General features: G+C 51.2%; 7 protein-coding genes and 1 pseudogene across 7 annotated transcripts; 6 read left to right on the top strand and 2 right to left on the bottom strand.

The window, feature by feature from the left end:
• Window positions 1–15470: 15470 nt before the first annotated feature.
• Window positions 15471–23608, top strand: LOC129515031 (butyrophilin-like protein 10). The gene is made up of 5 exons (XM_055333728.1): window positions 15471–15564; window positions 15767–16120; window positions 16620–16901; window positions 23078–23529; window positions 23594–23608. The coding sequence occupies exons 1-5, from the start codon at window positions 15471–15473 to the stop codon at window positions 23606–23608; spliced, it is 1197 nt and encodes a 398-aa protein (XP_055189703.1).
• A 28601-nt stretch (window positions 23609–52209) lies between these two features.
• On the bottom strand, window positions 52210–55930 carry RNF187 (ring finger protein 187). Its single transcript, XM_055333726.1, has 5 exons — window positions 55888–55930; window positions 54738–55444; window positions 53265–53357; window positions 52849–53070; window positions 52210–52509 (listed from the first exon to the last, which is right to left on the bottom strand). Exons 1-5 carry the CDS (start codon window positions 55928–55930, stop codon window positions 52507–52509), a joined length of 1068 nt encoding a protein of 355 aa, XP_055189701.1. The 3' UTR covers window positions 52210–52506.
• Window positions 55931–81223: 25293 nt separating this feature from the next.
• LOC129515028 (histone H2B type 1-F/J/L-like) lies at window positions 81224–86052 on the top strand (annotated as a pseudogene).
• A 4068-nt stretch (window positions 86053–90120) lies between these two features.
• Window positions 90121–90628, bottom strand: LOC129515034 (histone H2B type 3-B). The gene has a single exon (XM_055333733.1). The coding sequence runs from the start codon at window positions 90623–90625 to the stop codon at window positions 90245–90247; it is 381 nt and encodes a 126-aa protein (XP_055189708.1). The 5' UTR covers window positions 90626–90628; the 3' UTR covers window positions 90121–90244.
• Window positions 90629–90929: 301 nt separating this feature from the next.
• LOC129515043 (histone H2A type 3) lies at window positions 90930–91946 on the top strand. Its single transcript, XM_055333749.1, has one exon. It carries the CDS (start codon window positions 90934–90936, stop codon window positions 91324–91326), a length of 393 nt encoding a protein of 130 aa, XP_055189724.1. The 5' UTR covers window positions 90930–90933; the 3' UTR covers window positions 91327–91946.
• Window positions 91947–104870: 12924 nt separating this feature from the next.
• H3-4 (H3.4 histone, cluster member) lies at window positions 104871–114110 on the top strand. The gene is made up of 2 exons (XM_055333725.1): window positions 104871–104976; window positions 113701–114110. The coding sequence occupies exons 1-2, from the start codon at window positions 104871–104873 to the stop codon at window positions 114108–114110; spliced, it is 516 nt and encodes a 171-aa protein (XP_055189700.1).
• Window positions 114111–121834: 7724 nt separating this feature from the next.
• Window positions 121835–125933, top strand: TRIM17 (tripartite motif containing 17). The gene is given in 8 exon segments (XM_055333767.1): window positions 121835–121871; window positions 121874–122256; window positions 122711–122806; window positions 123255–123485; window positions 124841–124863; window positions 124955–125055; window positions 125387–125527; window positions 125530–125933. Coding segments are annotated over 8 exon segments (1416 nt in total).
• A 1073-nt stretch (window positions 125934–127006) lies between these two features.
• On the top strand, window positions 127007–134049 carry TRIM11 (tripartite motif containing 11). The gene is made up of 6 exons (XM_055333766.1): window positions 127007–127460; window positions 129203–129298; window positions 129431–129661; window positions 132075–132097; window positions 132184–132284; window positions 132735–134049. The coding sequence occupies exons 1-6, from the start codon at window positions 127053–127055 to the stop codon at window positions 133280–133282; spliced, it is 1407 nt and encodes a 468-aa protein (XP_055189741.1). The 5' UTR covers window positions 127007–127052; the 3' UTR covers window positions 133283–134049.
• The last annotated feature ends 7356 nt before the right edge of the window (window positions 134050–141405 follow it).

The following is a 141405-nucleotide window of genomic DNA, read 5'->3' as shown; positions in this document are numbered from 1 at the left end:
CCCAGCACGCCCTGTGGATACAGGGAACTCTGGGCTTTTGAATATCATAACATTCTGTTTCCATTTTCCATTTCCACTCCTCATCACTGTAAACTGCCAGCCTCCTCATCCTGCACATGGGTTGGGTCCTCTGTCACCTAGCCTATTGCTTTTCTTAATCTACTCATTCCTCTAAGCAAATTTACTGTATCCACTGCTTACTTTGTTCAATCATTTCTTCATCAACCGATATATATATTCACCTTCAGATGATGTAACAGCTTGCCATCACCTCAAGGCCAACATATTTCAGATCAATAACATCAGTTTCCATCGTCTGTTTTGGGTCATCACCATGAAATCATTCACCCAAACAACAGAGTTTGGGACCATTCTTGCGTCCGTTCTCTTCCTCATAACCAGCTCCATTCGTTTTCTCTCCAAAGCATATGGGTATATATGAGATTAAATGCAGCAGTTATGGACCCATACATCCTGCTTACATATACATAGTATATCCAAATTCTCCTTGCCCTGTCACTACCCTAGATCAACTGCACTTCCTAAATATTCCTGCTCATCTCCTAGTCGCCCTCTGTATCCCCTCCTAATCCTCTTTCCACCCAAAAATGACCCATCACCTTTCTCACTTGACACAGTTCAGGGACATGTCCCTCTGAACACAGAGGTGTGGCCCTGAGAAACACCTTCCTATGACCTTTGTAGTATTAAATTGTCTAGAACCAGTCAGAGGTATGTCCACACTCAAGAAACCAGACAATAGAAGACACCACCTGAGGCACTGCTATACATTACTAGACACTAGCAAAACTCCCAGGAAGACAAAATTACCCCAGTAGAAAACAGCTGCCATACTCTGTGTCCAGAGCCATGTGACTACTACATCATGGTAATGTTTAAGATAAGAAATACAGATATCTGTATTATTACACTTCATGGTTGGGCTACAGCTCATTCATTCATTTACTGTGCCTTCAAATTTACCCCCATTGTCTCTTTACATCAAGAGGCCTCTGGAAGCACACCGTAGCCCTGTAATCTGGGCTTAGCATGTGCTATCTGCCTTTCTCCAGGTCCACTGTGTCCCTAGCTCTACCCTGGGTGCCTTAGGCACTTGTGATGATTCCACACACAGAACAGGAAGAAATGTGGGAAACCAAACAGCCCCCAAAGCATGATCTCAAGGTCCACACACCCTCCTGAGGGTCACTTTCTCTCCTGTCCAAAAGATTAGTGTGACCAACTTTCTTATTTCTACTAATCCATTGTTCTCTTAATATACTCTGAGAAAGACAGGGGCCTCATCCACTGGCAGCTCCAGATTCAGAGTCTTAAATATCCACATACCAACCAAGAAACAGCTCTCCTTCTCAATCTCAAATTGTAAAACATAACACCAAGAGTCCTGCTTGATCACCTCTGATGACATCTGCTGTTTTGCCCAAGTCTGGTATCAGCAATTGGAGAATTTTCTTTATAGCCTGAGTCTGTAGACAATGTGAGGTGCACAGTGCTGGTGGGCATGCCTCCAGCATTGGCATGATTGTTTTGTTCAAACTTCAGGACATGAAACGCTTGTGGTTAGGAGAAGTGTATTTAAGGAAGGGATCATAGATATCGGGGATTGAGAGGGGCCCCGAGGATTTCCAATGGACTCGGGAAAAAAGAAAAAGGTGATTAAATGAAACAGTTTGAGTTAGTAATCATAGATTGCAAAACTTTTCATAAAAGAGAAGGAGGGGGAGGAGGAGGGGCAAGATGGCGGAAGAGTAGGGTCCCCAAATCACCTGTCCCCAAAAAATTACCTAGATAACCTTCAAATCATCCTGAAAATCTACGAATTCGGCCTGAGATTTAAAGAGAGAACAGCTGGAATGCTACAGTGAGAAGAGTTCGCGCTTCTATCAAGGTAGGAAGACGGGGGGGGGGGGGGGGGGGAATAAAGACACAAAAGGCCTCCAAGGGGGAGGGGCCCGCGAGGAGCCGGGCTGAGGCCGGGGCGAGTGTCCCCAGGACAGGAGAGCCCCGTCCCAGAGAAGCAGGAGCTGCACCAACCTTCCCGGGCGGAAAGGGGCTCGCAGGGAGTTGGAGCAGGACCCCAGGAGGGGGGGGATGCCCTCGGGCTCCCGGGGACACTAACAGACACCTGCGCCCCGGGAGAGTGCACCGAGCTCCCTAAGGGCTGCAGCGCGCACGGCGGGGCCGGAGCAGCTCGGAGGGGCTCGGGCAGCGGCTCCGCGGAGGGAGCTGCGGGGCGGGAGCGCAAATCCCACAGCGCAGGCCCCGGAGCACAGGGCGCCGGGACACAGCCCAGGATCCGGCCTCCCCCGGGACAGGCAGAGGCCGGGAGGGCCCAGGACAGCAAGGACGCTCCTGCCCCGAGCTGAGCAGATCAGCGGCCCCGCCCCAGAGCCTCCAGGCCCTGCAGACGGAGAGCCCCGTAGTTCCTGCGGAGGCTGAATCCAGGCTTCCAGAGCTGTCATAGCAACTGCGGCTGTTCCTCCTGGGGCCTCACGGGGTAAACAACCCCCGCTGAGCCCTGCAGCAGGCAGGGGCAGAGCAGCTCCCCCAAGTGCTAACACCTGAAAACCAGCACAACAGGCCCCTCCCCCAGAAGACCAGCTGGACGGAGTTCCAGAGGAAGTCAAGGGACTTAAAATCTACAGATTCAGAAGATACTCCCCCGTATTTTTTTTTTCTTTTTTCTTTTCTTTTGATTTCTGATTGCTTCCCCCACCCCCCTTTTTTTTCGCCTTTCTTTCTTTTTCTTTCTCTTTTTCTTCTCTTTTTTTCCTTTTTTTCTTTTTCTTTTTTCTCTTTCTCTTTTCTTTCCTTCTCTCTCTTTCTCTCCTTTTCCCAATACAACTTGTTTTTGGCCACTCTGCACTGAGCAAAATGACTAGAAGGAAAACCTCACCTCAAAAGAAACAACCAGGAACAGTCCTCTCTCCCACAGAGTTACAAAATCTGGATTACAATTCAATGTCAGAAAGCCAATTCAGAAGCACTATTATACAGCTACTGGTGGCTCTAGAAAAAAGCATTAAGGACTCACGAGACTTCATGACTGCAGAATTTAGATCCAATCAGGCAGAAATTAAAAATCAACTGAATGAGATGCAATCCAAACTAGAAGTCCTAACGATGAGGGTTAACGAGGTGGAAGAACGAGTGAGTGACATAGAAGACAAGTTAATGGCAAAGAGGGAAACTGAGGAAAAAAGAGACAAACAATTAAAGGACCATGAAGACAGATTAAGGGAAATAAATTACAGCCTAAGGAAGAAAAACCTACGTTTAATTGGGGTTCCTGAGGGCGCCGAAAGGGACAGAGGGCCAGAATATGTATTTGAACAAATCCTAGCTGAAAACTTTCCCAATCTGGGAAGGGAAACAGGCATTCAGATCCAGGAAATAGAGAGATCCCCCCTAAAATCAATAAAAACCGTTCAACACCTCGACATTTAATAGTGAAGCTTGCAAATTCCAAAGATAAAGAGAAGATCCTTAAAGCAGCAAGAGACAAGAAGTCCCTGACTTTCATGGGGAGGACTATTAGGGTAACAGCAGACCTCTCCACAGAGACCTGGCAGGCCAGAAAGGGCTGGCAGGATATATTCAGGGTCCTAAATGAGAAGAACATGCAACCAAGAATACTTTATCCAGCAAGGCTCTCATTCAAAATGGAAGGAGAGATAAAGAGCTTCCAAGACAGGCAGGAACTGAAAGAATATGTGACCTCCAAACCAGCTCTGCAAGAAATTTTAAGGGGGACTCTTAAAATTCCCCTTTATGAAGAAGTTCAGTGGAACAATCCACAAAAACAAGGACTAAATAGATATCATGATGACACTAAACTCATATCTGTCAATAGTAACTCTGAACGTGAACGGGCTTAATGACCCCATCAAAAGGCGCAGGGTTTCAGACTGGATAAAAAAGCAGGACCCATCTATTTGCTGTCTACAAGAGACTCATTTTAGACAGAAGGACACCTACAACCTGAAAATAAAAGGTTGGAGAACCATTTACCATTCAAAGGGTTCTCAAAAGAAAGCAGGGGTAGCCATCCTTATATCAGATAAATTAAAATTTACCCCGAAGACAGTAGTGAGAGACGAAGAGGGACACTATATCATACTTAAAGGATCTATCCAGCAAGAGGACTTAACAATCCTCAATATATATGCCCCAAATGTGGGAGCTGCCAAATACTTAAATAAATTATTAACCAAAGTGAAGAAATACTTAGATAATAATACACTTATACTTGGTGACTTCAATCTAGCTCTTTCTACCCTCGATAGGTCTTCTAAGCACAACATCTCCAAAGAAACGAGAGCTTTAAATGATACACTGGACCAGATAGATTTCACAGATATCTACAGAACTTTACATCCAAACTCAACTGAATACACATTCTTCTCAAGTGCACATGGAACTTTCTCCAGAATAGACCACATACTGTGTCACAAATCGGGTCTGACCTGATACCAAAAGACTGGGATCGTCCCCTGCATATTCTCAGACCATAACGCCTTGAAATTAGAACTCATTCACAAGAAGAAGTTTGGAAGGACCTCAAACACGTGGAGGTTAAGGACCATCCTGCTAAAAGATAAAAGGGTCAACCAGGAAATTAAGGAAGAATTAAAAAGATTCATGGAAACTAATGAGAATGAAGATACAACCATTCAAAATCTTTGGGATGCAGAAAAAGCAGTCCTGAGGGGGAAATACATCGCAATACAAGCATCCATTCAAAAACTGGAAAGAACTCAAATACAAAAGCTAACCTTACACATAAAGGAGCTAGAGAAGAAGCAGCAAATCGACCCGACGCCCAGCAGAAGAAGAGAGTTAATTAAAATTCGAGCAGAACTCAACGAAATTGAGACCAGAAGAACTGTGGAACAGATCAACAGAACCAGGAGTTGGTTCTTTGAAAGAATTAATAAGATAGATAAACCATTAGCCAACCTTATTAAAAAGAAGAGAGAGAAGACTCAAATTAATAAAATCATGAATGAGAAAGGAGAGATCACTACCAACACCAAGGAAATACAAACGATTTTAAAAACATATTATGAACAGCTCTACACCAATAAATTAGGCAATCTAGAAGAAATGGACGCATTCCTGGATAGCCACAAACTACCAAAACTGGAACAGGAAGAAATAGACAACCTGAACAGGCCAATAACCAGGAAGGAAATTGAAGCAGTCATCAAAAACCTCCCAAGACACAAGAGTCCAGGCCCAGATGGCTTCCCAGGGGAATTCTATCAAACGTTTAAAGAAGAAATCATACCTATTCTACTAAAGCTGTTTGGAAAGATAGAAAGAGATGGAGTACTTCCAAATTCATTCTATGAGGCCAGCATCACCTTAATTCCAAAACCAGACAAAGACCCACCAAAAAGAATTACAGACCAATATCCCTGATGAACATGGATGCAAATATTCTCAACAAGATACTAGCCAATAGCATCCAACAACACATTAAGAAAATTATTCACCATGACCAAGTAGGATTTATCCCCGGGACACAAGGCTGGTTCAACACTCGTAAAACAATCAATGTGATTCATCATATCAGCAAGAGAAAAACCAAGAACCATATGATCCTCTCATTAGATGCAGAGAAAGCATTTGACAAAATACAGCATCCATTCCTGATCAAGACTCTTCAGAGTGTAGGGATAGAGGGAACTTTCCTCGACATCTTAAAAGCCATCTACAAAAAGCCCACAGCAAATATCATTCTCAATGGGGAAGCACTGGGAGCCTTTCCCCTAAGATCAGGAACAAGACAGGGATGTCCACTCTCACCACTGCTATTCAACATAGTACTGGAAGTCCTAGCCTCAGCAATCAGACAACAAAAAGACATTAAAGGCATTCAAACTGGCAAAGAAGAAGTCAAACTCTCCCTCTTCGCCGATGACATGATACTCTACATAGAAAACCCAAAAGCCTCCACCCCAAGATTGCTGGAACTCATACAGCAATTTGGTATCATGGCAGGATACAAAATCAATGCCCAGAAATCAATGGCATTCCTATACACTAACAATGAGACTGAAGAAAGAGAAGTTAAGGAGTCAATCCCATTTACAATTGCACCCAAAAGCATAAGATACCTAGGAATAAACCTAACCAAAGAGGTAAAGGATCTATACCCTAAAAACTATAGAACACTTCTGAAAGAAATTGAAGAAGACACAAAGAGATGGAAAAATATTCCATGCTCATGGATTGGCAGAATTAATATTGTGAAAATGTCAATGTTACCCAGGGCAATTTACACGTTCAATGCAATCCCTATCAAAATACCATGGACTTTCTTCAGAGACTTAGAACAAATTATTTTAAGATTTGTGTGGAATCAGAAAAGACCCCAATAGCCAGGGGAATTTTAAAAAAGAAAACCATATCTGGGGGCATCACAATGCCAGATTTCAGGTTGTACTACAAAGCTGTGGTCATCAAGACAGTGTGGTACTGGCACAAAAACAGACACAGAGATCAATGGAACAGAATAGAGAACCCAGAAGTGGACCCTGAACTTTATGGTCAACTAATATTCGATAAAGGAGGAAAGACGATCCACTGGAAGAAAGACAGTCTCTTCAATAAATGGTGCTGGGAAAATTGGTCATCCACATGCAGAAGAATGAAACTAGACCACTCTCTTGCACCATACACAAAGATAAACTCAAAATGGATGAAAGATCTAAATGTGAGACAAGATTCCATCAAAATCCTAGAGGAGAACACAGGCAACACCCTTTTTGAACTTGGCCACAGTAACTTCTTGCAAGATACATCCACGAAAGCAAAAGAAACAAAAGCAAAAATGAACTATTGGGACTTCATCAAGATAAGAAGCTTTTGCACAGCAAAGGATACAGTCAACAAAACTCAAAGACAACCTACAGAATGGGAGAAGATATTTGCAAATAACATATCAGATAAAGGGCTATTTTCCAAAATCTATAAAGAACTTATTAAACTCAACACCAAAGAAACAAACAATCCAATCATGAAATGGGCAAAAGACATGAAGAGAAATCTCACAGAGGAAGACATAGACATGGCCAACAAGCACATGAGAAAATGCTCTGCATCCCTTGCCATCAGGGAAATACAAATCAAAACCACAATGAGATACCACCTCACACCAGTGAGAATGGGGAAAATTAACAAGGCAGGAAACAACAAATGTTGGAGAGGATGCGGAGAAAAGGGAACCCTCTTACACTGTTGGTGGGAATGTGAGCTGGTGCAGCCACTCTGGAAAAATGTGTGGAGGTTCCTCAAAGAATTAAAAATAGACGTGCCCTACGACCCAGCAATTGCACTGCTAGGGATTTACCCCAAAGATTCAGATGCAATGAAACGCCGGGACACCTGCACCCCGATGTTTCTAGCAGCCATGTCCACAATAGCCAAACTGTGGAAGGAGCCTCGGTGCCCATCGAAAGATGAATGGATAAAGAAGATGTGGTTTATGTATACAATGGAATATTCCTCAGCCATTAGAAACTACAAACACCCACCATTTGCTTCAACGTGGATGGAACTGGAGGGTATTATGCTGAGTGAAGTAAGTCAATCGGAGAAGGACAAACAGTGTATGTTCTCATTCATTTGGGGAATATGAATAATAGTGAAAGGGAATATAAGGGAAGGGAGAAGAAATGTGTGGGAAATATCAGAAAGGGAGACAGAACATAAAGACTTCTAACTCTGGGAAATGAACTAGGGGTGGTGGAGGGGCAGGAGGGCGGGGGGTGGGGGTGAATGCGTGACGGGCACTGAGGGGGACACTTGACGGGATGAGCACTGGGTGTTATTCTGTATGTTGGTAAATTGAACACCAATAAAAATTAATTTATTAAAAAAAAGAGAAGGAGGGGAAGAGAATGGAGAGGAGAGGAGAGAGAGGAGAGGAGAGGAGAGGAGAGGAGAGGAGAGGAGAGGAGAGGAGAGGAGAGGAGAGGAGAGGAGAGGAGAGGAGAAGGAGGAGAAAGGAGGAGAATGAGAGAGAAGAAGAAGGGAAGGAATGATAGAGGAGGGGAAGAAGAGAGACAAGTGGAGCAGAGGAGGAAGAAAAGAAGGAAGAGGGAGAAGAATAGAAGGAAAAAGAAAAAGAGGAGAGGGAGGTGGAGTTCAGGAGGGAGAGTGGAGGAGCAGGAAAAATAGAGGAGGGATGTGGGAGGAGGAGGAGGAGCAAGACCTCAAGCTCCCCTAGGCAAGAGAGAGTGGTCCTCCCTGGATTCCCTAGTGCCTTCTCAGGACCAAAGAGGCCCAACACGAATGTCTGTGAATGACAACTACTCCAGGTATTAGATGACCAACCCCTTTTTTGCATTGATGCGGTGGTCTTTCTGTCCTGACAGCTCACTTTCCTTCCTGCACCAGGACACAGCACCTGCCCCATACACCTGTCCTGCTGATCCAAATGCTAAGGGACACAGTCCTCCAAGCTCCTCTTTCCCCCTGGAGGATGCTCTTTCCTGGAAGGCCACCCAGGGTTCTTCTCGTTGTGACTTTCCTACCTTGCTCACTTGACAAAAGGTGCACCAGCCCCAAGAGTCACTCAGAAATGTGCAGCTATGCTTACATGGCACTTCTCCTAAAGTTGACCAGAAGGACCCTTCCCACCCAAGGAGGGAAGTTCAGGGAAACAAGACTTGGTGGGTCCTGCAAGGGGCTGGAAGAGGCAGTGTACACAGGAGAGATGTAAAGCCCAAATTGGCAGAGAGGTGGTCCAAGGAACCTATGATCAGGGGACACCACAATAAATGCTGGGAGGACCTGAAGACACTGTGCACAGCCCAGGTCAGGAAGTAGGAGTCTCCAGGGGAAATGCCAGAACTCACCAACTTCAACCAGTCATGAGAAACTTTCCTGAAGAAAGCCACCCTGTCCAGGACTGGAGGGCTTTGATAATGGAGCAACTTTATCTGAATCCCCAGCTTCTGCCCTTGGCCTGAATCCTAGACCTGGAAAGCCATGTCTCCTCCTCGGGGCTCCTGGCATCATCCCTGGCAAGCATCCCTCCAAGGGCTGCCTTGCTTGGTCGCCCTCTCGCCCCTTATCTCCTGCTACCAGGCTCTTGCTCCTCAACACTTAGCGTGTTCATTCTATTGACCACACCTAATAGGAAGCCCTTGTTTTTTTTCCATTGCAACTGCCAAATAGGCACAGTTCGTTTTTTGTTTTTACATAAATTAACAGGAGAACGCTACAGAAACTACAGAAGTCAGCTGATCCTCTCTCCCATCACTCCAAGGAGGCTTGTTTTGTGCCCCACCTGGAACTTGCCGAGAACTAAATTAATTCCCTTGAGGCCACCAGAAGCTTCCTGGGAAGCCAACAGCTGGATTTGGGCCAGGTGAGTGGTTCCATTTTCATGGCACTCATGTACATCTTTCCTCTCTACACCCTGTCCCTATTCCTGAGTGACAGGGAGAGCTCAGGGACTGTCACCAAGAAGGCAAGCATCAAAGAGGATGAGGGCATCTGCCCACATACCTCCTCATGTTTTACATAAAGGTCAATCGTGCAAGGCTGTGCTGGATGAAACTGCCCAGACCAGCCAATGTATCTCAGAACATGTGTCCTTAAAACTGAGTTCAACATAAATAGCAAAGCTGAGATGTGTCTTGGACTCAGGCTATCACTGCCAAGGAACCCGGGGGCTCATGTCCCCCCTCCTCCAGCTTCAGAAGCTTTCTTGGGAGAAACAGGGCCCAAGAGGGTTTAAGGGGATGGACGGTTGTAGTTCTGAACTTGATTTCACTAAAGCCAAGGATGAATTTTCTCCTCAGTGCGCTTGTGTTCATGACAGAATAGAGCCTGACATCTGGCAATACTCTTACATAAGTAGTTGAGGAGATGGAGCCCATTCACCCTGGAGAATGTGCCCGTGGCATTCTTTTATTTGTTTGTATCTTCATTTAAATTCAATTTTTATTTTTTTTATTTTTTAATTTTATTGATGTTCAATTTGCCAACATATAGAATAACACCCAGTGCTCATCCCATCAAGTGCCCCCCTCAGTGACTGTCACCCAGTCACCCCCACCCACTGCCCACCTCCCTTTCCACCATCTCTTGCTCATTTCCCAGAGTTAGGATTCTCTAATGTTCTGTCTCCCTTTCTTATATTTCCCACTCATTTTTTATCCTTTCCCCTTTATTCCCTTTCACTCTTTTTTATATTCCCCAAATGAATGAAACCATATAATGTTTGTCCTTCTCTGACTGACTTATTTCACTCAGCATAATACCCTCCAGTTCCATCCATGTCGAAGCAAATGGTGGGTATTTGTCGTTTCTAATGGCTGAGTAATATTCCATTGTATACATAAACCACAAATTCTTTATCCATTCATCTTTCGATGGACACCGAGGCTCCTTCCAGTTTGGCTATTGTGGACATTGCGGCTATAAACATCGGGGTGCAGGTGTCCCAGCAGGCTCCCAGTGCTTCCCCATTGAGAATGATATTTGCTGTGGGCTTTTCATAGATGGCTTTTAAGATGCTGAGGAATGTTCCCTCTATCCCTACACTCTGAAGAGTTTTAATCAGGAATGGATGCTGTAGTTTGTCAAATGCTTTCCCTGCATCTAGTGAGAGGATCCTATGGTTCTTGTTTCTTCTCTTCTTGATATGATCTATCACATTGTTTGCTTTATGAGTGTTGAACCATCCTTGCATCCCAGGAATAAATCTCACTTAGTCATGGTGAATAATCTTCTTATGTACCCTGGATCCTATTGGCTAGTATCTTGTGATTTTTGCATCCATATTCATCAGGGATGTTGGTCTATAATTCTCCTTTTTGGTGGGGTCTTTGTCTGGTTTTGGGATCAAGGTGATGCTGGCCTCATAGAACAAGTTTGGAAGTAGTACATCTTCTATAGATGTTTGATAGAATTCCCCTGGGAAGCCATCTGGTGTTAGACTTTTGTGTCTTGTGAGGTTTCTGATGAGTCCTCAACTTCCTCCCTGGTTTTATCAGCCTGTTCAGGTTTTATATTTCTTCCTGTTCCAGTTTTGGTAGTTTGTGTTTTTCCAGAAATGTGTCCATTTCTTCTAGATTGCCTAATTTATTGGCATGTAGCTGCTCACAGTAAATTTTTTAAATCGTGTGTATTTCCTTGGCATTGGTGGTGATCTCTCCTTTTTCATTCATGATTTTATTAATTTGAGTCTTTTCTCTTTCATTTTTTTTAAATTTTTATTTATTTATGATAGTCACACAGAGAGAGAGAGAGAGAGAGGCAGAGACATAGGCAGAGGGAGAAGCAGGCTCCATGCACCGGAAGCCCGACGTGGGACTCGATCCCGGGTCTCCAGGATCGTGCCCTGGGCCAAAGGCAGGCGCCAAACTGCTGCGCCACCCAGGGATCCCTTTTCTCTTTCATTTTTAACAACGCTGGCTACTGGTTTATCTAATGTTATTAATTCTATCAAAGAACCAGCTCCTGGTTTTGTTGATCTGTTCCACAGTTCTGGTCTCTATTTCATTGAGATTTCTTCGAACGTTTATTAATTCTCTTCTACTGGTGTAAGTTTTATTTGCTGTTATTTCTCCACTTTTTTTAGGTGCAATGTTAGGCTTTGTATTTGAGTTCTTTTCAGTTATTTGAGGGATGCTTGTATGGTGATGTATTTCCCCCTCAGTACTGCTTTTGCTGTATCCCAAAGATTTTGAATGGTTGTATCTTCATTCTCATTAGTTTCCATGAATCTTTTTAATTCATCTCTAATTTCCTGGTTGACCCTTTCATCTTTTAGCTGGATGGTTTTTAACCTCCTGTGTTTGAATTCCTTGCAAATTTCTTCTTGTGATTTAGTTCTAATTTCAAAGCCTATGGTCTGAAAATATGCAAGGGATGATCCCAATATTTTGGTATTGGTTATGACCTGATTGTGACCCAGTATGCGTCTATTCTGGAGAAAGTTCCATGTGTATTTGAGTAAAATGTGTATTCAGTTGCATTTGGTGAAAGTTCTATAAATATCTGTGATATCCATCTGGTCCAGTGTATCATTTAAAGCTCTTGTTTCTTTGGAGATATTGTGCTGACAAGGTCTGTCATTTACAGCAAGTGTTGTGTTAAAGTCTGCCAGTATTAGTGTATTATTATCTAAGTATGTCTTTGCTTTGGTTATTAATTGAATGATATACTTGGCATCTCCCATGTTAGAGGCATAAATATTCATGATCATTAGGCCCTCTTCTTGGGTAGATCCTTTAAGTATGACTCTAATTCCTCTTCATATCTTATTACAGTCTTTGGGATATAGTTTAATTTATTTGATGTGAGGATTGTGCCCCCTGCTTTCTTTTGAGGACCATTTGAATGGTAAATGGTTCTCCAACCTTTTATTTTCAGGCTGGAGGTGTCCTAAGGTCTAAAATGAGTCTCATGTAGACAGCAAATAGATGGGTCTTGATTTTTATCCAGTCTGACACCCTGTGCCTTTTGATAGGGTCACGTTCAGGGCTACTATTGAACGATATGAATTTCGTGTCATCATGATACCTGTTGTGTGCCTGTTTTTGTGGATTATTTCTTTGGACTTCATCTTTCTTTCACAGAGTCCTCCTTAATATTTCTTGCAGAACTGGTTTGGTGATCACAGATTCCTTTAGTTTCTGCCTATCTTGGAAGCTCTTTATCTCTCCTTCTATTCTGAATGAGAGCCTTGCTGGATACAGTATTCTTGGCTGCATGTTCTTCTAATTTAGGACCCTGAATATATCCTGCCAGCCCTTTCTGGCCTGCCAGGTCTCTGTGGAGAGGTCTGCTGTTAGCCTAATACTTCTCCCCATAAAGTTTAGGGATCTCTTGTCTCTTCCTGCTTTAAGGATCTTCTCCCCATCTTTGGAATTTGCAAGTTGCACTATTAAATGTCGAGGTGTTGAGTGGTTTTTATTGATTTTATTGGGGGATCTCTCTATCTCCTGGCTTTGAATGCCTGTTTCCCTTCACAAGTTAGGGATGTTCTCAGCTATGATTGTCAAATACACTTTCTGGTCCTCTCTCCCTTTCATCAGCCTCTGGAACGCCCATTAAATGTAGATTTTTCCTTCTGAGGCCGTCGTTTATTTCCTTTAACCTTTCCTCATGATCTTTTGTTTTTCTCATTTTTCCTCAGTTTCCTTCCTTGCCATCAACTTGTCTTCTGTGTCACTCACTCGTTCTTCTACCTCATTAACCTTGGTTGTTAGGACCTCCAGTTTGGATTGCATCTCATTTAATTGATTTTTAATTTTGGCCTGATTAGATCTAAGTTGTGCAGTCATGAAGTCTTTTGAATCCTTTATGCTTTTTCAGAGCCACCAGCAGCTTTATAATTGTGCTTCTGAATTGGTTTTCTGACATTGAATTGTAATCCAAATTCTGTAACCCTGTGGGAGAGAGTACTGCTTCTGGTTCTTTCTTTTGTCCGGAGTTCTTCCTTCTAGTCATTTTTTCTCAGTGCAGAGTGGCTAAAAACATGTTATACTGGAAAGAGGAAGGAATAAAAAGAAAAAAGGGCAGAAAACAAAGAAAGAACAAAAAAGGGAAATAAAGCAAAACAAAACTAAACAAAAACAAAACTAAACCAAAGCAAAACAAAAGAAAAACAAAAAACAAACAAAAAATGGAGGGGTATCCTTTGATTCTATATAGTGTAAGTTCCTCAACTTCCCCTAGAGCTTTCCAGCACTGCATGGTTAAGAACCTGCTCTTCCCCTTTCTTTCAAGCTGGTCTTGTGGAGGAGTGGTCTGCTGTGCTGATTGTCAGGTGTGTGCCCCTGGGGGAGCTGCTCTTCTCCCTGCCAGGTGCACCGCTCAGTGGGAGCTGTTTATCCTGTGAGGCCCCTGTTCCCTGGGGCCCCGCTCCATCCCAGGCACAGGGTGACACGGGAAGGAACAAGACTGGCGGCTGCCAGCTCTCCAGCGCTGGAGTATGCTCTAGCAGTAAATACCACAGCTGCCAGTCCGCACTGGCCTGGATGCTCCTGGCCTGGATGCTCCGGGATCCTGGGGTTCTGATCGCATGCTCAGGGCAGGAGCATCCTCACTGTCCTGTGTCTTCCTGGTCTCCGCCTGTCCCAAGGGGAGTGCCGGACCCTGGGCTGTGTCCCCCGGCACCCTGGGCTCCAGGGCCCGCCCCTCTGGAATCGTAGTCTCGGGCCGTGTAGCCCACTCAGGGCAGAGCCACCGCCTGAGCCGCCGCCTGAGCTGCTCCCAAGGCCCCGCGAGGCACGTGTCACAGCCCTTTTTGGAGCTTGGTCTGTGGTGTGTGGCACGCTCTCCCCCAGGGCGCACTTCCTCTGCTAGTGACCCCGGGAACCTGGGGGCTCCGCTGCCCCTCCTGGGATCCTGCCCGAGTTCCCTGTGAGCGCCTTTCCATCCAGGAATATTGCTAACATTCCTGCTTCTCCGGGACTGGGCTTTCCTGTCCTAGAGGCTCTCACCACCTGGCCTTAGCCCAGCTCCTCGCGGGGCCCCTCCCCCACTGGATGCTTTTTTATTTTTATTTTTTCCATCTTCCTACCTTGATAGAAGCGAGAACTCTTCTCACTGCAGCATTCCAGCATTCTCTCTTTAAATATCAGGCTGAATTCTTAGGTTTTCAGGATGATTTGAAAGTTATCCAGGTCAGTTGGTGTGGACAGGTGACTTGGAAATCCTAGTCTTCCGCCATCTTGCCCCACCCCCCAGTTTTTCCCCATTGAGAATGATATTCGCTGTGGGCTTTTTGGAAGTGGCTACTAAGATATTGAGGAATGTTCCCTCTACTACATTTTGATGAGTTTTAATCAGGAATGTATGCTGTATTTTGTCAAATGCTTTCTCTGCATCTACTGAGAGGATCATATGGTTCTTGTTTCTTCTCCTGTTGATATGATCTTTCACATTGATTGTTTTTAGGACTATTGAACCATCCTTGCATTCTGGGGATAAAATCCACTTGGTCATGGTGAATAATCTTCTTAGTGTACTGTGGGATCCTATTGGCTAGTATACTGGTGAGAATTTTTGCATCCATGTTCATCAGAGATACTGGTTTATAATTCTCATATTTGATAGGATCTTTGGTTTTGGAATCAAGGTAATGCTAGTTTGTTGGTGGCATTCTGAGGACAGATGAGGATAAGAGAAAGGATATCCTTGAGAAGATGGACACAATAGCAGGTGGGAATGTCATCTCTCTGACTCTAAGATGAATAACTTCTATGGGAGTGTGAGGGTCAAGAGAGTCACAAGGGATCTTTCTCTCCCCTGGCCATGTTTCCATCACTCCCATTATCCTACTGGTGGTGCATGGCCTCCCACCGAGACAGAGACACAAACAAAGAATAAGAAAGAGAGACAGAGACAGAGAGATACAGCGACAGAAATGAACTCAGTCTCCGAGGCCTGAGGCTCAGGTCTCTCCATCCCCAGCAGGCATGGCAAACAAACGTGGTCCAGGCATCTGCCCACCCAGCTGCTCCATCCTCTTCGTATTTCTGCAGCTCCTGTCCTGCAGCGTCTCTGGAAACGGTAGGAGAGCTCCCCCTGCCCCATGCTAGGAGGATGCCCTGTGCATGGAGATGATGCCAGAGGGGCTGGGCTGGCACCTTCCACCTCAGCTGTCAGCCAAGGGTCCAAGCAGTCCTTCCCAGGGGACCTTGGGGATGGGTGGGAGGGCCCCTGGTCTCCTCACACCAAGCCTGGCTAATGCCTGCCCACCTGCTCTCATTAGGGAAAGCCGACTTCTCTGTCTTTGCACCTGACAAACCTCTTCTGGCCGTGGTTGGGGAAGAGGTGGATCTACCATGCCATCTGTCCCTCAATATCAGTGCCGAGGACATGGAGCTGCGGTGGTACAGGGACCAGCCATCCCCAGCCGTGCATCTGCATAAGAATGGGATTGATGTGCCGGATGAACAGATGGCAGAGTACCAGGGAAGGACCACCTTCCTGAGCACCAGCCTGGCCCAGGGCCAAGCCACAGTGAGGATTCACAATGTCACTGCTCTTGATAATGGGACCTTCCACTGCAGCTTCAAAGATGGCATCGTGTCTGCAGAGACCACACTGTGGCTGAGGGTGGCAGGTGAGGGCCAGCTCCTGGCACTCTTGGTCTCCCCGAGTGCTTGCCCCCAAAGCTCATGCCCAGCTGATGATCACCCCTTTATGACCAGAGCCTGAGCATGTCCCATAAGAAGCACTAACATGCTTGCAGCAGGGACAGTGTTTCTAGAAAGCACAGTTTCAGGCACCTGGCTTTGTTTTCTACGTTTGCTCCTCTCCCTTACCCAGCCAACTCATAAAGAGGGAAGCAGAGATAGAGAGGGAAGGGCAGAGGCAGAAAGAGAGACAGAGACACAGGAAAAGACACTAATTTTGTAATAGGGATTTTTTTTTCATTTCTGGGCTTTTTCTGTTTGGTCTTGTGCTTTCTTGGGACAAGGGTAACACATGGCAAAGAAATATTACACAGAGTAAGTAGTCTGTGAGAAACCCCTAATACCGGTGGAATTCTCAGCATCTGTATTCTTCTGATTGGAAGTGGCGGTGGTTGTGGAGACTGGCACGGGCGTCTCTTCCCACAGGACTGGGCTCGGAGCCCAGAATCCAAGTGGGACCTGGCCAGAGTGAAGGTGTCTGGGCACAGTGCACTTCGGAGGGCTGGTACCCAGAGCCCCAGGTGGAGTGGAAAGACTTCGGGGGACAATCCCTACCTTCTTTGACGAACCTGTCTGCCTATCCAACAACGGGACTCTTCAGAGTGGTGTCCAACGTGACTATCCTGGACAGGGATGTGGAGGGCTTCTCCTGCTCCATCATCAGCTCCCTCCTCCAGAGGAGGAAGGTGGTCAAGAGCTACTTGCCTGGTGAGTGTTCTGTTCTGTTCAGGCCTCAAAAGCTTAGGGCACCCCAGACAATAAGCTCATATCCAATAGCATGCAAAATCACAGAATATTTTTTATGATCGGTTCTTTAGAACTCGTTCTTTAGCTAGTTCTTTAGGTGTAATATCTACTCTTTTACAGCTTCCAAATATATAACAGAGTACTATTAACTGTAGTTGTCATGCTGTATGTCACCTTTCTGGGACTTCTTTATTTTATAAGTAGAAATTTATAATCTTTGCCCCATTTCACTGATTACCCCCACTCCCACTTTACATTTTGAGACTTTAGAAATGAATCTATTCTCTGCATCCAAGGTGGGCTTTCTGGTTTTCTTGGATTTTGGTGTTTTTTTCTTGTTTTGTTTCATTTTAGATCCCATATACATAAGATCACCCATTATTTTACCCTGTCTGACTTACTTCACCTCGCCACACGTCCACACAATCCAACCATGTTATTGCAAATGGCCCAATTTCCTTATTGCTTATAGCTAAGCAATTTTATCCATTCATCCATCAATGGACACTCAGCTGTTTCCATATCTTTACTATTATAAATAACAGTGCAAGAAATATAAGAGACATGTATCTTTTTGGATTGATATTTTTATTTTTTAAATAAATACCCAGAAGTGGAATTGATGGATCCTGTGTTAGTTCACTGTTTAATTTTTGAGGAGCAACCATCCTGTTCTCCATGGTGGCTGCAACATTATTTCCTCTCTCATTAGTGCTAAACAATATTCCATTGTTTAGACCACCATTGTGGGCTTGATGGACCACAGCCTAGGCTTCCAAGTTTCACTCTGTATAAAATTTTCACTTCTAAATAACCTCAAGCTTGTGGAAAATTTGCAAGAATATCATGCAAATTGGTGTGCAGACCCATCCAGTGTTTAACACTCTGCCATTTATCTACCATTTCTCCTGATTTTGCACCTGTCATAATTTCTCTGTACAAACACAAGTAGTGTTCTCTGAGTTATTTCAGGTGAGTTCGAAACATTATGCCCCCTGACTCATGAACCCTGCAGTGTGTGTGTGTGTGTCCTAAGAACACAGTGTGTGTGTGTATCAGCTCTCTTACCCTGATATCTTACCTGGCTCTCTTTTAGCTCAGTTGTCCAGAAGTTTGCCATCAATGACGTGGAGAACTGTGCTGCCTCTGATCCTCACTGTAGCAGGGCTTGCCATAGCTGGAGCTACCTGTCTCTTCCAGAAATGTAAGGGGGAGAGGAATAGGGTGGAGCTGGAAAAAGAGAGACGGTATAGAGCAGAGGAGCAGTGCTCCCAAGGTTAGCAGGCCCTGGTAGGGCAGAAGCACCCCTTCCAGCCAGGGCACAGGTGTGGAGCCCTGCATAAAGTCTCTCCTGTGCACACCCTCAAGCATGGGAGGAATGGGAGGGGCCTGCCCAGGACACAGCTCGAGGACTGCCCACTTACCATGTGCCCAGTAAAATCCTCTGACTGTGAGAGGTGTTCAGCTGCTCTTCAGCAGGTGACTTCAGGAACGATGGAGGGTCTCTGTCTCAGAGACAGAGAGATGTGAACTTGAGCCCCAGAAGGTCTATCAGTCAGGGGTGATGAGAGCATCCTGAGAATTGCTCAAGTGACAAAAGCATCAACGTGCCTGTCATGTGACAGCATCCTGCTATGGGTGCAGGATTATCATCAGTTTGCATTGTTGCACTTACCCATCCACTGCCCTCCCTGCCTCCTAAGTCCTTGCCCATAGTGTTCAGACCCCAGCCTGGGAACAGATGTCCGCATGACAGAGGTGGGAAGCCTAGACCATCTGGATGTGCTTCACAAAAGCCTTCCTTAAAAAGAAAATGACCCTGGTTATTGCTTTATTGGCCACTGAAAGACCTATATTTGTTCCTGTTTCACAGGATCACAGCTAGAATTCATTAAATCTTGTTTTGACTTAGCTTCCACGAAATTGAACCTTGGCCCCACTGGATCAGCACAATCCCACAGTTTCACATCTTTCTGTTTTCTTGCAGGCAGAACAGAAGATGTGATTATCTATGGTGAGATCATGCTGGGGCCTGGAAGCCTGTGTCCCTGGCCTGTGTGTTTATGTGCACATGTATGTGTGTGCTGTGTGTGCGTTTTGTACCTTAATGTGCATATGTTTGCACCCGTGTGTGTACATACTCATGCATATGCACTGGTGTATGTCTGTGTGCCTGTGTGTGTATGGTGTGGGAGTGTGTGCGTGTGTTCCTTTTTATTCCAGAGTGCTGAAGTGCTGTCCTAAATGTTCTTGAGTGGCAGCCATGTGGCTCTAAACATCAAGTTTTGGCTGTCGTGGGAGACCTTAGCTCCTGTTTATTAGCTGAGGTACAGACCTGCAGAGTGGAGGCAGCAAGACAGCCAGCCACTGGAAGGCAACCTGTTACCACAGAGAGTGCAGAACCAGTGACTTTCTACCCCAGGACACTCTCTTGGTAGGAGATTGGGGTAGAGAGGGTACAGTCTGGCCATGGACAAGGAACCCCCAGAACAGGGAAGGGTATAGCTGCAGACCATGAACCAGGCAGATGAGAGGTGTCAGGGCAACTGGAAACACATGTCCTGAGCACAGACACTTGTTGAGGGTCTAGGAGGAAACAGAGAGAAGCCAATCACCCATTCATTCACTCATTCATTCACGTAAAATAGTGACCAGTCACCTCCTATGCCAGCAGTCAGCCATCTATTAGTGAATAAAATGGCTTCCTCCTGACCTCATGGAGCATAGAATGTATGTGAGGATGCAAGCCATCAGCCAGTAGTTTTTCTTTAACTGAAACTAGAATTAATCAGGGTAAATATTGTAGGAACAGACTGGAATACAATAATGAAGTGGCCAGAAGAGTTCATGTGGGATGTCCAGGCCCCTGGGGATGGTGGGATGGTAACACCCAAATGAAGGGTTGGGTGACAGTGGGGCCACCACCTTGGGAGAAAGAGAGGTGGACCCCCAACCATGGCAGGGAGAATGGGGTCTGTGGTATGTGAGAGCTGAGTATGTAGAGGAGGCACCAGGGTTTGTGGGTGTCCACACCTGCAGAGCCTGGAAGGCTCAGGCAGGGGTCTGGATGTTATGTGAAGCAAGGTTCAAAATGAGTGAGGGGGTTTAAGCAGAGGAGATGTGCTGATGGAGGAGAGGAAACAGCCCCAAAATGGGTCCTGGGGCCACAAGTAACAGGGTCCAGCAAGGGCAAAGCAGAGTGAGGAACCCAAGGTGACCCTAGGTAGCATGAGTTCCTCGGCCCATGGTGGCTCCATCTAACAGAAGGTTTGGGGCAAAACAAGATATATTTAGGCAAAAGAATGAAAATCATCTTAGACCTCTTAAGACTGAAATGTTTTCAATATACAACTGGGGACATCAGATAAATCCTTGAATATACAAGTCTCGCACTCCAGGAGAAGTGTGGACTGGAGCTAGGAATTTGGAGTCCGTGGTATATATCTGGCATTGAAATTGAGGAAAGTGAACCATGGAGTGCTCCACTTATCTGCACACCTAAAATTACTCTTCAAAAATTCTTCTTAAAGAAAAAAACGGTTTCAAAAGGAAGAGAAAAGAAAGAAAGAAGAAAGGAAGAAAGAAAGAAGAAAGAAAGAAAGAAAGAAAGAAAGAAAGAAAGAAAGAAAGAAAGAAAGAAATATCAAAGGTCTAGCCTTGGAGAACCTGGAATTTGAAGGTCTCTTTGAGCAGGAGTCTTGTTCGAGTAGGAGGGTCAGGGGAGGCTTCCCCATAGAAATCCGCAGATACAGTGTGTTGAAGGACCAGCTGGCCATGTCCCTGGCAGTTGAAGAGTGGAGTAAAATTAGAACAGGAACGTGACTCAGAAAAACTGGCAAGTGTGATATGCAAGAGCAGTGTCCCCTGTGGAGACAGCTGGAGGGAAACTTCAAAGATTACCTGTGCAGTGAGCTAACAATTGTTGAGGGAGGAATCAGGTGGAGTGTTTTGTTTGGGTTTGTTTTGGTTTTACTTTAAGGTCCGTGGTAATATGTGTGTCACCTAAAAGGAATTTTCTGGAGTGAAGATGCATGAGGGAAAGGAAACAAACTAGGGAACAAGTTTAAAGGGAAGATAGTCCACAGCTTTGAATAGGATGAAGCACAGATCTACACTGGCAGCCAGGTGTTGGGTGGTCCAGCACAGGATGGATGGCACAGGTGTGCTCCACTGCCAGGTGTGGAGTGGTGGGCCAGAACTCATTACTGAATAGTTTTGCATCAATCTTAGTTTTCTGATTTTGATCATTTTACTGTGGGTTATGCAAAATGTTGTCATAGACATAATGTTTGTGCTATTTTTCAGCTTCTTTGTAAGTCTGAAACTACTTTTTTAATGTGGATAATTTTAATTTAATGAGAGCATGTGCGGTAGAAGGAACCAAGCTCATTGTTCAGCCAGGGAGTCCGTATTTGGCAATCATGGAACATGGGAGGGCTCCATCCCCATGGCTGACTCTACAGGGAAGGAGTCAGAGTGGACAATTCAGGAAGCAGCAATGAGAATTCTGTGGGGAAATATATGGTCTTTACTGGAAAGCAAAAGGGAACACGGTTCTAGCCAGAAGGAAGTAGAGATCAGGAAGAAATCTGGGGTTCATGTAGGAGAGCTGGATCATGTCCAAGTGACAGGGATGTAAGGTCAGGAAACATGAGTGTCTGGGGCACCTGGGTGCAAACTCAAGCAAACAACAGCATAGCTGGCTTTAGAATGGGCAAGGATGGACACTGGCTGGGAGGTTTCTGCTGTTCAGAAGGAAGGTGCCTGCTTGGCAGCTAGACACCCAGCTGGTCCCCACACACCCTCCCTGCCACTAGAATGGAGCCCAATGTAGACAGATCCTCCTCCAGGTCACATGTTGGGGTCTTGAGGGCTCTGAGAGGGTTGGCAGGGCAGGAGATGAGGGCTCTGTTTTGGAAGGTGTATTCATTGCAGCTTCTGGATTCCTTAAGATGCCTCTCGGGCTTTTCCACATGGGACTCCTCAGTCGTTGACCCCAGAGCTGTCCAACGGCACCTGCATCAACACCTGTGGCACCATCTCATGTCCCCTGCATCCTTCCATGTCCTCTTTTTTATTTATTTATTTATTTATTTATTTATTTATTTATTTATTTATTTATGATAGTCACACAGAGAGCGAGAGAGAGAGAGAGGCAGAGACACAGGCAGAGGGAGAAGCAGGCTCCATGCACCGGGACCCCGACGTGGGATTCGATCCCGGGTCTCCAGGATCGCGCCCTGGGCCAAAGGCAGGTGCCAAACCGCTGCGCCACCCAGGGATCCCTCCATGTCCTCTTATGTCTCTCTTTATCTCTGTCTCTCTGACCCTGTCCTTCTCTCTTATGTCTATCTCTCTGTGTCTCTTTTTGTCTCCCTACCTTTCTCTTTGTGTTTCTGTGTCTTTATGTTTCTTTATCTCCCCTGTCTATTTATCTATCTCTATCTGTCCCCTTCTCTCTGTTTTTCTGTCTCTGTATCTGTCTCTTTCCCTATATCTCTGTCTCTATCTCTCTGTGTGTCCATGTCTATCTGTCTCTCTGTCTATCTCTCTCCTTGTGTAATTGGGCCTATCTGTCTCTCCTTGCTATCTTGTTTCTCTGTGTCTCTAACTATTCTTATCTTTCTCTCTGTTCCTGTCTCTATCTCTCTCCCTATGTCTCCCTGTCTTTCTCTATTTCTCCCTATCTCTCTGTCTCTGTTACTATCCCTCCCCTATATCTCTCCCCCAATGCCTTTGTCTCCTTCTTTATCTGTTCCCTACTTCTCTTTGTCTCTGTCTCTGTCTCTCTGTTTCTCTCTCTCTCTCTCTCTCTCTCTCTCTCTCTCTCACACACACACACACACACACACACACACACAAGTGTTGAGACATGGAGTCCAGGGACGTGAGTAGACCTCACTGTGTGCTAGCTATGTACCCTCTTTAGTAGAAATCCTCCCCTGGTTCTGACCTGGAGTTGCCTCAGCCATTCTGGGTGGCCTATTTGCATGGGGTCCTGGACAGAAAAAGCTGGAAGCACAGGGACACCCAGGGAAGCTGTGGTCACCTCTCCCAGAGGTCCTGGGGTCCCCTCCATGCAGGAGTGTAGGTTAGAGACACAAACCCCCAGACCTGAACCTCTTCTCTTCCCACAGTCAGCCCATCCCTGGACCCTGACACCGCAAGCCCCAAACTTGCTCTGTATGAGGACGGGAAGAGTGTGAGGCGGCTATTCTTTGACCAAGAGCTGCCCGACATCCCCAGCAGATTCGACCAGGACCCCTGTGTGCTGGCCCGGGAGCAGTTCTCTGCTGGGAAGTATTACTGGGTGGTCCAGGTGGGGCACAGGAAGGCCTGGAACTTGGGCGTGTGTCTGGACAGCTTGGATCCGAAGGGAAGGATCCCCAAGGCCCCCAAGAATGGACTCTGGGCCCTAGAGCTGTACAAGCAGACATTCTGGGCACTCACCTTCCCGAGGGTTCGCCTGTACCCTTCTGAACCCCTGCATCAGGTCGGCATTCTCCTGGACTGTGAGGCTGGCAGAGTCTCCTTCTACAATGTGGGCAGTGGATCCCTCATCTACACATTCTCTGGACTCTCTTTCTCCGTACCCCTGAGGCCATTCTTCTGCCTTTGGACTCATGACCCTAACCCCCTGACCATTTGCACAGAATGCCAGGACTTAGAGGCATTGGGCTCTCCTCAGAGCCAGAGACAGAAGGTGGGGAGCCTCTTCCATCAAGACCCATGATCTCTCCCCTCTGGCCCATTCAAGATTTGGGGAAACCATATCCATTCTACATCCCAGCTATACCCATACAAGGGTACACCTTTCTGAATTACCCTGTCTCATCTTCCTTTTCATTCCCTGTACTATACTAAGAATATATTATGGGCTGAACCATGTCCCCTCAAATTCACATGCCAAAGCTCCAACCCCCAGGACCTCAGAATGGGGCTGTATTTGGAAATGGGGTTTTTACAGAGGTTTTTGAGTCATAAGGAGGTCTCTAGAATGTGCCTTGATCCCATATGATGGGAGTCCTTATCAGAAGAGTGGATTAGGGTACAGATACACACTGGTGGATGACCATGCAAAGACACAGTAAGGAGATAGTGTTTACATGCCACGGAGAGAGACCTCAGAAGGAGCCAGCCCCACCCACAGCTGGATCTGAGACTTCCAGTCCCAAGGATTAGGACACAATAAATGTGTGTTGTTTAAACAAACTTCCCTGCCTGTGGTATTTTTTACACAGCCCAAGCTGACTGGGATATATTAATATGCACAGTGTGGTGTTTTTCTGAAATATACTTGGGGTATTTGGAAAGCACTGAACCCAGTGCCAGATGTGAAGTAGTTGCTCAGTAAATGCTAGCCTTTCTCATTCCCTTCTCTCTCCTTCCCCTCCTTTAGCCATTCCTCTCTTCTCTTTTCCCTCCTCAATCCACCTTACCCTCCTCCAATATCTCTTTAACCACCTACCTCTCTCCCACATTCTCCCTTTATCTCTCTCTTCCCTCCCTACCTCCCCCTTCCTCTCCATCTTCCCCCATCCACCTTTCCTTCCTATGAGTCTTCGTTACCCTTCTCATTCTCTAACCCATCCTCTCCTTCCTCTTTCCCCTCCTGCTCCTCTACACCCAACTTCTCTTCCTACCCCCTTTCCCCTCTCTCACCTACTTCCTTCACACTCCTCCCTACCCACTCCTCTTTCTTCCTCCCCATGTCCCCCTCACAATACCCAGGACATCTGGTCTACCTTAGTACCACACTCTTCTTCACTATGGTGGGTCAGTGCAGATCTAGCTGAGGGTAAGTCAAAGATTCCAGGGCTCCCCAGATCAGCCATGGAAGCAAATGAAGATGAACACATGACAGTCGAAAACCTTTGGGGTTCAGCAAAGGCAGTCCTAAGAGGAAAGTAGATAGCAACACAGGCCTACCTCAAGAAGCAAGTCTCTAATATGAAACCTAACCTTACACCTAAAAGACCTAGAAAAAAGACAGCAAATGAAGCCTGAATCCAGCAGGAGAAGGGAAATAATAAACATTTGAGCAGAAATAAGTGATATAGAAATGAAAAATACAGTAGATCAACAAAACAAGGAGCTAGTTCTTTGAAAGAATTAACAAAATTGGTAAGTCCCTAGCCAGACTTATCAAAAAAATAAAGAAGAAAGAAAGAAAGAAAGAAAGAAAAAAGAAAAGAAAAGAAATGAACCCAAACTATAAGAGAAAATTATAAGCAATTATATGCCAACAAATTAGGTAAACTGGATGAAATGATGCATTGCTAAAAACATATAAACTCTCAGATAGAAAATCTGAACAGGGGAGGGGCAAGATGGTGGAAGAGTAGGGTCCCCAAGTCACCTGTCCCGACCAAATTACCTAGATAACCTTCAAATCATCCTGAAAATCTACGAATTCGGCCTGAGATTTAAAGAGAGACCAGCTGGAATGCTACAGTGAGAAGAGTTCGCGCTTCTATCAAGGCAGGAAGACGGGGGGAAAAAGAAATAAAGGAACAAAAGGCCTCCAGGGGGAGGGGCCCGCGAGGAGCCGGGCTGAGGCCGGGGCGAGTGTCCCCAGGACAGGAGAGCCCCGTCCCGGAAAAGCAGGAGCTGCACCATCCTTCCCGGGCGGCAAGGGGCTCGCAGGGAGTTGGAGCAGGACCCCAGGAGGGCGGGGATGCCCTCGCCCCGGGAGAGTGCGCCGAGCTCCCTAAGGGCTGCAGCGCGCACGGCGGGACCCGGAGCAGCTCGGAGGGGCTCGGGCGGCGGCTCCGCGGAGGCGCGGGGCTGCGGGGCGGGAGCGAATCCAACAGCGCAGGCCCCGGAGCACAGGGCGCCGGGACACAGCCCAGGATCCGGCCTCCCCCGGGACAGGCAGAGGCCGGGAGGGCCCAGGACAGCAAGGACGCTCCGGCCCCGAGCTGAGCAGATCAGCGGCCCCGCCCCGGAGCCTCCAGGCCCTGCAGACGGAGAGCCCCGTAGTTTCTGCGAGGGCTGACTCCAGGGCTCCAGAGCTGGCCCCGCCACTGGGGTTGTTCCTCCTGGGGCCTCACGGGGTAAACAACCCCCGCTGAGCCCTGCAGCAGGCAGGGGCAGAGCAGTTCCCCCAAGTGCTAACACCTGAAAATCAGCATAACAAGCCCCTCCCCAAGAAGACAAGCTAGACATACAGGAGAAAAACAAATTATTGACCAAGCAGCACTGGAAAGTTCCAGGGGAAGACAAGGGACTTACAGTATACAGAATCAGAGGATACTTCCCCGTGGTTTTTTTTTTTTTTTTTTTTTTTTTTTTTTGCTTTCTGTTTGCTTCCCCCACCCTTTTATTCCTTTCTTTCTTTTTCTTTCTCTTTTTCTTCTCTTGTTTTTCTTTCTTCTTCTTTTTTTTCTTTTTTCTTTTTCTCTTTTCTTTTCTTCTTTCTCTCCTCTCTTTTTCTCCTTTTCTCAATACAACTTGTTTTTGGCCACTCTGCACTGAGCAAAATAACTAGAAGGAAAAACTCACCTCAAAAGAAAGAATCAGAAACAGTCCTGTCTCCCACAGAGTTACAAAATCTGGATTACAATTCAATGTCAGAAAGCCAATTCAGAAGCACTATTATAAAGCTACTGGTGGCTCTAGAAAAAAGCATAAAGGGTTCAAGAGACTGCAGAATTTAGAACTAATCAGGAAGAAATTAAAAATCAATAGAATGAGATGGAATCCAAACTAGAAGTCCTAACGACGAAGGTTAATGAGGTGGAAGAACGACTGAGTGACATAGAAGACAAGTTGATGGCAAAGAGGGAAACTGAGGAAAAAGGAGACAAACAATTAAAAGACCATGAGGATAGATTAAGGGAAATAAATGACAGCCTGAGGAAGAAAAACCTATGTTTCACTGGGGTTCCCGAGGGCGCTGAAAGGGCCAGAGGGCCAGAATATGTATTTGAACAAATCATACCTGAAAACATTCCTAATCTGGGAAGGGAAACAGGCATTCAGATCCAGGAGACAGAAATATCCCCCTGCTAAAATCAATAAAAACCGTTCAACACCTTGACATTTAATAGTTAAGCTTGCAAATTCCAAAGATAAAGAGAAGATCCTTAAAGCAGCAAGAGACAAGAAATCCCTGACTTTTATGGGGAGAAGTATTAGGGTAACAGCAGACCTCTCCACAGAGACGTGGCAGGCCAGAAAGGGCTAGCAGGATATATTCAGGACCCTAAATGATAAAAACATGCAACCAAGAATACTTTATCCAGCAAGGCTCTCATTCAGAATGGAAGGAGAGATAAAGAGATTCCAAGATAGGCAGAAACCAAAAGAATATGTGACTTCCAAACCAGCTCTGCAAGAAATTTTAAGGGGGACTCTTAAAAGTCCCCTTTAAGAAGAAGACCAAGGGAACAATCCACAAAAACAGGACTGAATAGACATCATGATGACACTAAACTCGTATGTGTCAATAGTAACTCTGAACGTGAATGAGCTTAATGACCCGATCAAACGGCGCAGGATGTCAGACTGGATAAGAAAGCAGGACCCATCTATTTGCTGTGTACAAGAGACTCATTTTAGACAGAAGGACACCTACAGCCTGAAAATAAAAGGTTGGAGAACCATTTACCATTCAAATGGTCCTCAAAAGAAAGCAGGGGTAGCCATCCTTATATCAGATACACTAAAATTTACCCGGAAGACTGTAGTGAGAGATAAAGAGGGACACTATATCGTACTTAAAGGATCTATCCAACAAGAGGACTTAACAATCCTCAATATATATGCCCCGAATGTGGGAGCTGCCAAATATATCAATCAATTAATAACCAAAGTTAAGACATACTTACATAATAATACACTTATACTTGGTGACTTCAATCTAGCACTTTCTATACTCGATAGGTCTTCTAAACACATCTCCGAAGAAACCAGAGCTTTAAATGATACACTGGATCAGATGGATTTCACAGATATCTACAGAACTTTACATCCAAACTCAACTGAATACACATTCTTCTCAAGTGCACATGGAACTTTCTCCAGAATAGACCACATACTGGGTCACAAATCGGGTGTGAACCGATACCAAAAGATTGGGATCGTTCCCTGCATATTCTCAGACCATAATGCTTTAAAATTAGAACTAAATCACAAGAAGAAGTTTGGAAGGACCTCAAACACGTGGAGGTTAAGGACCATCCTGCTAAAAGATGAAAGGATCAACCAGGAAATTAAGGAAGAATTAAAAAGATTCATGGAAACTAATGAGAATGAAGATACAACCGTTCAAAATCTGAACGCAAAAGCAGTCCTGAGGGGGAAATACATCGCAATACAAGCATCCATCCTAAAACTGGAAAGAACTCAAATACAAAAGATAACCTTACACATAAAGGAGCTAGAGAAAAAACAGCAAAGAGATCCTACACCCAGCAGAAGAGATTTAATAAAGATTCGAGCAGAACTCAACGAAACTGAGACCAGAGGAACTGTGGAACTGATCAACAAAACCAGGAGTTGGTTCTTTGAAAGAATTAATAAGATAGATAAACCATTAGCCAGCCTTATTAACAAGAAGAGAGAGAAAACTCAAATTAATAAAATCAGGAATGAGAAAGGAGAGATCACTAGCAACACCAAGGAGATACAAACGATTTTAAAAACATATTATGGGGGCAGCCCTGGTGGCTCAGCGGTTTAGCGCCACCTGCGGACAGGGGTGTCATCCTGGAGACGAGGGATCCAATACGTGTCGGGCTCCCTGCATGGGGCCTGCTTCTCCCTCCGCCTGTGTCTCTGCCTCTCTCTCTCTCTCTCTCTCTCTCTGTCTCTGTGTGTGTGTGTGTGTGTGTGTGTGTGTGTGTCTATGAAAAAATAAATAAAATATATTTTAAAAAATAAAAACATATTATGAACAGCTATATGCCAATAAATTAGGCAGTCTAGAAGAAATGGACGAATTCCTGGAAAGCCACAAATTACCAAAACTGGAACAGGAAGAAATAGAAAACCTGAACAGGCCAATAACCAGGGAGGAAATCCAAGCATCATCAAAAACCTCCCAAGACACAAAAGTCCAGGGCCAGATGGCTTCCCAGGGGAATTCTATCAAACGTTTAAAAAAGACACCATACATATTCTACTAAAGCTGATTGGAAAGATAGAAAGAGTTGGAGTACTTCCAAATTTGTTCTATGAGGCCAGCATCACCTTAATTCCAAAACCAGACAAAGACCCCACCAAAAAGGAGAATTAGAGACCAATATCCCTCATGAACATGGATGCAAAAATTCTCAACAAGATACTAGCCAATCGGATCCAAGAGTACATTAAGAAAATTATTCACCATGACCAAGTAGGATTTATCCCTGGGACACAAGGTTGGTTTAACACTCGTAAAACAATCAATGTGATTCATCATATCAGCAAGAGAAAAACCAAGAACCATAGGATCCTCTCATCAGATGCAGAGAAAGCATTTGACAAAATACAGCATCCATTCCTGATCAAAACTCTTCAGAGTGTAGGGATAGAGGGAACATTCCTCAGCATCTTAAAAGCCATCTACGAAAAGCCCACAGCAAATATCATTCTCAATGGGGAAGCACTGGGAGCCTTTCCCCTAAGATCAGGGTCAAGACAGGGATGTCCACTCTCACCGCTGCTATTCAACATAGTATTGGAAGTCCTAGCCTCAGCAATCAGACAACAAAAAGACATTAAAGGCATTCAGATTGGCAAAGAAGGAGTCAAACTCTCCCTCATCGCCAATGACATGATACTCTACATAGAAAACCCAAAAGCCTCCACCCCAAGATTGCTAGAACACATACAGCAATTTGGCAGTGTGGCAGGATACAAAATCAACGCCCAGAAGTCAGTGGCATTCCTATACACTAACAATGAGACTGAAGAAAGAGAAATTAAGGAGTCAATCCCATTTATAATTGCACCCAAAAGCATAAGATACCTGGGAATAAACCTAACCAAAGAGGTAAAGGATCTATACCCTAAAAACTATAGAACACTTCTGAAAGAAATTGAGGAAGACACAAAGAGATGGAAAAATATTCCATGCTCGTGGATTGGCAGAATTAATATTGTGAAAATGTCAAAGTTACCCAAGGCAATTACACATTTAATGTAATCCCTATCAAAATACCATGGACTTTCTTCAGAGAGTTAGAACAAATTATTTTAAGATTTGTGTGGAATCAGAAAAGACCCCGAATAGCCAGGGGAATATTAAAAAAGAAAACCAGATCTGGGGGCATCACAATGCCAGATGTCAGGTTGTACTACAAAGCTGTGGTCATCAAGACAGTGTGGTACTGGCACAAAAACAGACACAGAGATCAATGGAACAGAATAGAGAACCCAGAAGTGAACCCTGAACTTTATGGTCAACTAATATTCGATAAAAGAGGAAAGACGATCCACTGGAAGAAAGACAGTCTCTTCAATAAATGGTGCTGGGGAAGTTGGACATCCACATGAAGAAGAAGGAAACTAGACAGACCACTCTCTTTCACCATACACAAAGATAAACTCAAAATGGATGAAAGATCTAAATGTGAGACAAGATTCCATCAAAATCCTAGAGGAGAACACAGGCAACACCCTTTTTGAACTCGGCCACAGTAACTTCTTGCAAGATACATCCACGAAGGCAAAAAGAAACAAAAGCAAAAATGAACTATTGGAACTTCATCAAGATAAGAAGCTTTTGCACAGCAAAGGATACAGTCAACAAAACTCAAAGACAACCTACAGAATGGGAGAAGATATTTGCAAATGACCTATCAGTTAAAGGGCTAGTATCCAAGATCTATAAAGAACTTATTAAACTCAACAGCAAAGAAACAAACAATCCAATCATGAAATGGGCAAAAGACATGAACAGAAATCTCACAGAGGAAGACATAGACGTGGCCAACATGCACATGAGAAAATGCTCTGCATCACTTGCTATCAGGGAAATACAAATCAAAACCACAATGAGATACCACCTCACACCAGTGAGAATGGGGAAACTTAACAAGGCAGGAAACCACAAATGTTGGAGAGGATGTGGAGAAAGGGGAACCCTCTTACACTGTTGGTGGGAATGTGAACTGGTGCAGCCACTCTGGAACACTGTGTGGAGGTTCCTCAAAGAGTTAAAACTAGACCTGCCCTATGACCCAGCAATTGCACTGCTGGGGATTTACCCTGAAGATACAGATGCAGTGAAACGCTGGGACACCTGCACCCCCATATTTCTAGCAGCAATGTCCACGATAGCCAAATTGTGGAAGGAGCCTCGGTGTCCATCGAAAGATGAATGGATAAAGAAGATGTGGTTTATGTATACAATGGAATATTACTCAGCCATTAGAAACGACAAATACCCACCATTTGCTTCACCGTGGATGGAACTGGAGGGTATTATGCTGAGTGAAGTAAGTCAATCCGGAAAGGACAAACATTATATGGTCTCATTCATTTGGGGAATATAAATAATAGTGAAAGGGAATATAAGGGAAGGGAGAAGAAGTGTGTGGGAAATATCAGAAAGGGAGACAGAACATAAAGACTCCTAACTCTTGGAAAGGAACTAGGGGTGGTGTAAGGGGAGGAGGGTGTGGGGTGTGGGGTGGGGTGAATGAGTGACGGGCACTGAGGGGGGCACTTGATGGGATGAGCACTGGGTGTTACTCTGTGTGTTGGCAAATTGAACACAAATAAAAAATAAATTTATTATAAAAAATAGATGACCATTTAAATCAGTGGACCAAAATAATAATAATTAATAAATAAATCAGTGGACACAGTACAGTGAAGTGTTCTTCCCAATATGGGTGGGCCTCATCTGTCAGTTGAAGGCCTAACTAAAACAAAAGGTGGACCTCCTGGGAGCCAGAATTTCTCCAGCAGAGTGCACTTGGGTTCCAAGTGCAACTCTCTCCAGTCCCCAGCTAGCAAGCCTTTCCCCTCAAAGTTTGGTGACTCCAATCACATGAGCCAATTACTTTGAAAAACTCTTTCTTTCTCTCCCTCTGATAGATAGATAATAGATTAGATTGATGATTTATAAGATACATAGGTCAATAGATTGATGAGTAGATGGATAGATATACATAGAAATGTCAACCTCAAAAACTAAACACTGACATTTGTAAGGCAGCAAATGAGTTCATTTGGAAACAGCAGAGGAATTGCAATTCAGGACACACAAAGTGGGAGTAAAGTACCTGTTACATGGGGGAAGAAGGGTTGAACAAATGCTCATTGGAGGAAATGAGAGTTCAAAGTGGAGGTGGCTTCTCATTGGCTACAGGTCATTGAGGACGTGGTGGCTTCTCTTTGGCTGCAGGTGAGGGCAGGTTGCTGCTATCTGGCCAAGAAGTCTTCCTTCTTCCCTGGGGACTATGTAAGGTATGAGGAGTGGTAATGTGTGAGAGCTTCCCCTTCTTGGAGGATGTTATTTTCAATGAGATTTCTTTCTTTATTGTCACAGGCATGAGATGATAGGTAGGTAGGTAGGTAGGTAGATGGATAGATAGATAGATGATAGATAGATAGATAGATAGATAGATAGATAGATAGATGATAGATAGATAGATGATAGATTAGATAATTTCCTACTGGTTCTGCTTCTCTGGAGTACCTGAACACAAATTGCCCAAAGAGAAAGAGGCAGCATGTCCACTCACTCATTCCATCCAGTGTACACAGAAGAGCACAGCTGAGTGATACCAGATAAATGACATGGGAAAAGCCAGGGACACAGCAAAGGTGTGCATGATGACAAGTATTAACCCCTGGTCTGCAGATGATGACGTACAGAATGAAGACTACTCTGTGCTTCCATGGCTTTCTTTCTTCTGCAAAGAGTTTGGGGGATGGTGAAATGGAAATACTTAAATAAGAATCCCTCCCCACAGGCAAGATCCTGGGCATGATGATGACTTCGTCAGTGAGGTTGGCACATAGGCGAACACTGACCTCATGCAATAATTCCCATCCTCTCCCTCTCCCCGCCTATCACTGTAAATCCCTACTTGTATTTTTGGGTTTTTTTAAGATTTATTTATTTTAGGGAGGGAACAGCAGTGGAAGAGATTCCTCAAGCAGACTCTGCGCTGAGCAGATTGACTTATTTCACTCAGCATAATACCCTCCAGTTCCATCCACGGTGAAGCAAATGGTGGGTATTTGTCGTTTCTAATGGCTGAGGAATATTCCATTGTATACATAGACCACATCTTCTTTATCCATTCATCTTTCGATGGAAACTGAGGCTTCTTCCACAGTTCGGCTATTGTGGACATTGCTGCTAGAAACATCGGGGTGCAGGTGTCCCGGCGTTTCACTGCATCTGTATCTTTGGGGTAAATCCCCAGCAGTGCAATTGCTGGGTCATAGGGCAGGTCTATTTTTTTTAACTCTTTGAGGAACCTCCACACAGTGTTCCAGAGTGGCTGCACCAGTTCACATTCCCACCAACAGTGTAAGAGGGTTCCTTCTCTCCGCATCCTCTCCAACATTTGTGGTTTCCTGCCTTAATGTTCCCCATTCTCACTGGTGTGAGGTGGTACACTGGTGTGAGGTGGTATCTCATTGTGGTTTTGATTTGTATTTCCCTGATGGCAAGTGATGCAGAGCATTTTCTCATGTGCTTGTTGGCCATGTCTATGTCTTCCTCTGTGAGATTTCTGTTCATGTCTTTTGCCCATTTCATGATTGGATTGTTTGTTTCTTTGCTGTTGAGTTTAATAAGTTCTTTATAGATCTTGGATACTAGCCCTTTAACTGATAGGTCATTTGCAAATATCTTCTCCCATTCTGTAGGTTGTCTTTGAGTTTTGTTGACTGTATCCTTTGCTGTGCAAAAGCTTCCTATCTGGATGAAGTCCCAATAGTTCATTTTTGCTTTTGTTTCTTTTGCCTTCGTGATGTACCTTGCAAGAAGTTACTTTGGCCGAGTTCAAAAAAGGTGTTGCCTGTGTTCTCCTCTAGGATTTTGATGGAATCTTGTCTCACATTTAGATCTTTCATCCATTTTGAGTTTATCTTTGTGTATGGTGAAAGAGAGTGGTCTAGTTTCCTTCTTCTTCATGTGGATGTCCAATTTCCCCAGCACCATTTATTGAAGAGACTGTCTTTCTTCCAGTGGATAGTCTTTCCTGCTTTGTCGAATATTAGTTGACCATAGAGTTGAGGGTCCACTTCTGGATTCTCTATTCGTTCCATTGATCTGTTTTTGTGTCAGTACCACACTGTCTTGATGACCACAGCTTTGTAGTACAACCTGAAATCTGGCATTGTGATGCCCCCAGCTCTGGTTTTCTTTTTTCTTCTTTTATTTTTTTAAAGATTTTATTTATTTTTTCATCAGAGACAGAGAGAAAGAGAGAGAGAGAAAGGCAGAGACACAGGCAGAGGGAGAAGCAGGCCCCATGCAAAGAGCCCGATGTGGGACACTATCTGGGGACACCAGCATCACGCCCTGGGCCAAAGGTAGGCACTAAACCACTATGCCACCTAGGGATCCCCTGGTTTTCTTTTTTAATATTCCTTTGACTATTCGGGGTCCATTCTGATTCCACACAAATCTTAAGATGATTTGTTCCAACTCTCTGAAGAGAGTCCATGGTATTCTGATAGGGATTGTATTAAATGTGTAAATTGCCTTGGGTAGCATTGACATTTTCACAATATTAATTCTGCTAATCCATGAGCATGGAATATTTTTCCATCTCTTTGTGTCTTCTTCAATTTCTTTCAGAAGTGTTCTGTAGTTTTTAGGGAATAGATCCTTTACCTCGTTGGTTAGGTTTATTCCTAGGGATCTTATGCTTTTGGGTGCAATTGTAAATGGGATTGACTCCTTAATTTCTCTTTCTTCAGTCTCATTGTTAGCGTCTAGAAATGCCACTGATTTCTGGGCATTGATTTTGTATCCTGCCACACTGCCGAATTGCTGTATGTGTTCTAGCAATCTTGGGGTGGAGCCTTTTGGGTTTTCTAGCTATAATATCACGTCATCTGCAAAGAGGGAGAGTTGGACTTCTTCTTATGGCAATTTTTTCTGTGAGAAAGAAACAAACTAAGGACGAGCCAGTAAGTGGACTCAGGGATCAACACCATGACATGTTTTGCAGGGCGGTAAGTCAACAAAGTCAACTCACTTGGTTGGTGAATAATTGATGGGCTAGCAAACAAAAGTCACAAGGATTGGAACTCATCACAGAACTCAGGATACAGACCTCAAAGGAATTCCAGGTAGGAGGTAACATAGCCCGGGCTCTTCCTGACTCCATCACAAACAAGCTTCTTCCTCCAGGTAATACTTACAGGTTCTACAAACCAGAAGTGCGATCCAGTGGCACCAGGCCTGGGGTTCACTGATCCATCAAAGCAAAGGTGCTGGTCATCCAACTGCCCACAGCTGCGGGGGCGGGGCGGGGGGGGTCCAACGCTGGCTCTGGCCACATCCATCCCTAACCAGGAGTACAGGAGAGAAGGGAGTCAGCATGCCATGTGTCTCTACTGCAACAATTTGCCATCTCTCCTGCCTGAAAACCTGGTGGGGTCCTCATTTTTTTAAAAGATTTTATTTATTTATTCATGAGAGACACGGGGGGGGGGGCGCAGAGACACAGGCAGAGGGAGAAGCAGGCTCCATGCAGGGAGCCTGATGTGGGACTCGATCCCAGGACTCCAGGATCACGCCCTGAGCCAAAGGCAGACACACAACCACTGAGCCACCCAGGGATCCTTGGAATCATTTGTGAAGGGCTTCTCTTAGGTTAGGAGCACCATCCCTCAGTAGCGCATGGCTGCAGGAGGCCAGGCCTGCTTGCGGGCCGAGCCCCACTCTGGGTGAGAAGCTAAGAAGACCTCAGAAGGCTCCGGGAACCGGCAGTGTGCCTTCGCAAGGGCCCACACAGTGGGTTCTGCAGACATCCCTTGGCCTCTGGGAACGAGGGTGTGGGGAGAGTGTGGCTCACCCCAGGGAGAGACAGAGCTGCAGGGTCCCCTGTTGTCTGGACAGTGGGATTCCAGTGCACTCCCATCACTTAGGGAGTATATACTTGGACATGCGCCCAGGCCCTTCTCTATTCTGGGAACAGCCTTCCTTTACCCCTCCTGTTATCAATAGGTAGCTATTTTTACTCTCCACAGGGACCTTTCCCCACATTCCTGCAGACAGGAAAAAGCCAGCAGCCTCTTCTGGACACAGAGAGGTGCACAGGCCCCTGGAGACCGCGTGGTGGGACTTAATTGCTTGTCCCCGGCCTGCTGCCAGGCGACCTCACAGTCCACCACATCTCCTTCCCCGCACTGCGGGGAGACCAGCAGGAGGCAGATGAGGATTCTCCCACCCCAAGGTGTGCGGGGGTGGGGGAGCCCGCAAGCACTGTGGCCCAAGAGCACTAGGTCCTCCCTGGCTTGGGCCCCTGCTCCATCTGGCTCACACACGCCTTGTGCAGGATCAGAGAGCACCGGAGGGTCTTGTGGGTGCTTCATCTGCTTTGAAGTCACCTCCCTGAGCCATGCATGCAGGGTTTTCCTGCTCAATGAGTTAGCACACCTCATTTGCACGGTTGCTCCTCTCTGTAGGCAGGAAATCTAAAACCGCCTTCTGCTTCCCGGTTATTTAGAGCAGAGCCCTGGAACAAACACGTGAAGTGATACTATATCATTGTTTCTAGCTTCCTACAATGTCTTGATTTCTCAAACACATACTGTGGCCATCTGTCTTGCTTTCCTGTGACTGTGGGTGTACTCATAATGTAAATCATACACACGCAGCAGTAAGGTTGAAGGTCATGTGAAATGATACTGAGTTTCTTGAGAATGCATGGCCCTGGTAACTTGCAAAGATTGAAAACAACATTTTTAGGCAAATCAATCTTGAGTCCATGGAGATGGGATCGGCACGCCACACGTGTGTGTGCATGTGAGTGACAGGGTGGCCTCTGAGGCCATCAGCCCAGTAAGCCTGGGACAGTTTCTTCAGGCAGGAGCCACTGAGCAGACAGGTGCAGGCCAGCAAGTCACTACCGCCAATTCTCCTTGGGCTCCCAACCAAGGTCCAAAAGACAGCTTTTGTCCCGCTCATGCTTTGGAAAGAATTCTGTTCTCCCTGGCACGGCCACCCAGGACTCATCAGCAGCGTGACAGAAAGTTAGCTCATCCACTGCGATGCACATCTAATATATAGGGTAGGCTGTCTTTTCATCCTTAGCTGGCAAGTGGAGTGATTTCACAGTTTTGTAGTGGAATCCTGCCTGTCATCTCCTCTCCAGCCCTTGCTAACAATGTGAAGTGTGGGACTTCCTGCCCATGCATTACGATGCCCCCTGCCCCCCAGAAGCCTGCCCTAAAGCCACACCCTGCAAAGTCATACTGGACCCTCACAAAGCAGCTTCCCCTACAACAGCTCAGAAAGGATGCTAGCACTGTCCCCACTTTTCCAAGACCGAGAAGTGTGCTGGAAAGGAGCTGGGGGGCAGTGGGCTGTGGGCATGGAGACCCCCCCAATCTCAGAGGCCTATTTCCCACCGTATGTGTGGCCAAAGGGATGAAGCTGGGTGTCCTCCTAAACAGGCTCCATTAAACAGGAGTCCTGAGCCCACCCTAAGTATATGACTTCCTGGACCTTGGCATCCGTATTGGTAAAGGAGATGGATCTCGCACACTTCAATTACGACTATGACATTTTTGTGCTGTGTACATGAAGCCTCTTCAGCATGGCAGGCACCAGGGACAGAGCAACAAACAGAACAGGACAAAAAATAAAATCATTGAAGCCCAACCCCCTATTCTATAAGTGGGAATTTTCACCATTGAGTTTGTTCATAAGTAAGGTGTTCTCTGGTGGTAACTGCTATGAAAATACCGTGGAAGGGGGAGGGGCTGATTTTTCAGCGGGGAGGTCAGGGGAAGCCTTGCTGGCAGCAGCTGGGCACACACCTGCCAGAGGTGACCCAAAAATCTGCCAGGCGGAGTAGAGCATAAGAGAGCCTTGAGAGAGCTTGAAATCCCATAGGATCTCCCGCAGGGCCGGAAGGGGCTCCCTGAGGTGCCGCAGGTTCTGACCAAGGCTGGCATGTTCCCACTGCTTTGTCAGCTAATCAACTATAATGACACTTCCTGAATCCTGCAGCCTCAGCGCATCTTCTCCCCACTTCTGGCACATGGGGCAGGCTGTGCGCCTGAGGAACCAAATGCCCCTTCCTCGCCCTGACCCTCAGACCCCAAGGGCCCCTCCGTGGGGCTGTGTCTTCTGCCCAGAGGAGGCTGAGCACCTATATCCCATGTCCTGAGTCTTCAGGCCAGCTCAGTGCTGGCCCACCCTCCACATCCTCCCTGACGTCCCTTGGGAGGTCCAAGGATGACAGCAAGGATGATGCCCACTGGGTCTGTGGGAGGCAGGGGCAGGGGAGGGGTCTGTGCACAAGTAGGTCTCCTGAAGGCCCCCTGAGGGGGGGGACGCTCAGGATGACAGGATGGAGTGTGCGGGCTGGATGGCCGGCTCTGTGTCCCACCATGCCGTGCACCCCTAAACAAATGGTGGACCTGGGGATCCCCCAGGAGGCTGGCCTGCCATCACTGCCATGCAAGGTTGGGTGTGGCCCACCATCCGAGCAAGTGTGGCAGAGTATGGTACACTGGGGCACACAGGAGATGATCCTGGAAAAGACTTGGGCACCTCTGTCCATGGAGCAGCACCAGCCCCTGCAAGGACAGGCTGGGGCCTCCACCTCGTTTCTGGGCTCCTGGTCCAGACATGGTCTGTTGTGACATGTCCCTCGGATTCTAAGTCTTAGCTCTTCCCATTCTTTCTAAATGTACTTGTTTCCTTCCAATGGGTAGACAATAGAACCTCACAACGATGGAAGTCTTGCCTTAGTTGTCTTCCATCCTCTTCCCAGCTTTCCGACAACTGAGGCCTTATAACCTCCTTGACTCCTTGTGATAGCTAATTTCATGTGTCGGCTTGGCCACAACACAGTGCCCAGAAATTAAGCCCAACCCCAGTCTAGATATTGCTGCTGAGATTTGTTATGTGTTTGGGGTTTTTTTAGACTAATGTGTAAATCACTAGACTCTGAGTAAAGCAGATTACCCTCCATAACGTGGGTGGGCCTCACCCAGTCAGTCAAAGGCTATAGGAGCAAAGACTGAGGTTCCTGAGAAAGAGGGAATTCGGCCTCAGATGCTCTTTGGACTCAAGTCCCAACGTCAGCTCTTCCTGGGGCCTCAGCCCATTAGTTTGTGCTGAATTCAGACTTAACCATCCCCACAACTGAATGAGCCAGTCCCTCAAGATACAATTAATCTCTCTATATATATTTCTATTTCTGGTAATATATTGTATATAAATCACATTTCTATGTTTATATTTAGTAACACACACACATCCTACTGGCTCTGCTTCTTGGGAGCACCCCTAAGAGCAACACACTCTTAGAGGCAACATACATATCCCAAGGCTAGATTGAGGATCAGCGTGTTAGTGCTACCATCTCGGGGGACCCTAGACAATGCTCAGCTCGGCCCTAGTGGTCCCACATGACCTGGGACAGCAAAGACCTGTTGGGAAAGGCTGGGATGGGATATTTGCCTCTGTGTGTGCCCAGGGCTCTGCTTCTAAGTTCCACGAGGCCTGGTGAGCCCTTGGCATAGGGAAATGCCAACAACATCCCAGGATTTTGTGCAAAGTTCTGGGCTTATCCTGGAGGTCACAGCAGACTATGTTTTCTGTCAGTGGCATCCCTACAGGGACCTTCCGTCTTCCTCTCTGCCCTGCTGTGAAGCAGTATGGAGTGAGCACTGGCCTGTGCCCCACATCCTGGGCAGCTGGCCTGTGCAGCCCCTAGGTGGCCAGAGCATGTGAGGGAGCTCCTGGCCCCCTGGGAAGGCCCTGGCAACAGCAGCAGCCTGCACTCTAAGCAGGCCACTCTGGGTAGGCTCCGGGGTGATGGCTGGTCACCAGGAGGGTGAAGCTGGACCAGAAGCCTGGAACTTCCAGTCCCACGTCCACCCCAGGGGCAGGTTCCTCATCCTTTGTGCCTCTTTGATAAAGCTCCCACGGGAATCCCAGGAGCAGGGCATTTGGAGAGCTTCTGGGTTCACGCCTCCCAGTGCAGGGAGGGAGGAGCACCCCGAGTCCACAGGGAAGGACGCTCTCATGCTCCGGGCCTCCCAGACCTGGCCCGCATGCTTGTCCACATGACTGCTCATGAGTGTGCTGCATCATGTCCTTCATTGTGTAAGAAACTGGTATGCGCCCATGACTGTGTCCCTGGAATCCATGAGCTGCTCCAGCACGTGATGGAATCCGGGGTGGGGGCCATGGGGACTGCCGACCTGCAGTCAACTCAGGCAGTAGTTTTGGGTCCCCAGAGGAACTGCTCCCTGTGCAATTGGCATCTGAATTGGAGGTGGTCCCTTTGAGCTGTGAGAGTGATGCCTACTCCAGCTCTGCTCAAAACAGAGTGACCTGGAAGACACCAATCTGGTGTCCCAGGGCCTTGCCTGGAGGGGGGTCACAAGCAACCAGTTTCAGAGTACCGAGTGGGGGGCACATAGGGCTGGTATCGCAGCAAGAAGGGTGAGAAACATGAGGCAGGTGTCAGAGTGCAGAGTGTGGGTCACATGGGGCCGATGTCGGAATGCTAAGGGTGGGTCACAGGGGTCAGGTGTCAGAGTGCCGAGGGTGGGTCACACGGGGCAGGTGGCGGAGTCCTGAGCGTGGCTGCCGGGGGAAGTGAAGCCGACACCTAGCACCTGCCTCTTGTGGGTGCTTTCCGCCTGGTGCTCTGAACCGTCCTGCACCCCCATCCCTGGGCTCACCCTCCTGTGACCTCCATGTCAGGCAACCTTGCTCTCCTCCTGCCAGTCCCCTATGCCGGCCACAGCTGCCCGCTTGGCTCCGTGAGCAGCACTAGTGGATCGGTTGAAAGGATCCAACATGCATGGGCGCGTGAGTTCAGGAGTACACTCGCACCTGTGTACATAAACATATAGGACAGAATGTCTGTAGATCCAAACACCTACGTGTTGAAACCTAACTGCCATGGGATTGTGGTGGCTCTGGAGGAGACAGGGTCCTGATGGTGGAGCCCTGTGATGGGGTCAGTGTCCTCGGGGACCCTCAGAGCTCCACCCACATTACCACCCTGTGCGCCACTCTGAGATATGATGGGGCAGGTCCCCCAAACCCTGTGTCGGCCACACTTTGGTAGTGGACACTGGCCTCCTGAACTTGGAGGAACATGTGCTGTGTTCGTCACGGTGTCCCACGCAGGGTGACACACGCATGTGCCTCCACAGACTCATGTGCATCTGGATTCCAGGTCTTACACATGGTACACTGTGCGCACCTCCTGCTGCGGCCCCTCCAGACCAGCGGACTGGTCCCACAGAGGCAGGACACAGAGCCTGGCCCCCGGGGGGTCCTTACACACGCTGAGGGCCTCCTAGGGTGTGGGGATGTTGGGTGCAAGGAGCTGCCCCCATGCACATGCTGCTCCCTCTCCCTTCCACAAGGCCAGGGCAGATATCCTCATCCTAGGGCCAGGAGCAAGGACCAACTGGCAGGTCTGGTGGCTCTGCCTCAGCCTGAATGACAATGCCAGCACAGGGGGGGGGAAGGGCAAGATGGCGGAAGAGCAGGGTCCCCAAATCACCTGTCCCCACCAAATTACCTAGATAACCTTCAAATCATCCTGAAAATCTACGAATTCGGCCTGAGATGTAAAGAGAGACCAGCTGGAAAGCTACAGTGAGAAGAGTTCGCGCTTCTATCAAGGTAAGAAGACGGGGAAAAAGAAATAAAGAAACAAAAGGCCTCCGAGGGGGAGGGGCCCCGCGAGGAGCCGGGCTAGGGCCGGGGCGAGTGTCCCCAGGACAGGAGAGCCCCGTCCCGGAGAAGCAGGAGCTGCACCAACCTTCCCGGGCGGAAAGGGGCCCGCAGGGAGTTGGAGCAGGACCCAGGAGAGCGGGGATGCCCACGGGCTCCCGGGGACACTAACAGACACCTGCGCCCGGGAGAGTGCGCCGAGCTCCCTAAGGGCTGCAGCGCGCACGGCGGGACCCGGAGCAGCTCGGAGGGGCTCGGGCGGCGGCTCCGCGGAGGGGGCTGCGGGGCGCTAGCGCGAATCCAACAGCGCAGGCCCCGGAGCACAGGGCGCCGGGACACAGCCCAGGATCCGGCCTCCCCCCGGGACAGGCAGAGGCCGGGAGGGCCCAGGACAGCGAGGACGCTCCTGCCCCGAGCTGAGCAGATCAGCGGCCCCGCCCCGGAGCCTCCAGGCCCTGCAGACGGAGAGCCGAGAGCCCCGTAGTTCCTGCGGAGGCTGAATCCAGGCTTCCAGAGTTGCCATAGCAACTGCGGCTGTTCCTCCTGGGGCCCAACGGGGTAAACAACCCCCGCTGAGCCCTGCAGCAGGCAGGGGCAGAGCAGCTCCCCCAAGTGCTAACACCTGAAAATCAGCACAGCAGGCCCCTCCCCCAGAAGACCAGCTGGACGGACCAGTGATACTCCCCCGTGTTCCAATACAACTTGTTTTTGGCCACTCTGCACTGAGCAAAATGACTAGACAATGCCAGCACAGGACACTTGGGGAAGGGGCTGAGCCCAAGTCACACCAGGATCTCACCCGAGTAGGACGAAACCAGGATGTTGGCCACACTGGCACATGCTGACCAACTGCGGAGACCATGTCTCTGGCAGTGGTCGTGCTGTTGTCATCACTGGCTTTCAGGTGGGCCTGAGGGTGCCGTCCGGGCACGTTGGCATCGACAGCAAACCACTCCACCCTTAAGGAGAACACAGCTGAGCCCCTGAGATCAAACAGGAAGCTCCGGGTTTTCCGTGAACACACTGCGCTCACTAGCGACTCAGCTCCTCGGAATGTCTCCTCCTCTGGGAACAGGGTTTCCTCTGATTGGTCCCTGAAGGAGGGGTGAGGCCCCATCCACGCAAATGCTACTGATTGATAACATTCCCACTTGGGACGTCCTCTGCAGGACACCGGTCTGCAGATTTTAAGGACCCAGGCTTTGGGGCAGCTGTAGGGCCTGATAGAGGGTTTGGCATCAGGGGGTTCCTGGAAGCCATAGAGCATGCAGTTCTCAGGGAGATTATACACAGCAGGGTGGATGGGGTGGGGGCCATGCCGTCAGCTCATGGGGGTTGGAAATGTGCAGGCCTCCTGAGAAGGCTTCAGGGTGCTGAGCCCAGGTGGGGCACGGGGCCCATGTCACCAGGACCCCTCTGTGGCTGGCCCCAGCCTCCTGCCTCCCGGGCCCACATGCGGTGACATGCAGAGGGCTCTTTCCACCCCCAGACACGGGGAGCCTTGGATTCTTCACAGCACACGAGGCACTTGGTGATTCCCACTCCCCTTCCAGGGCAAGTCTGTGAGGTCCAGCGCCCATCCACCCTAGCAGCTGTGCACCAACCCCAGGAGACCATGTGGTGCAAAGTCTGAAACACAGGAGCAGGTGGACATCCTAAAGCCAGGGTGCAGAACAGGATGTGTCCCCACAGGACGCACAGCTGCAGCCCTAACCCTCAGCAGTATGGCTCAGGATGTGGGGCCTTCAGGAGGGCATGAGGGGTGGATGAGGTCATGGGATGGGGTCCCTATGCAGGATTGGTATCCTTATGAAGAGGGGCATGGACCAGAGAGCCCACTCTCCTTTCTTGTCTCCCACGCTCCAACAAAAAAGACATCCTGTGAGCGCTCGCCCAGGTGACGGTTGCCTGCAAGCCAAGACAGGGGCCATAGAGGGAGACTTATTTACATCCAGAAATTAGCTTAATATTCAATAGAGACCTACTTTCAGCCTTAGAGAAAGGTGTGACAGTTCTAATTCCAGGTCACCGTGTTCCTAAACCTTTTCCACATGCTTCCCCCTTTATTTCAAATAGTACACAAATGTCCTCAGGACACAAGCCATCTTTCCTTCTTGTGTGACACATCATTGTGTATTTCCTAAAATACTTCCTTCAGGGTTGTCGAGAGATACATCACCGTGTCAGTTGAAGGCCCAGGGCATGACGACTTTATTTACACATGTTCAGCCACAGATACCTGCTCCTATAGATGCAGTAGAAAGAGTAATGATAAGGGAAAGATGTCTCTCTTCGTGACTGGACCTCTTGGGAGCTAACTTGCCTGAATCTTCCCACATAGGTGTCAGCCACAGTCACCACAGGGCACATCACACCTTCGTCCCAACCCAGCCCCCGACCTCACCCCTGGGAACCACAAGTCTGATCTCTTTCTCTCTGAGTTGGAGTCTTTTTTTTTTCTCTTCTGTCACATCCCACACATAAGTGAGATCATATGGCATTTGTCTTTGCATAACTTACCTCACTTAGTGTAATGCACTCGAGGTCTCCCTGTGGCTGAATACGATCCCATTGTGTGTGTGTGTTGCGTGTGTGTGTGTGTGTATGCACACCCCATTCTCCTTTATCCATTCTCCATCCATGGGCACCTGGGCTGCTTCCTCGTCTTGGCCATTATAAACAATGGTGCCAGGAACACGGGGGTGCAGATAGCCTTTCCTGTTACTGTTTTTGTTATCTTTGGATCTATTCCCCAAACTGCCATTGCTAGGTCATAGGGTAGCTCTATTTGTAACTCCTTGGGGACCCTCCACACTGTTTTCCACAGTGCCTGCACCAGCCTGCATTCCCACCAGCAGGTAAGAGTTTCCCTTTTCTCCACATCCTCACCAACCCCTGTCATTTCCCAACGTGTTAATTTTAGCCATCCTGACAGGTGTGATATGGCATCTCATTGTGGTTTTGATTTGTATTTCCCTGATGGTAAGGGATATAGAGCATCTTCTCATGTGTCTGCTGGCCATCTGAATGTCTTCTGTTGAAAACATCTATTTGGGTCCTCTGCCCATTTTTTTAATTGGGTTACTGGTGGGGGGGGGAGGTTGTTTGTGTGTTTGTTTCTGTTTCTGCTATTGAGTTGTATGACTTCTTTGTATGTTTTGGATATTCAATCCATTATCTGATACACAGTTTGCAAATATTTTTTTCCTCTTCCATAGACTGTCTTTGAATTGTTTAAAAGTGAAGCGATTAACTTTATGTTATATGAGTTTCACCCCAATTAAGACACACACACACACACACACACACACAACTATGGCAATCCCTTACTCTACAGTTCAATGTGGGGACATTTGCAGGATGGCCCCTGAGTCCCTGTTCCATCAAGGTAGATGCCTTCAGGCTCCAATCTCACACATGTCCAGGTTCTCCACATGCTGTGACTGGGTGTCTGGGTTCCCCATGAGGCATTTTGCCCTAGCAGGAGCTGTCATTCACAGCAATCTCCTGGCCTGTTCCTGTCCTGAGCCTTTCCAACCAACCTGTCTTCTTGGGAACCTGGCCCACCACAAAGAGGGACTCGGGATGCATCACTGGGCCTCTGTGTGTCTACAAAGTGCTTCCCCCCAGACTCACAGGGCATGAGGCGTTTGAAGACAGACACAGACATCTGGGATTCTATACACATGTGTGGCAGGCAGGGGCTTCTTATCCCCTGGATCCAGACCAGATACCTTCCCAGAGAGTCTGGTCTCTGCTAAGATCTCCTGTGAGGATTCGATTCCATTTCTGATGGATGAGAGCCCATGGTCCCATGACCCTATCATGTAAGGCAATTATCAGTGGGATCCCTGAGGGTGACAAACACGTAGCACTGCCCAGGACTCAGCAATGCACCCACCATGGACAGACAGGCTTAGTTGATGCACGTCACCCATTAGGCTCTGCTGCTCTCATGGGTCACGTAGCGCCTCCAAGCTCCAATAGCCTCTTCTTAAATGCATGAACACTTGCAGTGGTGTTCTGGCAGCAATGGACTATAGTTCTGGAAACAAACACAGAATGCAACAAAAGCAGAACCAGTGGCAACTGGGAGGAAAAAAATGTAGACTAAAAAAATGAAGAAATTGTTGCAAGAGAAAAGAAAGTCAGCTGAAACCTACCTACTCAAGGCAGTCTGGCTGCCTGCAGGTGAGACACACAGGTCAGCACAAACTTCTCAGGAAGTTTAGGGTCTGGGCATCTGCCTGCAAGGTGCAGAAGGCATAGCAGCAACCAGGACATAAGGCGCCCAGGAGCACCAGGCAGGAGCAAGGCCCCAGAACAATTTGGGTTCTTTTAAAACTGCTTTTTGGAGGCTGGCAAGTTGACCTGTGGACCTAGGTTTCTTATAGAACTGAGCCAACAGGCACCCATAGATTTCACAGCCTCTGTCTCCATCTAGAACTGGCCAGTCCGTGGCCCATGTGACTAGAAGATTCTGGAAGAGGTCAGACTCTGTGTGACCCGGCCTGACTGTCGGCAGTCCAGAGGAAGGTCACCTGCAATTTCTGCATCCTGCTAAAACCAGGGGTGGCCCTTGGGCACCAAAATCTATCCTGGAAGCTCACACATTTTCGGGGTTGCATGGGCTGGCCTCCCGCCAGCCAGGGCGCGCGGACTGATGGCACAGGTGGCCTGGGCCCCTCGCCCTCGCCCCTCGGAGAGTAGACTAGGTCTCACCGCTAGGACCATTTGTGCCAGAGCGTTCCAGGCCATGGCCACGTGGAAAGACCCGGACTCCACCCGCGCGGGGCTCTCCGCTGTGACGCTGACACCACCAGGCAAAAGCACAGGAAGTGAGTAACTGGAAGCACTCCTCCGGAGTCCCTGGCTGCGTCTCAAAATGAAACTGCCAGAGACAGTCACAGGACAAAAACCGACAAACACGTCACGTAAGTTTTACGGGACTGGCAAAGTTCCCAAGTAGAGGAAGCCCCGGAGGAGTCTTGTTGAAGAGGGGCGGCGGCCGTGGAGGACCAGGGTGGATTCCAGAGCCTGCAGTAGGGCTTGTACCGGGGGTGGGGGTAAGGGTGGGATGGGGAGCTCAGCGAGACAAGAGGTCCGGGGCCAGGGCGGTTGTTAGTTCTTGCGCCAGCCCTGGCCCTCAGACTTTGGCTGCACAAAGGCAGGACTGGAGGGGATGAGGCTGGGAGACCTCTAGCAGCGGCACTGCCTGGCTGTTGCGCACGTCTCCGCCCCGCGCGCAGGCTGAGCATCCAGAGCGAAAAGCGAGCTGCAGGCAGGGCCCCTGGCGGCCGCGGATGGCGAGCTGCAGGCAGGGCTCCTGGCGGCCGCGGACGGCGAGCTGCAGGCAGGGCCCCTGGCGGCCGCGGATGGCGAGCTGCAGGCAGGGCTCCCGGCCGTAGCGGAAGGACCAGTACACCCTCACCCGGGCGCACGCCCCGCCTCCCTGCTCCCCGCGGCCGCACTAACGCGAGCCGGGCGCCCGCGAGAGAACATATATACCGGGAGCGCCCGCTGCATGCTGCGCTCACCAATGGGGCGCGGGCCCCGCGCAGTCCGGGAGCCCCATTGGCTACTCCGCCCTGCAGCCCTTCCAATCAGACGAGACCTGGGCAGCCGCTTAATTTGCATTCAGCCCGGGAGCCGGGTCCCCCCGGTGCCGAGTGAGCTCGGGTTTTGGAAGCCAACCCGGAGCCTCCCGGACGCCGCCATCGGCGTGTCAGGCGAAGGGACGGTCCAGTCCTGGCCCCGGTGGGGAGGCCGCCTTTCTGCTGGTCGCCGTGCCACGGCGGGGGCGCGAGGGCCGGGGACGCCTGGCGCCCGGCTCGGCCTCGGGAGCTAGGGGTGGCACTCCGGAGCCTAGCCCTCAAAATAAAGTCCCTAAAACCAAGGGAAAAAAAGAAGTCTGTGCGCGAGGCAACCCGGAGAGGTTGTCTGTGCAGAGGAAGACACCATCCCTGGCCACAGGACGGACTCCAGGCTTCGCTTTGGGACTGAGAATATTTCCAAGATCTCGTTGTCCCCCGTCTGTACCTGTAGCCAATGCGCCCCGTCTTCCGTGACCTTGTATTTAAATTTGCCCTCCCACTTGCGCAGAAGTGCCCCATAGAAACTAGACTTTGAAGGTGGCCGCCGCATCCTTTCCGACTAGTTGACCTACTCCGTTATCTGTTGTGCTGATGTTTTAACCGACATTTCTTCATTCTAAATGATTTCATACTTGTCGACTAGAGTGGTTCACTAGCATGTCCCTCTTCATAATGAACCTGAGTCCGAAAGTAAGGCGAAGGGGTGTGTGGGGGGGGCTACTTAGTCTTGGTCTCATTTAAATGAGGTCTTCAGCCGTAAGAAATGAAGCGCCTCAACTTTGGTGAGCCCCAACACAGGGACCCTGGTGCCTGCAGAGCTGCTTTTCTGCTTTCTTCTGCCCAAAGGAACCTCACTTTCTGTAGCCAGGTTTGTCTGGGGCCTTGCCTGAGAAAATGCTAGGCAGGCACTGCTGCAGATCTTCAGATGCTCTGGGAATAGCCACTGGGCTCCTGCCACACTGGGGACAGCCTGGGGAGGGAGGTCCAGGGCAGGGGGCTTCTGGACACAGCAGCCGCTGGGGGCCCCTGCCTGGCTAGAGTCTAAAGACGAGAAGAAGGAAAAAGAAAAGTCCTTCCAAAGTGGGAGTGCACAGCCTCCCAAGGAATGTCACAGTGGGGAGTCCAGAGGATGGCCCCCGGAAATCTGAATGGTGTGGAGCCAGAGCTCCAAGGAAGCTGCAGCACTGAGCCACCAGACTCATTCACTGGAACCAGTATTCTTTGTTCATTTATGGAAGCCACCCACCTTCTCCAGGGACCAGGCTCCTTACACCCACCCACCCACCCACCGACCCACCCACCCCCACACACACACACACAGTGTGCCCATTACATGCCTAACTAGCCCCAGGTTACAGAAACCCCAGAGTGCCCTAAACTGCCCTGACCCCCACTGTCTTCCCTGGTGCACAGTTCTGAGCTAGGGATCCCCATTTCCCTTTCCTACTGTGTCCCCTTGGTTCCTTTTCTCCTGCTTCATTCACTCTTATTCCTCTTGTCCTCATTCTGTCTGTCTGCCACCAACAACAGCTTCCAATGGTCTGTCTGGAGTGTTCATGCAACCACGAATTGTCATGTATGCATGCATTTGAAATCTAGGCAAACAGGGCCTTTATACGTCACTTTATTTTGTGACTCACCACAGTGCCCTAAGCCACTCCTCTGTGTCACCAGGGCTGTGGACAACTCCATGGCCTCCATCCCCAATGAGGGGCACTGGTGTCTGCCCTGCCCTCACCTGCCCCCCACCAGGACGGTGCATAGAACACCCACGCGTGCATTGCCCTGTGGCCTGGAGAGGACATCTTGGGATGCAACACCTGTTGGTGGGGTCACTGGGCCACCAATCGTTATGACCTAAATCCCAGGACATCTGGCAACTGGTGCTGCAGAACCCAGCAGCAGTGCAGGGGCCGGGGGTGGGGGTGGGGGGCCGCTCAGGGGCATTCTTTGGAAGGCTGAGGGAACCTCTCCAAGAGCTGGGTGGTCCCAGCCTGCCTGCCCAAGGCATGAAAGTGATGTGACCCTGCCCCACCTTGGCTTGCACACCCACCATGGGTGCATTGGGGGTGGGGTGAGCACACAGGTCTGCAGAGCTGGGCCCCAGCAATCCCAGTCCCTTGACCTGCCGCCTGCGAGGAGCTGTGCTTCCATCCACCATGGCGTCCCCAGATTGGCCTCTCCAGGGACATCTCCACCAGCCTCGGGCAAGCACATCTGGTCAGGGCACCATGTGCGCACATATCAGCAGAACCAGCTCCACAGCCCAGCCTCCCATGCTGGCACCCAGTGGCACTTGGCCCCATCTGGCCCCACCCGTAACAGGGACCCTGGTCCCATCCAACCTCTCAACAAGGGTCAGTCCCAGTCCTGGGCACACCACCCCCCAGAACCATGCTGGCATCTGTGGCACATCAGAGTGGGGCTGGAGCACAGTGTCACAGAGAGCACAGGGTCCATCAAGGAATTGCTGTTGGGAGGTGACCTCTGAACTGGAGCCCTGGGGTCCCAAGAGCCAGAAGCCACTCCAGGTGCTCTGCCCATGTGAGGTGGGGCAGGGCTTTCTTTGGTTCTCTGCTAGATCTCCTAAGGTCAGTGCAGAGTCTGCAGTGTGGATGCCATGGACCCCATCAGGGCTCTACACCCCAAGGCCCCAGGGCTTTCCTGGTGGGCCATGCTCCACAGGTGGGGTCATGTGCCAACCCCAGGAAAGCAACACTGTCCCAACTCCATGCCTGGCACCTTTCCTGGACTCTGCCTCCTACCTCCCCCTTCAGCTCACGCTAACCCCTCTCCTCCCCCAGATAAACCATCACGGTGAGCACAGCACCTTCCACAGGCTCTGGGAGCTACTTAGGGGCAGGGTCCTTGGCATGGGGTCCCCCCCTGACCTCCCAGCTGACCTCTTTAGTCCACAGCCCCTCACCACATCTTGACTCCCAGCCCCTGGGTTTCTCACTTGCGGCCTAAGTCTGGTGGAGGGTCAGGTCACCAGCCGTACCCTAGCATCTGAGAACCACAAGGCAGGGGGGGCATCTCTCCCTGTGCCACTGTGCTCCACCGTGTGACCACATAGCTCCTCCACTCCCTGTGAAAGGACCCTCCAGGTGATGCCCTGCTCCCCTGGACTGGGAACGCCGAAACAGGCCACGGGTCCCTGCCACCTGCACTGGGACAGTAACAGGAGGTGGAGGGAAATGCAACAGGCCCTGAATGAAGGAGCCGGAGAGGCCCCCGGTCTTGTTGCTCCTCCTCCAGGCAGAGCCCAGCCTGGTTTGCCACCATGTCGTGCTCCTGCGCCCAGCTGGAACATGCAGCAGGCCGCATGCCCAGTCAGGCAGAAAGCCACAGGGAAGCACATGCACCTGCATCCTCAGGCAGAGCTTGCGCAGTCCACCACACGGCTCCTGTACAGTGCAGTTTGTGTGCAGGCTGGAAGGTGATGAAGCTAGCTGGCAGTGCTGGCCCCCGGAAGAGCAGTACTATTTCACGGGGATTAGGGGCCCGCGGCAGAGGGGCATGTGAGGGCCAGCTGGGAGCCTTCACCCCCAGCACCCAGAGGAGCTACTGAGGGGACAGTGGGCCTGGCGGAGTCAAGGGCCATCTGCACTGGAATGTTCCTGGCCTGCTAGGCCCAGGCCAGGTGGCTACCTCTGGTGCCCGCACTCCTCTCCCCCACCAGGATCTAGAACAGGATCACCTCTAGCACTACCCCTGTTCAGAGGAGTCAGGATTATTTATCAGGATTTCATGGCTATGGTCTTAGGCTCTGCCCACAGAGCACAGGCAGGCCTTCCAGCAGGTCTCCAAGCACAAACTAGGTGGGCAGCTGGACTAGACCTAAGCAGGTCTCCCCCTGACGTCATAGCAGAGGCATGGGGCCCATCAGGGGGGCCCCCTTTAGGCCCCAGCATGGACACAGGGCCTCCCTGGACACTGGCTGGGCTGTGGAGGAGACAGAAAGGAGGGGCGCCAGGCAAACTGGCTATAGCAAGCCCTCTTTACTGGGCTCCCTGACTGCAGACCAGGGCCGGGCATGCCACTCCCAACATCACAGAAACCAGACGGCTGCACAGGGACGGTGATGGGAGGCCTCCTCTGGAAATGCACCTGCTGATCCTAACTCCGAGCCATCTCGTAGGACACCCAGCCTCCACCGTCTTTAATGGCTCTGAGTCAACATTCCGGGATCCCTCATCCCCACTGCCTGTCACTTGCACGAATTTACATCGTGCTGCTCCCACAAGTCGTGTTCCTACTACATTCATCTACGGAAGGAAACTGAAGCAGAGGAAGCCAGGAGCAGAGGGAGATGAGACACCTCATCCAGGCCTGGGGGTGACTAGCGCCCTGAACAGTTCCTCTGCCCCAGGAAAAACACTCGGGTCAGCCAAGGATAGGCAGGTGGCAGGGGTCGGGGAAAGGAGGGTGAGGTTGAGGCAGGTCCAGGTCACCCAGGGGCAGGTGGTGCAGAGAAATGAGCACAGCCATGTGGACACTGGGAGGCAGAGGGGTGACAGCTTCAAGGACACAGTGCCCCAGACACGGACCCCACAAAGTTCCTGAAGACAGAGCAGGCGCTAGAGGTATAGGCTCTGTGGGACCCATGCTGTTGGGGGCTCAAGCCAGAAGCAGGTCTGAGCCGCCTGCCTGCCCTCCCCACCCTGATGCCCTGAGCCTCTTTCCCTGCACATACACCTCATATGTACCCCTAGCAGGTCTGCACATCCAGTGGAACGGCCCCATGGTGGGTGGCTTTTCAATGAGGTGGACGACCCAGGCTGCCCAAGACACCGCCGGCCACGGAGACCCCAGGCCAATGAGACTCGGCGGCAGCGACAAGAGCTTTATGAAGAGTCATGATACACTGGGGTGAACGGTGCCCCTGCTACAGGTCTCTAGGGTCACATGTGTGGAGCCTGGGGAACATGAACGCCCAGAGGAAGAGGGAACAGGGATACTCTCTGGCACAACCCATGGTGGGCACCTGTGGTACGCATCCTGCGTGTACACCTAGGAGCAGACCCTCGAAGGTGAAGGATGCTGTGGGTCCAGGAGGCAGCAATGGGGGGCCAGGCCACGGTGGGTGCAGCTTCTGGGGCCTGGAGCCAGCAGGGGGGGCAGGAGCTCACTGCAGGGGGAGGGGAAGGAGGGGGGAGGAGAGACCCAGGCCTTGAAGCGCCCCCAGCTTCTGGCATCTCCCCCAGACTGGAGCCTCAGTGCAGCCACTCCACCCCTGGGAGCTGATTACTCAGCCGTTCCAGAATTGGAACAGCACCCCAGGGACCTGAAGACAAAAGGGCAAGGGCTGCCAGACCTGCCATAGACAAGGGGTGTTTACAGGCCAGAGTCCCAGAGTCAGTCCTCCCATCCAACCTTGAGCAGGAGCTGCCTGGCTGGTGGGAAGCCCTGTGCCCTAGTGAGCTGCCTCCTCGCCCTCCCTTGGGGTCTGCAGTAAGGGGGTGCCCACCTGGAGCAGCATGCTGAGGCCCAGGTTGCGGTGCCTATGCTCCAGCTCCGACACGGCCTGCAGCAGGGACCCAAAGCGCTCAGCCGGGTCTGAGTCCTCATCCTCCAAGGACCCCTCGTCTTTATCCGCCTCCTGCAGAAAACGCGCCTCTTCCTCGGCAAAGAAGGCCCGCAGCTTCTTGTAGTCGGTGAGGGCTTTCTTCCGGCGGTCCATCACATGTCCCTGCAGGGCAGGAAGCAGACGGCAGGGACACCTGTGCCCTGGGATCCACCCTGGGGCCTCCCGCCCTACTGCTACCCACCCCGGGTAGGGGGGTTTGCTGCAGTGTGCGGCACCCAGCCGCACCCCCACCGATCCGGGTCAGGGGCCACACCCACATCCCCTCCTTGGGTGCGCCCCAGGCCTACGCCACTTGCCTTCCACACGGCCGCAGCAGACTCGGCCTGGCCATGCAGGTCCCGTGCATCGTTCAGGTCTTTTCTCATGATCTCCACCGACCCCTTGTTCTCCTAGAAAGACATGCGGGTCACTGGTGGACGCACAGTCAGAAGGCTCAGGGTCCCCCAGCCAGTCCAGGGACAGGCTCAGTGTGTGATCTTGACCTGTCAGACTCCACAGAAAGGGGCTGCAGGTACCAGAGGGGGTCTCTGCAGGCCCATTAAGCTCTCTGCAGAAAGAAGCCTGACAAATGCACCTGCTAGGAATACAATCAGGCAACTGAATACGAGACTATCCTGTGGGCTCCCTAGCGTTCCTGTCACTAGGGTCCCCAGACCCTACACCTGTAGGTTCCCCCAGCAGGAGCATAGCCCAGCTCCAATCCACCCCCAGGGTGCTCAGGGGACCCCAGGCTGTCTTTAATGACATAATGTGACCCACCTTTAGCGGGTGTCCCCAGGCCCCAGCTACAGCCAGACTCTTCCACTGCGGGTTTCTAACTAGGGTCAGGTGCCCCATGCACTGGTCGACTGCGACAGCCAAGCTTTCAGGATGGAGTGGGAAAGCATCTGGGTGAAGGGAGGGGGCACCTGGACCACAGCAGCTGCCAGCCCACGCTGGCGGCCCGGTCCAGCCCGCGGGGGTGGGGCTGCAGCGGGGTGACATCACACGTGGAGGCGGGGCCAACCGATGAACGCCCACTTCGGATGGGGGTGGTGGTAGAGCCGTCCGAAAACGGAACAGGGGCTGCGTGTGCGAGGTGGGGGAGGAGAATGGTCCGGGGACGCGAGCGTGCACAGAAGGCCCTTCAGGGGTGCGGGATAAGGCGAGGGGGCGATGTCCAGGAGGTGGGGAGGGAGGACAGAGCCCAGGCCGGGGATGGGCGAGGGGGAACAAAGCACGTCCTGGGGGAAGGGACCCTGGTTGGAGAGAGGCCCTGGCACCTTCCGACGGGGCGGGGCGGGGCGGGGCTGGGATGGAGGACCGGACACCATTCTGAAGATTGAGAGGGGAGACAGGATGCCGTCCCTCCGGGAGAGGGGACCCGGGGTCCGGATGGGGAGACAGGGAACCGTGGGGGGCGGGGTGGCAGGTTACCATCTGGAGACAGGGACCCAGGTTCGGAATGGGGGAAGGGAAGCCAGCGGAGGGTGGGGAATGGGAGGCAGGGCAGGGGACAGGGAGCAGAGCAGTCTGGGGCGCGGGCGCGGACGCGGACCCGGGTTGGAGAGGGGGGGCAGGACAACACCTAAGGGTGAGGCGGACAGGGCACCGGGGCCCCAGGCTGGGGAGGCGGGGCCGGGCGCCATCCGAGGATGCCGGGGGACAGAGCACCGGCCGGGGGGGCGGGGGGGCGCGGGCAGGGAGGGGGTGCGGGACACCATCTGAGGGCGCAGGAGGAGGGAAACGCGGCCCTGTCCGGGGCGGCGGCCGGGCCCGCCCGCGCGCACCTTGCCGCGCAGCGCCTTCCTCCAGCGCGGCTCCCACTCGGGCGGCTCGGGCCCCGCGGCCATGCGGCAGGCGGCGCACAGCGGGCCCCCGTCGGCGCGGCACAGCAGCTGCAGGGCCGCCTCGGAGGCCGGGCCGTCGCGCGCGGGTGCCGCGGCCGCCTCCTCGAGCGCCAGCAGTCGGCGGCTGAGGGGCGGGCGGCCGGGCTCCACCGCGCGCTGCCAGCAGTCGTCGGCGCACTCGGGGCACGGGAAGGGCCCGTCCTCCTCGGCCCAAAAGCGCAGCACGCACGCCCGGCAGAAGCGGTGGCCGCAGTCGGCGCGCACCGGCTCTCGGGGCGCGCGCTGGCACAGGGCGCAGGCGGCCTCGGCGGGGCCCGCGGGGAGCGCCAGGGCGGCGGCGGCGGGGGCCCCGAGGCGGGCGCGGCCGGCGGAGAGGCGGCGGGCACGGACACGAGAAGGGGCTGGAGAGCGCGGCCGCACGGCGCAGGCCGGGGACAAGGACGGCGACGGGGGCGCGCGGGGCGGTGACGGAGGGGCGCGCCACGCAGGGTCCTGGCAGCGGTGTGCCTCACGCTCGCGGACCCCGGCCGGCCGCGCCTCCGCACAAGGTCCTGGCAGGGGTGCGCGCCGCTCTCCAGGGTCCTGGCAGCGGTGCTCCCGCCGCCCGCGGGTCACTCTCCAGTCCGCGGGCCCGCCCGCCTTCCCGCCTTCTCACGGCTGAGATCTCCCCAGGGTTATCGCTTACCCCGGAACTGACACCTGGACGAGAGGGAAGCTGTTTTATTTTTATTTAAGATCTTATGTATTTATTCATGAGAGACACGGCGCGGACGGGGAGGGGAGAGAGAGAGAGAGCGAGAGAGAGCGAGAGAGAGGCAGAGACGCAGGCAGAGGGAGAAGCAGGCTCCATGCACCGGGAGCCCGACGTGGGATTCGATCCCGGGCCTCCAGGAATAGGCCGTGGGCCGAAAGCAGGCGCTAAACCGCTGAGCCAGCCGGGCTGCCCATATTTTTTTTTTACCAAGATTTCATTATAAAAGTGTTTTGTAAGCTGCTAGGACCTGGGCTGCGAGCTCCCCGCCCACGCTGGGCTGGGGCTGGGCTGGGGCTGAGCTGAAAACGGCTCACGTGGGACCCCCGCGTGTGCAACCGTTCTGCACCCGCCGCCCCGCCTGGGCCCGCTCCCGGCGCATCCGCCCTGCGTGCGGTTCCCCGAGTGTTCCCTCTCCTGCTGCATCTGCTCTGCACGCGCCTCCTCGCGTGAACCGTCCCGCACGGGACCGGTCCTGTCCCCGGGGATAACAGGCCTCCAGCCCACTGTCCCGCGCGTCCCTAGCGGAGGAATCCGGAGGCAGGGAATGACTATGTCCCATGAGACCCAAAGCTCCAGGATCCCAGACATTTGTTAGCATTTCTTTAGGGGGAAAAATTTGGAGAGAGGAGCAATCTGGTTGGTTGTGTTGTGCCCAAGATTGCGAATCCGAGAAACCACCGAGGAGCCGACACCGATGCAAACACACGAGGGTTTATTAACAAGCTCGGGCTTGGGTCCAAGTGCACCCGACACAGCGGAGCAGAGACTTGGGCCCCGAGGTGGGTTACAGCTGGGTTTTTATGGGCTAGTCTAGGGGTAAGGTGGGATTTTTCAGTAATGGTGGGGGTGTGAGAATCTCCAGTAAAGAGGTCTCACAAGCTCTTGCTTCCTTATTCTGATAAGGGCGCGCTTTGTGTTGTTTTGTTTGTTTGTTTGTTTGTTTGTTTGTTTTGTTTTGTTTTTTTCTGTAGCCGGGGTAAAGTAGAGTTCAGTACCTGGTCACAGTAGCCTGGTCGCAGTAGTCTGAGACGGCTACCAAAGCTACAATGTGCTTGTGCCAATGTTAAACTTGAATGGCCCTAATTTTCTCAGCCTCCACAGTTATTTTCAAAACAAGCAAGCATGCAGTTGAAATAAAAAATTACTGTGATTTAGCACTACATAATTTTTAAGTGTTAAAAAAATTAGTTTGTTATTCCATACAGATGCAGATTGGGTTACATTGCTTCCAGTTTTGTGTTATTAAAATTTGGCATAGACCTGAGAATGCACGGAAAGTGTAACTAGCGAAGTAAGGTTAGTTCTGTTCCATAATGGTCAGAAGAGGGCTTCAAACCCAGCGCACCCAATTAGTTGGGTAAACTAAGAACCTAATGGAGATGGGATGCCTGGGTGGCTCAGCGGTTGAGCTTCTGCCTCCCGCTCAGAGCATGATCCCCATGTCCTGGGATGGAGTCCCGCATTGGGCTCCCTGCATGGAGCTTCTCCCTCTGCCTGTGTCTCTGCCTCTCTTTCTCTCTGTCTCTCATGAATAAATAAATGAAACCCTAAACAAAACAACAACAACAACAAAAAAAAGAACCTAGTGAAGAGAACAGAGAGAGGAAGGAAGGAGTTCAACAAATTCCATGATATTCAGTGAGTAGAACAGTAAATACGAACAGGAAAGGTCAAAAGCCAAACTTGCAAAGTTTGAACTACAAACATACAAAAGTTCATAAAATTTGGTACAGAAAAAATATAATAGAGAAATAGCCCCCCCCCCCAGGATGTGTCAGTTCACAGAAAAAAACAATTACTGAATAGATTGTTGTGTATGGATAGAGGTTTCTGTGATCTGCTCAGCGGGACTGACCACCTGCACATGCACATGCAAAAGCAGGCTAAGATGTGGTTTGTGAGACTCAGGCTGTGTGCATGATCTTGAGAGACTGGTTATTTAAAATATGTCATCTGGCCTCCAGGTCAGGACTGGCCCTTCTGGTCTGGACACATAGAGCCTCAAATCTTGTCTTGCATCCTGTCCTGCTGCAGGCAGGGCTGGCCCCCCAGGATGGGTTCCAGGAGGGTAGGCAGACACACTTAGCCCAGGATCCTTGAAAATATAGTACATGTTGCAGTGACAATGCAGCTCGCTCTTCCTAGGGGAACAGATGTCTAGCTTCAGACCCCGACATTTGCCCTATAAACACAGCCCTTTGGAGATGGTCAGTTAGAAGTCTTACCTCAGGGGAGGACATGCCACCCAGGGCTCTCAGTGTGGACTCCAGCCTGGCTGTCTCCAGCGGGCTTCCTCAGCTAGTGAGGTTGGATGTCCTGGTACCTGACTTGATGTAGTTCTGTCTTATTCGCATTTGTTGCCTACTATCACCTTCATCTATGTGTAGCTTCCTTTCCTCTTCTATTAGGTTTCTGTATGTGCTGCCAAAGCGAGCACTCTTCTATTAGGTTTCCATAATGTTTTCTTTCCTTTTTGAAACCAAATCACAGCTGTTATGAATCTTTTGTTCAGATCATAGATGTGGGGGAAAAATACACTCTGGCCAGGTTAAGAAATAGGAACATAAAATAAGATTTTTCTTCACCGTTAAGTTAGCAGACACCCCCCCCCAAAAAAAAAAAAAAACAACTGGATTTTGCAAATATTGCTTCTGGGAGACAAGGTAGCAATATGTAGTCAGAACCTTCAGAATTTTAATAACCTTTGCAATTTCTTTTTCCAAAATATGTTCTATTAAAATAAACCCAAATGGAAATAAAACCTTTCCTGATTTGGCTTGGTTTGGTTTTGAGAAATGTTTGTCACATCACTATTTGGGGAAAAAACCAAAAACCTCAAATTTCCATTAATAGAGAATGAACAAGTTGTAGTAGTCATCCATCCGAAAATGTGTGCATGAGTTGCATCCCAATGTTTATAGCAGCAATGTCCACAACAGCCAAACAATGGAAAGAGCCCAGATGTCCATCAACAGATGACTGGATAAAGAAGATGTGGTCTATACACACAGTGGGATATTACTCAGCCATCAAAAAGAATGAAATCCTGTCATTTGCAATGACTTGGGTGAAACTATAGTGTATTATGTTAAGTGAAATAAGTCAGAGAAAGACAAATACCATGATTTCACTCATGTGGAATTTAAGAAAGAAAACAGATGAACATAGGAGAAGGGAAGGAAAAATAAAATCAGATGAAAATTGAGAGACAAACCATAAAAGACTCTTAACTCTGGGAAACAAACTGAGGGTCGCTGGGGGGGAGATGGGTGAGTGATGGGGTACCTAGGTGACAGGCATTAAGGAGAGTACAGGATGTGATGAGCACTGGGTATTATTTGCAACTGATGCATAGCAGAATTCTACCTCTGAAACTGATACATTAAAAAGAGAAAGAGAATGTGTGCATGAGAGACTTCTGGAAATAAGGAGTAGCAAATGTTGCTTCATAGCCCCTAGATCTGCTCCAAATTCCAACGTGGGCTTTTCGCCATCAAGCAATTCTCTCTGTGATATCAACTGCATGCTCTAAAATTTAACAATCCTAGGGATCCCTGGGTGGCGTAGCGGTTTGGCGCCTGCCTTTGGCCCAGGGCGCGATCCTGGAGACCCAGGATCAAATCCCACATCGGGCTCCCGGTGCATGGAGCCTGCTTCTCCCTCTGCCTATGTCTCTTTCTCTCTCTGTGACTATCATAAATAAATAAAAATTTAAAAAAAATTTAAAAAAATTTAACAATCCTAGTAGCAGAATTCGAATTGTGTTGTATGGGATCCTGACTCCCCAAGACAGGCTCAAAGGTATCACCTGGTATTTGTCCCCCTCCCTCTGCACCCTCCAGGTGAGAGATTCAGGGTTGCTGTATGACAGGGCAAAGCAGCTCTATGGGGTCTCCCTCATCTTCCTCTAGAACCATCCAGAATATGGAAGACTCCCACTTCCAGGTCAGAGGCAGAAGCAGAGTGATGATCTGGAGTATTGCTCAGAATGACATTCCATAAACACCCCCAGGACAGCAGGACAGTTGCTGGGCTTGGGGGGTCTTGGATCCCGCCCCCCACCTCCCCACCAAAGGGCAGAGGTCCCAATTCAGCTGGCTGGGTTCTGAACCACCTTCCGTTCTCTTGAGGTCATGTTCTCAATGGATTAACATGAAATGTGTTGGGATTAAATTGGCAGTGATGAAAAAAAAAAAAAAAACCAGCATTGTCCGTAAGAGTGTGCCAAAGTAGTTCATTTTTTAAGCAACAACAAAAATAGGCCATGAGAACATAAGTAAAGGAATCTGTTTGTGAGCCGGCCTGTCCAGAGCCCAGACCGTCAGGAGCAGGGGAGAGGCCCTGTCGGCGCGGCTGGAGGGGCTGCCCCGAGGCGGCAGGCTGTCGGAGGAGCGCTGCCCCGCGGTCCTGAGGTCCACCTCACGTCTGGGGGACAATTTACTTTAAAACAAAAGTATGGGGATCCCTGGGTGGCGCAGCGGCTTGGCGCCTGCCTTTGGCCCAGGGCGCGATCCTGGAGACCCGGGATCGAATCCCACGTCGGGCTCCTGGTGCATGGAGCCTGCTTCTCCCTCTGCCTGTGTCTCTGCCTCTCTCTCTCTCTTTCTCTGTGTGTGTGTGTGTGTGTGTGTGTGACTATCATAAAAAAAAAATTAAAACAAAAGTGTGACTCGGGGCGAACCCCACAGTAGGCCTGCGGAAAAGGAATCTGAAATTAGTTTTTCACTGTCGGGATACATTCTTGATGCGGCAGGCTGCGGGCGGGGCGGGGGAGCGCGGAGGGGAGCTGCGGGCCGCGGGGGGCGGGGCGGGGCGGGGCGGGGCGCGGCAGACGCGAACCCCAGGCGAGGCCGAGGTTTCCAACGGCCCGAGACGGGGGAGCCCTGGGGCGGCGCCCGCGCTCTCCCCAACCGCTGCCCGGAAGCACCGCGGCCTCATTGGAGTCCGTTTACCGAGCGGCTCCCCGCGGCCGGGAAAGGGCGAGAACGGCGCACGGGGGGAGGGGCGCGGGCGGAGCTGGGGCGACCGCTGCGGGGCTGGGGCGGCGCGGGAGTGGACGCACGACTGCCACGAAACGCCCGCTTGTACGACGGTGGCTCGGAGTTCTTCCGAGGGCGGCAGGGGACGTCCGCTGGCCTGCGGTCGGTGGGGCCCGGGTCCTCGGGACTGGGGGTTCCCTCACCGAGCGCCCCTCTGCCGCAGCCCTGGGCTCCCCCGCGGCCGCTGGGGAGGCTGCGTTTGCCCAGTCAGGTCTTCAGTGGGTCTCCTTTGAAGTCGCCTGCTGGGCTTTCAGTCCGGGTCCTTGGGTGGGCATCGGAATCCCTGCATTCTCTGGCAAGAGGCCCTGTGGATCCGGAGCTTGTGGTGGGCTCTCTGTCTCCCTCCCTCCCTCTCTCCCTCTCTCTCCCTCTCACCCTCACCCAACCCCACTCCTCCCCCCCCCACTTACCCTTTGTTTTTTTGTTGTTGTTGTTTTTTAGATTTTTATTTATTTATTTATCTATGATAGTCACAGAGAGAGAGAGAGGCAGAGACACAGGCAGAGGGAGAAGCAGGCTCCATGCACCTGGAGCCCGACGTGGGATTCGATCCCGGGTCTCCAGGATCCCGCCCTGGGCCAAAGGCAGGCGCCAAACCGCTGCGCCACCCAGGGATCCCCCCCACTTACCCTCTGTAATAGACCTTGGCTTTGGGAGCCTGGGGAGGTCCTGTGCAGCTTCCCAGAAGGCACCCGGGTTTAAGAAGAAACCTTCAGCCCTTCCCTAGGGGTCTGCACTGTTCTGAGGGTGGCATCCCCTGCAAGCCAACCTCTCCTGTCCAGGTAGTCTGGCTGCCTTGTCCCTTGAGGCTCCTCCTATGCATCTTCCCAAACCCTGTGCATGAAGACACCATGATTTTCAAGTCTGAAATCTCTGATCACTTATATTTGATTCTGTATTTTGTCTGAGGACAAAGGGATTGCCTCCATTGTCCCTTCAGGCATTGGTGGGGAGACCTAGTCATTGGCCTGGGGGGGAGTTTGGGAAGGAGAAAGAAGCGGTGGTTTGCCAAACTAGATGCTATCTTAGAACAGGAAATAGGGTTCCCCCTCTTCCAAGGATACACATCAGTGGACTGGGGTCCATCTTGGGGACGCTTGCCAGGCCAAAGAGGTTTACAGGTTAGGGTTGCTTGTCTGATCAGAAACTATAGTGGAGGATTCCATAGAGACATCTCTGGGTCCCAGGCTCTTCAGGGCAACTTTCAGGGTTCAGTTTAATTTTAATTTCAATTTAATTTTAATTTAATTTCAGTTTGGCAACATATAAGTATAACACCCAGTGCTCATCCCAAGCAGAATGTTTCTCTGGGTTCAGAAGAGACACTGAAAATCAAGGCCATCCAGGTGATGGCCTCCACAAAAGTGGAAGACTACCTTAAATAAATATTGCCTTATTTCCCTTTGGATCTTTCTACTTCAAGAATAATTATTGCCCCACACTGGGATCAAAGAGGGGAAAAATGAGGATAAGAATTTATTAGCAATCAAACAAATTGTCAGTACTGATAAAAGAAAAAGGTGCATAGGTAACCAATGTAAATTACAATCATGGTATTATCTGTGGGAGTCATGCTCCAGAATTCTCTTAAGTTTTCAGAATCATCCACTTGAAAACTCATTTCCTGTGTGTGTTTAAAGTTGCATTCAAAAAAAAATAAATAAATAAATAAATAAATAAATAAATAAATAAAGTTGCATTCACTGATAAGCTCAGGTAAGCCCAATCACGTGCACTCCTATAGGTAGTATTTCTTTTTATTAGAATCTAAATATTTTTAAAAGATTATTTATGTATTTGACAGCACAAGCAGGGGAGCAGCAGGCAGAGCGGGAGGGAGAAGCAGGCTCCCCGCTGGGATCAGACCTAAGCCCAATGCAGGTGTTTAGCTGACTCAGCCACCCAAGTGCCCTGGAATCTAAATATTTTTTAACTCCAATATGATTTTGTTTTTAACTGAAATATTATCTAGCCATATATTATCTAGTGTCCAAATATATAGAATTTGCCACTAACGTTTGGTTGGTGACTTGTAACTTCACCACAGGAGGGACGCAGAACATGGTATCTGGGAATTTAATGAGCTATTTCACATGACTAAACAGATGGTAAAACTCCTCATGTGCACAAATGAAGTGAGTTCCCTGCTTGCTAGCTGCAGTTCTAAAAGCTAGAGGCCCTTTGCTGCATCATTCAGCCCTTGGATTTCTAGGCTTACTTTGTATCTGATATATTAGTGTCTGAGCAACAGGTGTTCAAATCTGCAACAATGTGGATTTACCCATTCCACCGAATTTTGAGCAGCTGGTATATTTCATGATGGAATGAGGTACCTCTGTGCTGAAGATTATAGTGTTCATTGTGCTAGAATGTGATGTCCTTCTTTGATATTTTTTTAACCAAGTTTTACCTTAAATTCTTTGTTGCCAGAGCTTAAGATAAAAACATGGGAGAAGGAGAGCCTTGGTGGCTCAGTGAGTGGAGCACCTGCCTTCAGTTCAGGTCTGAGTCCTGCATCAGGCTCCCTCTTAGCAGGACCCTGCTTCTCCCTCTCCCTCTGCCGCTCCCCCTGCTTGTGCCCTCTCGCTCTCTATCAAATAAATAGATAAGATCTTTTTTAAAAAAAAATGGTAGAGAGTGAGAGATACTGGAAGCACCTAGAAGTAATTTATACTGAAGTTACTCCATGTTAACATGTGGGACCCAGATGAGCTTTACTTAAAAGGAAATGTTTCTTTAAACTCATACATGGGGCAGAGGGAGGAACTACCCATTTGTTATGGGTTTGTTGTATCCAACAAAAAGATAACCTGAAATGTACAAGTCCTACCCCTGGAACCTGTCATTGTGACCTCACTTGGAAAGAAGTTCTTGGTAGACACAACCAGGTTAAGATGGTGTCCTACTGGACTCATGTGGCCCTAAGCCAATAACTGGTGTCCTTATCAGAGGGGAACTTGGACCAAACACCAGGGAGTGGGGTGGGGAGGCCACGTGATGGTGGAGACAGAGTTTGCTGTGTTGGCAGCCAGGAGACGCTACAAGAGGCACAGAACATGCACAGGGAACCTGCAGCACCTACCCTGATCTCAGACTGCAGGCCTCCAGAACCATGACAGTCAACATGTGCTACTTCAAGGCACCTGCTTTGTGGTAATTTGTTGTGGACACTGAACATACCATCCAACTCAGTCTTGAAGGAAGAGTACACCGAAGTAAACATGAAAAGAAAAATAGGTATAAATGCAGAAATCATTAAGCAGAAAAAATAAAGCAACACATTACAATGCAAACTCTTTAAATCTATGATTATATTCACCTAATGGAGGAGGAATGAAGTTCTGCATTAATTGTGATTTTTTTTTAACAAGGAAGAAGCCAGTACTGAGATACAGAGAAAACTTAGTGATGTAAAGGTCCTGTCCTAAGTGGATATAACTCAAGATGAAGCAGTCACCAGTCGCAGGACCAAATACCATGAAATTCACAGACAAAAATGTAGAACGGTATGCTTGTTACCCAGAGGCACAGAATAACTTCAACAAACTCGGAAAGCACAGAATGAAGGCAAAAACTGGAACAAATGACAGGAGAATTAAGGACATTCATCCTCTTAGTGATTCTATATTGAGTATCTGAAAGTTGCTAAGAGAATAGATTTTCAAAGTTCTCATCACAAGAAGATAAAGTCTGTCACCATATGGGCAGATGGATGTTAGCCAGACATCCCGTGGTCATCATTTCACAGTCTATCCAAACCCTGAAGCACGATGTTGTACACCGAGACCGACAGTGTTTCTGTCGAATATACCTCAGTGAGAAAGAATAATAAAAGTCTGTCCCATTGAGGATACTTTGACAAAGTTGACAAACTGGAGACAGATGAAAGGCAAATCTCAGGCCAAATCCTCGAGAAGGGATTAACATGGAGAGAATGCCAGAAACTCTTGCAAATCAACAAGATGGGAACAAGAGCGAAAAAATAAGCCAAGGGCAGGACTTTGGTTTGCAGACTAGGATACTCTAAAGGAAGTGGGTGCAGATGGTCATGCTTGCTCCGGTACTGAGGTCACCAGAGAAATGCAGATTTATGCGACAATGAGAGACCAGCTTGTACCTTGATAAGACCAACAAAAATAGAGAAACTGGGATCCCTGGGTGGCGCAGCGGTTTGGCGCCTGCCTTTGGCCCAGGGCGCGATCCGGGAGACCCTGGATCGAGTCCCACGTCGGGCTCCTGGTGCATGGAGCCTGCTTCTCCCTCTGCCTGTGTCTCTGCCTCTCTCTCTCTCTGTGACTATCATAAATAAATGTAAAAAAAAAATAGAGAAACTGTATGATGTCAGGATTGGCAAGGCTATGTGGATGGAGGAGAGAGGATAGCCTGGGACAGTGCTTCCTCCCGGGTCCCCCTGAGTCTCACATGACAGTGACACACGCTTCTGAGAATGTGTGGCTTCCCTGACTTCAAGCAAGGCTGCAACACCAGCTGGAGCTCCTACCGCACACTCAATTCTGACGCTGTCTATATGGACTCCACAGGTTCAGGGCTAGTCCCCCAAGGCCATCCCCATTCCAAATGGCAAGTCCAAGTGTCACATGTGCTTCTGACCAATGGGCAGAGGCTCCCACGGCCCCCTCCTTGGGCTCCAGTCATTTGCTGGAGTGGTTCACAGAGCTCAGGGAAATAGTTCACTTGCTAGCTTTCTGGTTTATTATTTAAAAAAGTGTGACTCGGGGACAGCCAGATGGAAGAGACACAAGGGCTAGGCAAGGGGGTAGGGGCGCAGAGCTCCCATGCCTCTCAGGGCACGTCACTGCTGTAACCTGCATGCTCACAAGCATATGGACTGAAGCTCAAAAGGGGCTGCCTTGGACCTCGCTCCTCCTCCAGACTCAGATCCACCTGCCAAATTTCTTCTAAAACTCCTAAAATTTTGTCTCACACACAAATACAATGGCCTGTGTAGGTCAAAACAGACATTTATTGTCTCCGGTTCCCGGTGGCTGGGGGTCTGCACTCTGGGCATGGGCAGGGCTCATTCCTCTTAAAGCCTCCCTCCCTCGGCATGTAGATGGCCCTCTGCTCCCAGTGTCCTCACCTGCATCCCTATGGGCGTCTGCATCCTGATCTCATAAGGACACCAGTCCTGTAGGTTAGGACCTACCATAGTGAGCTTGTTTTACCTTCATCACCTGTTTCAGGATCCACTTACCAAGCATAGTCACTCCAAGGTCCTGGGGGTGGGCGGGGGAATTTGGGGGGAACAGAATCAGCTGCTGTCACACTCCAGCCCTGATGGCGGGCAAGAATACCAACATACTTCCTTCCCAGCTCCATTTGGGAAAGGGGGATTCTTACTCCAAGGATCACATGCTGACCCATGTGGATAACAGTTATATCTCCAGAGACAGCACACCTGAGGGACACGCAGGTGGACAGCTCAGCTGTAGACCGGGAGACCCGAGGAGCGGTGGGTCACGAGCACAGGCCTCCAGTTCTGATCTGTTCCTCAAGAACCAGGCCCTGGGCTGCATGCCCCAGACCACCCATCTCTTACCACCACCGTCCAGCACAGGCTTGACCTCCTGGGTCACCTTCCCAGAGCACAAGGACTCCTGGACAAGCGTGAAGAGAAGAGGGAGACCCAGGGTGGACTAGACCCTGGAAACCCCCAGAAGTAGCCCCCCAAGTGTGGGAGAAGGAGGACAGGGAGCCCTGGAAGGAAGAACACCGCAGGTACCAGTAATCACAGCGCCCCTAGTGCCCGCAGCCTGGTGCCCTGACATCTGCAAGGACTGCTGGGTGGGGTTGGCCAGTCCTCCAGACTGGAAACCTAAATCCAGGACCATGCCTTCTGCCTGCACACTCACCCACGCAGAGCCCACATGCTTACCGGCTGCCACCTCGGCCCGCATCGCCGCAGACAGGTGCCAGACAGTGGGGCAGCCGTGCTCCCCAGAGCCCCTGACATACCAAGCTGGCCACCCGCCAGCTGGCCAGCTCTGCCTGCTTTCACCATCCTTGTAGAAACCACAGGGAAGGCCTTGCCTACACTTCCCCAGCCCTCTGCCTCCTGGGCCCGGAGCTGCTCCACTGTGTGGCCCTACGTGTGCCTTGGGCACCTTCCTCTGCCTCTGTTGGCCTGGGCACACCGAGTGACAGCAGTAAGACCCCTGTATGTTCAAGCAGCAAGGAGAGGCCCGGCAAGAGTCAGCAGAGACCACAACTGGCTGCCAGCTCAGGATTTTGGGCGGATGTCCAAGGGCCATGGGGATAGGCAGGGCTCACACAGGAGGGGGGTGTGAGCAGGCTCTGAACACGAGGTGGCAGGGAGGCCAGAGGACAGGTTTTTCTACCTTTCTGGCTGTGGCAGCAGAATGCAGCCCCTTTGTGTGATCGGAGGAAGTTGCAAAAGGCATTAAAACCGCTTACCTGTAAAGACAGTGACTGGTTGTGGGGAAGAAACAGGCCATTGAAAGAAAATGAGTATCAACCTGCAGACAGAGGCAAGTTGGAATCAACAGAGCATTGGTTTCCTTGGGAAAGAACTGGAGTTTCCCATGAAGAGGTACCAGGAAAGCTAGAGCTGCTCGTGGTGTTAGAATCACGGGTGGGAACAGTGGCCAAGCAACCAACGGAAAGGAAATCCTGCCTGCCTAAGGGGGAAGTAACCATGGGGGTTCTACATGTGGGCAGGCCTTCCAGGCCCGGAGGGGGCACAGGATGCGGGCAGGTACCTGCCGGGCCCATACAGGTGGGATGGCAGCAGGGACCCGAAGGCAACCAAGGCAGTAGCCGACAGCCACCGGGCCCCTGTGTTCCCAGCGCCCCTGAAAAGCCACTTGGGGAGACCGTTCCCACCGCGGAGAAGTGACAGAAGGTTCTCTGTTCGGTATGAGAATTTACTGGGTGTTCCAGCAGAGGGCTGACCATGGATGCAGGACACGACCCGAGCCTCTGAGGGCCACCTGGTGGCAGCCCGGTGCCCAGTCCAGGCTGACCTAGCATCCAGAATTCCAATCCTGAACCTCCGTCTGCACCCACACCCAAATGTGTCTGAGAAGCTCCATCTCTCCCAAGACAACGAAAGAAGAGCCAAGGTCGTCGGGAAAACCGTACAAGTCACTTAATTGGCGCCACCAGTGGCTCTCAGAAGAGAGTTCCAACCCGGGTGACCCTCTCCAGCTGGCCACCCATGGGTGCGGCACGTGCTGGGGGCCCCTGGGGGGACAGGGACCCGCTGGGCGGCGATGCAGGGGTTCAGAGGTGTGGGCTGCAGGGCTACCCGGCACAGGCCTCAGAAATGCAGGCAGGGTGGGAGGCGCAGAGGTTGGGGGCAGGTGTGCAGGTGGGGCAGGAGGCGCAGCGGTGGGGGGCGGAGGACCCCCTCACGGCCCCCCCGGTTCATGCAGTCCTGGGAGCCCCCCACCCCTCCCCGGAGCAGGAGATTCATTGGAACAGCCCATCTCCATCGATGAGTGCAAACTTCCTCCTCCTCGATTGGCCAAGGTGCCTTCTGGTGTTTTCCGAATCTTCTCTTGATGCCATTGCCTTTGCTGCACCCCCTCCCCCCACCCAGTTTGGTTTCTGAGCTTGGAATTGTTTGTATGTTATTCACCTTTGCGCTGTAATGTTTTCACCCCGTCTTTGGATCCTCTCGTGATTCCCAGGCAGCGGGTGACATGGGCTATGTGGCTATCCAGGAGGGAAGGGGGGACCTAGGACGGAGCCGTGCGGGTCTGGGGTCCCCAGGGAGGTCTTGTAGGGGAAGCTGGGGCATGCCCAGACCCCTCCCTGCACCCTCCTGGCCTCCCCCACCCAATCTCCCTTATGACCCCTCCCACCCTCCACCCTCCCCTCCTAGACCCCCCCACCCATCCACCACCCATCCTCCCAACCCTGCACCCCCAGGTCCCCTCCCATGCCCCCATCTCCCTTTCCTACCCCTCCTGCCCATCCCTCCACAGCTTTCCCTTCCCTGATCCAGACCACATCTACCAAAAACTCAAATGTATAAATATATATAAAGTATGGAAAAATCATTCTCATAAAATCTCAAGTTTTGTGAATTGACACACGTGTGTTCTGTTTTCTATTTGTCCTTGTTAAAAGGTAAATTGAGGCCTACTGAAAATGTTAAGAATTTACTTGAGCAGGGACACCTGGGTGGCTCCAGGCGTGATCCTGGGGTCCTAGGATTGAGTCCCACATAGGGCTCCCCACAGGGAGCCTGCTTCTCCCTGTGCCGGTGTCTCTGCCTCTCTCCGTGTCTCTCATGAATAAATAAATAAAATCTTAGGAAAAAGAAAAAGAATTTACTTGAGAAAACACTGATTGGAACTGGGGGGTATCCAGTCTAGCAGAGAGCCCTAGAAGATCAAGGACTCAGAGGACAATGGGGTGGGAACTAGGAAGTCATCCTGGGCCAGAAAGCAGGACATTGCAAGGACATCTTCCTCTGGAGAGGGACCTGTGTGGCCTATCTTTAAGTCTCAGTTTGGTGACCTGGGGCTGGGCATAAGGGACTCCACCTGAGGCCTGCTGTCTTGTTTTCACAATCAACCCCCCCAGACCCCAGCCTAACTGAGAGACCCAGTCAGAATGCAGGGCAGGAGCACCACTCTCCCTTCCAGAAGGTGTCTTGTGTTGGGGTTTTGTTTGTTTTTTCTGATCCTCTGTGATATTCCCAGGCCACTATTCTGGGCTCACATTTTTTTAAATTGCTCATTCTCTTTGTCCTTTTCTGACATTTTAAAAAATGATTTTATGTATTTATTCATGAGAGACACAAAATGAGGCAGAGACATAGGCAGAGGGAGAAGCAGTCTCCCCATAGGGAGCCCAATGTGAGACACGATCCCAGGACCCCAGGGTCATGCCCTGAGCCGAAGGCAGATGCTCAACCGCTGAGCCACCCAGGCATCCCTGTTTCATAGTTAGTAGACATGTATTCTCCTCATATCAGCTTTCCCATGTGGCACCAAACATGTTTACTACGAGACCCAAATAGCCTTCATCCCTCTGTAAAGAGAAGCCAGAAGTGGACAAACCTATGTTCAGTAATTCACATCTCTGTGGTTTCTCTTTAAAAAAAAAAAAGATTTTACTTATTTATTCATGAGAGACACAGAGAAGGAGAGAGGCAAAGACACAAGCAGAGGGAGAAGCAGGCTCCATGCAAGGAGCTCAACATGGGCTCGATCCCGGGTTTCCAGGATCACGCCCTAGGCTGAAGGCAGCGCTAAACCGCTGAGCCACCCGGGGTTGCCCTGTGGTTTCTCATATTTAGAAATGATCTGGATTTTCAGTGAATGCCCATCATTCAACTTATCTCAGTATCACTGTAAGGTTTCTGACTGCCAAAAAGGACTTGGAAGCTATTTTTAAGTAGATGTACCATAAAGTGTAATAAGTGTTGAAAAGCTCATTTATAAAGCTTTGTCTTATTTGCATCCATTTGCTCTTAAGCATTATGGTTGGATTAGCCATGACAACCTTACAAGATATTCAGCAGCTCCCCATTATCTAAATTCTGTAAAAGAGGGATCCCTGGGTGGCACAGCGGTTTAGCGCCTGCCTTTGGCCCAGGGTGCGATCCTGGAGACCCGGGATCGAATCCCACGTTGGGCTCCCAGTGCATGGAGCCTGCTTCTCCCTCTCCCTCTCCCTCTGCCTGTGTCTCTGCCTCTCTCTCTCTCTCTGTATGTGTGACTATCATAAATAATTTTTTAAAAAATAAATTCTGTAAAAGAAATAACATGAGCGTATTTAGTAAACCGAGGTAGAGTAAAAGTATCATATTTAATGCCGTCAACTCTAAAGAAATGCCTTTTTAAATGAAAGCAATAAAATTTAAGCTGGCTTGTAATTACCAATGATGATCCTGGATCGCATGAAGTTGAAAAATACATGGCTTAGTTTGTATATTTTTGAGAGCGTACTTCATCTCTATCAACGCTTGTTTGCTTTTCGGCCCATTAACCAGAGCAGCTTATAAACTGACTTTGGCACCACTCTCCAGAAGTAGAGATCCATCACATGTTTGTAACATTCATACACAGATGTACATAAACGCACACGTATATACAAACAGATCTTATGGTTTTCAACTTAAAATTTTAACCATGAAGTAGGTAGGATCATGTAAACTCACTAGTTGATAAGGGAACAGGTGTTTCTGGCAGATGTTGGGCTTGTGGGCTCAGAGGGCAGATTGCCAATGCTTTACACTAACACCTGCGGGAGAGACTTCCAAGGTTTATATTTGCCCTGGACAAGTAATCTCAGGGCAGCTGTGGACTTGGTTTGGGGCAAGAGAATGTTTATAACGGTTTGTGTTTTATTTTTTTTATAAATTTATTTTTTATTGGTGTTCAATTTGCCAACATATAGAATAACACCCAGTGCTCATCCTGTCAAGTGTCCCCCTCAGTGCCCGTCACCCATTCACCCCCACCCCCGGCCCACCTCCCCTTCCACCACCCCTAGTTCGTTTCCCAGAGTTAGGAGTCTTTCATGTTCTGTCTCCCTTTCTGATATTTCCACTCATTTTTTCTCCTTACACCTTTATTCCCTTTCCCTATTTTTTATGTTTTTTAAACAGCTCCCTTCCCCCTCTTTCCCTTTGAGTCTCTGGGGTTCTGTAGGCAGCGTTTGGATAACCTCCTGGGGTGTCTCTGTTTCAAGGACAAGGTAAGACTGTCATCTCAAGGGACAGAAGACAGAAAGGAAGTTTCCTCCTAGGAGTTTGGGGTGTGTTTGCCTATTATCAGAACTCTAGGGTAATGATTATTTTAATTTTTCCTTCAGAACAGGACAGTTCTGCTTCCAAAGTCCTGATCTTTTACAGTGTCTGCAGGCTTCTTGAGACGAATAGAGGACATTCGGGAATCATAAAGGCAGGTGGTTCCTGAATTGTTTCTAGAGCTGTATTTCTGGTTTTGCAAAGATTTGTCAGATAAGGAGAGTGGCTTTTAGTTCCCCAAAGAGGTGTGTTACAGCCTGAGTGACATCAAGGGGCTGCCCCAGCCATGCAAGCAACTGCACTACCCTCAGTTTGCTTGTTGATGTCAGGGAGATCCCCAACTACAACGGGAAGCAACAGACCCCTATGTTCAGGATTTACAGCTGTGAGTCTTTGGAACATTTCAGCAAATCCTTCCCTAAAAGGCCTCCAGACAAATAGACTCCAAGCTGAGCTCAAGCCCAATGCAGGACTTTATCTCAGGACCCCAAGATTGTGACTTGAGCCTGAATCAAGAGTTGGTCACCCAAACAACTGAGCCAGCCAGGTGCCCCTAAAGTTCATTTCTCTATAGTCCTATCCTCCCAATGAGAATTCAACTAGTCTCACTATTTCAATTATTTGCTTGACAAAGATTTCCCAGGCTGGCATAAGGGTTTAGACTAGGTAGTAGTAAAATACATTTGGAAAAACTGAACAAGGTCAAATTTGAAAATCTTTGCATTGGCCTGTACAGTTATATAACAATAAAGGAAGGCATTTAAAGGTTAGCCCAGCTAGCAATGGACTAAAATGGGAAGAAAAAGGATCAATGGCAGGAAGGTCATCTAGATGTTACCAAAGCCAACTTTTGATTATTCTTCCTTGCTGCTTTTAGGACCTTTATTATGGAAGCTAAAACCCCCACAGTAATGACCAAATTTGTAAATATTTTACATCTAAATCTAATTCGTATTCCAAATTTTACTATCTCTGACCCTCCACCTCTTCTCTCCCACTCTGACGCTCCAAGGATCAAAGGGCCATTTAAACAGGAACATCACTCTGAGCTAAGTGTCCAACTCCTGGGTTCAGCTCAGGTCATGAGCTCAGGGTCCTGGGATAGAGCCACTTGTTGGGAAAAAAAAAAATCCCTGCCCAGCAGGGGGTCTGCTTCCCCCCCCTCCCTCACTAGTGCACTCTCTAAAATAAATAAATCTGTAAAAAAAAAAAGAAACCAAAAAACCAAAAACAACTTTTTAAGCCAGTTATAAAAGAAATAATAGAGACAATATATAATATGATGAACTACAATTCACAACACAGTAGAGCATATTTGTTTTTGTTTTTGTTTTTTTAAGATTTTGTTTGTTTGTTCATGAGAGACACAGAGAGAGAGAGGTGGAGACGCGGGCAGAAGGAGAGGCAGGCACCATGCAGGGAGCCCGACATGGGACTCGATCCCAGGACTCCGGGATCATGCCCTGGGCCGAAGACAGGCGCTAAACCACTGAGCTACCCAGGCATCCCATAGAGCATATTTGAAAGTTGCTAAGAGAGATTAAGTTCTCATTCACAAGTAAAAAAATTGTAACTGTGCGGTGACAGATGATATCTAGACTTATTGTGATCATTTGCAATATATACAAACATTAAAAAAAAGGCCTCCAGATGATCTTCTTTCTCTCTGGGTATGTGGTTTTATTTTAACTTAACCGAGAGAAGTCCTAAACAAAACTTCCTCCCAGACTTCAAATATCAGCTTCCAGTTTGGCCAACCTGGGACCACAGAGCCATGTGAAAAAGAAAAATCTTTTTAAATATCTTGTCAGCTATATCATACTTAAAGAATCTATCCAACAAGAGGACATAACAATCATCAATATATATACCCTGAATGTGGGAGCTGCCAAATATATCAATCAATTAATAACCAAAGTTAAGACATACTTAGATAATAATACACTCATACTTGGTGACTTCAATCTAGCGCTTTCTACACTCGATACGTCTTTGAAGCACAACATCTCCAAAGAAAAAAGAGCTTTAAATGATACACTGGACCATATGGATTTCATAGATATCTACAGAACTTTACATCCAAACTCAACTGAATACACATTCTTCTCAAGTGCACATGGAACTTTCTCCAGAATAGACCACATACTGGGTCACAAATCGGGTCTGAACCGATACCAAAAGATTGGGATCGTCCCCTGCATATTCTCAGACCATAACGCCTTGAAATTAGAACTCAATCACAAGAAGAAGTTTGGAAGGACCTCAAACACGTGGAGCTTAAGGTCCATCCTGCTAAAAGATGAAAGGGTCAACCAGGAAATTAAGGAAGAATTAAAAAGATTCATGGAAACTAATGAGAATGAAAATACAACCATTCAAAATCTTTGGGATGCAGCAAAAGCAGTCCTGAGGGGGAAATACAACGCAATACAAGCATCCATTCAAAAACTGGAAAGAACTCAAATACAAAAGCTAACCTTACACATAAAGGAGCTAGAGAAGAAGCAGCAAATCGACCCGACGCCCAGCAGAAGAAGAGAGTTAATTAAAATTCGAGCAGAGCTCAATGATATCGAGACCAGAAGAACTGTGGAACAGATCAACAGAACCAGGAGTTGGTTCTTTGAAAGAATTAATAAGGTAGATAAACCATTAGCCAGCCTTATTAACAAGAAGAGAGAGAAGACTCAAATTAATAAAATCATGAATGAGAAAGGAGAGGTCACTACCAACACCAAGGAAATACAAACGATTTTAAAAACATATTATGAACACTATACGCCAATAAATTAGGCAATCTAGAAGAAATGGACGCATTCCTGGAAAGCCACAAACTACCAAAACTGGAGCAGGAAGAAACAGAAAACCTGAACAGGCCAATAACCAGGGAGGAAATTGAAGCAGTCATCAAAAACCTCCCAAGACACAAAAGTCCAGGGCCAGATGGCTTCCCAGGGGAATTCTATCAAACGTTTAAAGAAGAAATCATACCTATTCTACTAAAGCTGTTTGGAAAGATATAAAGAGATGGAGTACTTCCAAATTCGTTCTATGAGGCCAGCATCACCTTAATTCGAAAACCAGACAAAGGCCCCGCCAAAAAGGAGAATTATAAATTATTTTTTAATTATTATTATTTTTTTATGATAGTCACACACACACACACAGAGAGGGAGAGGCAGAGACACAGGCAGAGGGAGAAGCAGGCTCCATGCACTGGGAGCCCGACGTGGGATTCGATCCCGGGTCTCCAGGATCGCGCCCTGGGCCAAAGGCAGGCGCTAAACTGCTGCGCCACCCAGGGATCCCAAAAAGGAGAATTATAGACCAATATCCCTGATGAACATGGATGCAAAAATTCTCAACAAGATACTAGCCAATAGGATACAACAATACATTAAGAAAATTATTCACCATGACCAAGAAGGATTTATTCCCGGGACACAAGGCTGGTTCAACACTCGTAAAACAATCAATGTGATTCATCATATCAGCAAGAGAAAAACTAAGAACCATAGGATCCTCTCATTAGATGCAGAGAAAGCATTTGACAAAATACAGCATCCATTCCTGATCAAAACTCTTCAGAGTGTAGGGATAGAGGGAACATTCCTCAACATCTTAAATGCCATCTTCGAAAAGCCCACAGCAAATATCATTCTCAATGGGGAAGCACTGGGAGCCTTTCCCCTAAGATCAGGAACAAGACAGGGATGTCCACTCTCACCACTGCTATTCAACATAGTACTGGAAGTCCTAGCGTCAGCAATCAGACAACAGAAAGAAATAAAAGGCATTCAGATTGGCAAAGAAGAAGTCAAACTCCCTCATCGCCAATGACATGATACTCTACGTAGAAAACCCAAAAGCCTCCACCCCAAGATTGCTAGAACTCATACAGCAATTCGGCAAAGTGGCAGGGTACAAAATCAACGCCCAGCAGTCAGTGGCATTTCTAGACACTAACAATGAGACTGAAGAGAGAGAAATTAAGGAGTCAATCCCATTTACAATTGCACCCAGAAGCATAAGATACCTGGGAATAAACCTAACCAAAGAGGTAAAGAATCTATACCCTAAAAACTACAGAACACTTCTGAAAGAAATTGAGGAAGACACAAAGAGATGGACAAATATTCCATGCTCATGGATTGGCAGAATTAATATTGTGAAAATGTCAATGTTACCCAGGGCACTTTACACATTTAATGCAATCCCTATCAAAATACCATGGACTTTCTTCAGAGAGTTAGAACAAATTATTTTAAGATTTGTGTGGAATCAGAAAAGACCCCGAATAGCCAGGGGAATATTAAAAAAGAAAACCAGATCTGGGGGCATCACAATGCCAGATTTCAGGTTGTACTACAAAGCTGTGGTCATCAAGACAGTGTGGTACTGGCACAAAAACAGACACAGAGATCAATGGAACAGAATAGAGAACCCGGAAGTGGACCCTCAACTTTATGGTCAACTAATATTCGATAAAGGAGGAAAGACTATCCACTGGAAAGACATCCACTCTTCAATAAATGGTGCTGGGAAAATTGGACATCCACATGCAGAAGAATGAAACTAGACCACTCCCTTTCACCACACACAAAGATAAACTCAAAATGGATGAAAGATCTAAATGTGACACAAGATTCCATCAAAATCCTAGAGGAGAACACAGGCAACACCCTTTTTGAACTCGGTCACAGTAACTTCTTGCAAGATACATCCACGAAAGCAAAAGAAACAAAAGCAAAAATGAACTATTGGAACTTCATCAAGATAAGAAGCTTTTGCACAGCAAAGGATACAGTCAACAAAACTCAAAGACAACCTACAGAATGGGAGAAGATATTTGCAAATGACCTATCAGTTAAAGGGCTAGTATCCAAGATCTATAAAGAACTTATTAAACTCAACAGCAAAGAAACAAACAATCCAATCATGAAATGGGCAAAAGACATGAAGAGAAATCTCACAGAGGAAGACATAGACATGGCCAACAAGCACATGAGAAAATGCTCTGCATCACTTGCCATCAGGGAAATACAAATCAAAACCACAATGAGATACCACCTCACACCAGTGAGAATGGGGAAACTTAACGAGGCAAGAAACCACAAATGTTGGAGAGGATGTGGAGAAAAGGGAACCCTCTTACACTGTTGGTGGGAATGTGAACTGGTGCAGGCACTCTGGAAACTGTGTGGAGGTTCCCAAAGAGTTAAAACTAGAACTGGCCTATGACCCAGCAATTGCACTGTTGGGGTTTACCCCAAAGATACAGATGCAATGAAACCGGGACACCTGCACCCCGATGTTTCTAGCAGCAATGTCCACGATAGCCAAACTGTGGAAGGAGCCTCGGTGTCCATCGAAAGATGAATGGATAAAGAAGATGTGGTTTATGTATACAATGGAATATTACTCAGCCATTAGAAACGACAAATACCCACCATTTGCTTCGACGTGGATGGAACTGGAGGGTATTATGCTGAGTGAAAAAAGTCAATCGGAGAAGGACAAACATTATATGGTCTCATTCATTTGGGGAATATAAAAAATAGTGAAAGGGAATAAAGGGGAAAGGAGAAAAAATACGTGGGAAATATCAGAAAGGGAGACAGAACATGAAAGACTCCTAACTCTGGGAAACGAACTAGGGGTGGTGGAAGGGGAGGAGGGCGGGGGGTGGGGGTGAATGGGTGATGGGCACTAAGGGGGGCACTTGACGGGATGAGCACTGGGTGTTATTCTGTATGTTGACAAATTGAACACCAATATAAATAAATTTATTAAAAATAATAATAATTAAAAAATAAATATCTTGTCAGGTTCCAGGTGGACCAAAGAATAGATATTCTTGGTGATATTAAGCAACCCTTGGGATTGAAGATGGTTCCCCAAAAATAGGCGAAATATGCTGCCCTCCCGAGATGCACTGCCACTCCCAACGAAAGGAAGATTTGGACAATGTTCCTGGAAGCTGCAGACAGTGGGCAGTACCCCAGCTGCAAGTGGGACACAACCCACATTTCTGGGAGGCCATTTTTTGGGGTCCCCAACCTGCCAGTTGCCAAACCAAGTTCCCTGGCACAAGAGAAGCCAAAAATAAGGCAACAGCTGTCCCTGGGGAGAGAAAGGATCAACAACCCCTGGGTACCCAGAAGGAAACCCATAAGTCACCATTCAGAGTTCTAATTTTTACAAATGTTTTCTCCTCAATGTGAGTTTGGGAAGTAAGGAACAATGTGAGATTTTACCTTCCTCCCTGGACCAGGCATCACAGAGATCCGGTAAGTCTTCTCACCCTGGGCCAGCTTCTACCTTTGCTCCTGGGACCTCATCAGCAGGTTCTGGAGTGAGCCGAGTGTCCCAGCAGCCTCATCCTGGTCACCAGAAGCTGTAAAGGAGGAAAAATAATTTTCTGACTAGCCTTTGTGGTGAGTACTTCACTGAGACCCCTTTTGCTCTGGGACACCTCATAATGGACAAGCTCATCCAGGATAAAAGTTTGTGTCTCAAGATTATCTTTGGAGATCCAGGTGGCCAACAGGCACATGAGAAGATGATCAACAACACCCATAACCAGGGAAATACACATCCAAACCACAAGATACCACCTCATACCTGTCAGGATGGCTAAAATTAACAAATCAAGAAACAACAGGTGTGGCAATGTGGGGGAAGGGGAACCCTCTTGCACTGTTGGTGGGAATGTGAACTGGTGCAGCCACTTGAAAACAGGATGAAAGTTCCTACAAAGTTAAAAATTGAACTACCGTACAACGCAGCAATTGAACTACTGGGCATTTACCCAAGGATACAAAAATACTGATGTGAAGGCACATTGCACCCCGAGCAATGTTATCAACAACAGCTAGACTATTCAGCCCAGACATCCATGGGCTGATGAATGAAGAAAGCACACACACACAAGGGAATATTACTTAGACATAAACAAAAGGTGAGATCCTGCCATTTGCAACAACGTGGATGGAGCTAGAGTGTGTGATGCTGAAACTGACATAAGTCAGTCGGAGAAAGACAAATACCATATGACCTCACTCACAGGTGGAATTTAGGAAACAAAACAAAGGAGCAAAGGGCAAATAAGAGAGAGACAAACAAACCAAGAAACAGACTCTGAACTACAGAGAACACAATGATGGGCACCTGAGGGGAGGTGGGAAGGGGGATAGGGAAACAGGTGATGGGGATTAGGGAGGCCACCTGTCATCGTGAGCACCAGGTGATGACGTGTAGAAGTGCTGACTCACTACATTGTGCACCTGACACGATTATCACACTGTGTGCTAACTAACTGGGATTAAAATAAAAACTTTAAAGAAGAAAGAAGACTGTCTTTGGTGACGTTTACTGTTTTTTTCAGCCTTTAAACAAAATCTGACCCACCTGAGGCCTCATGTCGGAGCCCATCTGATTTTCAGCCATTTCCCATCTGGAAGCTCAGACCAGGACCTGAGTGGGCCTCAGCCATGGCCAGCAGAGGTGGCAAGAGGGCAGCAGGGTCAGAGGGGCTCAGCAGGGACCCACACCTGGTTGCCTGCTGCTCTGCCAGCCATCAGGGCCTTTCTGGAGGGGGGGGGTCCCATTTCTGACACTAGCACCGTGGAAAGAGAAACTGAGGCATATTAAACATCGTAAGAGTGTATTTGAGCACAGATGGATTCAACTCAGGCAGCATGCAATCCGGCACATGGGAAGCCATTTGGAGGAGCCGTACAAAATGCAGGACTTCTGTAGGCAGAAGGGAATGGAGACAAGGAAGTCATACATGCAAAAAACCAGTGGTTACTACACAGTCACTTTTCTCTAGGGAGAGGATGGCAGGGATCCACCAGCAGATTTCCTCCCCAGTGCCAACCACATGATTCCTGATCCACTGGTTTAAGAGTCCATTCTGGGAGAGCCAACTCAGTCATTGACCTGTGTGGGTTGTGCAGAGAAAGTAAGAAAAATATGCCATATGCACACGAGGAGCGGAGCTTGGTCCTGTGAAAGAGCAGCAAAGAACCAAAAGGCCTGTGGGACAGGGTGGCCTCCAGAGCTCGTTATGCCCCTGACCCCAGCTGGGGACAACCACAGTCTGTCCGGGGGTGGGCATCAGACCTCCCACAGGTGCTCATCCAACACAGCTCCTGCTGCCTGTCCCTGATCCCGTCCCACCCCTGAGCCAGGGTCCGCATCAGGCACTGGGGTTGACTGCAGACCTGCCTCTTCTGCTTGCTGAAATAACGTGGAAGGGAGCACAAAGGCAGCTCTGCCAGTCTCCTTGCACAGGATGCGAGCAGCACACGTCTCACCTGGGGTCCTTCTCATGTGGAGGCAGGGGCCCCCCAGCACCCCCAGCCACAGGGGGGGCAGAACGGGCTCTGTCTACTGGCAGTAGCACCCAGGCTGGCTAAGCTGGCTTCCTTTGCAAACCTACAAGCATTTGGTGAGGTCTACCCGCCCTCTGGGAGCTGACGCCCTGAACTGGAATTGCCCCCACGCGCCGCCCTGCAGCTCCCAACCCCACGGTGAAATCTCCTCCCTACTCGTATCTTTTTTGAACCCAGGGTGCTGCCTCCTGACAGAGCCCTCCCCCTGCCCCTCTGCAGGCTCTTCCAGTTTGTAGAGAAAGGGAGGAAAAGCAAACGCCTCTGTGTTTGCTATTGCAATGTTTCATCTATGGCAAATTCTCGTTTGTGAGAATGTTTTAGCAAGCAGTCTTCCCGGCTGCAGTGGGGAGAAAGCTGGCCACTCACTAGCCCCACCCCAGGGGAGAAAATAGGATGGTAGGCAGAGAAAACAAGTGGTCAAGCATCAGGCTCCAGATTTCAGCTCAGGTCATGATCTCAGGGTCGTGAGATCTGGCCCTGAATAGGGCTCTGAGCTGGGCATGGAGTCGGCTTGAGACTTGCCCTCTCCCTCTCCTTCTCCCTCTCTCCTTCTCTAAAAAAAAAAAAAAAAAAAAAAATACACGATGATAATTTACAATAATAAACATAATTATTTTATTCAATCATTCATTCAACATATTTATGGAACGGCTACCAGCACCAGGCACTTATATACTAGAATTGCTAACAGAAAAAAGTTTTGATTTTTTTAAATCATCCAAACCCCATTTATTTATTTTATTTTATTTTATTTATTTTATTTTATTTTATTTTATTTATTTATTTTATTTTATTTATTTTTTTAAAGATATTATTTATTTAAATTGACAGAGAGAGAGAGAGTGAACAAGGGGTGAGGGATAGAAGGGAAAGGAGACAAACAAGGAATCTGCACTGAGCTCAGAGCCCAGTGTGGGGTCTCGGGCTCTCATGACCCCAAGACAATGACCTGAGCTGAAACCAAGAGTTGGACACCTCACTGCCTGAGCCCTGCAGGCACCCCTAAACCCCTTTGTAAATTTTTTTTCTAGGTCGTTCCTCCCAAGCACAGCTGTCTGACCCTAATGGCTAAGCTTCAGGCCACCATTTAATTGCTTGTCTTTCTTTTTCTGTGTTCCTTTTGGCCTTTTTCATCGGCACAAAATCAACTAATGTTTTAGACTCTCAACAAGGGACCAGAGTGGTATGCAGGCCCAGGTTAGGATGGCTGCCCAGCACACACAGGGAAGGAGGGGCTCCAGCAAGTGGACAGCATCCATAGGGCGTAGAGCTTGCACACAGAGCCGCAAGTCAGCAAGTCAGAAGGACTCCTTTGTAAGACTTCACGAAGGTCATAAACTAACATGCAGACAGAAATCACACGTTTTAACATCCAGGAGTGCTGGGAGTGAGAGCATTGATCCACAGCTTCAGGACAGAAATAAAGTTCTCTTTAGGCCACTCATCCATGAAGCAGGTGCACAGTGCATGCTTTGGTCTGAGCAGTCATGCCCACCTACAAAGACATCGGACCTGGACTTGTAAGTCCGGATGGTAGAGGGTTTTTCTCTCATCACTCTTCCTCCCTCCCCATCCCTCCTCCCTCCATTTCTTCTTGGGAAATCTCAGCTTGCCCTCCTGTGCCAATATGCCGTGGCTCCTGACCCCAAGCCAGCTCTCCCAGTCAGCACAGGCTGCTGTGACAAACAGCACCGACCAGGCCACTGGACCAACAGGCATCTATTTACTCATCCTGATTCCAGGGGCTGAAAGTCCAAGATCAGCCAGTTGGGTTCCTGATGAGGTCTATCTCCCAGGCATGCAGAGGGTTCCCTTCTCACCATGTCCTCACATGGAACACACACGGAGAGAAGCAAGGGCTGTCCTGCCTCTTCTTATAAGGACACTAATCCCACCACAGGGGCCCCCAGCACCAGGACCCCACATAACCCTACTCTCCTCCCAAAGGCCCTGCCTCCTGACGCCATGCCACTGGGGATTAGGGTTTTGAATACAAATTTGGGGAAGACACAAATTCATTCCATGGTAGCAACCCAAGAGAGTCAGGTCCTGATTTTCCAGCCACTCTGTGGGGGTAGAGCAACTCCCAAATCTTAGCACCAACACAGAAACACAGCTTCTTACTCAAGGCCATTTCTACAAATGTTCCCCTCCTATCCCACTACAAGTCTTCCTCCAAGGCTTCCCAAACCACAAGGAAGCCAAGAAACCCCAGCCGGACCTGGTGGGAGGACCAGCATTCCCAGGGTTGGGAGGACCAGGGCAGGTGAGGGGACTGCGAGGGGCACATGTGGCTAGGAAACCCCCCCCACATGGGGCCTGCAGGCCTAGGGGCACCTGGGCCACCTTCAAGGGCCAGCAATGTGGGCCAACACCAGGGCTGCCCTGAGAAGCCTCCCATGCTTGCTCCAATGCTCTGCTGGACCCCTCCTAAAATCCTCAACAGTCCTGGCCCAAGATGCCAAAATTCTCATTTTGCACCAGACCCTGCAAATCATGTCACTGGTGCTGTGACATACTCAAAGCACGTCATCCCCAGAACTCCCACTCCTTGGTCACAGGTTCTCTGAGCCACATGTCTGGGACTGAAGATGTTCAGGATGTGCCACCCCAAAGCACATGCTTTTGGGATACTGATTACTTGGGCCTGAGGATGCTCGAAAAATAACACAGGCTGGTAGAGCCTTTCTCTGAACCCCCCTTATCTGCCTAAAGACAGTTCCTCCCAAAAGTCCCTAACGGGCATCAATCCCCTCCCGGAATCATCACAGGAGACAAGAAAGAGGTCCAGGCCACAACCACAGACTTTATTACAAACTAGCACACCTGCCATCTGGTCTCCAAAGAGCCCAGTTGTCTTTCCTGCAAACTGGTCACTGCCTTTCAGAGGCCCACACCCACCTCCCCTGTGAAGATTGTGGATAAGCTCTCCAACCTCACTTTCCACCCCTGTGATGCCTCCACGCAGGTAATATTAAAAATTAGTAAATTCATGTACCTTTTCTCCTGTTACTCTGCCTGTTGTCAGCTCACTTCGTGGAACCAGCTATCGAAGCCTAGGAGGGTGAAGGTAAACTGTGCCCTCCCCAACATCGCAAATGCATTCATGTCTGCTGCCAGCGAACCTCAGCTGACACCAAAAGACTGCTTCTGAACGTTGTTTCGAGAATGTCAGAGAAATTTGTGCCAACTAAATCCATAGGTGAAAGGGAAGTGATTCCTACTTGGACTGCACCTCCAGTGCAAGATCAGGCTTCAGACATCTTCCAAGGCTGCCAGGAGGCAAGATGAATCATTTCTATACATTACTCATTAAGTCTCCCGGGGAACAAAATAATGATGTCCACAAAAGTGCTTTGGATAAATGATCCAGAAACAAGCTCTTCTATTGTCTTAAGGAGCTTGTATTCAAAGACTCTTTTTTTTTTTAATGGAGTCAGCAATTGTGGAAGTGAGTGCAATTTCATCTATAGCACTTCCATCTTTCTACGGCATTAGAAGTTATAATATTTCTGACTTTTTAAAAAAGGTTTTATTTATTTATTCATGAGAGACACACACACAGAGAGGCAGAGACATAGGCAGAGGGAGAAGCAAGCTCCCTAAGGGAGCCCGATGTGGGACTCGATCCCAGGACCCTGAGATCATGCCCTGAGCCTGAGGCAGACGCTCAACCACTGAGCCACTCAGATGCCCCTCTGATTTTTTTTTTGCCAGAAACTTGAACACAGAGCAACGCATTTGTGTTTTAATATTTTTCTTCTACATACCACATCATAAATGGTGGCCTTTCCTTGTTCAAAATTAAATGAAATTCACTATCCAAATATTTAAAAATTCTAGGTTGCACTTGTCTTGGTTCTTGGTGCCAGTCTGCCTGATTTCTAGGGTCAACCCCCGCCTGACAGGCTGTTTAACTTGGGACATGTTTTCCTCAGCCTTTTACTAATCATCTATAAAACAGAGTTGATAATAGTGCATGCCTGAAAAGGCTGTTATGGGCACTACATTGAATTAAGGATTTATTAAGTGTTTCCTGGCTTGTAATGAGCTCTATAGAAATGTTTGCTAAATCAACTACCTATTTTTAAGGTAAACATAAAATGGTTAATGCTGAGTATGTCCAAAGCCTCTCAGAGCACCCACAATGCCAAGAGGCCCAGGGATCTCAGAAGACATATTTGCATGTGGAGGGCATTTGTGTTGGTATCTTGAAGGCATCTTGTTAACTCTCTGAAGCTGAGAGCCATCTCAACTTGTGGGCATCACCAAGTCTCCTGGTCTGCTTGGATAATGCCCTGGATGGTTAAAGTGGCCAGGGGAAGGACTCCCAGACCAGAGCTGTTTAAAATATAGAGTCTGAGTTAATACCCCAGGATTCTGCATTTCTAACAAACTTCCCAGGTGATGCTGAAACAAGTGAGAAATGTGAATGCCTAACCCCCTTTTTTTTCTCTCTTGTCATTTAACATATAGGAAAACTTACCCGTGTTTATAGGAATTAATTTAATGAGGAAGCAACTGATGACTTCTGATAAAAACAAGACAACAGGTCCAAAACGGAGTGCCTTATGCTAAGCGCCAAGACTTAATTTACTCAAAGTGTCAGCTGCCCCAGAAATGGAGTCAGTCAGGAGTCCCCTCATCAGCACTAGTGAGGTCATTGGTCTGATGGGCTCTTGCTGTCCAGGTAAAGGAAGGTGACCTTTCAGTAACGCTTTCTTTGCTTTGTTGGAAGCTCAGTTCATGCTCAGTTCTTCTTATATAAGATTTTCATTTTGTGCAGCTCCTTGGAGCTCCTATCTGTTAAATGAGGTGCTGCCCGATTCGAATCAATTTTGACTGATAAATTCTTAATATTTTTAATAGGCCTCCACTTTTCCTATAACAGATCAATGAGCCAGTGTTCTGATGCCTGGTTAGAGAGTAATACTATTTAAGTGTAGTAAGTATGTATGTATTATGTATTTATATTGATTGATTGAAATAGAGCCTAAGCATGCCTGCAAGTGGCGAGGGAGGGGCAGAGGGAGAGATTCTTCAAGCAGAGTCCCTGCTGAGATGACTCAACCCCACCAACCGAGGTCATGACCTGGGGTCACGACCCCAGATCAGCACCTGAGCAGAAACCAAGAGTGGAGTGCAACCCTGTGCCAGGCAACCCTCTGTGCCAGGCAGGTGCCCCTAGCCGAGGCTATTTCAGTAGAGTAGGTGATATCATGTGCCCCTTCAAAGGGGAGTAGTCAGAGCTGAAACACAACACCAAGGACGACTGTTGCCCTTGAATCCCACTTGTTTCCTGCCTCCAGCTGAGAATTGGCTCCCATGCTGCACTTCCAATCCGAGTACCTGAACGTAATCTTGCGTTTCCTAAAAAGTTATTAGGATTTACTCACGAATTCTGATACAGCTCGGGGGGGGGGGGGGGAGATGATGGAAAATAAAGAAGTTAGCATCATTCTGCTCAACAAGCTTCAGCTTCTCCTCCCTAGCCCTCGGCCTCAGAAATGTGTCTGCTCCTCGCCCAGAGGAGATGCAGGCGCGGGATTACACCGGTTTCTAATCCCTTGTTTCAGCATCCGTGTCCCTATTCGCATTTTGCCCCACGCGGGACCTACGCTGAACAAAGGCCCCAGCTTTCCCGGCTCTAACAAAGATGCTCCAGCCACCTCCCTGCGCGCCGCACAAGCGCCTCCGGATTGGTTGGATTACCGTCCAATAGGAAAGAAGAGCCGGCGTCCGCTATTTACATAAATCCCTAGCCGCCCACGCGCGCGGCCGGCCGGCCAATCGGATCCCAGAGTTTGGAGCCTTCATTTGAATATGGAGATAATAGATAAATATCACTGCCAGCGTAGTGCTAGCGTCTCCGCGCCGCCTTCAGGGGCGCTGTCCCCGCTGCGCCGTTCCCCCGGCCCCTGCCGCCTCCGCGCCTCCCTGCCCTGCGGAGCCCTCCCGATCGGCCCCCGCGCCCAAGAAAGGCTCCAAGAAGGCCGTCACCAAGGCGCAGAAGAAGGACGGCAAGAAGCGCAAGCGCAGCCGCAAGGAGAGCTACTCCATCTACGTGTACAAGGTGCTGAAGCAGGTGCACCCCGACACGGGCATCTCGTCCAAGGCCATGGGCATCATGAACTCGTTCGTCAACGACATCTTCGAGCGCATCGCCAGCGAGGCCTCCCGCCTGGCGCATTACAACAAGCGCTCGACCATCACGTCCCGCGAGGTGCAGAGCTGGCCAAGCACGCCGTGTCCGAGGGCACCAAGGCCGTCACCAAGTACACCAGCTCCAAGTGAGGCGCACCGGCCACCCCGGAACACAAAGGCTCTTTTCAGAGCCACCTGTGCTCACAAAGGAGCGTGCCACCCGGGCTGGTTGTGACGGCCTGGGGGAGCGGACTGCGGGACCTGGCCCGAAGCCGAGCTCCTGTACAGGGGTGTCTCCCTGAGCCAGACCCCGGAGACGGGGACCCGGTGAGGTGAGGACCCGCACCACCTCCAGGAAGGCCTCGGGCGACCTCCCCACCAGCCCCCTGTGTCCCTTCGTGGGTGAGACCGAGGTTCGCTGCGCGCCACCGCCGCTAGGCCCTGAGTGCTGTCGTGTGGCCGTGGCCCCTAACCCGGCGATGAATTGAAGCAGCTATTCTCGGGAGTTGCGCGCTTCCGTTGGAAAGAGCAGGACTGTGGGAGCATAGTGGCTCCATCGCCCTGGTCCCCTAGAATTCTTCCTATGGTTGTTTGCTTCCCCCCCCCCCCCGAAAATCGTGAATACTTTTATTATAAACCCACCAAAGGGCAAAAGCCTTTTTCAGGAAAGGAATGGAGGGCTTTTAAGGAAAGAAAAAAAAAAAAAAAACAGGTAAAGCACATGCAAAGTGGGTGCAATCAGCCTGCTGCATAAGGGCAGGCCTGACAGGCTGGGCCAGGCTGCTGTCACCCTGAAAACATCCCCCTGTGCCTCAGACTGTCACATCTCTGAGAACACCACCCAGAGTGTTCTGACCTCCCTGGGTTTGGGTGCACCTGGGTGCCCGAGGTGGGCTGGGTTGAGCCAGTCCTGTACCTCAGGGACTTGCCCATCTCTAAAAACATTTCACCACTTATAGTCAGTTCTTTCTTTGCTTCTGTAGCTTTTATGAAAGGGACAGCCCCTCCCTCTGCATCTTTGGTTACCGCAGAGCAGTTAGCAAATTTGACTTGAGATTTTTAGCTGAGGTGGGGAGAGGCTCACATGGGATCCCTGCAAAATCCCTCGGGGCCTTCCAGATCTGAGCGATTCCCCGTTATCTCAAACCCAGAGGTTTCTGCAGCTGTGTTGGGTCCTCACTCTCCAAGCCTGTGCACTGCCAGTACGGCACACCCCCAGCAGCCTCCAGCCAATCGTAAATCACGTGTCCCTCTGTCGCAGCGGATTTACAGAGGTGGGCTCAGCATTCAGTGTCCTTCCATCTTCCTGATGATAAATTCTCAACAGCAGAGACTGTGTCACCCTGCATCTCCCTGAATGGGTTCCTTGGTCGGAGAGGGCCAGCCAGGTCCGTTCTGCGCCTGGGGCTGCTGCTGGCTGCCTCTGCAGCCTCCACCATACTGTAAACAGAGGCAGTCTTTATTTTTATTTTTTTACTTCTGTGTGCCAGAGCAGCCAAAGGACTGAGAAATTAACATTTTGCTTCATCCACAATGAAACATGTTCATACTATTGTATTTGGGAACTCTTTATTTTGCTTTTTGATTTCATTTTTGGAACTAAATAAACAGTATTGTTGCCTACTGCTAGCACAGTCACACATTGCTGGAGATCAGTCTCATTGTAGTGAAATTAAGCCAGGCAGAGAATTAGGTGGCTCTGGGAGACTACATTCCTGTGACCAGAAGTGCTCATGAAGAGACTGACTCCTGATCAACCTGGGTACAAGGCTGGGGACTCAGGCCCATCAGGAGGCCCCTGCTTCATAGTGGAAGACTGGATTCTGTGGTGTTCCATATGAATTAGACATCTCTTAGGATTCAAGGCGTTGATTTTGATGATACATCACTGTTTCCAAATTTGGGGATTATAACTAGAAAGGAAAGAATTGAGTAAAATACCCATGCCAAAATTTCCGTATCTATGGGTTTGTTTGGGTTTTGTTTTGTTTTTCTTTTTGGTAAATATTGTTTCAGAGCATGTATCTAAAAAAGAAAATAAAGGGAAAGCAATGATGCACACCGCTATCACTGTAATCATAACAATACCATCCGTGCCCATGGATGAATAGCCAATAGGGTAGAGAACCACCATTAATCTCACTGAAGACCTAGGTCTCCCTAAAATTCTAAATGACAATTACTTACAATTGTCTATCTTTGCTACCTACCCAAACGTATGTTTTCATGATCGCATACTGTTCAGATGATTTTTTTTAATTTTTTTTTATTTACTTATGATAGTCACAGAGAGAGAGAGAGAGAGGCAGAGACACAGGCAGAGGGAGAAGCAGGCTCCATGCACCGGGAGCCCGACGTGGGATTCGATCCTGGGTCTCCAGGATCGCGCCCTGGGCCAAAGGCAGGCGCTAAACCACTGCGCCACCCAGGGATCCCTGTTCAGATGATTTTTTAAACACTTTTTGCCCCCCTACAAGTATTTTTAAATTTCAATTTACATACATTTTTTAAATTTTTTGATAAGTAGTAGATAAGACACTGTTAAAATATATCTTACATTTGGGTGAAATTCTGAGACAAGTGCAATGAGAATGAGTTCCGAGAGAAAAAAATGGTCATCTACACCATCTCACTGTTAATGAGGAAATCTGATCATGTTTTATGAATTGATTATGGTATCAAATTGCTATTGCAATATATACCTTGAAAAGATTGATGTGATCGTGTGTCAACCACCTCTCAATAAAAAGGACTTTGAATATGTATAAAAGATCAAGAACTTTTAAAATATTCCAAATTCTCTTTAAAAATTGTTGTGGGCCATTTTGGTTTCTTAAAACGTCCTGTTGGGATTTGCGTCCTTGTAACTATCAGAACTAAGGATAAAAATATTTTAGATGAAAAATGTGTGAGGTTTTACATCCCCTTAGACTGGACTCGGGTGGGAAAAGGAATGGGTGGCTGGGCTTCCAGCCGCTGGGCGAAGGAAGGAAGGCTCGGTGGGACATTCCCGCCCAGACCTCCTGCCCAGCCTGGCATTGACCACCCAACCGGCTTCCTTCAGAGAGAGGATTTATCCTTTTTCATTGAGCTTCTGTCCCCTGCTTGGGACGAGGACATGGCCTCTCAATACATGAGTCTCAGAACGGCTCAAGAGAGTGATTGATAGCAAACCGCTGATTTACAAAACCAAAGGAAAAGGCAAAGCGACGTCCTTTCCCAATTGAAGACTCTTCGCGCCAAAGGCAAGGCGACACTTTCCAAATAAATGCCGTAAATTCTTTCAAAGAGAGAGGGTGGCAGCCCGGGTGGCTCAGCGGTTTAGCGCTGACTTCAGCCCAGGGCGTGATCCTGGAGACTCAGGATCGAGAACCCACGTCGGGCTCCCTGCATGGAGCCTGCTTCTCCCTCTGCCTGCCTCTGCCTCTCATAAATAAATAAAATCTTTAAAGAGAGAGAGAGAGAATTCTGCGTCACTAACGCTTCCCAGAAAATAACAGTGTGGCTGATAAGGGAGAGGGCTCCCTCCCCCCGCCCAGAATGGGAGGAATTACAGAAGGAATAATTTTCCTCTAGAACCGACTTACCCCCGGCCCCATTTAGTCTAAAGCTGCCGCAGCAGGGGTCGGCTTAGCACATCTGCCTCCTACTCAAGGAACGCTTCCATCTCTCTTTCGATTGTATTTTGCCAGTTGCACGATCCAGCCACTAACATATCCTCCGGGAAATGTTCACCGCGTGAGGACGGAGGTCTCTGGTCCAGGGGGGGACGCGGGTCTCGGTGGATGCAGGTCCCCCCCCCCGCCTCCCTCGCTCCCCTCGCCCCCCCTCCCCGCCCCCCGGGGCTGCGCAGCAACCAAGTTCTCACCTCCGGGTTTCATTCATCAGGAACTTGGCAGGTGGGAGGGAGAACTGGCACGATGTCCTCCTGAAAAAGGTGACCCGCGCCCCTCCCCCACGGGCGCACTGCAAGCGCAGGCAAGCGAGAGCCTCAGGCGGTCCACGCGCGAACAGGCCAGGGCGGGGAGTCCGGGGGGGGGGGGTGTTCCCGCCGCGCAGGCGCACTCGGAGGTCAGCAAGGGATGGAGCCTGCGCCCGCTTGGACTGGCGGTGCGTCAACAGCCCTGGCCACGGCGGGGCGGGGCGGGGGGGCTGTTAACACCGCACACCTCTGTGAGCGCAGACCCGCACCCCCTCATCCCGTTCTCAGACACCCAGGCGCGCGCACAGACCCAGAAGAACCACCTGGGGTCCCGGAACCGAACGAGTTCACAGGACAACCCTTCACCGTGTTCGAAACCCTTTTTCCGATTGTGTGGGTGGCTCTGAAAAGAGCCTTTGTGTTCCGGGGTGGCCGGTGCGCCTCACTTGGAGCTGGTGTACTTGGTGACGGCCTTGGTGCCCTCGGACACGGCGTGCTTGGCCAGCTCGCCGGGCAGCAGCAGGCGCACGGCCGTCTGCACCTCGCGGGACGTGATGGTCGAGCGCTTGTTGTAATGCGCCAGGCGGGAGGCCTCGCTGGCGATGCGCTCGAAGATGTCGTTGACGAACGAGTTCATGATGCCCATGGCCTTGGACGAGATGCCCGTGTCGGGGTGCACCTGCTTCAGCACCTTGTACACGTAGATGGAGTAGCTCTCCTTGCGGCTGCGCTTGCGCTTCTTGCCGTCCTTCTTCTGCGCCTTGGTGACGGCCTTCTTGGAGCCTTTCTTGGGCGCGGGGGCCGATTTAGACGGATCAGGCATGGTCGCAAACCTCTCCGAACAAAACGAGCAGAAGGCTGCAGCCGGCATTTATACATCCCGTATGCAAATGAAGGATCCAAAGCTGCTCGTTCCTGATAGGCTTGGATGCTGCTGAACGTCATCCCCGAACAGGCGCATGCAAATCAGAGGATGGCGGCCTGCGCTTCTGATTGGTGACCGGCGCTGTCCAACGGGACGAAGCCGGCTCCACTACCCCCGGACCATATATAAGCGGTCGGCGGGCCCGGCAGCGCGGTTTCTGTGGGCGTTCTCTCCCGGCTCCCGCTCTCTTCGTGCCCCTCGCGGAGATGTCTGGCCGAGGCAAGCAGGGCGGCAAGGCGCGCGCCAAGGCCAAGTCCCGCTCGTCCCGGGCGGGGCTGCAGTTCCCGGTGGGCCGCGTGCACCGCCTGCTCCGCAAGGGCAACTATTCGGAGCGGGTCGGGGCGGGCGCGCCGGTGTACCTGGCGGCCGTGCTGGAGTACCTGACGGCCGAGATCCTGGAGCTGGCGGGCAACGCGGCCCGCGACAACAAGAAGACGCGCATCATCCCGCGCCACCTGCAGCTGGCCATCCGCAACGACGAGGAGCTCAACAAGCTGCTGGGCCGCGTGACCATCGCGCAGGGCGGCGTCCTGCCCAACATCCAGGCCGTGCTGCTGCCCAAGAAGACCGAGAGCCACCACAAGGCCAAGAGCAAGTGAGGCCGCTGAGGCGGGCCGGCCACGGCTGTGCGCCCCAGGGGCCCCGTGACACCAAAGGCTCTTTTAAGAGCCACCCACAGCCTCCGCAAAAGAGCCGCACTGAGCACGCAGCCTGAGCCTGTCCAGGCGCCGCCGCCTCCTGCGAGGCGCACGGGGAAGCTGGGCAAGACCTGGGTGCGCTCGCGCACCTAGTGGGCGCCTGTGCGGGTGTGCGCGGGACACGTGGGCGGCCTTGGCCTTCCACCCAGCCTCCTCCCTCCTCCGCGCCCCCGGTAGTTTCGGGAAGGGTCAGCTATGGCTGGAGATCACTGCCTCTGGATGGATGCCTAGAGTGATCCTCTGGCCCCTGTAGACTCCAATACAGGCTGTCCGCTTCCGAAGCAGGCTCACCTGGTGTTGCAGATGGGCAGTTTATGCAGAGCACCTGCTTTTGGGGGGCCCCTACATAAACCTTAACGATTTACACTTTCAAACATAAAGATGCTTGACTGAGCAGTGGACATTGCAAACTAGAAACATGAGGTCCACCCGAGTTAATCTGGGCGTGAATGTCTTGCAAAGGGTTTGTGTTCGAAAACCATTTGCAGCATTTTAAAAATCCTATTTTTAAAAAGTGTAGACTTGGGATCCCTGGGTGGCGCAGCGGTTTGGCGCCTACCTTTGGCCCAGGGCGCGATCCTGGAGACCCGGGATCGAATCCCACGTCGGGCTCCCGGTGCCTGGAGCCTGCTTCTCCCTCTGCCTGTGTCTCTGCCTCTCTCTCTCTCTCTCTGTGACTATCATAAAAAAAAAAAAAAAAAGCGTAGACTTTTAAATCTTAATGTAAGTAAAATGTTCAAAGCCGTTCAGTTGTTCAATCTGGATGGGTCACACGTAAATCCGAATCCCTTAACCCGATGGCTAAAATCAGAGTAAGATAATTTTGTCCATGGAGTTTGGTCAGGAAAACTAGGTTTGTGAATTTAGTGGGTGGAAAGTCAACACTGAGGATCGGATTATGTAATACACGTGTGGCTATTTAGGAGGACGCCTGTTCATGAGCTCTACATTCTGCAATAAAGGGGGAGTGGGACAGTCCCCAGGGTCCTGGCAAAGTCTGGAGAATTAGCACCCACCTCATGGGGCAGGAGGGGTTAAGTGTTTCATTCGTGATAATTCCTTTAAAACAATGTCTGCCACAGAAAAGGCCTGATAACTGTTTGTTATTCCTGTTATCAATATCATTGTTTTTGTTAATTTTATAGCAATAAAGAGAGGCCAGTAAGTGAATTCAGGAATATTATGTAATTTGTATTTGACTTACTAAAATTAGGTCTACTCAAACCAGGGCTCCCCAGACACCATCTGGGGCTAACCGCACATCTGCTGGGCCTAAAAAAATATCCTAGTGCTATGAAAGTAGTTCACACCAGGGATGTGCACGCATGCTCTGTCCGCATGGACCCGGGCACAGGACTCCGCACAGTGAGGTAGGTCCAGAGCGTACAACCCAGCAAGCCCCATCTCTGTGCAGCCGCAAGGACTGTCCAGGAGACCACGGAGCCTCTGGAAATCAAGCTGGCCATTAGGTTCCCAGTGACAGTCTTCAACTCCGGCCCACATTTGTGTCTAAGCATCAGTATTGATGTAGGTCATTGAATGTCTTCACCCCCCTCAGTGGCGTTTAAGAAACACTTTCCAGGGTGCAGGGGGCTTTGGGATGCCAGGGTATCTCCACAGAGCTCCCAATTTCCTCATTCCTCAAGTGAGACTCTGAGAGGGGGGCAGGGAGGTGGCTAACACTGCCCTCAGAGGCAGCCTTCGTTTGTTGTCTCCACAGCTGAGCTGTTCCCCATACAGAGCACCAAACACCAAGGGACATTTGGTTTTCCATGATTAAGCACTGAAGGCAGGGACACAGGTTTCCAGCCGCCGTCGCCACAGGTGGCCAGCTGACAGTACTTGGTACGGCACGGGTACAGAACAGCTCCACCACTGGGAAGGTTCCACTGGACAGCTCTGGCCTGCCATCTCATCATCTGTCAGGAGTTACCTGGTTCAGAAAGGTGAAGAAACATCAGAGCCAGCCCACCGCTGTGAGACAAAGGCCAGCAGACCCTGGCTTCAGTGGGAAGGCGCCACCTGGCCCAGCAAGTCTACCCCCCGGGTGTACGCAGGGGCCAGTCGCAGTCTGAGCAGCACGATGCCATGCAGGTGAACACACAAACGTGTGGTCTGTCCAAACAGAGTGCCCGTCAGCCACGGTTGAGCCTGAGAAATGCGTTGGTGAGACAACCTGACAAAGAGGCCATGTAGGGGTGACTCCCCTTATAAGAAACAGCTGGAATGGGCAGCTCCACAGGGGTGGAGGCAGCTCCCTCAGTTGTCAGGGGCTGGGCGAGGAGGGGGGCACACTGCTGTGGCAGGACACACTCCCTCCCCTATCCTGGGATTATTGCCACTGTTCTGCCCCTATCCCTGTGAGAGGTGAGCCAAACAGGTACAAAGCCCCACAGCAAGAATGCAGAACCACCCAGGCCCATTGCCTGGAAAGTGGTCCCAGCTTCCAGAACTCTCCACCACTCTGACTGGCTCCTGCCCTGGGCCTGGGTCTGTACCCTGCCCCAGCCCAACATTTGCTCTCTCCTCCTTGCTCCGTTCAGTCTCATCTTTTTACCGACATGTTTAAGAATTTCCCAAGTGGGGCACCTGGCGGGCTCAGTCAATAAAGTCATACCTTTATGATACCATAAAGCTCAGGTCATGATCCCCGGGGTCCTGGGACTGAGTCCGCATCAGGCTCCCCCTGGGGAATCTGCTTCTCCATCTGCCTGTGTCTTTGCCTCTCTCTTTCTGTGTCTCTCATGAATAAATAAATAAAATAAATATAAAAATAAATTATAAATCTCCCAAGTGGGCAAGCATAAAGGACTCTCTGAACCCCTGTGTTCGCTTAGACCCTGAATTAGGCCGTTAGGGGACACGCCTTGAGGAGGACCAGGCCAGCCAGCTTGAGGGCTGTCAGGTGTGGGCTGCGCTGAGGGGGCTCTGTCGCCTGGAGGTCCTACGCCTGGTCATCACAATTGACCTCGTGCTCCCAGCAGGGTCTGTTTCCCTGCATTTCTGACCAAGCCTCACCAAGGCTCAGCTTTTCTCCCATGCCCACCCAGCAAAAGCTTTAAAATCCCACTCCCCCCTACCCCTGCCCCATGCCCACTTCCCTCCCCACAGGTGGCTTGGCTGCAGTGCTCTCCGGGGACTCAGCATCCTGGTGCTGTGATCACCCTTCCTGTCAACACTGCCCCCAGGCCTCCAGGACACCCTCTCTTACCCACTGCCCTGTCCTCAGCTTGCCCCAGAGGGGGCAACCCTTCTGGGGTTCTGTCTTGACTGTTTCCTCCTGAGGGATGATGGATCAGCCCAAAATGTTCCAAGTGCTGGGTCTCAGGGTCAGTGGTTGGAGCCAGCCTCCCCAGGAAAGCTGGTGGCTGCCGACCATGCTGGAAGCTGGCTCGTGGGTATTGGGGATCAGCTGGGGGGGTTCACTGAGGGGGATGACCTAGGGGGGCAGCTGGAAGGTGGGAGGGGGGGTGGATTAACCTGGTGGGTCAGTGTGGAGTCAACCAGGAAGGCACTGGTCTTGGGGGCCTCCTTCCCGCGGCTGAGCACCTTGTTTCTTCTGACATATAGTATCTCTCCAAGGACAATTCAGGCTTCCTTACACCTTCCGGGGAAAAAAAAATTCCCCAGGACCGCTGAGGGTCAGCCTGCACACCAGGACTCATGCCCCATGCTGGGGCTCATGGGTCCCCTGATGGGGAAACCTCCACATGGGGCAGCCGTGAGAGCTACGCTGTGGTGCACACAGGTCCTGTGCTGCAACAAGAGGCTTCCTCTGTCCTCCTGCTCTCCTTCCAGCCGGCCCATCAGTGGTGCCTGATGTGGTCCATGGCAGCCATGTCTCCACTCCACCTGGGAGCTCTCCTTTCTCCCAGTGCCAGGCTGCCCCTTGCATCCCAGGCACACCCCCACAGCAGCACCTCCTGGTCCTCCCCTAGCCAGGGACGCCCACCAGGAGACCATCAGCAAATCAGGAGTGTCGGGGTGCAGATCCTCTCCGGGTCACTGGAGACATCCTAGTTCTGGCCCCCACCTGCAATGTGCTCCCCACCCCAAATACACATGGCCCTGTCCTAATGCCTAGAACTTGTGAGTGTGATCGTATGTGGGCTAACTAAAGGATCTTGAGGTGAGGAGGTCATTCTGGGGTGGAGACTGGACTCAAACATGCATGGGAGGCCCCACCGTCAGCGGGAAGGCTTGAGGCAGCTGGGAGGACTGGACACAGGTGTGCATGGGATCTCCTCCGCAGAGAGCCCTGTCCTAATTGGCAGCTCACCCCATCTCTTCCACCTTGCTCCTGCCCTGAGTCTTAAATGGATTTAATAAACCACCTGGTTTGGGCTTGATGGGCCTATGAGCCCCTCCCAGCCAAGGCCTATCGTGACCTTGGAGGGCACATCAGCCTCCAGCATGCCCTCCATCGGGCAGTTGGAGGCCCCCTTATGCAGGCAAGCCCGACAGGCTGCTCCCCATGGCACCACTCTGCTCCCCGCCCCTCATGGTGAGGGATGCTATGCGGGACTCTCAATTCCCCCCCACCCACCCCCCCACACACACGGCAAGACAAGCCCAATCCACCCTGATGCCCAAGGACAGCTGTGCATTCACAGAGGTGCAGCCGGGCAAGTGACCGTACCAGTGTGCAGGACTCGAGGTGTGCGTCCATGTGATCGACACTTGGCTGACACTGTGACCTGCTGTCTTCACAGGCCCGTGCATGCCTGGCTGGAGCAGCTCTAGCTGTCAGGTCCCTGCCCGGAAACCGCCCAGGGGCTGCAAACGGCCAACTCCAGGTGTGCTTGGGAAGGAGTCACTAAGGTAAGGAAATCGGGGACCCAGAATGCAAGCCACTGCTCCGCAGGCTCCTAGGGCGACCGAGGGGCTCCCGCGGCACCCCACCTCCCCACTACTGCCCTGGCTAAGAATCTGGGGTACCTGCCGTGTTCTGTGCCCTGGCAGCCCACCCGGGCCTTGGCTCTGGCCTGCAGCGGTGTGGCGTGCGATGACCCCGGAGCTGCGGGCTCTCCCCTCACCCTGCCCTCCACTCGGGGTGCCTCCCATCACCGGCCACACTGTTTCCATCCTCCCTGCATACCGGGGTACGTGCGGGTCCAGTTGGGCGTGCTTAAGAACCAAATAGCCAAATATGTCAAACAAAATATGTAAAAATGTAACACAACCTTATTTCCTCTTTGTAGAAACTGAACATTCTAATTACCCCTGGGCCTGGACTTGCTGTTGACGGCTGATGGAGGGCAGGCGGAGGTGCTCTTAGGGGACTGAGCCCCGAGCCTGTGGGGTCTGACGCTGTCTCCATGTAGATGCGGTCACAACTGACTTAAACCAGTGGGACGTGCAATGTCCTCTGAGGCCTGGAGAAATGTTTAGTGACCTTGCCAAACACATTGGATTTAGGATGGGTTTTTTTGTTGTTTTTTACTCAAAACATGATTTTGGTGGGACGCCTGGGTGGTTCAGCGGCTAAGCATCTGCCTTAGGCTCAGGGCAATCCCAGGGTCCTGGGATCAAGTCCCACATCGGGCTCCCTGTGGGGAGCTGCTTCTCCCTCTGCCTCTCTCTGTGTGTCTCTCGTAAATAAGTACAATCTTTAAAAAAAAAAAAACAGAAAACATGAATTTGGCTATTTTGGTTTTGGTTTTTGCATTCAGGGTATGAATGCAACCACACTCCACAGGGCTTGTTTTGCTCTTGGTGGAAATTAGTATTGGCCATCATTGAAGAGCTGGGTGAGCTGGGCACAGGCCTGGCAATGGCCATGGGGGACAGGGCAGGGAGTAAGTGTTGTCTGCTCTTCTTGTCCACTGTTCTCTCCTCAGGGTGACACAGGTGTGTGTCCCTCCTGTGCACGCAGACCGATCTATAGAGTCCTCTGATCATGGCTGGTCCTCTGTGATTTCCACAACCAACAATGGGTAAGGACACATGTTCTTTGGAGCCACCACCAATGGTAACATTCCTTTCTTCTGTGGCCGTTCTCTGTGGCAGAGCCAGCTGGGCCACCTGGACAGCTTTCCCATCAGGGTCACTCCATTTACCAATACAAGTTTAAGAAAGGTCACCAATGTGCTGCTTGCTTCGTTTCCGCTCCCTGAGAGGAGGTGGGTTTGCCCTGCACTAAATCTCTGTGTGCTGCTTGGAGTTCAGCAAATGTCCCCTTGTGGAGAGCCCCAGGCCTCACCCCCAGCCACCTGCTGCGCTGACCTTGGGTGTGGCATTGTGTGGCTGGCTCTTAACACTGCCACTCAGCAACATAATCTCTTCCTCATCCCAGAGCCTGTGACTATTAATCCGTGTGGGGGAAGAGAGGAAATCCAGCATCCTGAGAGGAGGAGCTTCTCCTGGATTATCCTGGGCCCAAATCACTCATCTGTTGTAGAAGGAAGGCAGAGGGGGTGTGGACGCACAATGAGAAGGAGGTGAACATGCAGGTAGAGACCGGGGTGATGTGGCCACAAGCCAGGAGACACCTGAGGCCCTGGAGCTGGAAAAGGCAAGAAGAGATTTGCCCCAAAGCCTTCGGAGGAGGGAGCATGGTCCTGTGACACCTGACCTTGGACTTGTGGCCTCCTGCTCAGGAACTGGGTGGGGGATGGGAAGATCGTTAACCCCTGTCATAAGCCCCCGCCAGTTTGTGTGTCCCACTGGCTGATGGCAGGTGAGTGGAAGGGACGGGACCTCATTTCTGGAGCAAGAGCTTCAGGTGCAGCGAGCTACGGCCAGTCGTTCGTTCCCTCCTGCCCTGCATGGGACACCTGCACGTCCAGGGAGTTGCTGCTCCCTGAGCCCAGTGAGAGAAGACGCGCGTCGGAGGGCAGCCTGGAGCCAGCAGCCACGGAGCCCGAGGTTTGGAGCTGTTTCTAGGCAGCATTATCACAGAAGAAACGATGGATGGCAAAAGGGGTCCATACATCCCATGGCAGGAAACCTGCTCATCTTCTCGTGTAACAAGCCCTACGTCCGTTTTAATATGGAGCGTGAGTAGCATAAGTAGGTGCTATTCGCTGCCCAGGCCAAAGTATTACCAAAATAGTAATAATCATATAAGCTCAGAAAAGACGTTGGCCTATTTACAACCAGGGGTGAAAGATGAGAGACAATGGTAGATAATTCCAAGTTTTATCAGCTGGGCTTCTCCAGAGAAACAGAGGCAATAGAATATACAGAGGGAGAGGCATTTTAAGGAATTGGCTCCCCTGACTGTGGCGCTGGTGAATCTGACATCCTCTGGCAGGCTGGGGACCCCGGAAAGAGTTGACAGTGCGGGTCTGTCTAAAGGAAGTCTGAGGTCACTAGGGTGGACCCGATCCCATAGGATCCGTGTCCTTGCAGCAAGAGGTATAGGATGGGGACATGCAGAGGGACGGCCAGGTGAGGACACAGGGAGCAGATGGCCATCTACACGCCCAGGGAGGGAGGCCTCAGGAGGAACCAGCCCTGTCCACGCCTGGAGTGCAGACTTCCAGCCTCCAGGACCCAGAGACAATAAATGCCTGTGGTCCAAGCTGCCCTGGGTGCAGGATTTGTTACATCAACTCTAACAAATCAGTACACCAGGAGTCTGGCTAACTGCTTTTGCTCATGTTAATGGCTTTGTAAGATTGCTTTGCTACTGCCTTCTGAAAATAGTCATGCTGTCAACCCAAAAGGAACAACCCTTTTTAAAAAATGTTAAAGAGAAAGGAAAAGAGTTTTATTGCAGCCCAAGTCAGGGTGGCCACCCGGTACTCAGTCGTCCGCTCCAAGAAAGGGACACTGGCTGCACGGTTAGGTCTGTTTTCTTACGTAGAGTTCAAGGCACCATGATGAAGGACATCCAGAAAGTCACAGACTTTGTCCTGTGCTTTTACTCTAAGACTGTGTGCCTTTAACATGAGAACCAGGGAGGATTTTGTTTTCCTAATTTTTATGTTTGGAATGCTCCTTTTTTGGTTTTTGGTTTTTGTTTTTATACGAAGCAGACCTACAGAAATAGAGCCCATGCTTTGAGGTTTCACCAAATCATATTTACCTCCATAAATGTTAAAGTATAGCTTCCCCAGGAGCCCAGGAGCAGGGCCCACACATGTTAGAAGCTGAATTTTTTCCTTTATCAATGTGAATAAGCTCTGTGTAATGTACTGTTGAGAAGATTTGTTACTGATAAACAGTGGAAGGTAGGATCCGACATCTGCTGAGGAGTGTGATTAATCATTTCCTTGAATTATTAAACAAAATCCTTTCAATGTACTGGGAGGACCTAGGAGCTCGGGCAAGTATTTATGCATGAAATGATACAATATTTTGGATGTTATTTTTCAAAATAATCTGAGCAAGAGAAGGGTAGAGATATAAATGAGTCGAAATTGGTCTTTGGCTGCTGATTGCTGAAATCCAGTCCATTTTACTATTTTATTTACCTTTGTGTTTGAAACTTCCCAGGTTTTAAAGGAAAAAAAAAACAGTTATGTAACACATCAGAGTTGATCCTTGAAAAACACAGGTTTGAACTGTGCAGGTACATTTATACACTGATTATTTTTATAAACACAGTACAGTACAACAGCAAGTGTATTTTCTCTTACATTTTTCTTAATAACAGTTTCTTTTCTCTAGCTTACTTTATTGTAAGAATCCTGTATATAATACATATAATTACGAAATACCTGTTAATCAATTGTTGATGTTTTCGGTAAGGCTTCCTGTTAACGGTAGGCTCTTAGTGAGTAAGTCTTGGGGGAATCAAGTCATACACGGATTGTGAACGGCTCAGGGGATCAACACCTAACCTTGCATTGTCCTGGGGTCAACTGTGTTTTTGTTTGTTTTGAGTGTGAACCACAAAGACTTGAGGCCACCTAATTTAGCAAGACCCTCATCATTGTAGGGTCATCACCAGAGCCACAGCCATAGACGTGTGTGGCATACATCCCACGAGTCCTCTCATTTCTTTCCACAGGGAGCAGACGAATTCTGCTGTGAACACATTCTGTATCTGTGTTCAGCCGTAATGTGGTCTCACGCCAGCATCCCATGCATCCCCCATGACTGTTGTGTTCGTTCATTCTGGCAGGCAAGTATTCCCACCCCGGGGAAAACTCAGACATGACATGCCTTTCTTTCAGTGTTGGGGCTCCCCAACACACCCCTGCTTCATTGGGCCATTTCCTAAAGCAAACATACCTTCCAGCTCTATCACGCCCAGAGTGGTCAAGCCATCTGGGAATGTTCACGCGCTGGTATGAGTCCTGCTAACTCGTGTGAGCCCACCTAGGGAGGAATGGGCTCTGTTTCTACTACAGAACCTCACTGATTTGAGAAATGGATGATGGCACAAGTCATAAGGGGAAATCTGACAGGGTCTCTGGGGGGAAGACTGCAGCCCCCACCCCCAAGGGACTTGGCAGGAGTCTTAAGGCCACAGATCTGGAGATAAGGAGATCATCCTAGATTCCCCCATCTAATCACAGGAGGCTTAACAGCAGAAAGCTTGATTCAGCTGGAGTGACAGACCCAGCACAGAGATCAGGCACACCTGAAGCAGGAGGGGTCAGCTCGCCACCAGTGGGGGGACCACCAGGGTCTGCTGGGCTCACACCCGGTCAGCTGCAAAGGGACCTCCTCCCAGCCAGCAACTCAGTGAGCCCGCGCTCAGTCATCCAGAGCCCTCAGACAGGAGAGCAACCTTCAAGTCACCTTGACATGAGCCCAGTTGAGCCTGGACTTCCCACCTGCATAGCGGCAGAATACATGGGCTTTGCTTTAAGCTGCGATCTGGGAGGACAGATGCTATGGGAGCAGTATGCAGTCTGGGTGGCAAGGAGCTGGAGGCTTGGGGTTCCTACAGGGGGTCCCCGAGCTCACTGTGGAAAGAAGCAAAGCCCCCTGGGATGCCCACCCTTCCCACCGCCAAGCTTCTCCCGCGCAGAGACACACTCGCTGAGCTGACAGAGCAGGGTCCTGGGGTGGGCCGCTCTCCCCCCCCCCCCCCCCCCCCCCGCCCTGGGCCGCCCCGCCCCCGCCCCCGCCCGGGGTTCTATTTATATGGCCTGTATGCAAAGGAGGACTTGGGGGAACCCAGCATGTGATTGGGTTACAGAGCATATGTAAATAGCCAGAGGCAGCTCTGCTCTCTGATTGGATAAGATTGCTGGGGAAGTCAGCCAATCAGAGCAGAGATGGCCCTAGACACCCTCCAAGAAGCGCTGCTCCGGGCGCTCTGGAGAGCCGGGCGCTTGACTGGGGGAAATGGAGGCTGTAGCTGGGATTCCTGATGGTTTTTATTGTTTTGTTTTTTAAAAAAAATTTTTTTTAATTTAAGTTCAATTTGCCAATATATAGTATAACGCCCAGTGCTCATCCCATCACGCGCCCGCCTAAGTGCCCGTAACCTGGTGCTGATGAATTCACGGGGCCTCATGGTGATGAAGCCCCAGTAGGACTCAGTGGTGAAATCCATCACCTTCCGACTGACAAAGAAATCCAGTATCATCTTTATTCCGGAATATCAAAGAATGGAGAGGAAGAGGGTTTCGGCGTGTTTTCGTGGTTTTTTGGTTTTTTTAGGGAAACGATATGAGAATATTCAACGTATATGAGAATATTAAATACCTGGGCATCCCAGAGCAGTGTTTGCAGAGTGTGGTCTTGGGCCAACATCAGGTCACCTGGGAATTCATTAGGAATGCAAACTCGGGTCACCCCAGACCCATTGAGTCACAAAGGGAATGAGGCCCAGCTCTCTGCTCAGATGCATGTTAATGTTTGAGAGCCAAACAAACTAGATTGAACGGGCTCACTCAGAAATTCAGCCATGTACTAAATTATCTGTCCTGTCTGCAAATGAGTCAGTAAAAAAATCGAATGGCAAAAATTTCTCTCATTATATTAAATAAAATAAACAAGGATAATCTTGGAAAAAGTGGGATTCTTTTCATGAAAATATAAAGCTCACTGAGAGGTTGATAGAAAGAGACCTGCTTCCTTGGCTATTAAAATAAATTTGAAAAAAATCTATTTTCTCCTAAACTGATCTATAAATTCAACATAATCCCATTAGGATTTTATCTGTCATTTGGAAAGGGGATAAAAGTTGTGAAGATCCTATACAAGGAAATAGAGAGACAACAGATAAATTCTTTAAAAGAATAAGACTTTTCTATATACAAGACCATATTGGGATGCCTGGATGGCTCAGCAGTTGAGTGTCTGCCTTTGGCTCAGGTCGTGACCCTGGGGTCCTGGGATTGAGTCCCACATTGGGCTCCTTGCATGGAGCCTGCTTCTCCCTCTGCTTATGTCTCTGCCTCTCTCTCTCTGTGTCTTTCATGAATACATTTTTAAAAATCTTTTTAAAAAAGACCATACTATCTGCAAACAGGGGAAGTTTGATTTTCTTCCTTTCCAAAATGGAGGATGTTCTTTATACTTAAGATATCAGGGATGTTACCGAACTGTTTTTAATCTAGGTTAACAATGGTTTTCTGACATTTTTTTCTTGTAAATATCTATCCTAAAAGAAAGTTCTCCTTTGGACTGAGATTGAGCGTATGTCTTGCAGTAAGACCGTAGTACAGCTCTAATATGTGCTCATAGCTAAATTGCTGGTAATCATTTCAAACACAGTGGGGATTTTTAAAGGGCTGAAGTATTGAAGAAAAAAATGCCAGGCCTCCTGGCAAATTACTGTTAAACTAGTAAGAAACATAAAATTCTACTGATAAATTCCACAAAATAAAGAATGCAGGAAAACCTCATTTTTTCCTTCTGAAAAAAAAGTAGAATGCTGTTATTACAATGGATAAAGATGACCCACCAACAGCCCCCCCCACCCCAAAAGTACAGACTAGCGTCACTTATAAATAAGGACAGAGAGATTCTACCTTAAATATTAGCTGATTGATTCCAGGATCGTGAAAGAATGACAACGGCAAATTTGAATTTCTTGAAAGAATGATAGAATGGTTCAGTATTATTGGGAATATAAGTCACCTCACTTAGATCCAAAGAGAAAAGGCTTATGAGTATCATTAATATTTTATAATTTTTTTTGAAATTAATCATCTGTAAGTTAGGATCAGTGGAAGCCCAGAATCATTTTGCCGGGAAGTTCCTTTAGTACGGCTACTGTTAGAGCTGGAAACAAATCAGAGAAACCCCTCATTTCCATCTCTATTCACCTGCATTCTGGAAATGTCCTCTGTCATTCAGTACTGAGTGAAGAACCAACTTCTAACAGGTATCCAACATGCAGAAACAACAAGGAATGACAGATTACAGTTACACAAATACAAGTCAACTGCGCCAATGCAGTAGTCAACTACGAGCAAGGAACAGAAAATGTAATAAGGAAACCCATTCGGGGATCCCTGGGTGGCTCAGCGATTTAGCGCCTGCCTTCGGCCCAGGGCATTATCCTGGAATCCTGGGATCAAGTCCCACGACAGACTCCCTGAAGGGAGACTGCTTCTCCTTCTGCCTATCTCTGCCCCTCTCTCTGTGTCTCTCATGAATAATAAATAAAATATTTTTTAAAAAAGGAAACCAACTCAATATAGCCAAATAAATACATAAATACATCAAAATTAAAATATTTTTAAAAATTTTAAACCTACAAATAACCTTGATGAAAATGTGTGCAGAATGGAATGAAGAAATGTCTGTAAGTCTATAGATGGTTAAACATGATTTAAAGAAACAGAAGGTGGGTCAGTTGGTGGAGTGTGTGACTCTTGATCTCAGGGTTGGGGGCTCAAGCCCCATGCTGAGTGTAGAGATGACTTAAAAATAAAATTAAAAAAAAAAAAAGGAGCAGTCGAAGGTCCTGTGTCATCAGACACCAGAATGAAAGCTGGAGGGATCTCTGGAAAGAGCCGCTGGTTCTGACACATGTTCGGCCGTCCTGAAACCTCACTTGGAGCTGGTATACCTGGTGACAGGCTTGGATCCTGGATCCAGTGTGCCTGACCAGCTCGTCTGCCCCTCAAGAGATGAGACAGTGGAATGGCCTGGGGGAGCATGCTCTAAAGGAGGTGCCATCCATAGAAGCATTCATCTCTCCTAAAATACTTAAAAATTCAATGGCCTGTACCCTACACAATCCAACCCAGTTTTCCTGACTTCACTGATGTGCCCTGGCCCCTCCTCCAGCTCACTACCACCCCTACTAAGAAAGCTGCATTCATTTCTTCTAGCATGCTCTCAAATGCACCAGCCCCATGTTCAAGGAGGCTTTTGTTTCATTTATTTTCACTTTTGTCTGAAAAGGTATGTATTAGTTAGGGTGCTGCCTAGAAATAGAATTAATAAGATATATAGATATGCACATATAGGTATGTTCCTTTTATGAACCCATTTAATAAAAAATAGATACATGTATTACACATATATAATTATTGGCTCTGAGTCTGAAGGTCAGAGATCGAGGAGCACCAAAGACAACAAGGATGTCCTGGCTCCTCAGCCAGACAAAGGGGGCCAGCTCCTGCTTCCTCCTTCTCTCCAGGCCCTCAGCGGCCTGGGTGGTGCCCTTCCGCCCCCGCATTGGGGTGAGCCATGTGCTGTTCCGAGGCCACCCATTCACCAGTGAATCTCATGCAGAAACACAGACACACCCAGAATCGTGTGCAATCCAGGCACCCTACAGAACACTCAAGCCTCCCCATAAAATGAAGCGACACCAGGTGCTTTCTGTGTTCCCGAATTTTTCTAGGTGACCCAGTGATGAGCAGAATTAGGATCCATGTGCTCTGGTCAGGCCCATCCCACCTCTCCTGGGCCCTGTGCCAATGTTGGACTCCGTGGTCTTCCTTAAGGTGAATGTCAGCAAAGAGAAGAAAGCATCCTCAGGTCCAGGGGGTCGTCACCTGGACGGGGCCGGGACGGCAACCCTAAGGTGAACCTGGCTGTAAGCTGACCATCTAACCATGGCTGGCATGTCCCTCCCTTAGCAGGACAAAGCCACCCTGCATGCTGGGTGGGGCTGGTAATGTGCAGCTGGGTCCCCAGGATAAACACAGGTATCCACGTCTCGTTGCAGAGCCCACGTTTCAGCTCAACACTAAAAAGCTGGGAAGTTGTCTTTCCCATCTTTGCATGAAACTGAAAATTAACAACTCTGTGAACTCCCCAGAGAACCGTGGTCACAGAGTGCCTCCAACATCAGGAGACACAGGTACAGGCAGAATGTCACAGGTGAGATCTGCTTACATGGGGCAGGGGAGCTGGAGCCACCCACAAGTACGAGCACTCCAGGTCATTCTCGATGACGCCCAGAGGCTGACTGTTGGACGAGCCCAGAGCAGCAGTCTGCAGGGTCTTCAGCACGGACTCCTGCCACCGCGCTATGTCCAGGTCTGACGACTGTGCTGTGCCCAACTCCAGGCAATTAACTCTGCTCTGCCCCCATCCACGTGGAGTCACACCCCACAGGCCACCTCACAGCAGACTCCAGCCAAAAGTCCAGGGGTCGCCCCCGCTGACCCCCCAGCTACAGACCAGAGGCTCCCACGGCCCCTCCTTGGGTTCCTGAACTTGCTCGAGTGGCTCAGATCTCAGAGAAACGTCCCATGTTACCAGCTTATTATCCAAGGCTGTGACCCGGGGCCAGCCCTGGGGCAGGTCACTCTCCTCACGTCTCTATATGCTCACCAGCTCCAAGCTCCCCAAGTCCGACCTCCCAGGTTTTCATGGGGCTTCATGATGCGGGTGTGATTGGTTACATCACTGGGCATTGGTGACTGACCCCTCTTCCCTCCCAGAGGTCAGGGGGTGGGACTGAAGCATCCAACCCTCTGCTCCCAGGGTTGGGTCCCCTGGCCACCCGCCCCCATCCTGAGGGGCTGCCCAAGGTCACCTCAGTACTTAACAAAGACACTTGTATGGTTCTTGGAAATTCCGGTATTTTAGGAGGTTTTTCTAGTACTGGGTGCTAGGACCAAATGTGTATTTCTTATTGTGAATCACAACATCACACACATTAGCTGGGTTTTACCGCCAGGGGTCCCCTCATGTTTTCTGGATAAAATACGAGAAAGATCCCCCACTCCACCCCAGATCCAGCAGAGCATCAGCCCCCCAGGGCAGGGCATTCATCCAACCCAAGCCCCCTGGCCACCCTGCCCTACCTGCAGAAGGCAAATCAGCTATGATGCACTGTGAAGGTCACAGCCCAGCAACACAGGTCCACAAAGACAGTGAGAATGAATCAGAGTGTTCTAGCATGCTGCCCCTGCCCACAGCCTACCAGCACTCAGCAGGGCTGCAGCTCATGGCAGCAGGTCACAGCAGGAAAGCCAGAGAGCCACTCCATCTCACACTGAGGTTTTAGGGACAAAAAGAACTCCAGGGGTATTAGAAGCTACTGGGGCCTGTCGCCACAGTAGACACAAAGCACAGCCCAACCCCACAACTAGAACACCACAGATCCTCACCCTCAGAGCTGATTCAGTATGGCTCTTATCACCAGTTACATGTGTCATGTCTGCCTTTCAACCAGAAATCACCAGACACACCCAAAGGCAAGCAAAACACAGTCTGAAGAGAAAAACAGGCATCAGAACTAGACGCAGGTTGACTCACGTATTGGAATGATCAGACTGGAATTTAAAATAACTGTGATTGGGGCCCCTGGGGGGCTCAGTGGTTGAGCATCTGCCTTCCACTCAGGGCGTGACCCCAAGGTCCCAGAATCAAGTCCCACATCGGGCTCCCCTCATGGGCCTGCTTCTCCCTCTGCCTGTGTCTCTGTCTCTCTCTCTCTCTGTATCTCTCATGAATAAATAAAATATTTTTTAAAAAATCTACTTCTCTGTTCTTGAATGGTCTTACAACTGTGCAGAGAAGGAACAGCAACGATGTGCGGACAAGAGCCTCTGGAGGAGGGGCCTAGAGCTCTCAGGGAAGTGGGGGATGGGGGTGCTTCAGCACTTCCACCTGTGAGTTGTCTGAACTGCCAGTAAGCAAAGTAGTGTTATTTACAGTGGACCTAGGACACCTGAAACTCATGCAGTACTATGTATCCATACTCAAACAAAAGTAAGCAAAAAACAAACATTCAGGGGCACCTGGGTGGCTCAGTGGGTGAAGCACTTGCCTTTGGCTCAGGTGGAGATCCCAGGGTTATGAGATCGAGCCCCACATGGGGCTCCATGCTTATTGCATCATCTGCTTGAGATTCTCTCTCTTCCCCTCTGCCCCTCCCCCATGCTGATGCACCCTCTAAATAAATAAATAAACAAAATATTTTTAAGTAAAAAATAACATAAATACACAAAAAAGTAAAGGGGACTTAGATTGGTTATAAATGTATATTTCAAACTCTAAGGAAGTAACTTAAAGTGTACATAGAATCATAATGGAGTAAATTTGGGGTAAATCCCCAGCAGTGCAATTGCTGGGTCGGAGGGCAGGTCTATTTTTAACTCTTTGAGGAACCTCCACACAGTTTTCCAGAGTGGTTGCACCAGTTCACATTCCCACCAACAGTGCAGGATGGTTCCCCTTTCTCCAATGAAACGCCAGGACACCTGCACCCCAATGTTTCTAACAGCAATGTCCACAATAGCCAAACTGTGGAAGGATCCTCGGTGTCCATCGAAAGATGAATGGATAAAGAAGATGTGGTCTATGTATACAATGGAATATTACTCAGCCATTAGAAACGACAAATACCCACCATTTGCTTCAACGTGGATGGAACTGGAGGGTATTATGCTGAGTGAAGTAAGTCAATCGGAGAAGGACAAACATTATATGGTCTCATTCATTTGGGGAATATAAAAAATAATGAAAGGGAATAAAGGGGAAGGGAGAAAAAATGAGTGGGAATATCAGAGAGGGAGACAGAACATGAAAGACTCCTAACTCTGGGAAACGAGCTAGGGGTGGTGGAAGGGGAGGTGGTGGTGACTGGGTGACGGGCACTGAGCGGGGCACTTGATGGGATGAGCACTGGGTGTTGTTCTATATTTTGGAAAATTGAACACCAATAAAGAATAAATTTATATAAAAAAGAATCATAATGGATATGCTAAACGGAGGACCACAGATGGGTTCCTCACACCACAGCATGGCAGAGATCTCCAACCATCCTAATGCCTACAACCACTTCCAAGTGACAGTAGTTACTACTCCTTCCCTAGCAGTACTTGGCATAAAGATGCGCATTTATATATGTATCCATACAACCACACATATATTACGCATGTGAGTATATCAGAAATTAACTTTGTGAACGCATTTATTTATTTATTTATTTATTTATTTATTTATTTATTTATTTTTATTCATGAGAGACACAGAGAGGCAGAGGGAGAAGCAGGCTCTATGCAGGGAGCCCAATGTGGGACTCAATCCTGGGACCCCAGGATCACACCCTGAGGCCAAGGGAGACTCTCAACCACTGAGCTATCCAGGTGCCCCAATTTAGTATATATTTTGACAATTTAATTCAGTATCACTGATTTGCTTTGCAGTTTTGAAAAATTTTATGCATTTCCAAACATTCTGAGATATTTCATTGTATGCATTTTTAAATGTCACCGAACGGCCAGAGGGGTTCATGAGGCCCCCAAAAATCCAAGAAGAATTAAATTCTTGTCACCTATTCACCAACACAGAAAAATGATACCTCCTAAAAAGGAAAAAGTTACAAAACATCATGGAAAATGTTTTGAACCCTGAGCCTGAATTCTTTCCTACTGTGGGGCCGAGGGGAATCAGCACTATGGAGACAATTCCAAGCAGACCCTCTTATGAAATGGGTCTTCACAGGGAACAGACCCTGTTATGGGAAACCTGTCATGGCAAGACAACCAGGCAGGGTCTGTGTGCAGGTTTGGAGGTACTTTGGTGGCACAGCGGGTGACGGTGGGTGGTGCTGGGACACTGGGACACACCCCAGGCCCCTGGCACCAAACATGGTCTCCTTGTGGGGTACTAGGCAAGGGAACTGAGTGCCCATTGTGCTCCAGACCTGGAGCATGGGAAGGCAGGGCTGGCCGACGGTCAGCAGGTGTCTCCCATGAGGGGCCGGGCCACAGGGTATCAGCTGGGGTACAGGAAGGTTCCAGGGATAGCTGGAAGCCCACACGTCCATCACACCTGTGAGGTCCAGAAAAGCCTGTGTACCTGCTAATCCAGGGCTATCTGCCACTGGGAGGCCCCACTCTGAGCCACAACAGGGAGTTCCTACCCAGGGAAGCCCCACGTGTTGCGGGCTCATGGGAACACCCCACAGAGAGGATATGCAAGGTCAACCCCCGTGACCTCCAGGGCCCAAAGGATCCACCACAAAGTGCTACACATGGCCCTGAGTTTCCTGAGTTGTACGTGCAACTCCCAACACCGTGAGCGGTGGAGAACAAGGAAAGAACTTTCCAGACTGGGGAGGCTTTCCTCCACCACAGGCTAGAGGCTGTGTAGTTGAGGCGGAGCCACTGAATGCGACTGTCTAGGAAGAATTGTGGAGAAGTCTTTGCTGCAGAAAAGGTGTTTATATTAGAGCACGGGGACTGGACCTGCAGGCAGAGAGAGCTGACCAGTGTTTGGGAGGGTGGCTCTTGACATCCTTCTAAGGTTGTGCAGGGAGCGTGGAGACAATCTAATTTCTAGGGGATTTCTGGAGGCTGAAAGTGAGGTTTCAGGGACCCCAGAGGTCCAGTTCAGCCCGTAATAAAACATCAACCTTAAGGCAGCCTCAAGTTCCTTGAGGGATGGCACGCTGCTCGCTGCGCATCATAAGGGAGTATCACCGTAGCTACATGACACTTGCCTTTGTTCTCATCACAGTGATTGGCACCAAATGTATGCACAGAGCAAACACAACCCCATCCATAAAATGCACGCGTCCCAGACAAGCCAAAACTTCCAGGAGGGACTGTTTACATCTGAAAGTGTCTTTATTTTTTTTTAATTTTTATTTATTTATGATAGTCACAGAGAGAGAGAGAGGCAGAGACACAGGCAGAGGCAGAAGCAGGCTCCATGCAGGGAGCCCGATGTGGGACTCGATCCCGGGTCTCCAGGATCGCGCCCTGGGCCAAAGGCAGGCGCCAAACTGCTGCGCCACCCAGGGATCCCTGAAAGTGTCTTTAGAGAGAGGATATCTCTCCTCTTGGGAAGGTTCTTTTTGTTTTGTTTTTAGGGTTTTTTAAAGACTTTATCCATTTATTTGAGAAAGAACGTGCAGAGGGATACAGAGAAGCAGGCTCCCGCTGACTAGGGACTCCATGTGGGGCTCCATCCCAGGACCCCAGGATCATGACCTGAGCCCAAGGCAGATACCTCACTGACAGAGCCCCCCAGGCGCCCTCAGGAAGTTTCCTTAGGGGGTGATTGTTCCCTGGACCTTGGCACCCCTGAGGGAGTCGGAAGCACAGGGAACTCAGTTGCTGAGATCATGAAAACTGTCAACTGCACCAACTAAAAAGCAGTTTTACAGGTGATGAAGAAACTCAGCTTTTCATGTGTGTGGGCCCTGCTCCTGGCTCCCGGGAAGCTATACTTTGACCTTTACCAAGGTTGAACCAACTCAGAGTACGTCTGCTTCATTAATATATATGTAACCAAAACAGAGCATACCAAATGGAAAGAAAAACAGAAATCTTCGAGGGCTCCCATGTTAAAGGCCCACAGCCTTGCACACGCTAAACACATGAGATAAAGTCTGACTTTCTGGATGTCCTTCATCACGGTACCTTGTAATCTATGTAAGAAAACAGACCTACAACAACAACAACAACAAAAAGAAAAAGAAAGAAAGAAAGAAAGAAAGAAAAAAGAAAGAAAGAAAGAAAGAAAGAAAAGAAAACAGACCTAACCCTGCGGCCAGTGTCCCCTCCTTGGAGCATGCACTTCTTTTGGAAGCAGCTGCCTGACTCCTCCAGCAGAACTCTTTTCCTTTTTTATAATAATAATAAAAAAAAAGATGGGGGCACCTGGGTGTGTGGCCCAGTTAGTAAAGAAGCATCCCACTCTTGCCTTCAGCTCAAGGTTGTGGGATCAAGCCCCATGTCAGCTCTGAGGTCAGCACAGAGTCTGCTTGAGTGTCTCCTTCTGCACCAACACCCCCTACCCGAGCACTCTGTCTCTCTAACATAACTAAATAAAATCTTTAAAAACAACTTTAAAAGGGCTTGCTCAGTTTGCATCAACACATGCGAGGAATACAGATTCTGGTTTCCAATCTGGTGGGGGGCAGGGGTGGGCGCACACGAGGTGGCCCCCAAGTCCATGTTTTGTGTTCAAAGGGAACCAGGTGACATTCCGCCACGTGCCCAGGTAGTGGACTCGAGTCCCCTGAGAATCTAGAAACAAAAACTTAGAACAAAAAGCTCTTGTGTTCAGAAAAGTGGGCCCTCAGACAAGGCACCCAAATGCTCTGGAGGAACCAAGGGGTCCTGCAGAGGCACGCAGCCCAAGCCCCAGGGCCGGCTTCCTGGGTGCTCCTGTGGAAGGCACAGCCAATGCCACGAACCCCTCATCCATCTGCCATCATCCCCCCAGAGACCTGCAGGGCAGGAAAACTCCTTACTCTCCTTAGGTCTTGGCAGGGGCTCTGTACAAAAAACAGATTAACAAGACAGAAGCATTTAAGTTTTCTGTTTTAAGATTTTACGGATTTATTTTAGGGAGAAAGTAAGTGTGAGTGGGGAGAAGGGCAGAGGGAGAGGGGGAATCTCCAGCGGACTCCACACTGAGCACCGAGTCCCACATGTGGCTTGTTCCGGAACCCCAAGACTGTAGCCTGAGCCGAAATCAAGAGTCTGCTGCTTAGGGATGCCTGGGTGGCTCAGTGGTTGAGCATCTGTCTTCAGTTCAGGTCATGATCGCAGGGGTCCTGAGGTCGAGTCCCACATCGGGCTCTCTGCTCGATGGGGAGCCTGCTTCTCCCTTTGCCTGAGTCTCTGCCTCTCTCTGTGTGTCTCATGAATAAATAAAATCATAAAAAAAATAAAAGTCTGAGGCTTAATCATGCAAGCCACCCCGAGGCCCCAAGCATTTCAGTTTTATTGTGACTCAGGAGCCTTCAGAAGGAAATGAGGACCCACAGAAGCAGTTGAAGCCACATGCTCCTCCACGAGGTTCAAAAGCAGGGCACTTGTGGACATCAGTGGAGACATCTGCAAGACCAAAGGTAGGTAAGAGCCAATCCATGAGGTCTGAGAGCGTGATCCCCAGTGGTTCTCACTTCCCATCCATGATGGCAACGTTTCCTCTCCCTGAGCATAGACCCGTCACCTTTCACAGGGGAGTCAGCTCTGTTTCCAGGCAGAAAAGGGGGTTCTGTGCCCTCCCCTCCCACCTGCTGTCTTCCACGCACCTTTAGCTCAGAAAGCTCTTACATGGAAGGTGCATGTCTTGGGATGGTGCACCTGGCCACCCTTGAGCCACAACCTCAGAGTCTGCAAGGGCCCTGAGGGTCAGGCAACAAGGACACTTCTCCCCAGAGAGCAGGAACAGGACTAGAAATGCTAAGGGCTGAAGGGGGAGCATGGGGAGGCTGGACCCTGGGGCAGGCCAAGTATCAGGGGGTGCCAGGGGTCGGCACGCGATCGGTGCACACGAGCATCGTGTTGGGATCCCCCTGTGGGGAGAGGCAGTGTGCTCATCTCCCAGGAGGGAAGGATGGGGACACTGAGGGTGCACCACCTATCGTGACCTAGCAAGAAGGCATCCCCGATGAAGCCAGCAGACAGGGGCTCTAGGCAGGCCACTGGAGCGAAGGGACCCCTGTCGACACTGGTGGGGAAACTCAACATTATCACCACAGAAAGGCCAACTCAGAATGCAGCCTTCTAAAAGGTTCTTCCCACTCTGGAGCTAGAGCGTTGGTGAGCCAAGAGGAGTGCTGGGGGGGAAAGGGAGGAGCTATGTGGGCAGAGGCAATGCCCATGGGGAGGTGACCAGACCCCGACCCATGACCCACAGGCCCAGCACTCCCGGGGAAATGACCCGTCCCTGACCTCTGACCCAACAGACCCCAAACCCCTGGACCCCGACCCCTGTCTCATAGGCCCCTGATCCACCCGGCCCAGGAGCCCTTGCAAGGTGACCTGCCCCTGACCCCTGCCCGCCAGGCAGCAGGCGTGGGAACAGGCATGTCCTCACCGGACTGGAGGTCACACGCGAGCCGCGTGCAAATTAGGAGCGGGCCGCGGGGGTGGAGCTGGCGCGGACCAACCAGAGTGCAGCCTGACATGGCGCCACCCCGGGGCTGACCAATAGGAAAGCAGCAGCCTCTATAAAAAAACGGGCCCTGCCGCGCCCCTGCAGTAGCCCGCGTGAGGCAGACGGCTCGGAAGTCGACGGGCGGCAAGGCCCCGCGCAAGCAGCTGGCCACCAAGGCGGCCTGCAAGAGCGCGCCGGCCCCCGGCGGCGTCAAGAAGCCGCACCGCTACCGGCCCGGCACGGTGGCCCTGCGCGAGGTCCGGCGCTGCCAGAAGTCCACGGAGCTCCTGATCCGCAAGCTGCCGTTCCAGCGCCTGGTGCGCGAGATCGCGCAGGACTTTGAGACCGACCTGCGCTTCCAGAGCTCGGCCGTCCTGGCGCTGCAGGAGGCGAGCGAGGCCTACCTGGTGGGGCTCTTCGAGGACACCAGCCTCTGCGCCATCCACGCCAAGCGCGTCACCGTCATGCCCAAGGACATCCAGCTGGCGCGCCGCATCCGCGGGGAGCGCACCTAGGCCCCCGCGCATCACCATGCCGCCGCCGCAGGACTCCCCCCAAAGGCTCTTTTCAGAGCCCCCGCCGGCCCACAAAGGGGGCTGTGCCAACCCCGTGTCTTCCGACTGGTTCTTGTTCCCGGCTCTGGTTAGTGAGCTAGAGTGGGAACTGGAGCACCCCGCCCGGGGTTTGTGAGCCCTCCAGGAGGGTCCCAGGTGTGGGAAGTTAGCTGGGCAGAGGCAGGCCCCGGGGCACGCCCACGGGAACCTACCTCCCGGCTCCGTGGGGAGTGCTGGCAGGCGGCAGGAAGCCTCCCGCCTGGGACCGGGAGTGAGTCGGCCATAAGCCCAGGGCTGACCCAGGCCGGCTGTAAGGCTGAGATGGAGGGCGGGTGTTGTGGAAGGCTCTTCCTGGCAGGTCCTGGCTGCAAGCCCATGTCCTATAGCCTTGGGTAAGAAGGAGGTTAGCTAGGCTTGGAGGACCTGCAGATGACCTATGGCAGATAATCTGGACTGCCGTGACCCTGGCATTGTGTGTCTACCTGAGGGCTGAGGCAGGAGCAATGGGAAGAACAGGAGGCCAGGTGGACCAGGAGAAAACCGGTCCCTCTGGGCACATGCTTAGAGGGTCAAGGAAGCCCTTCTGAAAGGTGTCTGAGCCCACAGCCCGGTCCCTTCTGGGGCCTCTGGCCCTCAGATCTGTGCACAGCCACAGCCTTGCTCTCTGGAGAATGTTCTAGCACCCTGCAGACACAGCAGAGCCCAAGGGAGACAACCACAGGGACGCGGGCGGCAGCAGAGCAGGAAGCACGTGGTTCCCTGTGCCCGGTATAGCTGAGCTCCCTAGCAGAGCAGGTGCAGCCCAACAGCAGGGCTGCTGGGTGTCCCTGGTAGCTTTGAGGTCTGAGAAGACCCCAGCCCCTGGAAGGCCTGATTAGCTTTATAGACCTGTCAGGACCTGCACCTGTGTCTGCCCGTCCCTGGCATATGGGTACATTGCAGTTAGCTAGACATGGTTGGTCCTGAGCCCAGGTCCCCAGGCCATGTGTGCCCTGAGGGGATGGCCTGAGCGCAGTGTGGGGGGCGGAGAGGACCCTCCATGAGGACATCAAGAGTGGGAGCTCTTTTAAGATTTTATGTGTTTACAAGACCCAGAGACACAGGCAGAGGGAGAAGCAGGCCCCCCCGTGGGGAGCGCAATGTGGGACTCGATCCCAGGACCCTGGGATCATGCCCTGAGCCCAAGGCAGACGATCCTCCACGGAGCCACCCGGTGCCCCAAGAATAGAAGTTCTTAATGTAAATGAAGGCAGACCAGGCCAGCACATGATCATGGCTGGAGGTCAGACACACATGGAACTGATGAGACCAGCTACACTGAGTCCACACTGGTTAATGGGAGGGAGGGAGAGGGTGGGAGGGGGTATGTGGTGGCTCAGTTGTGTCCCACGGGCCAGGGGTTGCTACTTTCCTGGGGTTTTTAGATTTTATTTGAGAGAGCACCAAGAGGAGGAGTGGCAGGCAGACAGAGAGGGAGAAGCAGGTTCACTCAAGCAGGAGCACTGAGCCTGATGGGCTGGATCCTGGGACACTGGGCAGGGGTTGGGATCTCGACCTAGGCAGGAAGCCAGATATTGAACTGACTGAGCCTCCCAGGCTCCCCAGGAATCTCCTTCTCTTCTCCATAGTGCAGGCCTACTATAGTCTGGTAGGTGAACTTCCTATTTAATACAATGAATTGTGTGTTTCTGATCCTGCTCCTCACGGGCTGTGGACCCATTTGCATCCCGTAAGCCATTCCAGGCCACACTGAAGGAACAGATGGGCCACAGGGACTCCAGCGACTTCCTCACACAGCAAACAGTCCTTGTTCAGAGCCCCTGACAGGCCATCAGGGAGGGGAGGGCACCACTGCTGCATTGGAGGGGATTCCCCAGGGGGCCGGTGCTCTCCTTGGGGATAAGTGGCTGGGGCTGCCCTATGACAGGAGCACAGCAGAGACCAGGCTCAGCTTCCTGACTGGGGAGTCAGGAGAAATCAGAGGACTTTCGTCTTGTCCTCACCCCTGACCCTTCTTATGGGACAATTTTGGGGAAGGACATCAAAGAGACGTGATCACCTGGCAACCTGAGAGCTGGATCAGGGCACTCCAAGGCTCCCCACTGCTATCCCTTTACCTAGGCACATGGGCCCTACTTGTCTTTCCTGCTCCCAGGGGCTGCTCCAAGGACAGAGCCTTGAGATGCTGACGTGCAACGCCTGCCTGGCATACGTGCCTGAGCCCAGGTAAGGCCTCTCCAAGCTCATAAGATCTGGCAGGCGGTGTGGGGTCCGCCGGTCCTGCAGGCACCCAACCCGAGGCTTGTGTGTACATGCCTTTGCTTTATTACAACGGCCCTTCGCCAGCCAGTCTCTGGGATCTCTCCCTGGCCCCTGAGCACAGGGGCCACTTTCACATTGCACCCAGGGAGTTCCCAGGGGGCTTTCAGACCAGCAGAGGACTCCTGGTCACTTGCCAGCCCCTGTCCCCCATTCCCCCTTTCCCACTCAGCCTGTCCTGCAGGCCTTCTTACCTGAGTCTGTGGCCAGGTGTACACACCTGCTCCAAGTTGGGCCATGAGCCCTCGGGCATGAGTGTCAACACCTGGCCCAGAGGATCGTCAGAGAATCACATCAGACAGGCCAGCCAAGGGGACGCTCAGTGTGTCCACTGTCTGTGATGGGCCGAATTGTGTGTACCCCCAGACCCTGCAAAATCCCTTGCTGCTCCCCAACTCCCAGGACCTCAGAATGAGACTGAATTTGGAGATAGGGCCTTTGATGTGATAGCAAGAGGAAATGAGGTCAATATGGTAAGTCTCGATCCCATAGGACCGCTGTTCTGAGAGGAGGAGGTTAGGACACAGACACGTGCAGAGGGATGGCCATGTGAGCACATGAGGAGAAGGCAGCCGTGATCCTGTGGTTTACGATAAGAAATATACATTTGGGCTCAAAACCTTTGGAAGTTTCTAAGTGATTTCATGGCTGTTATTATAGCAAGGCCCTGCCCACCACACCTGTGTGTTGATGAGGTGACCTTGGGCAGCCCCTCAGGTTGGGGGCAGGTGGCCAGGGGACGCAACCCTGGACGCTTCAGAGCTTTGACCCACACCCACCACTGTCCAAGGGGAGAGGGTGCAAACTGGACTGAGGGCCACGTGCAGTTCGCTGCTATGAAGAGGGTCACCTGGAAAAGGCTAACATAAGACCCCAAAGCACAAAAGCCCTCATGCTCTCAGCTGCCGGGACCAGGATGTGGGAAGGAGCAGAGACGTGGCCTGCAGAAGCTGCCACCACCTGCTAAGCCCAAACAGATGCCGCCATCTCTGCAGAGCCCAGTGGCTCTGGTCCCAGTGCCTCAGATGAAGTGAGGGCCTCATGAGACCAGAGGAGCAACCTTCCTGCATTTTCCAGAATAACTAGCTTTGAGCCGGTGAGCCCCATCCTACAGTAGAGGACTGAACTGGCCTTCTGAGTGAGGACATGCTGCAGTGTGATTACCCAGAGGCTGGGGGGGATCAGGATGTGCAATGTCGAAATACACCACCGTGGCATACTGATGACTTTGAGCTGAAGGCGATCGACAAACAGCACACACAGGAGGAGCTCTCTGCCTTTCCACCTGTTCTGCCTAAAAGCAAAGCAGAAATTCCCATTTGTACAAAAATTTCCATTTGCAAAGGTGCCTGTCTCCTGTGACAGAAAGAGGACAGTAAGTCTCATCACCAGATGGGCCTGAGATAAACAACTCTTACCTATCTTTAATTCCCCCCAGTCACCTTCCCACAATTCACCCCCTGATGCCCATACCCCTTTTCCTCTGTTGAGGTGCTTCTCCACAACTTATCACCCTTTGTTAAAATGGTATGGAAGTTGGGACACCTGGGAGACTCAGTGGTTGAGCGTCTGCCTTGGGCTCAGGTCATGACCCCAGGGTCCTGGGATCGAGTCCTGCATCAAGCTTCCTGCATGGAGCCTGCTTCTCCCTCTGCCTGTGTCTCTGCCTCTCTCTCTCTCTGTGTCTCTCATGAACAAATAAAATCTTTAAAACAATAAAATAAAATGGAATAAAAGCCAATTTGTGTTTTCACTTCTTTTCTATCCCATACATACTAAGAACCTAAGATAAAATATGTATGCCTTCTTGCCTAGTAATCTGGCAGTTATCTGTTTAATTCACAGGCCCCAGGTATAGGACCTAAGAAGGTAGAAGGAAAGATTTCCCCCCTCTCCACCCCGGTTAAGGCCCATGGGCCACATGCAGTAAGTATGAGAAATAACCTATGCAGTGGCAATATGCTGCATCCGGGATGCAGGACTGTTTGTTTTTGACACAAAATCCTGACAGATACAGCAATTTTTATGGTAATGACATATCAGAAACAATCACATTAGCAAGAAATTTGGAAACCAGGGTCTGGAAGACATGGTGACAGCAGTGCAGGTACTGGCGCTACAATCTGGTAGAGAGAGGCCAGGCAGTCAGGTGTGGAGCAAACAACATAATAGAGACCTCCAGGGGCCTCCTGTGTGGCCTGGTTGGTTGGGCATCTAACTCTTGATGTCAGGGTTATAAATTCCAGCCCGGCACTGACCACCTCCCTGGAGGGAAAGGAAGGGATCCTAGTATGTGGCCCTTTGCACAATTCAGCTCTGAAGCAAATCTCCCACCACAAGTGGCAAGGGCATTCCCAGGATGGAGCGTCAAGCTCAGGAATGCTCTGCGGAAGCAGGCGACAGGCCCAGAGGGCGCCCGGCCGGTGTCTGCAGTCACTGGCCTGCAGATGGTGGAGGAGGAGGGAAAATACTGGAGAAGAGGAAGCAAATGTAAAGGCCTGAAGACCTCGTCGCCTCCTTTGGATCCTCATTCAAACCAAATTCTCTAAGAGACAGCGTTGGGAGAATAGGTGGGATCAGAGGAGGGAGCCACAGGCAGAGAAAGCCCTGAATCCTGGTGCGTGCCTCTCACGTGAGGAACCCAGGTCTGGAGAGGCATGGGCAGTGTGGGGGCCACTGCAGACCCCAGAGTTGCCATAGTATTTTAAGATAAAGTCACTTAAGACTCTGCAGATACAAATCAGAGCCTCCTGGGAGCTGCTCCTGAGGACTATGCACAGCTGGGCCCTGCCAGAGCAGTTCCCACCAGAAAGAGATGGAAGGACTGCTCAGCTGTGTAGACGAACTGGGTCGCAAGCTTTCTTGCCTCCTGTTCTCAAGACCCACTTGCGTTTCCTAAAGGAGCCTGCTTGTTGGCCTCACAGAGGCCATCTCCCTCCCTTCCACGAGGCAGGGTTCCTAAGAGTCCCAACCGCTTAACAAGCCAGCTTCTTCTGTTGCTGCCTCCCCAGTGCGCACAGAATAAATGCAGGGGTTTCCTGTTACTCGGTCTGCTGGCAGCTTAACTGACAGGCTCCAGACACTTCCTCCCATGCAAAAAAAAACAGCAGGTGGAGGTGAGTGCGGCCGTGTGCAGGGTTTGCTTCACATCACACTGTTCCTCTGCTGAGACAAACCAGCGGGGCACGTGCAGCAGACACCAGGTCCGCCCTGCCCATGCCCCTGGGGTCCAGCCCTCCTTTCCAAACCTGGGATCTGGACCCGCCGGCTCCACGCTCCACTCTCCACCCATCTCCCCATGCTAACCACCATTAAAGCCACACCATAGACGTGGGCCGCCTGCAGGCAGAGCTGAGAAGCCCTTCACCTCCCACAATGGGGCACCCCCATACTTCCCCCCACCCCATGGTCCCCCTTCACCTCCCTCACAGAGACTCCTTCACTTCCGGCAAGGGGGCAACCCCTCCTGCCTTCCCCCAGTGACCCCCCTCACTGCCCCCCCAAACACCCCTTCACCTCCCCCAACCGGGCCCCCACACCTGCTCTCTCTTCTGCTCCCCTCTCTTCCCCACAAGAAATTCACCTCCTGCCCCACGGCTCACAACCCCCTCCCCATCCGCTCTCTACCATACCCTCTCCCCCTCCCCGCAGGGGCAGCCAGAACCCCCTCCGTCCCTCCCACCCCTGGCCCACTCTGCGCTGGCCCCCCTCCGCCCACACCCTCAGGCTGCTGGCCCCCCCAGCCCTCCCCACCCCATCTTCAGCCCACAACCCGGAACTAGCCTCCCCCGCCCCTGCCCCATGGCTGCCCCCGCCCCTGCTGACGCCACAAAGCCCTGCACCCTCCGTGGCCCCTGCGCCCCTGCAGCCATCACCCAGATGGCGTTCAGCACACAGATGCAGGCTTTCTGGGGGTGTCGGGGGCGCGCGTGGCTGGGGGCACCCGGCAAGGTGCGGCCTGCGGCCCCTCCCTGTGAGTACATCCCCATAGACCGGCGGGGCAGCAGGTGGCCACCCAGTGGGCCGGGAGGCTCAGGTCCAACCGCCTGCCCTGCTACCCGGGGAGCAGACCCCGCGTTGAAGCTAGTTATAGACACGTAGCCCCCCTCCCAGTCTACAAAGGAGCATTCCCGCAAGCAGGGCAGCCAGTCATCTCCACTGGCCCCAGTCGCTGCCCCCAGATTCTGAGCCAGACCCCAGTTCACCAGACTGCCCCCCTTCCCCGGCTTCTGCAGGTAGGCAGCCCCCCACTTCCTGTGGCTGAGAGCCGAGGGAGAGACTGACTACAAAGTCTCTGCAGAGACAGCACCAGAGAAATGGAACCCTTGTCAGGGAATGGGATGCCTAAGGTCACAACATGAGGTCAGGGGTAAATCCACCCGAACTATGTGTGTGCACGTGTAGGTGCCTCTGTGCATGTGTATATGTTTGTGTGTGTGTGCGTGTGTGCCTCTGGGCATGTGTGTGCACTGTGTATGCACATGTGTGTATATATTGTGTGCACATGTATAGTGTTTGTGCACACACATATACTGCATGTATGTGTGTATACTGTGTGCATATGTGTATATTGTATGTGTATATCATGTGCCCATGTGTATATCGGGTGCACGTGTGTATGCTATGTGTGCACATGTGTGTATACTGTGTGCACATGTGTGTATATATACTGTGTCTGTGCATGTGCATATACTGTGTGTGTGCCTGTGTGTATACTATATGTGCATCTGTGTGTACATGTGTGTGTCCTGCATGTGTATCCTGTGTGTGTGCTGTGTTCATGTGTGTATACTGTGTATGTGTGTGTACGCTGTGTACATGTGTGTACTGTGTGCACGTGTGCTGTGTGAGCATGTGTGTGTATACTATGTGCATGTGTGCATGTGCCTCAATGTGTAGGCCTGCAGCTGCACTTGTGTTTGTCTGTATGCTCTGTGCACATGTGCAGGCACCTTGTCCAGGACCAGAGCCGCTCCATAGTTGGAACAGGAGACACAGATTTATTCAGGGTTATTGCCATTCAGGGAGAGGGATCCCGCAGAACCGGCTCGCCTCAATATAGGGTGGATGGGGTGGAGGGACTTAAGGCTAAAGAGCAGAGGGGGTGGTCAGCCATGGAAAAATCACCAAGAGGGGACATAGGGAGGGGGATTCTTTCCAGACTGGCCTAAAGGCTTCTAGACAGGGCAGCGGGGACCTGAGGAGCTAGATCTGACGTCATGGGGGGGGGCACTCTCAGCCAACTTGGCACGATGATCCCCCCAAAAGTAGCGGGGCTGGCCAAAGACAGGGCTTAGCCGTGGAGAGCCCAGGGCTCCCGGGCAAAGGGTGTGAGGGACGTTCTTTCTGTTCCTGCCCCAGGAGACATGGATGCCTTGGAACTCGCCAGAAAACTGCAGGAGGAAGCTCCATCTGTCTTGACTATTTCACGGATCCCGTGATGACCGCCTGTGGCCACAACTTCTGCCAGGAGTGCATCCGCCTAATATGGGAGAAAGCCAAAAGTAGGAAGGGGGGCAGGAAGCGGAGGGGCTCCTTCCCCTGCCCCGAGTGTCGCGAGCTGTCCCCTCAGAGGAACTTGCGGCCCAACCGCCTGCTGACCAAGGTGGCGGAGATGGCGCGCCAGCACCCGGCCTTCCAGAGCAGGGACCTGTGCAAGGCGCACCAGGAGCTCCTCAAGCTCTTCTGTGAGGACGACCAGAGCCCCATCTGTGTCGTGTGCAGGGAGTCGCGGGAGCACCGGCCCCACACGGTGGTCCCCATCGAGGAGGCTGTGCAGGAGCACAAGGTGTGGCCGGGGCCAGGGATGGACAGCCGGAGGTGGGGGGGCACAAGGAGGCCGGGCACAAGCCTCAGCAGACACCCACGGCCCTGGTGTCTGCACCCTCCATGGTGATGCAGTGGCTGGGCCACAGTTGTTGAGGGGTCCCAGCTAGCCAGGGCTCCGGTGCCACTGGGGGAGAGCTCATCCTTTTCCCTGTCTTCACTCGAAGGGAGGGGCAAGGGGCCCTGTCCTGGGGGGCCCACCCTCATGATTTCATGGCCCCCCAAGAGGCCCCAGCTCCTCCCCCCAAGGTGCTGGGGTTAGGACTCAGCCACAACCTTGGGAGGATACATGCAAACCACAGCACAGAGTAGATACAGGGACAGTCACGCAGAATGGTGTTAGCAGGTGCATCTGTTGGCCAGGCTGGGGGAGGGGGGCCTCAGACCCCACATCCCGTGGTCTGTGTGCCCCACAGCTGAAGTTGGAGGCGGACATTGGGTCCCTTCGGGAGGAGATGATGAAGACAAGAGAGATGCAGGCCAGGGAGAAACAGACCTTGGCGGAGTGGCAGGCAGGTGCCGGTGGCCAGGGTGGGAGAACCTGCAGAAGGCCCTCAGGGGGCGGGGGCTTGCTGTCCTGTGTGGATAAGCACGTGCGCACGCGCACACACACACACACACACACACACACACACACACAGAGCCCAGATTCCCACCAGAAGCAGGATCCAGAATATGTGCTCAGCCCAGGCTGGCTGTGTCCAGACACAGTGGATAAGGGTGCACAGGTGCCGGCACACTGCTGTTTGGGACTCAGCAGGTCACCCCACAGAAATGCTTGCACTCCTGCCTGGGTGGCTCCTTTTCTGTGGGTCACCAGGGCCCTGCAGGGGGGGAACTGCCAGCATTCAAGCTGGTGGGTGTGCAGCCGGCCAGAGAGATGGGGGACACTGGAGCAGCAGATCCCCAGGCCAGGGCCTGAGCACACCTCTGCCCACTGCCCTCCACGGGACCCTGCAGGAGAAGGTAAAGGAGCAGAGGCAGCGCATCCTGATGGAGTTTGAGAAGATGGGCCTCCTCCTGGTGGAGGAGGAGCAGCGCCTTGTCCAGGCCCTGAAGGAGGAGGAGGACGAGGTAGTGGCCAAGTTACGGGAGAGCTCCGCAGCACTTGAGAAGCAGGGCCACGCCCTGGAGATGCTTCTGCTGCAGTTGGAAGACAAGAACCAGCACACACCGCTACAGATGCTGCAGGTGAAGCAGATGCTCCTGCTCACCTGGGAGGAGGCCTCGACACCCCTGCTCACCTGGGGTTAGGGTTAGGTCTCAGCACCCTGCTCACCTGGGAGGGGCCTCAGCACCCCTGCTCACATGGCTGGTGGGGGAGGAGCTCAGGTGCAGGTGTGGTCAGGGTGGGCCAACTGCAGGAACTGATTCAAACAAGGAAAGCTTGGACTCCAGTCAGCTGAGGCTGCGTAGGGAAGACCGCCTCGTTGTAGACGAGGCCCTAACAACAGACTTTATTGTCTCCGGATCCCGGAGGCTGGGAGTCTGTGCTCCGGGCGTGGGCAGCACTGGTTCCTCCTGAGGCCTCCCTCCCTGGGCGTGTACATGGCCATTTGCTCCCCATGTCCTCACCTGGCCGTTTCTCTGTGTCTGCATCCTAAACTCCTCTTGCCTCAAGGACACGGATCCTACGGGATTGGGCCCACCTTAGTGACCTCACTGTACTGTAACCACCTCTCACCTACTGAGGTCCTGGGGGTGGGGGCTCCGGCGATGACTCTGGAGGGACAGTTCACCTATGACAGGCTCCAGGCCTGTGCAGCCCAGGGAGGTGGCCCAGATAGGTACCCACAACTTCCCGGGCAGGATGAGCATCACTGTCACTGCCCCCAAAGAGAAAGCCAAGAGGGCCCAGCTGGCCTGCCAGGGACGGGCTGGCCCCCAAGGCCCTGAGAGCAGGGGTTGAGGTGGCCAAGTGTGGGAGATCTGTCAAGCACATGGAGTGGTGGGATCCATAGCAACACAGATCACACACACACGGGCACGTTTACACAGCAGAAGCAGATGCCCCGTGCAGGCTGCCATATGCCCTGCCAGCCGGGGTCTGTCCCCGGGTCTGGTCTGTTGTCCTGACCTCCTCTGGGTTTTGTGCCCAGGAAGCGGCCTGCTGTAGGTGATAAGTGAGACAGCTGCCCAGACTTTGGGGAACCTTCTTTCTTCTATTAAAAAGCAACTGGTAAAAAAAAAAATAAAAATAAAAATAAAAAATAAAAAGCAACTGGTCTGCTAGTACGCTGACCTCTGCCTCACTCAAGGCCAGGGTGGAGTGAAAAAGGCCCCACTGGATGGTTGTTGGTCTCATCCCTGGGCCGCCACTTCCCCCCTTCACCGCCCCTCCTGAGCAGGATAGCTTCTAGTGTCCTCAGTGTCATACCGGGGAGAGCAGGATCCCCGTGCATGGCCAGGGCAGGGGTAGGCTCTGGAAAGTGGGCACGGGGCCACAGGAAGACGTCATAAAGCCCTTCTAGCTCTGCAGACTGGACATGCAGACATGAAGCCCCATCTCCCCTCCGCCCCCCCCCCCCCCCCCCCGTGTCTCCCAGGACATGAAGGAGCTCCTGAGCCGGTACGGAGCCACCTGCCGGGGAGGCGGTGATGGGCGCAGGGAGGGCTCTGCACGGGGCTGGTGGGGACAGTGAAACCTGTGTCCACTGGAGGAAGAACAGCCTGAGAGTGCAGTATCCAGAGGCCACCCCTACCGTTCTGAGGACTGTCTGCAAGGTTCCCGAGCAGATAGAGGTGCTCAAGAACTTTCAAGGTAAGCGGGGGCCCCAGTGCTCTGGGTTGTGCCCACCCCACCCCTAGTCGCTCAGTGAGCCACCAGTTGGGGCGACTGTCCTCTACTGGACATTCACAAACTGTACCCTGACCTGGCACTCCAGGGCGATGCTCCCCTTTCTGTCCCCACTGGAACACGTGTTGAGATGCCCAAGGGCCGCCTAGCTCCCATCTCCGTGCACCACCAACATCGGCAGGTGGGGTAGGGACCCACGCAGTGACCCAGATTCCCTGGACTCTGCCTTGGGGATGGTTAGGGAGACCACGGATGATTCAGCCCCCCTCTCCCTTGGCCCCCGGCCTGTCTGCAGAGGACGTGGTGCCGGACCCTGCCACTGCATACCCCTACCTCCTCTTGTACGAGAGCCGCCAGAGGCGCTACCTCACGCCCCCGCTGGAGCCCATGCCCCATGGCAAAGACAGATTCCTGGCCTACCCCTGTGCTGTGGGCCAGAGGCCTTCTCCTCCGGAAGGCACTACTGGGAGGTGGGCATGAACCTCACTGGCGATGCACTCTGGGCCCTGGGTGTGTGCAGGGACAACGTGAGCCGGAGGGACAGGGTCCCCAAGTGCCCTGAGAATGGGTTCTGGGTGGTGCAGCTGTGCAAGGGGAAGAAGTACATGCCCACCATGCCCAGCCCGACCCCCGTCACACTAGCGGAGCCCCCCAGCCACGTAGGCATCTTCCTTGACTTCGAAGCAGGGGAGGTGTCCTTCTACAACGTGAAGGATGGGTCCCACCTGCACACCTATGCCCAGCCCAAGTTCTCTGGCCCCCTGCAACCCTTTTTCTGCCTGGGGGCCCCCAAATCAGGCCAGATGGTCATCTCTACAGTGACCCTGTGGGTGAAGGGTTAGGGGCCCAGGCTGGGCGGGGAGGGGCCAGCCCTGATCCCTCCGGAAGGTGAGGTGGTCCAGCTCAGCACAGGCCACCTGCCAGGCTTATCTCTGGCGGAGTCTTTGGGAGCCACTAGCAGGCAGGGTGATTTCACAAAGCTGAGATATCCTTGTGATTAAAGCAGTTTAAATGTTAAGAAGGCCGTGTTCACACATACTTCATAAAGGAAACTCTGAAAGCACTGAGCTCCGGAGAGCACCGATTCTAACAAGGCCACCCAGAGCAGGCGGGGAGGTGCACTTGCCCTTAGCACCCCGTGGTCTCACAGGCCACGTGGGGGATGGTGCAAGCGCACCGGAGCCTCCCTCCTCTACGACCTTGTGCTCTGTAAATCCCATGTTTGCACCTTTGGGCTGGGTGTTGGGGGCGGGGGAGGGTGTCACGGTAAAATGAAACCTTTCAAATTGATTCTAGCTAAAACCCTCCAAGCTGCCCAGCCCTGATGTTCCGCAAGCCAGGGCGCAAAGGGTGAGGGTCACGGGTGGGAGAGACTCCTTCCCACGCGGCGCTCCCTGCAGCTTCAGGCCCATTCGCAGCCCTGGGGCGGTCTGGACACCCCGAATTCCACCCTGTACCCCAAGGACGGAGCCCCTCGTCCACTTGTCACCAGCGTGCCCGGCCCGGGGGTGCCCGGGAGCGCGCGCCGCAGCCTCCGGGCCCCTCATCCTCGCAGTGGCTGAGCCGCGCGTGGAACCCAGGGGCGTGCGGGGCGCGCGGGTGGCGAGGGATCTGCACCCGCCGCCCCTCCAGGGAGCGGCCCTGCGGGGAGGCGAGCGCAGGAGTCCGGGGCCAGCCGCGCGCGCCACCGCCGGGCCCGCGGGCGAACTGCCTCGGATTCCGGCGGCCCGCGGGCCGCGTGACAGGCCGTGGCCAATCCGAGGGGAAAGCGGGTTGTTCCAAAAAAAAAAAAAAAAAAAAACTAGCTGCTTCCTGCTTCCGCTGCGGCGCCGCTTCCTGTCCGCGTCCGGGAGCCCTGCGCCCGCGCCCTCCGGTGCTCTGCGCCCCGCGCTCCCGCGCCCCCGCGCCCCCGCGCCCCCGCGCCCCAGGCCCCGCCGTCGGCCGCCCGCGCCCCCGGAGCCATGGCCGCCCCCGACCTGTCCACCAACCTCCAGGAGGAGGCCACCTGCGCCATCTGCCTCGACTACTTCACCGACCCGGTGATGACCGACTGCGGCCACAACTTCTGCCGCGAGTGCATCCGGCGCTGCTGGGGCCAGCCCGAGGGCCCGTACGCCTGCCCCGAGTGCCGCGAACTGTCCCCGCAGAGGAACCTGCGGCCCAACCGCCCGCTCGCCAAGATGGCCGAGATGGCGCGGCGCCTGCACCCGCCGTCGCCCGTCCCGCAGGGCGTGTGCGCCGCGCACCGCGAGCCCCTGGCCGCCTTCTGCGGCGACGAGCTGCGCCTGCTGTGCGCGGCCTGCGAGCGCTCGGGAGAGCACTGGACGCACCGCGTGCGCCCGCTGCAGGACGCCGCCGAGGACCTCAAGGTGCGCGGGGTGGGCGTGCCTCTGCCGGGTGCAGGGGGCACAGGATGCGCGCGCGCCCAGTCCCACGGGGGCACCCTCCTGGACCTCGACAGCGGTCACCCGTGAGGCCCCAGCCTGGAGACCAGGGTAGGCGTGGCCTCTGGGAGGAGCGGGCCCTGCCGTGACTGCACCTGGCGCGAGTCTGGAGCGCTCCGGGCAGGTGTGGGTGACCATGGCAGGGATGGGGCCAGCGCAGGAGAAGGCGGGGATGGAAGCTCGGAGGTAGCTGGCCTCGCAGGGACACAGACGCACAGGGACTCAGCCCTCAGAGGGTGTGGGCCAGGCCGGGCTGCGGGGTGGGCCAAGCTGGGGCGAGTGGAGTGCAGACCGGTAGCGTGGGCGCCTGGCTTTGTGAGTGGGGTCCTGGGGCTCCTCTGCCATCTGACACAGCAGGGATCCACCCCGTTTAAGGCTGGGATGCCCCCATCTGTTCTGGAAATGCATTCCTTTAAAATCCAAACCAGCCTCAGCCCTCTGCTAAGGAGCCTCCAGGTAGATGCTCAGCTGGCTGCTGTCATCGGCTCCTCGGGGACCCAGGTACCGAGGACATGGGTGGCACCCTTCCAGCCTTCACACCAGGGTCTGTGCTCCATTTCGTGCCAGCAGCGTGGGTCGGCTGGGCTGGTCCAGTACTCAGCCGGTCTGTCGCTGTTCCAGAACAAGCCCTGGGGCACCAGAACAAGCTTGTGCCCACTGTGCCTAGGTGGGCTCGTCCTCATACAGATCTCTGTACTTTTGCTTCTCACTCTGAGGCACATCACATGCTGGATACCCCATCCTATGTGTCAGCCCAGCAAGTGTGTAGTGCTGCCACCAAGCAGAGAGTGACTGGCAGCCCTCCAGAGGCCCCTCCCAGCTGGCCTGATAAAGACCCTTGGGGCAGCATTTACATCTTTCCTGTTATAAGGGAGAGAAAACCTTGATCTAACCTGTTAGGTACTGTGCGGGAGGCTTGCAAATTAAACTAACAAAGGCAGAGTAATAAGTGAAAAGATGGATAATTCTGAGTCACTTAAGTTTCATATGGCACAAGGGCTTCACAGAGAAAAAGTGAAAAAACCTAGTTAGACTGAGTTTATGTTCCATTTTAACATAGATTGATAAATTGGGGAGAAGTGGCTAGAAACAGGGAACACGATTTGGGCTTCTAGGGCCAGTAAGAACAAGGAGGCACATGGGGGGAACTGATGAAGATGTGGGTTATGAGTCATGACGCCCATTCAGGCAAACTCATCTGTGACAGTCATCTCCCCTCCCTGGTGCAACCCCAGGGAGGCAGACAGGAGGAGGGCAGAGTGCTCTTTCTAAGTGCTGCGCCCTGTCTCCCGGGCTCCAGATGGTGCTTGTGTCAAAGTGGCCGACTCCGGGTGGCATCTGCTGACCCCCAGCTGGCCTTTGTCCTGAGGACACCAGCGAATCTGCCTGTGTCTCACAGGCTGTGCCCGACACTTGCACACCCAGGGGCACGGGGTCCCCACAGCGCCACTTCGCAGGCTTTACCCGGCTAGATGTGGGGTAGAGGGTCAGATGGCCGAGGACCCCGGCCAGGGCCTGCGGGGGCCCAGAGCGGGCTTGGCACAGTGGGGGGCCCAGACGCCGGGAAGAGAGGTCGGGAGCACTGGCAGGGGGCCTGGGATGTAGGCGCTGGCCGGGAGGGGGACAGGACTAGCTCAGCCCAGGTCACGCTTGCCTCCGACCCGCAGGGAAAGCTGGAGAAATCCCTGGAGCATCTGCGGAAGCAGATGGAGGACGCGCTGCTGTTCCAAGCACAGGCTGAGGAGACCTGCGCCCTGTGGCAGGCAGGTGGCCGGGGCCCAAGGTTGGGAAGGACGCGGTGGCCCGGAGTCCCCCCTCGGAGGGACCCTGCTCTTGCCCTGGGGGAAGGGTGGGGTCGGGGGTGCCCAGGCCTCAGCTGTCCCCTCCCCCTGCAGAAGATGGTGGAGAGCCAGCGGCAGAACGTGCTGGCAGAGTTTGAGCGGCTGCGCCGGCTGCTGGCAGAAGAGGAGCAGCGCCTGCTGCAGCGTCTGGAGGAGGAGGAGCTAGAGGTGCTCCCGCCCCTGCGGGACAGCGCCACCCGCCTAGGGCAGCAGAGCGCGCAGCTGGCCGAGCTCATCGCAGAGCTGGAGGGGCGCTGCCAGCTGCCGGCGCTGGGGCTGCTGCAGGTGAGCTACCCTCCCTGGAGGTGGGGGGTAGTTCGGGCAAGTGTGCCCAGCCAGGTGTGTAGGGGCCCCTGGGGAGCCACGCAGAGTGGCTGCCATGCCGTCCTGGAGCGTGGTTGCGCTGTGGCAGGGCTGTGGGGGGTTGGTCCATGGGGCACGTCCAGGGTCCATGGGGACACCAGGTTGGCTGCAAAGGGCTGGATCCACTGTATGCGGAGGGAAGGCCACCAGACGTCCCACAGGAGTCCCACGTCAGCCCCTAGTCGCCCGACAATCTGCGGGACTCCTGGCCCCTGGGCCGGCGAGAGGCCGCTGTGTGCACAGCCCAGGGCACTGCCTCAGAGGGTGAGCCGTCCCTCAGGGGCCAGGCAGAGGTCCTGGCTGCCCTCTAGGGGTGTGAACTCGCCCCTCCTGCCACTGCTCAGACGCCAGGCGGTTTCAAGTGTGGGAAACAGGAAGTATGGCGGGGGAGTGTCTGACGAGGACTGAGATAGGTCACAGAAGCAGTGGCTGTGGTCAGTGAAGTGGGATCTGGGCAGCCAGCCAGGGGTATTGGAGGAAGGCAGAGGAAGTGGGGGTTCTGGAAGGAGGTGAGGTGGGCCCCAGGAGTGAGATGACAGCCCCAGGCCAGTATGAAAGGTCGTCGGGGGTCTCCGCTGACATGTCTAAGTGCATGGGTGGTCTCAGCCGGCCTGCCACACTCCTGCATCTCACGCTACAAGTGGCCACCTGTCCACCGTGCCCCCGCCCTCACCTGCTCACACCTTCCAGCTCTGGGTCTTGGCCTGGGTGACCAGCTGCTGGGAGGAGCCCCCCTGCCTAAGCACGGGGTGGGGGTGGGGTCTGTGGTGGGACCTGCAGCACCTGTTCACTGGAACCTCAGTGCCAGGCTGGGGCCAGGCCAGGTGCCTGCACTTGGGTTGGGGGGGTGGGTGCCCTCGCAGGTTCAGGGGTACCCTCGTGGACAGAGGAAGTGAGGGTCCGGTGACTTCCAGGAGCCCACGCCTCCAGGTCCCAGCCTCCCCCCTGGGCTTGCCCGTAGCCATCCTGTATCAGTGTAGAGCCGTTTCCTCCAGGGACATGTGTGTCTGAGGGCCAGGTGGTCTGCATGGATGCCAACTCCCTTCCTTAAGATCACGACCCCCACATGACCCTTGGGGCAGGGAGGGCCTGGTACAGTGTGTTCACCCCCGCTGTTCCTGAGTGGGTTGGGCCTTGTGGCGACCAGGATGACCCCCTTGGCTTCCCAGGGCCGCAAGGTGGGCTACCCACCCAGCAGAACTAGCAAGGGACAGGTTATTTCTGCTTTGCCTGCTGCACACACCAAGCTTCTTGTGCCCTGGGCCCTTTGCACACGTCACTTCCAGGCTTGCACAGTATCTTGAGAAGCCCGCAGTCTCCCTTTCCCTTTCAGGCCTCTGTGCCTTGTCGGACCACCACTCCCACATCAGGGGAAAGCTGGTGAGGCACCGTGTGCATCTGGGGTCTGGCCTGATAGCTGGTGCGTGGTTAGACTCGCTACGGGTACACTGATGTGATTGGCGAGGTGAGCCAGGTCCCTGCCGTTCTCAAAAGACCAAAGACTTCCCTCAGCAGCCATTGTCGAGTGTCCCCATCAGCTCCGGCTGTGGAACGAACACCATAGGCTGGGAGGTCTGCATAACACAAGCTGGTTGTCTCCTGGCCCCAGAGCCAGGCCTTGGCAGGGCTGCCTCCTCCCGAGGCCTCTCTCCCTGGTGAGTCCCTGCGTCCCTGCCCATGTCCTCACACGGTCACCCACGTGTGCATGTTGGAGCCCCAGACCCCTGTTCTCATAAGAACTCGGGTCATGTGGGATCAGGGCCACCCTAGTGAACTTGTGTACCTCAGCCACCTCTGTAAAGACCCCATCTCCAAACACAGCCCACTTCTGAGGTCCTGGGGATCAGGCTCCAAGATCTGCAGCCCAGGGACACAGCCCATGGTGCCGTGAAGTGCAAGTATGTGCCCTTACAGGAGCACGGAGCATCCAAGGGACAAGTGTCTCCTGGGAGGCGGGTATACACCGTCAGAGGCCTTGGGAACACAGGCTGTAGGTGCAGGCGCCCCCCTACATACATGGTTCCCTGGATGTACCGCAGACCTGTCCCACCACCAGGGGGCCTGGGGGCTCTGAGTGCATAAGCCAGTAGGCAACACCACACGTCCTCCAAGCATGTGCAGGGAGTGAGACCAGGTCCGCAGGGCTGGCTGTGCCCACAGTGTCTCCAGGGTCCCTGTGTCTGAGCTGCACAGGAGGGATCGCCCACCCCTTTCCCGTGCTTTCTGATCACGTGTGTGTCTGACAGTGGGCAGAGCAAAGTTTGGGGGGCAGTGGTGACTGGGGCACAGGGAGGGTCAGGGGATGGGCGCTGATGCCGCGTGTGTCTCTCCACAGGATATCAGGGACACCCTGCGCAGGTAGGAGCCCCAGCCCCTCCCCAGGGAAGGCGGGCGGGGTACAGGGTGGGCTGCCATGGGGGGTGACGCCTGCACTGCCCCTGCAGGGTACAGGACGTGAAGCTGCAGCTGCCTGAGGTGGTGCCCATGGAGATGAAGACGGTGTGCAAGGTCCCGGGGCTGGTGGAGGCACTGCGCAGGTTCCGAGGTGGGTGCACTCTGGTCTCGGGCACCTGCTGGCACGCAGCAGGGGGTGGTGGGTCTGCAGTGGGAGCGGACCCTGGGGGTCCAGGCTGTCGGGCACCAGCCAGGGCTCTTGGTGGACATGGGTGGGAACAGCAGAGGCGAGACCACACCCCCACGGGCCCCAGGCATTGGGAGTACACCTGGCTCCAGGAGTGGAAACATGTAGGAAGCACCTGCGGTTTCCTCAGTCCTCCAAAGGAGGCTGCTTTGCAGCAGAACAGGGACTGCTTTTCAGAACATTCTGAGGTGCAGGGACAAGCTGTGAGGTGATGTTTTCCAAGTAGGAGCAGCGTAGGGCACAGTAGGCTCACAGGCAAGTGCTTCAGCCCACCGCGGGGGGGCGGGGGGGTGCCCTGACCACGGGGGGCTCGGCAGGCCTGCCAGCTTACAGGGTGACCTCGCTTCTCTACAGGGGACGTGACCCTGGATCCCGACACCGCCAACCCTGAGCTGGTGCTGTCGGAGGATAGGAGGAGCGTGCGCCGGGGGGACCTGCGGCAGGCCCTGCCCGACAGCCCCGAGCGATTTGACCCCGGGCCCTGCGTACTGGGCCGGGAGCCCCTCACATCGGGCCGCCACTACTGGGAGGTGGAGGTGGGCGAGCGGGCCAGCTGGGCACTGGGTGTCTGCAGGGAGGACGCCAACCGCAAGGAGAAGGGCGAGCTGTTCGCGGGCAACGGCTTCTGGATCCTGGTGTTCCTGGGCAGCTACTACAACTCCTCGGAGCGGGCCTTCGCCCCCCTGCGGGACCCGCCACAGCGTGTGGGCATCTTCCTGGACTATGAGGCCGGACACCTGTCCTTCTACAGTGCCTCCGACGGGTCCCTCTTGTATGCCTTCCCTGAGACCCCCTTCTCAGGGACCCTGCGGGCTCTCTTCTCACCTCTGTCCAGCAGCCCCACCCCCATGACCATCTGTAGGCTGAAAGGCGGGCCTGGGGATGCACTGGCCCCCCAGTGAGGGGCCTTCCAGCTGTTTGTGCACCTGGGCAGGTAGTGCTGTCTTCTGGGCAAAGGCAACGCTTCCAGCGCCTGGCAGACATAACGCATGTGCTAACAAAACTGACTGCTCACTGCTGGGAGCATGTGCCCGCACATGCAGGTTGTGCTTCATCCTATGTCTGGCCATGGGGCACAGAGACACTCCCACTGGCCAGTGCCAGGCCTTGGGCTTGGGGCCCGGCGCCTCCAGAAAGCCATGCTCAGGAGGCTGCTCCAAGGCCACTCACCTGTGTCTACACCTGTCCAGAGGACAGGGTGTGCTTGCCCTGGAGTAGCCAGGTCCCCTGTGATAAAAAGGCCTGAGAAGCCAGCAGCAGAGGTTGTGGGGCCCGGAGGCCAGGACCCCCTGGGCATAGACTCTCTTCTGGAAAAGGCTCCATCCAGGTGCAGATGTTCAGATGCGGCAGGTGTGCAGGCCGGCCGGTGTCTGTCCTGGAGCCGCGCTCAGAACCCCTTGCCAGAGTACCCTGCCCTTCCCCTTGCGGTTTTCTCCCTGCTGGCCTGGGCGCCTCCTGACCCTGGTCCCCTGGCACTTCCCGCCCTGCCTGGGTGAGGGGGAGGCCTTAAAGGGCCCCCTCCCCCCTCGCTGCCACAGTCTGGAGTCCTCTTTGCTTTGTTCCGACTTATTGGCACCTTTCTGGAAGGTGTGCTGCAGCTCATTTGTGGCCCCAGATTTTATTTATTGTAAGGACTGTTCTCAGTAAATAAACTAAGCGTTGTCTGTAATCCACTGTCAGCAGCTGGGGTGGGGACAGTCTGGGTAGGGGGAGGGAGGCAGGGCCCCCAGGGGCGAGATCCGGGGCGCACTCCTGTGTGTGCATTTCACGCACCTACCTCGGAAATTTTCCTGCTCTCAACTGCCTCCAACTGGAGATAATCCTCGTGCAAAGTGGGGTATTTCCAGGTGGCGTCTCGATCCAGTCCAGCAGGTGACTAAGCCTCAGTGATGCCGGTTCATAAGCATGCAGCCTGAATGCACCTGTTCACCCTTTGCACACGTCCTACATGCTTGGCTTCAGGGGCCCAAGGCTGCTGTCTGGTGACGGTGGCCAGGCCCAGCAATGGGCCGCTCTGTGGAGCTGCTGCCCGGGGAGGGGTGGGTGATGGCCTGCAGGGCATGTCCTGCTAGCTGCAGGTGCACTCCACCGGTTCTTTCAGCCCTCAGTTGGTGAAAGCTCCAGGGGCAGATACAGCAAGGATGGAGGGAGCCAGGGCGTGTGGGGTGTGGTCAGCCAATCTAGAGACTTCCAGGCATCAGCCTGCATGCAGCCTGCCACTTCTGGTGCCCGGAAGCCTTGCTCTCTGTTGGCTCCATAGTCCCGAGGGGACATGGGAGAGGGAGCAGGTAGGAAAGTAAAGCAGACATTCTCTGCTCATGGGGTGTGATATGCGGAGTGAAGAAAATAGGAACTGAGCGTCCGGGGTAACCTCGTGGCACCAGTTGGTGAGTTCAGTAAAAAAAAAAAAAAAAATTAAAACCCAAAGCCATCTGTGGGGGGGCTGGCCGGTGGTCAGTCCCTGCCATCCCTCCTGCCATCCTGCACCTCCCCTGGTCAGGTAAGTACCCACGAGATGGACTCAATAGACAAAGCGACCATCTTCACTCGGTTCACCGCCCATCATGAGACACCTGCTGCCTCTGACCCAGCGTCAGGTCTGCTGGGGGGGGGGGGGCGGTGCCCATTCACCTCCAGGCGTCGAAGGAGCACTGCCTGGATTTTTAAGTCTTCCACTGAGACCTGCGTGTACCCCAGCTTCACCTGCTGCACACGGAGAGTTGGGTGGTTTGGGTAAACTCTGGTGCACTCCCTCCCCCCCCCCCCGCGCCTTCAGCTGCACCTGCCAGTGCCACAGCAACCCCCCCTGATGTTGCACCACCCCAGAGTCGTTCTGGGGGCCCCAGGGGCGCCTGGAGCTCGAGGGTCTGGGTAGAGGACCCCTCAGTTCCACCTCCACTGTGTGCAACCCCCAGTCACCCCCACATTCCATCCCACGCACACATCCCTATGCACCCCACCCCCGAGCCCCAAGACCCCCTGCGCCGCCTCCTGCCCTGCCTGCATCCCCCTGGGACCCCCGCCATAAGTACCCCATACCCTACTCCCCATGCCCCTGCCCACCTGGGTCCTCCGCTTGCACCCCTGCACCAGCCCTACCCTGAGCAGCCCAAAACCCCTCCCGAGGACCTTAGTACCCCACCTCATCTTCACATCTAGGATCTAGCTGTTTTCAGTTAACCTTTCAAGGATTTTTACTAAATCCACGATATTACAATCCGGGCGAGGCGCGTCCCAGCCAGGTGTCCTGGGGTTGCCTGATGCGGTTTTCGGGAAGGCAAGACCCTGGTGCTCCGTGCTGCTGGTCGGGTTCCCTGCCCAGCTCAATTCTCCCAACAGCTCACTCAGGACTATGCTCTGGCCTCGTTTTCTGGGATTTTCCAGAGAAGCCTTCGGATCCCAGGCTCAGCTCTTCCAATTTCCATTACCATTTCTGTGCCTGTGCTCCTTGCCATCTGTTCAGTCTCCCATTTGGTAAGTAACGTTCGATCACATTTGTCTTTCTCCACTTCCTTTTGCATTCTGGTTAATTCTTTATTTATTTACTTATTGTTGGAGTTCAATTTAGCAACATATACCATAATGCCCAGTACTCATCCCATCAAGTGCCCCACTCAGTGCCCGTCACCCAGTCACCCCCACCCACCCCCACCCAACTCCCTTTCTACCACCCCTAGTTCATTTCCCAGAGTTAGGAGTCTCTCATGTTCTGTCTCCCTTTCTGATACTTCCCACTCATTTCTTCTCCTTTCCCCTCTATTCCCTATCACTATTATTTATATTCCCCAAATGAATTGGAACATATAATGTTTGTCCTTCTCTGATTGACTTATTTCGCTCCGCATAATACCCTCCAGTTCCATCCACGTCAAAGCAAATGGGTATTTGTCGTTTCTAATGGCTGAGGAATATTCCATTGTATACATAGACCACATCTTCTTTATCCATCATCTTTCGATGGACACCGAGGCTCCTTCCACAGTTTGGCTATTGTGGACATGGCTGCTAGAAACATCGGGGTGCAGGTGTCCCGGCGTTTCATTGCATCTGAATCTTTGGGGTAAATCCCCAGCAGTGCAATTGCTGGGTCGTAGGGCAGGTCTATTTTTAACTCTTTGGGAACCTCCACACAGTTTTCCAGAGTGGCTGCACCAGTTCACATTCCCACCAACAGTGTAAGAGGGTTCCCTTTTCTCCGCATCCTCTCCAACATTTGTTGTTTCCTGCCTTGTTAATTTTCCCCATTCTCACTGGTGTGAGGTGGTATCTCATTGTGGTTTTGATTTGTATTTCCCGATGGCAAGTGATGCAGAGCATTTTCTCATGTGCGTGTTGGCCATGATCTATGTCTTCGTCTGTGAGATTTCTCTTCATGTCTTTTGCCCATTTCATGATTGGATTGTTTGTTTCTTTGCTGTCGAGTTTAATAAGTTCTTTATAGATTTTTGGAATCTAGCCCTTTATCTGAAACGTCATTTGCAAATATCTTCTCCCATTCTGTAGGTTGTCTTTGAATTTTGTTGACTGTATCCTTTGCTGTGCAAAAGCTTCTTACTTGATGAAGTCCCAATAGTTCATTTTTGCTTTTGTTTCTTTTGCTTTCGTGGATGTATCTTGCAAGAAGTTACTGTGGCTGAGTTCAAAAAGGGTGTTGCCTGTGTTCTCCTCTAGGATTTTGATGGAATCTTGTCTCACATAATCTTTCATCCATTTTGAGTTTATCTTTGTGTCTGGTGCAAGAGAGTGGTCTACCTTCATTCTTCTGCATGTGGATGTCCAACTTTCCCAGCACCATTTTTCGAAGAGGCTGTCTTTTTACCAGTGGATAGTCTTCCTGCTTTGTTGAATATTAGTTGACCATAGAGTTGAGGGTCCACTTCTGGATTCTATATTCTGTTCCATTGATCTATGTGTCTGTTTTTGTGCCAATACCACACTGTCTTGATGACCACAGCTTTGTAGTACAACCTGAAATCTGGCATTGTGATGCCCCCAGCTCTGGTTTTCTTTTTTCTTCTTTTATTTTTTTAAATATTTTATTTATTTTTTCATGAGAGACAGAGAGAGAGATAGAGAGAGAGAGAGACAGACAGACAGAGAGGCAGAGACACAGGCAGAGGGAGAAGCAGGCCCCATGCAAGGACCCCGATGTGGGACACTATCTGGGGATGCCAGCATCATGCCCTGGGCCAAAGGTAGGCGCTAAACCAGTGAACCACCCAGGGATCCCCTGGATTTCTTTTTTAATATTCCTCTGGCTATTCGGGGTCCATTCTGATTCCACACAAATCTTAAGATGATTTGTTCCAACTCTCTGAAGAGAGTCCATGGTATTTTGATAGGGATTGCATTAAACGTGTAAATTGCCCTGGGTAACATTGACATTTTCACACTATTAATTCTGCCAATCCATGAGCATGGAATATTTTTCCATCTCTTTGTGTCTTCCTCAATTTCTTTCAGAAGTGTTCTGTAGTTATTAGGGTATAGATCCTTTACTTCTTTGGTTAGGTTTATTCCTAGGTATCTTATGCTTTTGGGTGCAATTGTGAATGGGATTGACTCCTTAATTTCTCTTTCTTCAGTCTCATTGTTAGTGTCTAGAAATGCCACTGACTTCTGGGGATTGATTTTGTATCCTGCGACACTGCCGAATTGCTGTATGAGTTCTAGCAATCTTGGGGTGGAGGCTTTTGGGTTTTCTATGTAGAGTATCATGTCATCTGCCAAGAGGGAGAGTTTGACTTCTTCTTTGCCAATTTGAATGCCTTTAATGTCTTTTTCATGTCTGATTGCTGAGGCTAGGACTTCCAATACTATGTTGAATAGCAGTGGTGAGAGCGGACATCCCTGTCTTGTTCCTGATCCTAGGGGAAAGGCTCCCAGTGCTTCCCCATTGAGAATGATATTTGCTGTGGGCTTTTCGTAGATGGCTTTTAAGATGTTGAGGAATGTTCCCTTTATCCCTACACTCTGAAGAGTTTTGATCAGGAATGGATGCTGTATTTTGTCAAATGCTTTCTCTGCATCTAATGAGAGGATCCTATGGTTCTTAGTTTTTCTGTTGCTGATATGATGAATCACATTTATTGTTTTACGAGTGTTGAACCAGCCTTGTGTCCTGGGAATAAATCCTTCTTGGTCATGGTGAATAATTTTCTTAATGTACTGTTGGATCCTATTGGCTAGTATCTTTTTTTTAATAAATTATTTTTTTATTGGTGTTCAATTTACCAACATACAGAATAACACCCAGTGCTCATCCCGTCAAGTGCCCCCCTCAGTGCCCGTCACCCACTCACCCCCACCCCCCGCCCTCCTCCCCTTCCACCACCCCTAGTTTGTTTCCCAGAGTTAGGAGTCTTTATGTTCTGTCTCCCTTTCTGATATTTCCCACACATTTCTTCTCCCTTCCCTTATATTCCCTTTCACTATTATTTATATTCCTATTGGCTAGTATCTTGTTGAGAATTTTTACATCCATGTTCATCAGGGATATTGGTCTATAATTCTCCTTTTTGGTGGGGTCTTTGGCTGGTTTTGGAATTAAGGTGATGCTGGCCTCATAGAATGAATTTGGAAGTACTCCATCTCTTTCTATCTTTCCAAACAGCTTTAGTAGAATAGGTATGATTTCTTCTTTAAACGTTTGATAGAATTCCCCTGGGAAGCCATCTGGCCCTGGACTCTTGTGTCTTGGGAGGTTTTTGATGACTGCTTCAATTTCCTCCCTGGTTATTGGCCTGTTCAGGTTTTCTATTTCTTCCTGTTCCAGTTTTGGTAGTTTGTGGCTTTCCAGAAATGCGTCCATTTCTTCTAGATTGCCTAATTTATTGGCGTATAGCTGTTCATAATATGTTTTTAAAATCCTTTGTATTTCCTTGGTGTTGGTAGTGATCTCTCCTTTCTCATTCATGATTTTATTAATTTGAGTCTTCTCTCTCTTCTTGTTAATAAGGCTGGCTAATGGTTTATCTATCTTATTAATTCTTTCAAAGAACCAACTCCTGGTTCTGTTGATCTGTTCCACAGTTCTGGTCTCGATTTCGTTGAGTTCTGCTCGAATCTTAATTAACTCTTTTCTTCTGCTGGGTGTAGGATCTATTTGCTGTTTTTTCTCTAGCTCCTTTATGTGTAAGGTTAGCTTTTGTATTTGAGTTCTTTCCAGTTTTTGAATGGATGCTTGTATTGCGATATATTTCCCCTAACCTTTCCTCATGATATTTTAGTTTGCTTTCTCTTTTTCCTCAGCTTCCTTTCTTGCCATCAACTTGTCTTCTATGTCACTCACTTGTTCTTCTACCTCATTAACCCTTGTCATTAGGACCTCCAGTTTGGATTGCGTCTCATTCAATTGATTTTTAATTTCGGCCTGATTAGATCTAAATTCTGCAGTCATGGAGTCTCTTGAATCCTTTATGTTGTTTTTTTTTTAGAGCCACAAGTAGCTTTATAATTGTGCTCCTGAATTGGCTTTCTTTTTTAATTAATTTATTTATTTATTCATGATAGACAGAGAGAGTGAGAGACACACACAGGCAGAGGGAGGAGCAGGCTCCATGCCGGGATCCCGACGCGGGACTCCATCACAGGACGTCAGGATTGTGCACCGGGTCAAAGGCAGGTGCCAAACCGCTAAGCCACCCAGGGATCCCCCGGAATTGGCTTTCTCACATGGAATTGTAATCTATATTCTGTAACTCTGTGGGAGCAAGTACTGTTTCCGATTCTTTCTTTTGTGGTGAGTTCTTTCTTGTCATTTTGCTCAGTGCAGAGTAGTTAAAAACAAGTTGTACTGGAAAAAGAAGAAAAATAGAGGAAAAAAGCGGGGGGGAGGGGGGGAACAAACAAAACAAAAAACAAGGAGGGGTATCCTTTGATTGTATATACTGTAAATCCCTCGACTTCCCCTGGAACTTTCCAGTGCTGCTTGGTCAAGAACTTGCTCTTCCCCTGTCCTTCCAGCTGGTTTTCTGGGGGAGGGGCCTGCTGTGCTGATTCTCAGGTGTGTGTACCTGGTAGAACTGCCCAGCCCCCATCTAGGTGTATGGCTCAGTGGGAGCTGTTTATCCTGTGAGGCCCCAGCTCCCTGGCGGCCCTGCCCAATCCCAGGTACAAGGTGACACCAGGAGGAACAACAGTGGCGTCGGCCAGCTCTCCCAACTCTGGAGTCAGCTCCCGCAGTAACTACTGCAGCTCCCAGCCCACAGAGGCCTGGATGCTCCGGGGGTGGGGGGGGGTGGGGGGGGCGGCTCTGCACAGCTCGGGCAGCCTGGCGGCAGGAGCATCCTTGCTGCCCTGTGTCCTCCTGGCCTCTGCCTGTCCCTGTGTCCCCCAGCGCCCTGGGATCCCGGGCCTGCGCCACTAGAATCGGGCTCCTAGAGCCACGCAGCCCCCTCTGCATGGAGCTGCCGCCAGAGCCGCTGCCCTGGGTGCTCCTGGGGCCCCGCGGGGTGCACCCTGCAGCCCCTTAGGGAGCTTGGCCCACAGTGTGTGGCGGGCTCTCCCCGGGTTGCAGTTCCTCTGTTAGTGCCCCTGGGAGCCTGAGGGCATCCCTGCCCCTCCTGGGATCCTGCCTGAGTTCCCTGTGAGTGCCTTTTCATCTGGGAAGATTGGTAAAGCTCCTGCTTCCTCGGGACTGGGCTTTCCTGTCCTGGGGACACTCGCTGCCTGGCCTTAGCCTGGCTCCTCATGGGGGCCCCTCCCCCTTGGATGCTTTTTTATTTCTTTATTTTTTTTTCCATCTTCCTGCCTTGATAGAAGCGCTAACTCTTCTCACTGTAGCATTCCAGTTGTTCTCTCTTTAAATCTCAGGTCGAATTCGTAGCTTTTCAGGATGATTTGAAAATTATCTAAGTAAGTTGGTGGGGACAGGTGACTTGGGGACCCTACTCTTCCACCATCTTGCCCCACCTCTAAATCCATTGTCTTGAAGCATTTCCCATGTGTTTTATTCTAGGAGTTATACAGTTTAGAAATTTCATCCATTTGAGTTGTTTTCTGTATATGGTATAAAGTAAGAGTC

Source organism: Nyctereutes procyonoides, unplaced genomic scaffold (assembly GCF_905146905.1).
Source record: "Nyctereutes procyonoides isolate TBG_1078 unplaced genomic scaffold, NYPRO_anot_genome, whole genome shotgun sequence".
Taxonomy (NCBI): Eukaryota; Metazoa; Chordata; class Mammalia; order Carnivora; family Canidae; genus Nyctereutes; species Nyctereutes procyonoides.
Note: the sequence above shows the minus strand (reverse complement) of the source record. Positions and strands in the feature narration are given on the sequence as shown.

Coding starts and splice junctions, on each gene's coding strand:
- LOC129515043 (XM_055333749.1), top strand. CDS start 90,934: ATGTCTGGCCGAGGCAAGCAGGGCGGCAAGGCGCGCGCCAAGGCCAAG.
- H3-4 (XM_055333725.1), top strand. CDS start 104,871: ATGTCCTGGCTCCTCAGCCAGACAAAGGGGGCCAGCTCCTGCTTCCTC. Junction 104,977..113,700: donor CCGCCCCCGCATTGGGGTGA/GCCATGTGCTGT, acceptor GCGCCCCTGCAG/TAGCCCGCGTGAGGCAGACG.
- LOC129515034 (XM_055333733.1), bottom strand. CDS start 90,625: ATGCCTGATCCGTCTAAATCGGCCCCCGCGCCCAAGAAAGGCTCCAAG.
- LOC129515031 (XM_055333728.1), top strand. CDS start 15,471: ATGGCAAACAAACGTGGTCCAGGCATCTGCCCACCCAGCTGCTCCATC. Junction 15,565..15,766: donor CTGCAGCGTCTCTGGAAACG/GTAGGAGAGCTC, acceptor TGCTCTCATTAG/GGAAAGCCGACTTCTCTGTC. Junction 16,902..23,077: donor GGTCAAGAGCTACTTGCCTG/GTGAGTGTTCTG, acceptor CTCTTCCCACAG/TCAGCCCATCCCTGGACCCT.
- TRIM11 (XM_055333766.1), top strand. CDS start 127,053: ATGGCCGCCCCCGACCTGTCCACCAACCTCCAGGAGGAGGCCACCTGC. Junction 129,662..132,074: donor CGGCGCTGGGGCTGCTGCAG/GTGAGCTACCCT, acceptor GTCTCTCCACAG/GATATCAGGGACACCCTGCG. Junction 132,285..132,734: donor GGCACTGCGCAGGTTCCGAG/GTGGGTGCACTC, acceptor GCTTCTCTACAG/GGGACGTGACCCTGGATCCC.
- RNF187 (XM_055333726.1), bottom strand. CDS start 55,930: ATGCGCCGGGAGCGGGCCCAGGCGGGGCGGCGGGTGCAGAACG. Junction 55,445..55,887: donor GGGGCGGCGGGTGCAGAACG/GTTGCACACGCG, acceptor AGCCGTGAGAAG/GCGGGAAGGCGGGCGGGCCC. Junction 53,071..53,264: donor CTGCTGCGGCCGTGTGGAAG/GCAAGTGGCGTA, acceptor CCTGCCCTGCAG/GGACATGTGATGGACCGCCG.